The sequence below is a fragment of the Falco peregrinus genome, chromosome 3 (assembly GCF_023634155.1).
Source record: "Falco peregrinus isolate bFalPer1 chromosome 3, bFalPer1.pri, whole genome shotgun sequence".
In the NCBI taxonomy this organism is placed as follows: domain Eukaryota; kingdom Metazoa; phylum Chordata; class Aves; order Falconiformes; family Falconidae; genus Falco; species Falco peregrinus.
In genome coordinates, this window is record NC_073723.1 from 83,788,052 (window position 1) to 83,932,230 (window position 144,179).

Below are 144,179 nucleotides of genomic sequence, written 5' to 3' on the forward strand. Positions count from 1 at the left end.
CAAAAACTGGACACCATATTCCAGATGCAGTCTCACAAGTGCCACAGAGGGGAAAAGATCACTTCCCTGGAGCTGCTGGCTGTATTTGTGCTACAACCCAGGAAGTGGTTGGCCTTTGATGCTTTAATTAGTTGGCCTTTTTGTTTTAATTAATTCTATTTCAAATCTATAGTCCACTGAAATTTAAAATGAGCCAGTCAAAACTGCAATAATGCTTTGCACAGGGGTTTTCAGTAGTTTAAATACAATCAGCAGGAGTCGGTTCCATTTCTGCCCATACTTAAAACTGGGCTTTTGTTTATAACCAAGAGCTGTGCTGATTTAACTGGGATGGCTTTCCTCCAACATCAGCTTAAAAACATTTCAGCAATTAAACTGAAGACATCTTCATACCACTGTCAGTAAAGTGACTCCTTACTTCTATTAGGGTAAATGAGAGTTAAGTTCTAAGAGCTGTCAAGTAGAAATTAAATTTACAGTAATAAATGCAGTACATACTGGTAGTCATCCCCTACCACCCCAGATTCATACAACAAACCCTGTTGTAAAAGTGCTAAGACTTTTCAAACTGGTAGGGCATTGTCATACAACAACTTAAATAATCATATAATTTTTCACAGGAAAAAGTAAAATATCACAACTTTTTGCATCATTCATTTACTTCTTTGAGTTAGAAGATATGAAGATCTCTCAAAGAACAAGACAAATTTTCTTCTGAAATTACTTTAATAAAAACAAAGGCATTAAAGTTTTACAAAGAACATTCTAAAATGCCAAAGTATTAATTCAGGGTAATAACTCCTATAAGCATTACTGAATTATACATTTTAAATTACAATTTTCAAAAATAGGAGTGGGTATATTACAAAACTGAAAATAAATTTCACAAAACCTATTCTAAGTATTCTATGCAATGATATGTGTGAATTATTTAACATTTTCATTAACATTGTCTGGAAATGTACAATTTTATCTGACTCATGTCTTGAGATTCTTGTAATGTCAGAGAACCTAGTTCTGCAAGTTTTCCTGCATAGGCATGCCACTAAATGCACGCATATGTATTTCTAGAACTCAGAAGATTCAGTACTGAAACTATGAACTAATGCTGAATGTCAGCACCATTTGAGTTGCATTATATGTACAATGCTCCCTTCCGAGCATTATGCATTTATCCTTTTGTATTACATTATAAAAAAATAAAAAACAAAAATAAAACTCAAACCCCACAAACCTCAAACTTTTGTCTAGTTTTCATGCTCTTTAAGAAGCATAAAATTCGGGCTTGCAAAGGGAGACAGAATTCCATCAAATAAAGGCTTTCCTTTAAAAATCCAAGCATCTCTTGTGCCTAGTTGAGCAACAGGAAAGAGTTGCATTCCTTAGTGCAGCACCTGTTTTGAAAGAGGTGTGGCAGACCAAATAATTAAACCTAAAGTATTCAAACACCAATTAACATTTGACTTGAAGTTCAAGTAAACGTTTAAACTAGATATTATGTTATCAGAACCATCCAGACTAACATCCCTAATACATGCAAGTGAGACACAGACAGATCACAACAGTTATTGAAAATTAAAGCTGCTTAATTGTTTGCATTAAGCAGAAGGCAGTCGAGGAACACACTGTTATGGATATTTTATTTCTCCTTTCCACTTCGTTAGCACAGTCCCTTCAGTGCATGAAAAGTCTCACCAAAATCAGTGGGTAACATTTCCACAGGAATTTCCAGCCTAGATATCTGGAGGGGAACTAGATGCCTCAGTGCTCTCCTGGGCACTGAAAATATCTTAGATCCTTTTGTCACCGGTGAGCTCTGCAGACATCTGAACCTCTATGCATATGCCTCTAACAGTTACAATTCAGGTCAGTTAGCAGTCACTAATGAGTGTTGCTGATTATGCTTATGGATCAATTCAGTTCGCTACTCTTTAAAAACCTTATACTGATTGGAGAAAAAAACAGAACCCAGGTTTTCCTGTACCACATGTGTGTAACCATATAACCATAAGCCCAGTGCATCCATTTGTCTTTCCAACATTAAACTTGTCGGTTGGTGCCACGTCTTCTTGTCAGCAACTCCCGAATAAATGCACTGAATTTGGCTTTTCTAATTAACACATGTGAATAAACCCCAAATTCAGGATGCCATTGCACTAGCTTAAGATGTGCATAACAGTTTTTTTCATACTGTTACCAAAAAAATTTCCGACTGCCAAATACCAGCTACAGTGAGGGAGAGAAAAAAGTGTGCACCTTTGCTACGACTTGGCAGACAGAAACAAGTATTTTGTATGGATTTCCTAAAGGATATATCAAGAACTATCTTCAGCATGTTAAAGATTTTAAGTATTTATAAACTTTATAAATGTTATTACTATTATAGGGAAATAAATATTCTATATCCATTTTGCTGAGGCTGTTATTCTGGAAGTTCATGTGGTAAGAGGTATTTCTTGCCCAGAATATAAATTCACTTGCACAGTATGTATTTTGCAAAAAGAGAGAGAACATTGGCTTCCAGCCTTTTTAATGAGGGATAAAAAGAACTGGAGATATTTTTTAAGCTTTGCTTTGGCGCTCATATGTTACAGGTGTCCACAGTTATGTGGAGGCACACAGAATATTAACACTCAGGTATTTAACTTTACGTTATGCCTATCTAGACAGGATGTGAAATGTCTAAATGAGGAATCTTGTACTCACACTATGTCACTACACAAAATCTCACCTGGAATCGTCTTGCCCATAAAGCTGTAGTTATAAAAATGGAGAATATGACTGTTTTCCAAATGAAACTCATAATGTTAATATCAACTATTTTATATCCTTAAGTGATTGCTTATGACATGATTTCATATCTTACAGTAGTCTGGTAAAAGTCACAATCTCAAACCAGAAATGCTAGATTTTACAAGGATAAGGGATACAGATATACATCTGTAGAAAAGTATGTGAAACCACAATATAAAGTAGTGTTTTCCATAGAAAATACATGTGATCCACTAATTTTACAAAGACACCAAAAGACATGAAGCACAAACGGCCTACCAACAAAACCTTCAGAGAGGTTACAATGCATTTGCTTAATAAATTAGTGCAGGCTTATACCACAAAAACCAATTGGTGAGAAGCTCACACTCTCCAAATGAGGTGCACTAACATCCTTGATTAGCATAACAGGGATACAGAAAGTTTCAAGCATGATACTGAAGTTACTTTTTAAATTACTACATCAATAAAATTAGCATATCATGTCTTTCAAGTTTGATTATTACAGTGAAAGTATTCCTTTAATATTTATATAAACAGAAGTTTTAAAAAGTATACCTAAATAAAAAAAATTATGTTACTATCCTCACATAGTAGTCCACACACCGACTCAAAACATATTTTTTTAAGTTCGAATCCTGTCATTCATGTTTTGTACTCAAAAGGCACAACAATATTTTTTCTCAAGTAAAACTAAGTAAAGGTGAAACAATGGCAAGACCTAACCCTATGAGAATTGTTCAACTAGCAGAACAGAATAGCAGCAGGAGTAGTGTTACTACCAGAAGTACAATCAGAGACAGGGCTAAGAAACAGTCAATGTAAGCGCATATGTCTCAGCTATTATTCATTCACATACAATTCCAACAAAACATTGTTTTCTGGCCAAGACATTCTAGAATACGTGCAAAACGAAATTTCTTGCTAATAATGTGAAGCATGGGCAGATTCACAAATCTGTTGTTGTCCACTAACTATGCAAATTTGTCTTTTGTAACACCAGAGAAAGCCAGAAAATGATGGAGAAAGAAAGAAAAATAACTGGTGTCAACCATTCGACATATAGCAGAGCAAATGAAAGAAATTAATTTTGTCTTATTGCAGGATGGCAGTATTGTGACTGACATCATTTAGTGGGTTGCTTAGCATTTGGGTCAGCAGACTGAAATTGCAGTGAGAAGACAAGACCAAGCATTGTACAATATTATCACAGTGTTCCTATTTCTGGTGCATTTCTTCATCAGAGAGAAGATGCAACCTCAGGGTTAGACTTTTTGATAGACAATTTAGTATCAATAAATTTATATATCAGATCCAAATCCCCAAAATCTTCTAACTGCTTCCAGAGTTCTGGAAAAGCCAAACCTGAAATTTTGCAGATTATTCCTTGAAATATGAGGATTGGATTCAAGCCAACCGGTTTGGAGTTTGGTTTTTTTTTTCATTTCCTAATTGTTAACATAAACACAAAGAAAAAAGAGACTAAATGAGTGGCAGACACAACCAAGTTCTGAGTAGAGAATTTATAGGGAGCTAGAATCCAGGTTAATTCCAGACAAGAAAGACCACTTGCCACTGTATCAGCTACAAAGAGTCAGATGTCACAAGAGGCGAAGTTCTTTGCCATAAGAAAAGCTCCAACACACATCCTGAGAAGGGGTTATGTCGGAAAACAAAAGAAAAAACAACAAAAAATTAATATTTGAGCTGAAGGTAGCTCCATCATCTTCCACAGGCACAAAAACCCCATCTCAGAGGTGATGGAAAAGGAAACTGGGTTGAGGCTTAGATGCTTGAGGGTAGATGCTAACCATTTCCAAGACAAAAGCAACCCTTTCCCTACCAAGAACAAGAAAGAGGAAAGAGAAACTATTTTCTTCTCAGTAGGACAAAACGTACAGAAAAACTACATTCTGAACTCCAAGAACAGGAATAGCCATTAGCAAAACTTCCAGTGTCTACAAAGGAGGACAGCATTGTTCTATCTTGGGCTCATCAATAACTCCATCCCAAGCTCAGAGGTAAGACCATAGAAAGAAGACATTAAAAAGACAATATTTTTTGGCACAGTCATACCCCACTAACAGACACAATTCGTTGTGTCATGGTCCCAGGCTGGTGCTGTTTTCACACAGAAGGTTTTTCTGGAAGCTTCTGTTGCTTGTGTTTTGCAGACTTCTCTGAAGTCAGTCTTGGCTAGGAAATATGTCTGAAACACAGTGAAATCACACTTCTTAAAGGACATCAGGTCAGCTGAACAGATGGGCATAAATATAAGAAGTGCCTGCTTCAAGCTTTTTTTTTTTTTAATAGGTTTTCATTCAGACACGCTATAAGTAAAAGTCAGCGGTGTCTATAACAACAGCAAATAGAGGTAGTAGACAAAGCTAAGTGACCCCTTAAGGACTGAGTGTATAAAATGAACTCCATCGCAAAACCAGACTACTGTTTCAAGTTCAGTAAATAGCATTTCCTACAGATCGTCTCTCACGTTACAGTCTCAACAAGATCTAGGTTAACTATACTTACCCTTATCAGTGCTGTCTTAAGGGGATTCTTGACAGCTACCAGTCTATGGTATGTTCAAAATAAGACAAGTCTATATCTTCCAACATTTCCTGAAGCAGGAAATGTTCATATTAAAGACATTGGTTTTATTCAAATCTTCATTTTCTCCCACTATTTCCTGTTTGCTGGGACTTGTTACAGCTCCTGGGAAAACTGACTGGGTAGCAAGGTCCTCTCTGACAGCTTCCCAGACACATTTTCCCACACACTCATAGTTCAAAACACACACTGAAAGTTTCATCCATCTCTGACTCAAGTGGACTCAAAGGTCAACATAAAGATTTAAATCAAAATTAATTCTTATTCCAACTTTAATTTTGTAGTCTGGTCAGCAAGAGGATGACTAAAGTAAGGCTGCAATACAATATGTTTTAACTCTCCCACAAATTATAGCCTCTAGACATTTTTCTAAATGTGTATATGTAGTCATAAAAATTGTAAGACATTTTGATACTGCATGACAATGATTAGGAATAAAAAACATGTCATAGAGCCCTGGAAACCAGAGACCTTTGCAAATTATAGCAAAATAAAACTCGTATTCATTTAACTTTTATAATACAGTTTTCTGAGGTACAAATTATATTATTAACTAACCTTGAAACAACTTCGAAATTTTCAGACTTTCTCTGAAACTTTTTTTAAACTTTCCAGTTGCTACTAGTGGAACTTTGATTTTTGAAATCACACTGCCTCATCAGACCTGGCCCCTTTCTGGGGCGACTGAAGAAATGCAGAGAGCAGCCAAGGCACCCATCCAGGGAGAAAGTACTACAGGGAAACTGCCCATCAGGAGTGGAGACAGAAAGGGGGATAAGTACTTCTCTCACTCTTTTAAAAATACAAAAGACCCCTGTGACTCAAGAAACTATAAGCAGAACTCCATTAGAAAATGCCAGAGGAATATATCTGCCTTCTCCTCACTCCTGCAGTTGTGACTGAATATCACAAAGCACAAAGCACATGCAAAATGTCTCTCCTGAGCAGCATCCAGAAGCTGTAGCCCTAGGAATTTTTGCAACACTCTCTAGGCATACACACATTATGTTGTTCAAATTCCTTGATACTGTCCATATTTGAAAAAATAAGTCATTTACCAGTAACTAGAGTTATTCAAAACATTTACACATACATGTTCTGTTTATGTGCAAACTGCAGTTACTAGGATGTAACTTGCATCTTTCCTCCAGGGACTGCCCACATCTACTTCCACAGAAATGTTACTTCAGAAGAACTCCAGGCTCAGTTATCAGGGTCCCGACATCCTTCATTTAGGCAGTAACTGAAGGATCATCCTACCAAGGCATGGCCACAGTGAATATCTCTGCAGTAATGCAAAACTTCAAAGATGGGGATTCAGCTTCAAAGCTGTACTAAGCAGGTGCTGGAATAGAAAACATTTTTTTAGTGAGGTCCAACACATAGCTTGAGCTCTAATGGACTGTATTTTCAAGGTAGGAAATGGTTTGACTATGTGAAAATGGATTTTCCTTTGGACTTGCAGCAATTAGATCGAATAGATCTTCCAATAGCTGAAAGAGCGAGTGTTGTTAAGCATAGGAGTTCTCTTAAAACCAAAGGTATGAGGTGTGGCTTCAGTCTTACAGGAATTGAATTTAGCCAAGAAAATTGTCTTGAGGTGACACTTGGGAACTACTTAGGCAAGAAATTTGCTGAGGTATATAGGAACGCATTAACTCTGAAATAAGGTTTTTAGGGGTGGCAGAAGTATACAGGTAACATCCTCCCCTTTTGCAAGCCAAAATACCAGCTACCAGAATTTACCCTCTCAGATATGCAATGCAGCCATGAACGAACCATCAAGATTCAAAAATCTGGCCTTCAAAAAAGAAAAAAATAGAGAGTCCTCAATTTCCTTTGAGATCCTTCCAGAATGTAAACATATTACCCGAAGTTCACAGGAGTTCAGGAGTACTTGGTGAGAGAACGCAAAGATTACACACACCCTGGAGGGTGATGGTTTAAAAGGAAAGCCAGAGAAACTCTGGCCAAGCAGAAAGATGACTCCTTCAGTGATAGCAAATATTTTCTCTAGAAGATACTCATTCTTGAATTGAGAAAATAAATTCAGAGGAATATGAGACTTTGTATTTTGCCAGTAAACTCCACTTGCCTAGGAACAGCAGGGGTGTGCTACTGATGAGAGATAGTCAACATTCCTGTCATGAGGTAAAGGTGCTTGCAGAAGGATACTTCACCTGAAGTTGAGTGAATAGATCCAGACTGGGGGGAAGGCTCTAAGGTTACTTCTGGACAGGCAAAGGAGGAGGAAAGAAACAGGCTTGGTGTCAGAAATACGGGTGAGAAGTACTTTTGACACGGTGTGAATTAAGAATTTGAAACCCTAACCTATTTTCTTGGTATTTATCACAGAAGGGTTCCCTGTCCCAGGTAACTAATTTGGGTGAACTTCCTATTTCACCAAAGAGTGTTCTCCTGCACCTGAAGAAGAGCAGAGATCTTGTTCTACTTTCTTAGCACAAAACATAACAGCATTGTCACCATTAAACATGACAACATCAGAAGTAGATCCAAAATGTTCTACAGGCTCTGAAATCGCAAGTTCCTGTGGGGTTTTCATTCTCCTCAGAACAAGTGTCATCCTTCTGGTTGCTGAAACGGTTCACACAAGCAAGAGGTCTGTGGGGGGTCTGTCACATCAAAGCAGGACTGTAGGAGATGCTGGAAAGGTCACCTGCTTACAGAGGCTGGCTTGAACTATCCAAAGAATGCATTATTGTGAGAGCTGTTCTGTTTGATAGAGATGATGCCTGCCTGAAGAATGGATGGTCCTTAGCCACACTCAGCCTGGAATCTGAAGGCATAGTAACCCTGAAACATCTTAAAATTCCACTCTATCTTGAGGCAAAATGGGGATAGAGGAAGGAGCAACTCATAAACCAACTTGTAGTGCTAGTTTAAGGAAACTAGAGTAAGGCAGAAAGGCCTTCTTTGCCACAAAACCCAGTACTATCTCAGGCAAGTGTAAAACATGTTAGATGGCTGTGTCCAAATTTTGAAGCCCCTCCTTTGAAGTGTTGGGTGTCCAAGAACTGAGTGTATTCTGTAGACAATAAAGAACCTATTCTTTGAACAAAAATCTAGGTGCCATAACAGCTAACCTCAGATGAAACAAAGTGCAGCTATGACAGACAGTATGTTGAAAAAACTCAAAATTAAATAGGTCCTGAACATTGAATGGAATGGTCCTGATTCACTGGGGTTCATAACTTCTCCATATGTCACTTTTATCTGGAGACAGAGAAATTATGTTAAGTTCAGCAAGTGTCAGATCAGTCTTGTCTTGAATGGCTGTCAGCAAAAAGCTAGTGACCTTCTTAAATTTACAGATTCCACAGTTCTGTCTCCTTTAGCCAAGGATGGATTACCACCTTTCTTTTCTCTTTAGAGAGAGTGGAGAGCAACACTTCCTACATGAGCTAGTCTGTCATCAAATGAAGAGGAAATTAACAAGTAAACCAGGAGGTGGTGACAGTAGGAGTAAAGGGAGAACTGGGTGACAGCTCTCTGAGAGGCTCTCAGTGATGTTGGCAAGGTAACAAAGGCTCAGGTGGGGATACTGCCAAAAAAGACCTTGAGTGAGGAAATCTCTGACTTCTGCTTTCCTTAACATGGAACCCGAGGGGAGGCTAGCACTGGAAACTAGGGGTTTTGCAAACAGATGAAGCGACAAAAGTGGACAGGTATCTGGAGACAAAGGCATACTACAACATCAGAGTGCCTTTACCATGTAAAAAATAACACCATAAATCCTTACCTTAAACCTGGTGATTCTAAAGAATAAATCTTCCACCTAGGAATGCATATCCCTCATGCAATTAAGCAAATGTAGCTAGGATGTATCATGTTTAGAAGAGGCAACCCAGTGTTGCACTTAACTGTGAAAGCTGATTGGAACTAGGACCGGACTGATATGACATGTTCCTCAGAACGTAGGAGCAGATGCCACCAATGGGTCTTTTATTCACAGTAAGCAGATGGTCCTGGTAGTTACCTGGGCAAACTAAAAGAAAACAAAAGTTTACATTCTTACCCAAAGCCTCCAGACACCTGTAGCCCATAAATTTAGACTCCTTTATTTTCTCTGAGAAGTGGCTGTGATCATGAGGAAAAGTAGCAGCAGTTGAATATATAGAAATATGACCATCCTTCTGTTTCCTTATTAGTCTTTGTGGTCATGGGAAGCAGGACATGGAAACACGTCACTAATGGGCAAGGAGATTCGGGATGATTTTTACCTAATGTCTTATTAGTCTATTAGAAAGTTTAATCTCACTCTCCAAAAGATAAAGTCTCCTACTACACTCAACTGTAGTCACACTTGAAGGTACTTGATTGTAGTTCAAAGTCAAAACTGACTAGTATCCCTCAGAGGCAGAATACTGATTTCTACTATTGAGGTTGTCCATGCTGCATGATTGTAGAGAGATGCTTTCCATGCTACCTTTCCTGCATTCTTCATACAGTAAAAGATGGCCAACAAATAATGCACAGATCAGTACAACAACTGGAAGCCACGTTTCTGGCTTAATTTAACACAGCTCAGAACACTTTGCAATAATACTTTTCATCCATACCTGATCTTTTAAAAGGAAAATACAAAGATAGCCTGTTACAATCCCCAGCATACTTGCTGTATTGTATCAAGGATTAGACCACTCCACAAAAGTTTACTTAGCTAATATATTAAAATCTGTCCATACAAGTTGGACTTCAAAGATTAGTTTCCTGCCACAGGAGAAAACTATTTGCATGAGGTTTACACTTCTTTTTAGTTGTCATGGACATTCTGTGGGAATTATGAAGTACTTGTGCCATCACATGAAGGTATTAAAAAAATTAAATGCTGGGAAATGACCCACAGATTTAGCTCTCATCTGCCTGCAGTGATGATGGTGACAGATTTTTAAAAATATTTTCTCTCAAAACAGTAGTATTGCTGAAAACGAAGTTCACCTAAGTGCATGGGGAAAGGAAGAAAATATTGCTTTAGGTTTTAGGGATGGCAGAACTATAAAATAAGTTATATCTGCATGAGATACAGGATGAAAATAATTCACTAACAATCTCCCTCACAATGATAACCAAGCACCAAAATGTCAAACAAAAGGCTGGAAACCTTTATTGAATCAGATGCTTGTCAGTCTTCTGACAAATGTATCAGCTCTGGGTATTTTAGTCAGCAATTTCAGTAACAACCAAATGGCCTTTTGTACACTGAACATGAAGACAGCCTTCAATTGGCATGGAAAATAACAAATCTCAGGCTTTTGAACCTTTAATTCTCACTCATTTTTGGACGTGTTGGAAGAGATAAATGGGAGCTTTACTGATGTCCTTGTTCACATTGATCCAGAATGTAATTTTATTTAGAAATTTTATAAATTGCATGCCTCGTTTAAAAATCTGGAATTAAATGTTGCCTTCCAATGTAGGTCATCAGCACAATTCTCAGAACAACTTCAAGACAGCAGGCTGTATGCACAGCATAACAATGCTCGTAAATAACTACCCAACTGGCAAAGGAGCGCACGCTGTATTGAAACCCACTTTGAGGGGTAGATTGGAAGTGTTCAGACCCTGAATGCTCTGAAGCTGGGTGCCTCATAAAAGTATTGCTTTTGGCAAGGTATCAGTATCATCTGTATCCCTGTGGGTAAAACCCTGCCAATCACAGTCTGCTTTAAAAAAAACCAAAAGTCACCTTTTCTCTCCAAAGAGCCACAAGGGATGGAGGCAAATAAGGGAAAAATTCAAACCAAATTAATAGTCTGTTTGTCAGCAGTGGCTCTGCCAGTTTAGTGAAATTATGTCAAGTTTACTCCAGATTGGCACCACAGCTCTGATGAAAATCTGGGTGTAAGGAACTCAATTGAGCAAAAGATGCCAAAACAGAATCTTATTTTCCAAAGTAAATGTTTTTACCTTTGATAATCCTGATACCCAACATTCTTATGACCAGAGAACAAAAAAGGTGGAGAAAAATGAACCATTTCAGATATCTACACCAATTATAATTAGCCAGGAGAAGCACCCTCATACTGACAGGTCAATTGGCTGCTATTTTCACTACTCAGCACCTAACCTACAACTTCATATTGCCAATGTTTCAGAGAGAGGGCAAATGAATCTCCAGCGATCTTGGGAGTGCTGGCATAAGGTTGGCAGTTCTTGGCAAGACTCATTCAAAACCAAAAGTTTCAAAAAAAAAAAGAAAAGAGTGATGACAGCCATGGGGTAAGAAGAAAGTTTTGTCTCTGTGCCTGTTTAACAGTTGGCTGGCAACAGTCCTGTGGCAAACCCAGACATCTCAGGGCCCAGGCAATATCTGGGCTCACCAAGGTGACATATTGCTCAGGTTTGTTTCCAGATGGCCCAGAAAGAATCAACCTGCAAGTCTAAAACAGGCTTTGGTTCAGGAAATCCTGCTGTCACTGCTGACAGTCAGTGCCCTTATGATAAACTGTCTGAAGAGTCTGATTGAGACCGTTGTTTCTTACATTGCCTAGAAGAACTCTGTATTACATTATCTTCTCCCGGAGCTCTCAGGAAAGCTGGATATACACTTAAGACAATTAGGTATATCTCTAAGAAAGAGAACTTTGGGGTAATGAAAATTTTTCTAGACATTCTGTCCTTTTAAAAAGTATATATCTGTAAAAACAGAAAAATCAGCAGTTGCTGTGAAAGCTGGCTATTGACTAATTTGAGTCCTGTAACTCAATTTGTTCATGTAACACAGCACACTAGAGTACTAGTATTAAATCAGTAACCTAACTGCACATTCTTCTTTTTTTTTACAGAGTTTTGTGCCTCAGATTGCTTTCTTTCTTTTTTTTTGAAAGTAAGTTCTGAAGTTCTGCCACTTATGTGCTGTAAACTGGTATCTGTTATAAACTGCCAGTAGGGCAGAAACGTACTGATTTGCTTTCAGGACTCTAAAGCTGATACAGGAGTGCGTAGAAGTCTGCTGGAAGTCTTGCCGTCAAAATGACTTCCCCCCCAGAATGTCCACCTATTATATTAAGCATAAATAGCATATAATTAGAATTCAATGCCATTGTGAAAGATTTACAAATAAACTCTGCTTTTCTCTTAAGACAGATGAAACATTTTAAAATGTAAATAGCAAAACCTGAGTATCAGGAAATAAAATGTCTTAAAAAAATCCACAAACTGTCCTAAAAAGCAAAAATCATATTTCCTATTACTCTCATGTCCCTTTTCCCTATATACTTGGCCTTTCTGAAACCACAAATGGAACTTTGAGATCTCAGAAGAAAATTTCAAAGGAGATAATCACACAGTTTATTTGAGATCAGCAGATTTCAAGTACAAGTTTAGAGATTTTTTTTCCTTTACAAACATCAGAACTTCCAGAAACTTATTCACTGACCAAAGCTAAGGCTATTATAAATTTGTAAGTAATAGAAGGCGTCTAAGATTAAGAAGCCTCAATTCCAGCTTAGAATTATCATTCTTTAAATATTATGAAAGAGGTAAGCTAAAAATCAGAATAAGAAAAAAAAAAAGCTGTGAGAGCAGGAGAGAATTTATTCAGGCTGCTCATCAATCTACAAACACTAATTGATGAAAGCAGTTTTCTGATAGTCATTGCTTTTCAGTGCATGCTTCTAAAAGGCCATTTACTCTTATAGTTACTCATGAATTTCATCAGAGCCTGACTTCAAATGTAATGCTAAATGCCGTAATTCAGATGCAAAAAAAAAAAAAAAGAAAGGTAAACAGTGGCACAATAAAGATACTGGTTTATATGAATTCAGCACAGCCGTGATTACTTTCAGCAAATGTACAAATTGAGATGCACCAGCAATAATTAACCTCAGAGGATAACTGAGCTAAAAAACCCATTTAAAAAACATAAACTACCTAAGGACTGGAATTTTTGGCTACCTCTTTTGCAGACACTGTGGCAGCAACCTCAAAAGAAACACTGAGTCAAAATAAGCAAGAAGAGTGGAAAAAGATTCTGAGAACAGAGGCAATATGACCTTTTCTGGCCAAGCAGATATCACGTTGCATTAGTCAACAAAGGAAAAATATGGAAAAGGTGAAAGGAAAAGAATCCATTGCAGGTCTGGAAACACTATTCTAGTCTTGGGAAATGACACCTGGTTTACAGACAGCTTTCACAAATGTAGTCCTTATATAAAGTTGTCTGAACATGTCAGTCTATGAGTCAGTACAAATACGAAATATCTGAGCTGATCTTTTTTCCCTGCACTGCAACCTGTCACATCTGTCACTTGAATGTGAATATAATATACATGGTACATACAATTTTTTCCTTTGAATAGTTTACTGATTGTCATTTTCATTTTGATGGCTATGATACTGAGTCAACATCATACATTACAATTATTCTTTCTCCAAACCTAGCTGTTTGATCACAATTTTTACACTTTGTATTGCACAAGCATGAATGATAGAAACATTTCATGCCTCCATTCTGCAGCAAGATGCAGTGCAGTGTCTCACTATGCTTTGTGCCATAATTTCACAGGTCGGGAGGTTGCTGTTCTGAAATGGTTATCCACATACCCACATCACCTAGAACTGCTATCTGACCTTTTCCTGCCCTTTTCCTTCAAAGCAGTAAGGAAATCCCAGAACATTTCTGACCTGCTGCAAACCTTAACATGCATTCTGTGAATGTAATTCAATACACATGCAAAACATCCTTCTTTTCCCTTCATGCATCTTCAGTTTCTACCATACAATACTTGCAGCTAGATATAAAACACACTCCTCACATTAATGCTTTCAGAAGTAATTGCAAGAGCAAATGCTATTATCAGAGATGTGCAGCGTATCATCTGACATGTTACTGCAGGGCTACCTGCTTTGTGCCAAAGAATTATCTGGTAGCATCCATTCATCTGGAAGTTTTCAGCACAGTTTCTGTTTGTAGTTACTTTTTGACATTGTTTTGATGATTTCTACCTGGGAAAAGACTATTATAGTAGAAGTACCCAAGATTTTCAAGAAATGATAAATAGAAAATTGAACAGAATAAATCACTTTAACACTTTAAAAGCTTCAAGAGGTGATTCAAAATTTTAAGAAAAGGTAATATCAAAACCAAAAAAGACCTGTCATGTCATCCTATACAATCCTACTCTTACAACAAGTACAAAGCACAAAGGTGGTACATGTAATGCAGCTGAAGCAGATGTGCTGAGGAACAGAGCACCTCATTGCTGTGCTGGAGGTTAGCATGAGAAACCAGCAATGATCACACAGATCAGAAATGTAATAATTTTACATTCCAGAGTGCTAATCATAAGCAACCACTGCTGCTGGAATCTGATATTACCATAAATTATTTGATGATTGTTGTTCACCATTAACAATAATTAACAATCACATTACCTCACTCTGACAGACACAATACAAAGGCAACAAAAAGAAATCCTTGCCTCAGATGGTGAAGGGTTTATGATGGGTAACAAACATCAACAAGTCAGGAACCTCAGTGAAATAGGTATGCTTGCAGGTTTGGTGAGCTCTGAAATCAAAAAGCAGCAGCTGCTCCAAAATTTTAGATTTCCATGCCATCAAAACAAGTAAGGATTTTGATGAGGGAGTTAACTACAAATGAAATCTTATGGTTTTGCTAAGGTGTACCTGAGAATATGAAGAGCAACTTGCAGACTATGTCATATATTAGAGTTAAAAGGAAAAACTGATTGTGTCTTGCATATAAACTTGATTCAGGAATATTCTTAGGCAAAACAGTAAGCTTCAGTCAGGGGTTTGACTGAAATTTCATTAGACAGAGATATTCTTTGAAGCAGCTTTACAATACAGTGATACAGATAATCAAATCACATTATGATTACATACTGTTTACTCTGTAGTCTAAATTCAGTACAATTTCTTTAAAGGGGGCAAAATGACAAGCTGTAAAATAAAAAAATTGATTAAACACAACAAGTGTTCAAGAGCAAAAATCAGGGTTCAAAAAGGAATTAAAAGAGAGGAGATGGAGCTACAAAGACCTGTCTTGAGCAAATGCTGTTTGTTTACCGTGCATTTAGATAGGAATATCTTTTGTTTAGGCAGAAAGACTGTATTTTTATATTGGCTGCCAAGAAACTTTCTCCATCTGTCCCTAGTGAAAAGACTATGCTCTTACCCCTACCGTTGCACTCCTCTCATTTTTGACACAACCCCTTCAAACTGAGACTGCCTTTGTTAATCATTCAGCAGGTCAGTGATTTGCTGTCAATATTCTAATAAGGAGTTCGCTTGCACCAGTCATGCACACATATTTATCCTCAGATCGCAACAAGCATTGTTTCCTGATGAGTAGAAGTACACTTAGAGAATGAAGATCTCAGGAATTGCAAAGTCTATTGATTTTTCCCCTACTCTAATTTAAAAGAGGGCATGCAAAAAAACATAGATTTGAGCTTATTTAACTTGCACTTTCAGATATGAAACAAAGAATAGTCATGTGCACATACTTGCAAGGAAAGATTTGCTTTTTTGACAAATATAATAACAGTAATGTCATAGTTATCCATTTCTAAAGGACTTTCTGGAGGGCCTGAGAACATTCACTGCATTTAAATTAAATGGATGGGAATCCTATGTATCCAAACAAGCTTTTCTCCATTAAAATTATAACACATAGAGCAAGTGATAAACAAGTGGCAACAAGACCAAAACAAACAATCTTCTACTATTAAAAACAAACAGAAAACTCCAAAAAGCCTTTCAGACCCTCAAACTAAAAATTCTAATAGAAGGAACTAGGAGGAGAGGATTATCTTTCCTATTTTAAGTTTTAATTAATGTGCTTCTCATAAGACAAAGGAAGAAGCTACATTACTTATCACATTGAAGAATATTCTTCTAAAAATAGCTACATCTTGTTCCCTAAAAACTCACAGCCAAACTAATAGGCAGCACAGAGCTTACTGAGTGGACATATACATAGCTGTGTTTGCATATATATGTACACATAACTTTCATGTTCACCTATTCAGAACAAAGTTAAGGGCATAAAGTTATGACTACTCACTCTTAGTCTTTCCTTTGACAGGTCCTACCATCACAGCTTTCAAGCAGTAGAGGACTAGATACTGATGAAACAGAAGATGAAAAAATATCTGGCAGACACTGTTTCATGCAGAAGTCTGATATTTTATCATAATTTCCACACACACTTTACACTGTAGACACTTTAAGAATATTGCTGTTATTGCTATCCTTTCTTCAGGTGCAGTGTGCATCTGCTAAAAGATCTATGCTTTGCACATAAAATCCAGGTGAATCTGCTTATATTTAGTTTTTTGTCAATTTACAATCTTACACTTCAAGTTGGTTGCACTTACCCTTGTAAACACCTGCATTGTGAGAAAGAGGGTATCTACACTGAGCTTAAGGGTCAGACCCTCTACACTGAGCTAGAGAGCTGCTGGGGCCCAGTGACTGCAGCGACGCAACAGGCACAGGCTGCTAATAAATTTCACAGGGAGAGGAAACGTCCTCATAATGAAGTTCAGAGAAGTGTTAGCACCCTAAAGAGCCTGGGTTAGACACCCAAATCAAGGCTACAAGGAAACGTGCTTTTACTTGGAAGTCACGTCTGAAAATTTGCCCCTGGATGTAGTCTTTAAAAATAGAAGGGGGAAAAAAAAAAAAAGAAAAGAAAACAAAAAAGTCAAAAAAAAAACCCAGATAAGAAATTGCACAGCAAGGATTATTTTTTCCTTAAATCACAGTAAGACAGAGCACCTCCTCTCCTGTGAATTTCACTCCAATATTAGAAACCAGAGTTCAGATTTGCTTGTGCTGAAGGGAAGGGAATATAACTAATCAATATAGTCCAGAAAAAAGACTTGGCTATGAACACAGGGGAAAAGATCACTGTCACTCTTGCCTACTTTGCATACAGAAGTAAATGATTAACTGAGCTGAGAGAGGGGGGAAGAGGTGACCAGCATTCTTTAGCTTTGTGATTAAGCTGCACATTCATGGGTGTGGGAGAGCAGGTTTTTGTTCCCTTTTCAGTGGCTATTTCTATGGGGTTTTTAGTCTAGGTACTGTTAAATGTAAGATGTATTACCCAGTCTAGATACAAGCTGTACCCTGAATATCCTGTGTGAGCACTCTGTGTCTTGGCTAATCTTTAGGCAGGAATACACCACCATCCCTGCCTCTGCCAGCCTTCACCACCACCACCGGAGCTGCACAAAAAAAGTTAATGCATGTGAGGTACATTGGAAATGCATCTAGAGACTGGGACTCATGTGTGACCTTCCTTGACAATGCCAGCAGGTGTCACAAACAGGGCAGATACAGTCCTATCTTTGTTTTCTGGCAATATACTAGCATTTACAAAGCACAAAGCCCTGCTTTCTTGTGAGTACTGCAAGCTAGCTCTGCAGTAACTAGGTCAGGTGCTAAGGGCAAGACAGCTGTGTTAACATGGGGTCTTGGCAGAAGTCTGTCTCATAGGATCCTGAATTTTGTATAGATTTTTTCTATATACTTTATGTAAAAAGGAATATGGTGTTATAGAATAACATTGAAATTTAGAAGGCAAGAAGAAGCCAAAAGGTCAGTCTCCTTTCAGAGGTTGTCTGGAGGATTTTGTAAAATCACAAAAGATGTTACTTAGCATGTGTACATGTGCATGAATTACAGCACCCTTGCAAATACCTAACAAGTCCTTTTCTTACAACATTTAGTCTTCTGAAATTTGGAGCTCCTCTGAGGAACTTGAGGTCTCCTGAAATTTCTGAGAACCACACCAGTGGTAACAGTAATATTAGTGACATTCAGTGAATCCTGAAAAATAATTCAAAGTTACTATTTGCTGATACAGTGCAAAGAGGAACAGGCTGATTTCCAAGGAGCGAGGGACAGACAATGAGCATTTCTAATTTTCAGACACCATCTTTACTTCTTTTCAATGATGACCTGTTAGCGTAGGACTAGTTCTATACTGTCCCAGATCAGCAGGAGACTTCATGGATTTGCATAAGACATGCTTCAGATATCGCCAATAGTCTCAGTTCATGTCTGCAGTGGGGAAGCAGCCACAGTGTGCTTCACTCCACACACCACGGCAGGAGGAACTGCAGCTACAGCAACATTCCACAAGAAACACGATGTTTGGAACTAACAGGGCAAGCAGCAGCCATTTGCTGTATAAAGGCTGAAACGTTCTTTAATCTGAAGAAAAGAAACAAAGCTCATAAAAAGAAGGCTTCCTAAAAAGCTCAAGAGTTGGAGGGAAAAATAGTCTTTTACTAGCTGAAGTTAGAATGCAGGTCGAGTTCTGAGAGGAGGAAAATTTTGTTCTCAGTGAAGCAACCAAGGCAAACTCAGAGAAAATACCTACTCTATCTACTTTGTCCCTTTCAGAGATGATTCATGGATAGCACATGCAAAGAGATGAGCTAGGGATCCCTCCCACAGGTATTCCCAGGGAAAAGTTCTTCAGCAATGCTTGCATATAGATGCATCCCCAGTGTGGGCATATCTATGAGGGAAAAGGACACTTTCCGTTCTCCCCAGAACTGGCAAGGAGAGAGTAGTATGTCTAGCATTGATCACTTTTTTTTTTTTTTTTTTTTTGCAGTAGATAAAGAGACTTCTTGGAGAAAAGCAAGAATGATCAGACAAAAGACCAAATTAAGCGTGTTCATTTATACATATATATATATGCATGTATGTTCACATGTGTACGTGTTCATTTTTCTCTATATGCTAGGAGGGAAAAAAATGCAGGGAAGATAACTTCAGTCTTAATATAACTTAGAATCAACTGTTCTCTATGTCCATGGCAGATGACAAAATAAGTAAACTACAGCAAGGAGGAGTTAAGCAGGGTATCAGAAGAACAGTAAGGATATTCAGGTAATAGAATCTGCTGTAGAAACTACAGTACTGGTGACATCCAAGAACAGATTAGGCCATCATCTGTTAACATAAAACATACAGCTGAAATCTACCTGCAGGGGAATAAAATCTTTTGGGGGCAGATTTGGCCTCCTGAAGTCTGTTCTAGTTCTATCTTTTTTGCTGATGATGGAGGAAACAGCGCTGAAGGAAAGCCTTGCTACAAGAAATCTTAGGAATACTTTGGCTTTGCAACTAATTCCTAGCTCAGGAGACTATGTTTTCTTGCAGTGGTATAATTCAAAAGTGAGGTGCTATGGATGAAAAATGCTGGTTTAGCTCCCCTGAGACCTCTTCTTGAGACAATTTTTCAAACATACACAAAACATGCAGCATGAACTGGAAAAATCTGATTGTGTGATAAGCTAGCTTTAAGCAATCCATATGTCTACAAACAGTGACCAAGGCCACCTATGTCTTCTTGGAATTTTGGAAGAGCAAGAAATATAAGATCCTACTCTCCACAGCTCAAGCAGGTAGAGAAAAATCCCAACTGGGTCTACTGGTTAAGCCACAGAAACCTCCCTAATGCCACAATGCATGCTTTACCAAGTAACTGTCCATTCTTAAGAGCAAAAGCATCTCCATCTTGAAATACACCCCAGGAAAAATCTCCTTGATGATGTCAGTATTGATGAATCTAATTTAATCACGTTCATTATAATCAGTTTTCACCCCCACTATGAGAAATAAATCACCGTCAGGTTTCTGGGTATAAGTGTCTTCAACTAGGCACAAAGGATAAAGTGTTCTAAGATTAATAGATATAATTTAAAAGGAATTTTAATACTATTTACATTGTAGAGCAAAAAAGTGCAATTTGTTTTTGCAGAAATACATCCCTTTCTATTAGTTGGAGATTTGACTGCCTTAAACATACTGCGACCAAACTATTGTCTTTTCTATTGAAGCCTTCCACAGATCAAGAGATACTTAAAGATATTTTCCAACACCTACTCAAATAAAGTTATTTTATACAACAGAACTGCCTTAGCTGGAAGAAGAGACATCCATCCTGGTCTAAAGCAGATCCTGTCATTTTTCTTGGTGCTTCTCTGAGCTCTGAGAAGTTTTGTTGAACTCCAGCCTTAGGGCATCTCTTTCCTCCTGAAGCAAAGCAACACACCTCAGGGGCCATAAAGATTAGTGCAATGTCTAGTCTATCTGTTCTCCCCCCTGCACAGACAAAGGAAAATGATGCTGATTAACATAGACAGACTTAGACCTACATTGTATAGTGAGTTTGATTTGAAAACAATTTAAATTTTTTCCATCAGACAATACAAGACATTCAATTTTAATTGGGGAATTCTTTGAAGAGTGTGTTCTCACACTTCCTGATTTCTCTTCAGTTTTCATATGTCATATCTTGATTATAAAAATCTCTTCTTGGCCCCATTTCACATCTGATTTCAGTGGTTATCCATTTTTCCAAAGCTGGCTTGTTTTGACTACTTAACTGCAAATTCCTTTGTCTTTTGGCTGTTTTTTCTGAGAGCTAGTAAAACATAGTTCTTAAAGGTTATTTAAGCTGACTGCTTTGCTAACTACTCTAGGAAAGTGGGAAATGGATTTCCTCCTGTCTAACATAGCTTGCTTTTTTTTTTTTTTTTTTTTTTTTTTTACGTGGAGAGAAATTTCAAGCTCTTAATCTTTTAGCTGAAGAGCCACAATGCTCTTTTTATTAACTGAAGTATTTAGAAGGAATTTGAGGGAAAGGTATGATTAAACAATGAATCAAAACCATTTTTAAGGTGGCTGCAACAGTTTATCTCCAGTCTTACACACAGAATAAGACAGCTTTAAATTTATTCAACTCCTTGCCTCCAAGTTGTATCTAAGATAAGTATCCATAAGGGTAAGTACTACCACAGTCAGCTCAAGTCCGTTTGATGCCTTTGTCCAGTCACAGCTTGTATGATGAAATGCACTATGACCTCAATGATACTTGTTCAGCTAGCACTCGGAGAAGTGGTGAGCAAGATCAGCTGTGACCCGCTGCAGAGTTAGAGCAAAATCTAATTAATTGCTTATTAAAATTGTCTGTGTTGGTTATGCATAAACAACCAGGATTTACATATACATTAATTCTTCAGGTTTAATTTAGGCATACTGATGACACTCACTGGAGTATACAAAAATATGTAGACTATATAAGGTTAAACAGCTAATGGCATAGTTATGTTACACCTCTTGATTAACTTACTGATAACTAAATGAAAGTAAAAATCTGTCACAGAGTATCTGCAACTTCCTAATTTAGAACCTAGTTTTATGGGCTACAGTTCCAGTGGTAGAAGCCATTCCTAATTAATAGTGCCTAAAACATACCAAGAAAATAAAATTGATTTAATAATGAGAATTTCCCTAACTGGTATATATAATTTTAGCCAACAAGTCCAAAAGAGTGAGACAGAAGAGATCAACATTTCACCTGCAAATGCAGAATAACTAGAAAAATTAGTGAAAAAGCAGATGAAAAGATGAATATAAAAAGAAAAATAATGGAGAAACTCAAACAAGATAAAAAAATAAAAAGCAGGTGATGCATCATTTTTATATAGCTTTGGAGGTTTTTACTTGTTAAAATATTAACAAAGTTCATGTTTTGTCACCAATATAAGATTCAGAGTGGAATAATACAGCTTCCACAGCAATCATCAACCCCTTCTTCATTTAGTAGAAAAGAGAATATAAATAATGCAGGAACAAACCATTGAACTTTTTAGTTCCAAACATTAGTGTATCTTAAAAGCAGTCAAAATGTGAAAGGCAGTTATGTGAACATTTATCATTTATACTGTTTTAGTCATTTTACTTTTTATATTCTGGATCCATATAACTAGGTAGGGAATTGTAAAACATAATCCCATGCCCTGTGGCAGTGTGATTATGATTAAGTACATAAATTAGTTTTGCATGTTTAAAAGTTAATTACTTCCATTTACAAATCAATTAATGCATTTCTATTTTGTTTTTCAAAATAAAGGCCTATTCTAGAAAAGAACTGTGATTTTCTTATTTAATCAATATTCTACAAACTCTTTTTATGCTGATGTATAAAAAATATTTTGTCCATTTTTCTTATTAATATCGTTATATAAAAAGAACCCTAGTACACCTGAAAGTGACGTATTTTACATACAGAAGAGAAAAATGTAACACTACAAGTGAGGCACCATGCCCTACACAGACAGTAGCAGCACTCATTTTCACATAGTGCTTGCTTAGACTATTAATAACATTTTGCATATCACAACTTCTAACAGTTGTCAGCAACTGGCATGCACTGTCAAAAAAAAAATCAATACAAAATAAGACAGCTATCAGAGCAGATGTGCAGCAGTTCAAAATCTCCAATTTCCTCCAGCTATATTTTGGGCGGAGAAGATAGTTAAGAATAAAGCAACATAAGCTTCTAACTTGCTCTGAGCACTAAGCAGGCAATACAATTCCTTTTGAATACTCTGCAGCACAGTACATTCAATATCAGTCAAAGCTGGAGTAGAGCCATCATCTGTGTGTGTACAGATGCTGGTGTCTCCATTTAGGCATGGCAAAGCAGTGACACTTTGAAATTCTCTTGTACTTAAAAGCCACAATCTACACAATTTGTCTCTGTGTGCCTGAAAGTACCATTTTCTGTTAAGTTTGTCCCACAACATGCCTTAATATCAATGAGCAAATAGAAAATTCAGCAATGTGCTAGAAGAATTTGGAGTCTGGTGGAAAAATGAGGTCAAATAACCTATAAGAGCCTTCAAAACCATCACCTTCTATAACAGTTTGTGATTGCCAAGTACTTAAGCCTTTTGCTGTTCTGGATTTTTTCATTTTTCTCACAACAAACATATGATTAAGAATTGCTGTATTGCCTTCTAGGAGTAAAACGAAAACTTTATTGGCTTTCCTATGTGTTAATGTCAAAGCTTGGTACAGCAGAATTTATTGGTGGTGGAGTCGTTCTTGCTCGTGACCCCACTGCCACAGAGCCACGTTACATCCTCAGCATAATTTACAAGCAATTCCCACTCATTTTTCTGTTTTGCCCACTTAAGCTTATGCTACTGTAGGAAACAGCTCAGCAGCATGGCAAGCACCGTAACATTTTCTGATAAGTATAGCTTCCTTAAATTCCTATAAACCCCTGCAACTTAACTGTAAGGGCTGTGAAATTCTTCTACTGATCACATTTATCCTTCTCTATGATATTTTAAGACAGCTTGGAACAGGAGCATCGTCATGAAACACATGCCTTGGATTGATATGGCTGAGATACCAAAAGTTTCAAAACTCATTTACATGTACTAAACTGGTGCATGTCTACAGGCAACGCTTCATTTGACAGGCTCGGCAGAGCTGGTTAAACCTGGCCTCTGCACTGGCTCTTCCCAGTCACTCCCAGTTTCTGTTATCCTCTGAGTGATGCATGCTGTTGTATAAAAGCAAAGGGCTACAAAGATGGCACACAAAATACCTCAAAACATGCGACTTAGTTTTTTTCTAAAGTAGGTTGCACTGTTTCATTGAGAGAGAAAGCCCTCGCAATCCAATCTGTTTCTCTCTGCATGGGATATAGTTGTTATGGTTTTTACCCTACCCATGTAACACAGAAGCTACTGTGCTATTAATAGCACCATTAATTTCTTCCTTAGGTTTCATTAATAAGCCTAAAGATTCAAAGAATTGAAGAATGTGATCTATGCAGATAAAGATCTATTGCCAGTATTTTCTGGTCTGGATTTTTGTTGCAGTGGAGCACATAGCTGCTACATCTTCTCTAAGACCATGATTTGGTTAAACACCGGAGTGTCACTGATGATTCAATCAAATGAAAAGGCTACCCATCGCTTCTTAGGATAAAGCAAAAGGCAGAAGGTCCCCTAGCCCCTCTAGTCACTTGCATATATGTAGAATGGGTACATACCTGATTCCAGCACATTGTTTAATAGCATGTGTCCACAGAGTGAGCAATCAACATATTTCAGTGATAACATCATTTATTCCCTATTGGGGGAAAAAACCCAAACCAAAACAAAAAAATTCCAAGAGAGACCATGTATCGGACGCCAGATAAAAATATCCATCCAAGCCAGGCTGGTGCATGCCAGTGGAAGAGGCTATCACAGTCTGTTTTCAGCTCCTGTATTACACAGGCCATGGGGTCTGGCTGTGCCACTTTATAACTTTTGCAACAGTAAGTCTCAACTGAAAGACTTTCTGTGGTAATAAAAAGCTCTACTCTCAACTGCTAATTGCCCCATCAGCCACATACATAGTTAATTGGTTGTTCCTCTTCTGGATTAAAGAAAGCATCTCCTACAGACCTGCAGTTCCACAGCGTTTGCGCTCCCCATGGATCCCAAGCTCCTCCTACTGAAGTGGCTGCTCATCCTCCTGTAGAGGACCCTGAGCCATCTGCACTGAGCAACATACATTACAAAGGGGACCCTCAGAATCAGCCACCTCAGAGGCTGCCTGAGGACAGATGACCATGCATCACTTTGTCAGAGGGCAGGTGTGGCTTTGTGTGTGGCTGCAGGGAAAACATTGTGTCAAGTGACTGCTGCTTCAGCAGGTGATCCTTTTGCATGCCAGAAAAACAGGACTCTCCACCTCCTCTCATTGTCTGTGGTGCAGGGACAAGATTCACGATTTTATGGTGTATGCCATTACAACAGCACCAGCCTGTAACTGTTGTGCTTCAGGAGCTGAAGGTGCTGTGCGGCAGGGTCTCTGTGTGGAAGGACAGGAGGATGGTACCACCATGGCAGGTATGTGCACCACTTACTTGATCACCAGTGCTCACCTAGGCACTCATACAGGACAGCAGCCAGGAAATTAGTTTCTGACATAGGTATTTTGCTACCAGGGTTCACTTCCTCCAGGGAACTGCCCTTAAAGGGCACAGGATCCCTCCCAGTCAGCCAGGTGATGCATGTTGCTTACCCAGAATGCTCACCCCAATGCACTGCACCTACCAGAAGCATTCTGCATTTCTGTAAGACGTGCAGAAAAAGCAGTAAACTCAACCAAGGTGAAGTCAGGCATGTTGGCACCTAGAGGCCCTTGCTAATGCATATGAGAAAAGTATTCCTGGATGTGTTATCACAAACAGGGGTCTTGTGAAGGATCTCAGGTCGAGAATCCCCAACCAGCTCTTCCAGACTCCCTCATACATCATGGTCTCAGGGTACTGAGATCTAAAGCAGTACCAGGCTTGGTGACGTGACTCTACCCAAAAATCTCTTTAAGCTCTCCGGAACAGAAACTGTGCTGCCTCAAAGTTCATTGGTGTCCTGGGTCTTCCCAGAGTACACCATATTTTTCTGTAGTTTTCTCCAGTGTTGCTCACATCTTTTGCATCTTGCAGTAGCCATAAGATTACTGACTGCCTGATAGAGCCATTGGATCACTCTGCCAAACAAGAAATTTCCAACTCCGATAACACAGATTAGCAAGTAGCAGCACCTCCTCAAGACCCCAAGTGGCACCTCACCAGAACTTGAGTAGGTAGACTTTGCCACAGTAGAAGAGGAGAGGTGGGGAGAAAAAAGAATTTTAAAAGGGTGAAGAAGGATAAAAGGGGTTCAACAAAAGACCGTGGTAACAGAAGGTTAAAATAGCAGAAAAATGATAGAGGGTTACACACCAGGAAAAGTGTAGATGGGTGAGGAAGGAGAAGCAGTCGAAACAAAGCACTGAGAGTTGGCAAAGGATAGATGTGTATGATATTTAGTCCCAGATACAGCATGAGAACCTCTTCAACATGCTGCAGGGGTTCTCAGGGGTTGAAAAACCTCCTGCTGTGTGTTAGGTACTTCATGGTGAGGTGGCAAGTTTGTTGGTTCAGACTCTTATGGCTTTTCCAAAGGGCCTCCAGTATCTGAGGAGTTATTCTGGATTAATTTACTCTGAAAGATACCTAGGTCACATGCACCGCGACCACCCTGAAAAACCGAGCTCACTGTGCTGTAAATGGGCAGTCAGGAGGGTCGCTCAGAAATGCATTACTGCTCGAAAAAAGACTGCTGCTGGACACACAGCCCCAGAGATCAGGATCGATATTCAGCTGTTGTTTACTTAAAATGCTGACACCTAAACACGGAGGGAAAGCAACATAAATGTTCGGAGGGGTAGATGATGATGCACTCCCTATACAATTAACTCAAATTTGATAATTTCATAGCAGTAAGGTCCCTAATTGCAATTAAGGAAGCGCTACAGTCTTCTAATCATGACTGGATACAGGAAGATCTCTCCATTATACATTATTTAAGTGGACTTAATCACAACAATCCTAAATTAGGTAAATACAGATCTCATCTCTGGAAACACTTGGAGTCTATTTGGAAGGTTTAAATTACCTCAGTAGTGAGACTGAATATCAGTGACGTATGCCAAATAAAAAACTCTACACTCACTGAACTGAGATCAGTTAAAGCAGAACTATAAGCACGAGTTACATATTGGCATCAAGTCACTCAAAACTTTAATCTGAAAAATTCTTACATAGAAATAAGAGAAATGCAGGAAACTTCCTTAAGGGGAAGAGTTTAAGTTTGTTTGAAGGAGTGTAGGCACTGATATATTCATTATCTAACAATTTCCAGATCTGGAAGTCTTGTCCTCAAAATATCTTCACATACCTACGTACAAGTCCTGTAACAGCAAAGACCAATTGCAAAACATAAACATGGTCATAACCAAGAGTGAAGTCCCATGCTCCTGACTTATCTGAGAACATTAGCTTGCCAGTCTAATGAGTTTGCCTGGATTCAAAACACCAGTGAAGGGAATTATTTAACATTATACAAATAATTATTACACTTCACTGTTTAGATTGTGATTGCAAGAAAATTATGAAGGTTCATAGTCAAGGTATTTCTGTTTGAGAGCAACAATTCAAGTGAGCTCTCTAGATCACACAGAGCAATAAAGAATGTACCTGAGTGAGGAAATCCTGATGGTACAGTGACACTGTTACAGAGGCTGACTGCCAGAAAAACTGACCTGTCTTTCCTGATGCCCAAAACTGAAGAGAAACTCCAAGATACACCAGGCATGAGTCTCCCACACCCTTGCATAGTCAGAAATGTACAAACCCCCCAAAAATATGGTAGCATTTTTCACAATAGTTAACAGCGGTTATATATCTCTGTTGCATAAAGTGCAAATAGCTGCATGAAATACAATTTCCATTCTGACTCCAGCCAAAAGTTTCACAGCACACACTGTGCATAAACCACACATTCCTACTCCTTTACAGCTGGCAGTGAAATGATTATTTGCAATAGCCACCATGACAGGACTACTCACTCATCAGGCAGAGTTCTTGTCAGACAGTTATGACGAAGCCCTTTCTTAAACAACAGCAACAGGAAACTAAAAGAGAGGAGAGCTGACAACCCACCTGTTTCCATAAGTTATCCATAACCTCCACAGAATCTGGAACCAGCAAGTCCAAAAATAAGCCTCTGAGAAAGCCACCTGAGTGGAGATCCTACAATCTATCTGCTTTCCCAGAGGATCATTCCTGCGTGCAGAATTCCCATGGAGATGTGTGTATCTTGCATTTAAGCCATCACATCAAACTCATGGAGGTGAATCCAGCACAATAAAGGTATAAGGCAAAGAAAAACAATTTAAACTGAAAGGCAAATCTAATATCATGGCAATTAGTAGGAATAAAGACAGCTGAAGAAGCTATATATTAACATATCAAAATTCTCTGTTGAAATAAAATTATACAGTTCAATCCAGGTCAATGGAATAGCATTTCTTCATATCAGGAGAAGCCCCGTGGATTTTTGTTTCCTTTTTTTCAGAAGAATGAGAGAAGAACACTTGTCCTTTTGCAAACATCATTACAGCACGCTAGATGTATAGTAGGTATACAAATAGAAAATTGTGTTTTGTTAAAGACAATGAAGTTACTAAGGCCAAATACTTTTAACTAATTCATTTGCACACACATACAGACAAAACCACAACTACTTTTAGCCTTCCAAGGTGCTTTTCAGTAGAAGGTCAGCAATAACATTCTTTCACAACTAACTGTAAAGTCTGTCCCTTAGTTTCACTGGTTTGGGGTCTGGCAATGTCAAGCCCCTACTCATTCTCATTCTTTGTCTGTTCACATATCCCGGTGGGGTACATAGGAGAGGTGTATTGCTTCTTACAGCTCTGCCAGGTCACTGAAGACTGATATGCCAACTCTGAATTCTGGTGGGTAGGTAGGGGTTACAAAGCAAAAATAAAAGAAAATTTTGGAACTAGGTTACTCTCTCATAGTTTGGAAAATAAGTAAACTTTATGACGGAATAAAAAAAATGCGTCTCAGAAGAGTAAGCAAGCAGGAAAATCAGCCTTTATTATTAGAATTTTCATCAAAATCAACATAATTCTACAAAGCACAAGACTTTCTGACCATCAAAAATCTGTATTTCTACATTAAAAAACTGAAATGCAGTATTCAGCCTGTAGCCACTCTGAAATACCACATAGCTCTTAGGAGCAGTTAGGGTCTATCAAAGGGTAAAAGACATCTGGAAATGTTGGGATAGTCCACAAGACAAGTTTTGAGCCCACCGCCAAACAGGAGAAATATTGACAAACCAGGAGACAAGCACAGGGCACTAAAACAGTCAGGGGGTAGAGCAGATGATGTAAGGCAAAGGGCTGAGGGAGCTGAGTTTATCCAGACTGGAGAAGAGAAGGCTTCAGACTGACCTAGTCAGGGCTGGGCAGGGGAGGTAATAGAGAAGACAGAGCCAAACTCTTTTAAAAAGTACACAGCAGAAGATCAAAATGTTACGGCCACAGGTTGCAGTAAGGGAAATCCTGACTAGATACAAGGAAAAAGAAAACTTACAATGAGAGTGTTTAAGAGCCTGAACAGGTTGCTCAGAGAAGCTGTGAAATTTCCATTACTGGAAGTTTTCAAGACTGCTCTGTATAAAACCCAGATTGATCTAACTATGAAATTACCTGGCTTTGAGCAGGGGGGCGGCTTAGATGACCTCCAGGGTTCCCTTCCAGACCTAAACTGATTCTGCGGTTCTAAGTGATTCAAGAATCGCTGATTCAAGAATCGTGATACCAGTACATGACTGTAAATCAGCATATGGTATAGATGAATGCATTCTGCTCCCTACTTTAAATCTAAACCCATTACCATACATGTTAGATAGAAGTAATTCATCATGATTTCAGTATCGCTTCCTTTAAGGGTAACAGTGTAACCCATGACAAATACATATTGCTGTGTAAAAAGAAACCTGTACCCTGTTATACTCACACAACTTTTCATTAAAAAAATAAAAAGAGTTTAAGTTTCAAGCTTCTGAAACCGCAAGAAAAGAAAAAAGTATTCTGTCTTTGAAAACCTTCTTATCCCTTCAGTGTTTACCTATGAATAGTCCTTCCTGTCTAGCTGAAGTCCAGGCTACAAGCCCTTTGTGTATAAACTGCTCTACTGCAGAGCAACTTTGATGCATCAGTGGACCCCAGAGTAAGGAGCACAGGTGAAAACCTTTGCAAATAGGCCAGAGCATAAATACAAAGAGTCTGCAGAGCACCTGCAAAAGTTCTTGGTCCCCAAAGGGACAACAAAAGGTCCCAAAAGGGCCTGCCACATCCCGTTGCATAGCAAACAAGCAGAACAAAGCCACGTAGGGAATCTGACAAAGAACCATGAGCACTTGCAGCTCAGCACTACAAATGTCATTCAAGGTTGCACAGACCTCAGCAGTGTGTATGGTTTATGCTGTGGCTTCCTGAAGAGTGCCTTACTTACCAACCTCTTGGATATTTTGAGATGGCTGTCCATCAGCTTCTCCTGGCGAAGTGGTTCTGCTTTATGTAAGTATTTATATGGTATCAGAAGGAGACAGTAAATAGGAATGACTTTCTAAAATATTAGCCAAAATACTCCCTTGCAAAAGAGAACTTGGCTTCTAGTTGAATTCCCAGGAAATATTTACACATACTAAACCACTGTTAATAGAAGTTGAAAGCATCTTACAGTCTTGTCTCTCTGGAAATGGTTTAATTTTTTTGATGGAAGGCAAAACATGAGTTTTAAAGCCTCTTCCGATAGAAGACCTGAGTCTGTGTTTTCATATTCTGGATCAATATTTTGAGACTTGCACTCTTGATTAGAAGAATGTTGCTGTTATTGCCTCCCATTCCTAGTAGTACACATCCGTTCCTAAATTTTTTCTTGGAACCACTGCGTAAATCCAGCTATCACATAAGGTTTCATGTACACAACAGGTGCAAATGCACGTTAAAGCTTCTCCTATAAAAACTTATTTTCCTTTCCAGCACAATACTAAAAGCATTGCCTTTTTCTTCAGCTATTAACTGTTTCTTTCACTTTCTTGAACTCTACCACATGTGGAAAGATAAATTATGTATTGATGTTTCCTCTGTTTAATAGCCTCATGAACAAAGAGGCAGTGATGTTGAAGATGGTGCTTCTGGGAGAGAAGGGACATCACCAGTAGAGCATTTTGAATCATGGCTCTCTTCTGGGTGTTTTTCTTGAAGTTAACAGACTTATCACCGCAGAAGCACACTGCCAGAAAGTGCATTCTGCTGATTGCTCCTCAGATTGGAGTAAAGGAGAGCCATATGCATCTATCAGTATAGTTTTCCTGCCAACGGTACAGCACAGCTAATGGTCCTTTTCTGTCTCTGTCCCCCTCCCTTTGCTCCTTCATATATTTTATGAGACCATACCATCCTCAGTGTTGATGCTTTGTAGCTACTCCTGTACCTGGTATCATTAATGTGCCCATAAAAACTATTCCCCCAGTAGAACTGCCCCAAGTAATGCATCACTGGCAATTTCAGCCTTGGGTGAGCAATCGCTTTACCATAATTCACTGTGCTGTGCACAATCATACCTACAATAGGTTACTGCTTTATTGAACACTTCAAATCCCTCAGCTATAAATGGCAGAATTTTCAGCATTCAGCAGTCAAACAATATTCTGTTTCTCTCCTCTTCAAGCATTATGTTGTGAAGGCGAATTAATTTTAGCTAAGTTAACAAATACCATAAGGATAGTTCCCTCAAGGTATTTTGTTATTTCTTATTTGTTTTCTTATTTGAAGTCCTCAGCCAGAACAGAGACCAACTATGCTGGAGGTGGTACAAATAAAGGCAAATTGTTTATTAAGATGTGCTACCGCAAAAGAGAGACCACAGAGTTTTAGGCTTTGCTTCAAAAACATACTAACAATGTCAATCATCATTTGGTCCACAAACTAAATAACACCTATTGCAGTGGGACCACCGCATTTCTTATCAACATTTAAACACTAAAAATGTATTTCATGTTGAAACATATAAAACCCCAAACATTTCACAAGGCACTATTTCAACTATCTGGATTTTTGATCAGAAACTAGCAGCAAGCCAAAGATGATCTTAATAGAAAAAGTAACAAAATTTTGCTAAAACCCATGTAGATACTTGGGTTTTGAGAAAATAGCATAGAACATCAGAATTTTATCTCACTGAAAACATTCTACATATGATGTTTGGACAATTTTTTAGTGAATTGTATGCCTATATATAAAAAAAAAACCCACCAATATTTTTGTCCAAAATAAAATTCCTCCTATCCAAGAATAACCCCCCAAAAAAACCTTTCTAGAAGCAGAGTTAAAATTAGGTAACCTCAGGGTTTTTTTTCTACCCCTGTTTAGTATTTGGCAGGGGGTGGGGGTAAAAATGTCTGAATTTTTCAAAATATTTCATGTAGGTCACTTCCAAAAATTCACATGAAAAGGCCCACAGAAAGACTCACAGTTCTAGTTGAGGAGGGCAAGCACTCACATTTTGGTCAGGAGCTCCATTTTTAACGTATTCAGCGTGGCTGGGATATATGTCGATTCTTTCCTCTCCTCCCTCTGAAAAGAACCGTGCTTACATGTCTCCTTCCTCCAGAAGAAGACTCAAAGCAATGGGCATAGTCTTTCCCACTCACCATATCTGATGGCTGTTTAAGGGGTCAGTGAAAAAGGGACCTCCAGCAGCACCTGGGGTACTACAATGCAGAGAGCATCACACCCAGAATGTCCTAGCCCAGGAGTTACAGAGCACTCTGGAGATGTGGATACCAATCTAGCTGGGCAGAGGACCAGACTGATACCCAGTGTTTCAGATGAAGGTTAATGCCCTTATCTGCAGGCTACCGGCCTCTCGACCTCCTGTCTCTGGCATGAAGTCTTATATTATCCCTGCTTTTATTACAAGTACACAAAATAGTCTAAGGTTGCAAAATAATCCTTTAATCACTAAAACTTTTTCCTTATTTTTCATTCATATTTTATTTATTTGTTTATTTATTTTTCCATTTTGATTAACCACACGGGGTCCTAACCCCTGCTTTAGGAGCTGACTTGGGCAAAACAAAAGACTGACACACACAATTCTAGCTATAGACAACAAGGGAAGAGATTGCAGTCCATTTCTTACAACCCTGCCCCTCAGCCTCATTCATCTCTTCGTGAAAGCTCAGTCTCTGTCTCACAGAACAGTTTAAGACTCTTCAGCAGTTTACAAACTGGGCAGCCACCATCTATTGAGCCCACCCCAAGCAAGAGCATCTCACAGCAAGGCTTCATAAGTATTAACTGTAACCTCACTCTACTTGCTTGTTCCTCCAAAGAGACTGTTCAAGGATGATTTCCTTATCACTTAAAAAAACTTGTCTATGGTTTGTTGGGTGATTATGCAACGGGCACTGGTGGACTTTGAGCACATGAAATATTGTGCCTGTCCTTAAAAAATATGTAGGTACCTTGTGTCCCGAGATAAAATAGAGCCTCAGCTCTATCCCATACACATAACAGAGTCAGCTACCTTTATGCATAAAGGTATTTTTATGCATAAAGCAACTTCAAAAGCCAGGCCAGATATATTATATTTGTGGAGCAAAGGCTATTGGTGGTAAAGAAATAGTCTAAGTGTAAAGCCAAGACATAATGTAGAAAAAAACGGTTGTGATCAGTGGCGAAACACCATCAGCAGAACAAAAGAGGGGTAACCCAGCTTCCTTCCAGTTCCTGCCTTAAGGCTGGCTTCTGTGTTTTGGTCATTGGCTTTCAATGGAAGGTGAAGTAACTAGGATCTCTCTTCAAACACAAGTGTTAAGGACTTCTAATTTCTATTCATTCATGAGCTGTTCCCTTCTTCCTGCTTCAATTTTGTGCATTTTTTCCAAATCAGATTGTAAGCCAAATGACACATCCTCTTGTCCCTGTAGAGAATAGAGGTTTTAAGGTCACCTATGGCATATTAGGATCCTCTCCCTGTCTGCAAAATAGGAAGAACCTCTCTTGTTACAGAAAGTAAAGATGAACCAGAGTCCCCAAATGCAGATTTTGCTCTAAACTCTGGATCTGGGGTAACATGTGGGAAAGGAAAATTCAAGAGTCCTTATTCTAATTGTTCTTTTCTACCCTACATGTCCACTCTGCGCATATCTAAGAGTCTAAATTGCTGTGACAAGTGGTTTTACATGTAATGCTCAAAGCACAGGTCTGGCTCTCATTTAACCAATATCACATTTATAAAAGTATTGAGGTACTGAACTCTATTTTAACAGTCATCAATGTGACAGCTGATAACTGTGTCATGATGCTTTTTGTCTAACTGTGCAAAAAAAGGGCAAGGCTAAGTGTTATGAGTACCTCAAAAATGTGGAATATATAGGGAAACACATAGACTAACAAATCCCTGAACTATGAGAATTAGCTATCAAAAACATCAGTGAAGTATTTGATTGTATTTTGCTCTTGTACTTGGAGATAAAAGGGAAAATGTTATTTTACCTGTACCAACAAATGTAACACTGTAAAGAACAATGTTCACTGCTCAGTTCAGAGCAATGTTCTGTACTATTTTTCAGGTTGAAAAGTACTTTGCTCCACAAATAGCTCTATTTGAGTGAATGCTAAGGTACTGTATCCAGTGCATAAAAGCAATATAGCTAAGCTTCATGGAATTAACCATTAGGAAAACTATAACACTTAAGAAAGCACCTGCATACATGATTTTTTTTTTCACTGTATATTGAATAATTACTTCCTGTTAACTGTGCAAAGAAAGAAATACAACAGAACAAACATAGAATTGGTTAGGTAAGTGTGATGGTTTAACCAGGACAGTTATACAAGTGTGGACCCTATCAAAATTCATGTGAACTACAGCTAGAAGTCTGAACTCAAATCTATTCACACTTTGTTCCTCTCAATTCCTAGAGATCCCATATCCAGATCAGTAATTCAGGTTAAGTATCAGTGAAAACTGATCAACATTTATTACAATACATTTTAAAATTATGGGATTCCAAGAGATTCATTTCACCCATCGCCATACAAAAAAATAATTTCACAGAGTTTCTTGCTGACCAGTTACTTGTCTTTCATGTGCAACATGATTCCACCTATCAGGGAACACAGAGGGAGAAGTTGTAACACCAACACAAAATGTACAATCCTACAGCATGAATGCCTAGTTTACATTAATCTTCAGTTAAGGCATATAGTTGTGTCGCCTGCTTAGCCGTGTTTCTCTGCTCCCCAGCCCTGCCCTACCTCCTCAGCACTGTTGGGTTTTGTTTGGGGTTTTTTGAAAAGCCAAGAAAATTAAAACAGACTTACTTAATGCAACATTAAGGGCAAACATTTACAACCCACAGAGAAAATAAAAAGCTAAGGTTCCCAGAGCAATATTGATTTTTGCCACACTGAACACACTTTACATACAACTGTATATGCATGTAGTGCTACTAACAATGTTACATAATATAAATCACTCAGCATATCCAAATATTGTTACTATGGGAAATTTTATATCTTAATTTTCCTGACTTTTTGTATCTATATTGTTTAACTGTTGCATTAGGAGGATTTAAATTTTCACATTTCACATTTGCTTTATGTTATAGTTTTACAATGTACTTTATCCTACTTCAATACACTCCACTATTGAGACCGCTGAATATGGAGAACTGGGTATTTTGGGATGTTTTTGCTAGATAAAGTAAACTTTAGGAGATTTCACAAGTTCTCAGTGATAGTTAACTGGAAACTGGGAGTGAATCATCAATAAAAATTTGGGGCATTTCTGTCTAAATTTGTAGACACCATTCAGAAACTCTTCTAAAATATAAAAAAAGTTCAGAATGTGTGTTCTAAATTCTAGCAATAAAAGTATCTCAGAGGTAAAAGTTTGGACATACTAGGAATTCAAATTTCCATTTTCATATAGATTAGTGTAAAAAGAGAATGCAAAATTCTACTAGTTCATGCAAAATAAGCATGCAAAATTCTTTTTAAGGAAGAGCTACTATACAGAATCTGCAGCAAAAATACCCATATTCAACTAGTTACAAAATGCTCTGAAAAACAACAGAAACCTGAAAAATGCCAAACCAAATGCCAGGCCATTCATATATCTAGGAAGCTAAAACCATATCACTGTGGTGTTCCCAATAACAAAGCACAAATTCACAAAAAATGCATTGTCTTAAGAACAGAAAGAAAAAGGAACTATCACCTGTAGAAATCCAATGATTAAGTCCATAACGTTTATGAATACCCCCACAAGTGACTAGGCTATCCTGCTGATAGTTTTTCAAGGCTGTCACTATGAATGGCTTCTGTTTAAGCAGTTAATAAATGTTTTTCTGAGATGCAAAAGCCAAACCTGTAGTGGACTAGGCTCTCATACAATGCAAAATAAGTTAATATCACTTAGATACCTTCACAGCTGATTAAGCTGACCCATTTTACTGCTCATCACAATGCCTGTTCTTTGTCTCAGTTGCTGACACAGGAACTGTGTATCCACAATACAAAGTTTGATGAAATCAAGCACAACAGCATTACAACAGCACTTTCCCTTCCTGACACCACTTGCAGTTTTCTAGAGACATCCAAAAACATGGGCAGGTCTATCTCCCCACACTTCAAAGACACGATCCCAGGAGGGCTCTAGGGTGTCTGTTAGCTGAAGTAATTGCACTGGCAGTGCAAGTGTGGAGGCCAGCAGGTCACCACAGCTGGGCTGCTGAAATGCTACTCACTGCGGCTGTGATGCAAGCCGGCTCACCACCTCTACATTAGTCTTAGTTTTCAGAAGGGAAGCAGAGGTAGTCATACTCCACAACAGAAAAAACACAAACTTTTCTGCAAGTGTATTTTTTTCCCCTCTCTCTTCATAAACATTGTCCTGCTTCCCTTGCCCACTCGTTCCACGTTGATGTTTGGCCAAAGTAAATGGCTTGCTGTAACAACTGTGCTGCTTACTCGCCTACTCACTATTCAACAAGAATAGCAATGTATTATGACCTGCAAATGCAAAATGGAATTGTGATTTTACAAAATATTCCAATGATCAAAAATGCAGCTAAGCCTCAGCCTGTTGGTTCAGTGTCCATAGCAGAGGTCAACACTGTTCCTTCCCTTCAAAGGCCTCCATCTATCTTGCATGCCTCTGTATTTCTCTTTTCCCTGCTCACCAGTAAAAATCCATAATGAATTTAAAGTTTCAGACAATAACAGTCATATAAAGAATGGGGAACGAAACACAGGCCCATCTTATTTTCCTCTCAAGCATGAGAAAAATCCCCTGCCTCACAAAGGTGACAGGCTGAGCAGTCATCTGGCAACTCTTCTGGAGTCCAAAGTAATGACTGTCTTAAGCTCATTTTCTTCCTTACTCCAAAACTTCAGCCAAGGCTGCCAGGTCTTCCCAACACTTGCTAAACTAGCAGTCGCTTTAGAAATAATAGATATTTTCTACAGGATAAAGCTGAAATTATACTGCGTGCCTTTTCATTTTAGCAGTATCCTACATTTCTCTCAGGTCTGAGGTAGATTTTTTTTGTCTCACAATATTGGTGACACTTTGATAAATAGTAAGAAAGATACTCTGTTCTTCATTTTTGATTCTCTGATTTATGAGCCACTCCGTCATCTAGAAAGCTAAACATCTGAAAGCCATCTGCTCACAGAGAGCACTGCTAGGGATTCCCTTAGAGCTAATACTAATCCTGCTTCAGGGGATGGATCTTTCTAATCCCAAACCCTAAAAAAATGACCATGGAAGTATATCGTGTATCCCTAAATTAAGGGAGCATAAAAGGGTCCGACCTATGCATGAAATACATGCAGGACAAATGACACTAAAGTTAATATTTTAATTAAAACTATGGTATTTTACTTTCTCCCAAAACTCAGGTTTTACTCTTTTCCCTGATAAATCCTGTTGGTGTGTCTTCTCTTCAACTATTTTGCCTGATGAGGACCTTTGAATTAAAGGAATACAAAATGAGCATCTTTCCAGCACTAGACCGCGTTACTTTAAGTTTGGCAGTGTGTTCTTTACCAGAACTCCAGCACTGAAAGCTATTTCAGTTTCTGTAAGAACGGAAAACTATAGCTGGCATGACCTGTGACAACTGCAGAGGAAGCTCGATCCACATCTATTTTACACCATGTCTGAACTAGTAAAGTACCATTAGCTTCAGTGGATTTACTCCCAGTGTGTGGCCATATAAGCAAGAGAAACAAGCACACAGTGATAGGGTGCTCTAGTTCAGCAAAAGGAATCCTTGATCAGAGCTAAACACAGCTCAGTCAATGAAAAAGGAAACAATAATATTTACATATGCTTTTTCCCAGTAGTTATGAAACATAAATCCAATAAAAATATCATTTATCAACCATTTACTGCAAAATAAATTACACATGTTATAAAAAATATAGCTGAGTTTTAATTTAAATTATTAATGATTATGGATCAGACCAAGAATATCTTAATTAAATCAGTCTGCACATACTGTTTGACTCAAGAGTTTAATAAAATATACTGGGTCTGGCTGGGATGAAGTTAATTTTCTTCATAGCATCCCATATGGTGGTGTGTTTTGGATTTGTGAATTTGTGTCTGAAAACTAAAACATTAGAGTTCATAACATACCAGTGTTTCGGTTATTGCTGAGCACTGCTTGTACAGCACCAAGGTTTGGGTTTGGGGGAGGGGGGGGAGTGGGGTGTGCGTCCTTCCTTTTTCCCACTCTGACCCTCCCATGCAAGTAGGCTGGGAGTGAAAAAGAAGCTGGGAGGGGGCACAGCCAGAACAGCTGACCGAAACTTACCAGAGGGATGCTCCATACCGTATGACCACATGCTCAGCAATAAAAGCTCAAGGAGAGAAGGCAGAAGGGGAAAAAATTAAGGCTACAGCATTTGCCTTCCCCAGTAACTGTTATGCACAATGGAGCCCTGCTTTCTGGGAATCGGCTAAATATCTGCCTGCTGATGGGAAGTAGCAAGTGAACTCCTTGTTTTGCTTGTGCTTGCAGGTCTGCCTCACCTGTTAAACTGTTTTTATCTTGAGTTATCTCACTTTTGCCTTCTGATTCTCTCTGCCACCCTGCTGGGGTTAGCAAGTGAGTGACTGGGTGGGGGCTTTGCTTCCAGATGGGGTCAACCCATCACATAAGAGAAAATAAATACAATAAATAGACCTCATCTCATATACAGAGTACAGGCAGACATACGTGATTCTAGATCCCAGCTTTTAGACTAGGAAGAGTTGTCTACAGTGATCAAGTTATCTGAGAGTGGAAAATAGCAGAGAACCTGTCCAGCCAAGCAGGAAGTGAAAAACAGACTCTCAGTGTCATTCATCAAATCCATCAAGTCTGATAAAGGCTTAAGGAGACAATATCTACTCCCAGGCAACTTTAACCATTAAGAAAATTAATTAGTGACAGACAGAAAACTAGAACTAAGTGCAGAGAATGGTAGAAACATCCAAAGCAGGGAGACAGTTTTCCCTGAATATTAACATACTGATAAGGAAAAGGAGAAAACTCAGAGGAAATAGTTTAAGAAGAAAATGTAAACAATTCTCAATTAAAGAATTGATGCAAATGCCTTCACTTTTGGACTGGCAGAAACCTTTGTTAAAGAAAAGCTGTGGCCACTGCTGGAGGGCCTTAGGAAGGAGACTTTGTTCCATGAGCACCTAATCGATTAATACAGTAGCCACACAGAGTATTTGTTACTTCTGACAAGTTTTGCTCTCTAGTGCACTTAACACTCTGGGACCAGAATCTTCCAGCAGAAATCAGACTGGCACCTCAGAAACTTCTTACTCTCAGTTTATTTTATTGTTATAAAACAAACAAACAAACAAAAAAACCCAAAACAAAAATCACCAAATGCTGAGTGCACAGCAACTTGCATTTACACATAGGCTGAGGTTCTTACGCATGGCTGATGCACATGTATCATACATTCAAGCACATCTTTATTCAGATGTAAGCTACAAAAAGGATAGCACAGTAAAAGCAGAGAGCCCACTTCACAGTAACAAGTAAACACAGTAAAAAGAAACATTTATAATTATTTCTTCTGCCCCAGTGATAAGGAAGTTATCAGGCTACTGAATTTCATCATTTCAATATCTAAATTGATAAGGGGTGTGAAGGAGCCCAGAAGGCATGTCATGCACAGGGGAAGAGCAAGAACAGTCTTGAAAAATGTTGCATTGTTTGCTTGGAGTGGCACATGATAATGAACAAAAACAGAAAAAGCACTAGAGACAATTTTGCAATCCTCATATTGAAGTCTGGTACTGATCCATTGCACTGCGTACAGTGAAGAAAGATAATACAAATGTGCATAATTGAGTGTCTAGTGAAAAATTAATATTACTACCTAAGAGTTGCCCACTTATCTCCAGTAATGAATTCAGGCTTTTCATCACCTGCATTTGAAAGAGAAAATGAAGGTAAGAGTAGGGTTTGGGGATTTTTTTGCCTATAGCTTATCTTATTATGCATCTGAGTGTGATTGAGCCTGTGAATGTACAGTCATCAAGCAGAACAGAAATGCTGAGCACCCACAAATAGTGCTGAGGACCCACAAATACTGCTGAAATCAATAGGAACTGCAGGGATATTGTGACTTTGAGAAACAGCTCATCTTTCTTACAGAGCTTGCTTACGGGTAGAAAGGCTTGCTCTGAAGCCGTATAAGATTTCAGTACTGGTGGGGCTTGTTCTGTTTTGTTTTATTTCCAGAGGACAAAATCAGGCCAGACAGGCCAAGTCCCGGGGCAGTGTGAGAAGAAAAGAAAATCTCTGTCTCAGGAAGATAAGTAGAGTTCAGATGGATCCTTGAACCCATTTGTGCCCACGGGTAACTGACCCACAACCAGAAGAGTTATTCTATGTGCAATACATTACTGAACACTGCAAATTATCAGGCCCAGCTGAGGTTCCCAATGAGAAAAATCCTTCTGTTGGCTGTTTGCACGTGTCAACCTAGCTAAGATGAATGTAGAGCTTTTGGCATTCAAGGACAATACAATGAAGATATCCTACCCAGAGCATTTTAAAGCTTGTCCTTATTCTATCTCCTGTTAAGCACTGCCATCAGAAGGCATGGGTGGTGCATAGTGGTCATAGCACAAGGGTCACAAGCACTTTCAAAGTCAAAAGGCCAGGACGTGCAGCCTATCTGCCTTCATCATTACTACTAGAGGTTAACACATCTCAGTATTAGCTAGATGAGTGCAAAAAAGAAAACATAACTGGCTTGTTTAAGGAAAGGTCCTTGTTTTAGAGTGCAAGAATTGTAGTTAGCACTGCAAAACATGTGGCATCATCAAAGAAGATGGAGTCAAGAGGGAGGTCAAATATCTGAAGACATTACTTTGACTGTTTTCAGCAAGTTCTGGGTTTGGATTCCATCCCTTTCCTGGCACGGGGCTTAACTGAGAAACAGGAACACAAAATGCAGTAGTTCTAGACAAGACAAACAGCTAGTATGTGCCTCAGGCAGTGGAAAGTGGCTGTCAAAAAAACCCGAAAGGTCACCTTCAGCAGCATCCTCAAGATGCTCTGTTGAGAGAGAGGATGCAAAACCTGGCAATAAACTCAAACTGTTCTGAAGAGAAAGGCAACAATGGGATAGACAATTAAGACCATCACCTGCAAAAAATGTCTAATGAGGAAATTAAGAGTAACTAAAATGTCACAATACTCAATCTGCCTTATGTGTATTGTGTACAATGGAAGATAGAAAATAAACATTCTCCATGTACTGCAAAACTTCCAAGAGTTGTCCAGGAAGCCTACAAGACAACAGATAAGAAGCGCCATTTTAAGGTCAAGAAAAATATCCAGCTCATACAAAAAGTTTCAGATTTTTAATTCTGAAAAGATTTTTTTCCCCACCATTTATTTTAAATCAGTATTTTCTGATGTGGGAAACCATAATCTTACACATTACAATGTATTAGGCAGCGTGCAGAGGACAGTGCATTTCAAATTTTTGCTGCTTTGAATTTTAATTCATTAGAGCTTGAATATTATCAAAAATCTCCTTTTTTGTTTCTTAAGACATCTAGTTTCCCCTCTGCACTTCCCCTATGCATTCCTGCTATTTCTCCAGAACATTTTAGGAAAAAAAATAAAGGTGTCGATATAGAAATGAGCATTGCATCATTTCTTAAATTAAAAATCCAGATAGTTAAACCTAGCGGCTCATTACCACTCTTCTGTCATAGTGTCCTTGTCACACTGGTCCTTTGTCCCTGATTAACTTTAGCAATGTCCCCTATTTTCCTGCATCAGAATTTATAGATATGATTAATATGCAGAACAAATGCATTTAGAAGTGCACACCACCAGAGTATTCTGGAGTAATGTACTAAGATACTATGTGAAACATCTGATCAATTACTGTTTAATACTGAATATTTAAATTTACCCTCATTTCATGAGTGAAGACAGCTTTTTCAGAAAAGCTGGTATTGGTTTCTTTTAGAGGAAAATAAAAGTGGATCCCCAGAAGACCCTACTGAAAAGATGACTTGTATTAGGGAGCAGCAAAATCCAGCGGCTCCTCCTGGGGTGGGGATTCCAGCAAGGCCCATCAGCCAGGGCCCACCCCACCGCCCTGGCCAGGAGGGTACTGGGGGACCCCCAGCCCCAGGCACTGGGCCCTGGGATGGGGACGAGACAAGGACAGGCTGGGATATGAGCTGGGCCCATGGCTGGGCAGGGCAGGGCAGGGACAGTCAAGGCTGGTGCATCTCTAGGGCCTTCACAACTTGTTCAACAGCACCAGCAAGAGCTGTACACAGGAGCACATGGCAGTTTTGGGTTTAAGTCTTCCAAGACAGTCACCTAATAAAATTGTACCTGCTACTTTTAAACCCTGCAACATCTAGCTAAAGTTCTTCGCATTTATTTGTTTTCCAGTATAAGCAGTGCATTGGTTCACAACAGCTTCACTTAAAGGCAATGTCTCATTGGAGAACAGGAGTAGAAAAACAGCTGTAAGGCTCAACAAGGAATATACAGGCTGCTGAATGAGGCAGGTGATTTAGCAACAGCAGACACAAATAAGGCCAAGGTATTCAATCTCATCTTTGTCCCAGTCTTCTCTGAGCTCTGCCATGACTCTGTGATTAGTGAAAGGGGCCATGGAGATCTACCAACACTGCATAATGACTCAATTAGGGGTTACTCGAGATAATTCAACTCACATAGGTCCATGGGATCCAACAGGCTGTATTCAGGAGTGCAGAGAGAGCTGACATCCTTGCAAGGCTGCTCCCTATTACCTTTGAAAGCTCATGGAGATCCGAGTGGTCCCTCGTGACTAGTGACAGGCAAATGTATCCATCTTCAGAAAAAGCCAAAAGGTAAACCGAGGGAACTCCAAGTCTCACTTCAATTGCTCGAAAAAAAATCACAGAGCGTGTCTTTTTCAAGCATGTCTCTGGGCACATGAAGTAGATAAGGTGACTGGGAACAGTCAGCACAGATTTATTAAGCGTAGATTGTCCTCTAGGATAAAGCTACTAGATTTATGGATGAAGGAACAGTGGATGTCATTTACCTTCAAGTTTAGAAACGTGCCTGACTCACAATATTGTTGTATGCAAGTTATGATGATAAGATCTGGATTAGTGGGCAATTAGAAGGGAAAAAACTGCTTGGATGATCAGTGTCAGAAGACAGTAGGATAGCCCATCATACTGTATCTGGAGGCTAATAACAAGTGGAGAACCAACAGAGGTCTATCCTGGGACCTGTCCTTTCTAAAATTTTTACCAATGACTTGTAGGAAAGTAGTTGCATGCACTTCCATCAGGTTTTCAGACGACATCAAATTAGGAGCTTAAAAGCAGGACTTCTGTTAAAAGGGACCTAGACAGACTGGATGAATGGGCCAGCGGGAACTTTATGCATTTCAACAAGGACAAATTCAAAGTCTTGCACCTGAGAAGGAATAAGCCATTGCAACAGTGCAGGCAGGGGAGTGACTGGCTGGGGAACAGCTCTGCTGAAAAGGACCTCAGTTAAACAGCCAGCAGTATGTCCTAGAAGCAAAAAAAAAAGAGTCATGCTATCCCAGGGTGTATTATCAGAAACTATTATCATAGCTAGTAGATGAAAGCACTTGGTAGAGCACATCTCAAACACTGCATCCAGTTTTGGCCCCTCAATACAAGACAGACATTAGTAAACTGGAGCAACTTCAGCAGAGTTCAGAGAATAGCTAACAAGATGGTCAGAGGTCCGGAGCATTTTTCCTATTAGTAGAGGCTGAGCTAATTTAGCTCGTTCAGCCTGGACTCAAGAAGGCTTCAGAGGAACCTAGCTGCAGCCTTTGAATATCTGCATGGAGGTCACAGAGATGATGGAGCCAGATTTTTCATAGTGATGTATGATGGGAAGAAGAGAAACAGCAAGCTTGAGTTGAAATAAGAGATTGAGACTGGGTAAAGGGATTTTTTTTTTTTCACCACGAGGACAGAGAAGTATTGGAATAGGTTACTCAGAAGTGTTGCATCGTCTCTTTCCTTGGAGATTTTAAAGACAGTAGATAAAGCCCCGAGTAACATGGTTTGACCTCATAGTTGACTTTACTTTGAACATGAGGTTGGACTAAAGACCTGCCTAGGTCCCTTCCAGATTGAACTATCCTATGATGCTATGATTATATTGTCTGTCTAGTACAGGTCTTGAAATCTCTCTATGTCAAGGCTTCTTGCAAGTACTGTCATGAGTCCTACAATTCTTTTCCAAAATATGCTACATCATATATCCCCTTGACCAGTCAAAACTGGCAATCACAGCTGAACCACAGAACCACAAAAGTGTTGAGGTTGGAAGTGACCTGTCAGGATGTCTAGTCCAATCCTTCTGCTCAAGCTGGGTCAGCTAGAATTGGTTGCCCACAAAAAGCAACATATGCAGAGAAATTTTTCGCTCACTCTGCTATTAAATAAAAGTTTTCTCCTCTCTGGAAACCCTTGTGTAAAAAGAAAACCCATGGCATCCAGTGACTTCCTCACCTGCAAATACCAATACAGAAACTAATCCATCTTCTCGTAACAAAAATATACTAAGCACTCCTAGCACAAACCTGGTCAAGTCCCAGGACTGTGCAGGTCTGATAGAAGATGAGTAAAGCAAAGACAGATATATCCTACAAAACCAAAATGGACTTGGTCTTTCCAAGTTCTGATTTAAGTGTCCAAGCAAACTTTTGAGGGCTTACTTTTAATCTATTTAAGCCTCTGCAAGGTATGTGGCTGAACCTGAGAACTAAATCCTTCCTAGAGCAACCAGAAATAGTGCTATGGTCTGCTAAGTTGGAATTCTCAAATGCTGTATAGCAGAGTAGATCAGGACTTCACTGAAATTGAGATGTTGCCTAAGACTTGATACTCATTTGTGCAGTTATCTTCATATATTCTGAATGATAGTTTCTGCCCACCTTAATATAGGCATAGAAGAAAGGAAGAAAGCAATTAATTAAACAATATGGAAGCACAGCTAAGGCGTTTCCATGAAGTTATTTGGGAAGGTGAATTTTAAATATTCTGAAGAACAAAATTATAACTTGCTACATATTGAGACAGTATATTTCTCCTTCAAAAGGGTTCATACTTTCTCACATCAAGTGCCCAATGATATCCTTAGGAATGGATTAACTTTTAATTTCATGATCCCTAGTCAATATTTCATCCAAAATAGGCACAGTTATCATTGTTTTTTATTAAAGACCTGGAGATCTACACATTTGCTTCCATAACTCAGGGGCTATAATTATAATTTAGATGTCAGCGAATTCTCCTGGATCTAGCATGTAATATTATGTTTCCTAAGTGAATTACAATTAGCTTTATTATACTTCTAGGACTCTTCGAAGGTAGATAAGTTCCCTAAGGTGTCACTATATTCCTGGAAAAATCTTACCTTAGCCAAACAAAGACTAATCTCTAGCATTTATGGAGTTATCTCTCTTCTTCATTATAATAGAAGTTAACTGTGCCAATAAAGCAGTTTATCTCTGCTCCTCTCCTCTGGGCTGCCAGTAGAACATGGTATTTATATGCCTTTGTCTCAAAGAGGATATATCTGTTCTCCAACAACTCACATTAAGATAAAAGGGAATTGATTTTCAAGAACATGAAGGACAGAAAATTAATCAGAAATAGTCAGCAGGGATTTACCAGGTGCAAGTCATGCTTGACCAGCCTTATTGCCTTCTATGATGAAATGAAGGGACCAGGGAAGAGCAGTGGGTATGATACACTTTGGCTTTTATAAGGCTTTTGGCACAATCTCCCACAATACTGATTTGGAAGCTGAGAAACTATGACCTGACTGGACTTACATATGTTGAAAATTGGCTGGACACTGGGCTCACCATAATCAATGGCTCAAAGTCCAGTTGGCAGTCAGTAACACAAACTGAATCACAGAGTTGTTTCTGTGCCTGACATCATTCCCTATCTTCATCAGCAACCTGGGTCACAAGGAAGAATGCACTTACCAGAAAATGTGAGGACAGTACTAAACAGTGGGGAAATTGATACACTGAGTGCTAGAGTTTTGATTCACAGCACTCTTGAGAAACTTGTGAACCAGGCCAAAAGGGATTTCCTGAAGCTCAATAAGGAGAATTGCAAAGTTCCACCTGGAGAACGATAACCTTATGCACAAGTACAGCTGGAAATTGGCTGCCTGAACCACAGCCCTGATGAAAGGACCAGGGGCCATGATGGATGTCAATGTGACTATGAGCCATGGTGCAGTCCCCCTGTGAAGGTGACAAGACAATACTGGGTTGCACTAAGAAAAGCGTAGCCATACGGTCAGGGGAGTTACTGCATTTAAGAGGCTGTATCCGGAAAGCTGTGTTTGATTTGGGGCTCTGCAGTTCATGAAGGATGCTGAGAAGTTGAGGAATGTCCAGTAGAAGGCTATAAAGAAGGTCAGCACTTGACCCACTAGAAGAAACTGAGAGAACTGGGCTTGTCTAGCCTGGCAAAGAGGGTGATCTAATAACAGTCTACAGCTACATGAAAGGTAGCTACGATGACAGTGGAGACCTCTTATCAGAAATAGCCGATGGCAAAACAAGGGGCAACAGGGAATAGTTGCACTTAGGAAGACTGATGGACATGAGGAAAACTTTCTTCACTAGATAGTTTAGCGCTGGAATATATTATTCACATAGGTGGAACCTCCATCCTTAGAAGTTTTCAAGACTGGCTAGGCAAAACTACAGCTGACTTGATCTGGAGTTGGTAACAGTCCTGTTTCAAGTAGAACAAGGGACTAGATGGCCTCCAGGGGTCACTTTCAAACAAAATTTTAACGATTCTGTGAAAATATGTGAAATAAATCACACTGGTCAGTGTAACTTGCTTTTTATGGTAATGCCTAGAAGGGTTACAAAATATGGCCTTTGTTCATGAAGCACCTTGAAGAAATGTAACCACATTTGAGAAAGGACTAATCCAAAATGGCAGGTTCTCCCTTTACATTACCTACGTGAAGAAACAATGCTAATGGTTTAGGACAACACTTCACCTATTTAGGAACTGCATGCATTCACTGAATTACAAATCAATGCCAAAAGGCAATTTTTCATAGGCAGAATGTGGCCTAGACTTTCCTCAGAAAACAGCACAAAATGTCGTTCCCTTTCTATACGCTTAGATGTATTAAACACTTTTTGTTTTTATAAATGTGGCACCTTCAACACAAGAGTGCCAAAAGTGTCTGTTTATTTGTCTGCAAGTATTTGCTTAGAGAAAATAATCATGAACATTATCCCTCCACTTTTTGGCAGCTCTCCCATACAAGTATTTTTTATTTCTCTTAAATGAGAATAAAAATAGACTACCCCAGAAAAAAAGACTTAAAGAATTAATAAATTACAAATTTTAAAAGTCAATTTAAATCTGTAAGAACATAACAAGATACTGAATTTTGCTCATGTTTTTTCAGTACAAGTAACGGCACAGTGTTGCATTCCCACTGCAATGTAATAAACACGTACCACAAAATTTGGCTTCTCCTTCCTGACTACAAAGGAAACTCCTGGATATGATGCCTGCCTGGACAAGCTGTCTGTTAAAAAGCCTGCTTCCTACCATGCACATTAGTTAATATCTGTATATTCCAGTATTATGCCAAATGCATAAGTGGTTTTGCCCACTACTGGTTAGTGAATTCAAATAACAGAAAAATAGAAATTTATTTGTAAACTGCATTAATTGGTGGGATCCACCTTATCTCTTCAGCAAAACAGTTTTATTTTTTAATCACTGCAGTAAGATTGAACCAACTCATCTTTAACAAAGCCAATGAGCTACTTAGTACTGCTACTGCAGCCGTTTGGTCTTACTGATTTCAGTGGTGTATCTAGCTATATATTGAGAGTATAAAGGGATAAAAAAGCCAATTTGTAGCAGAATTATAAAATATAATATTAGTTTAGGGAAAAATCCTGGGAAGAGAATACTCAGAATTGGTAAAACGATACTGAATTCACTGCATATGTCTATAGTAATAAATCAAAGAAAGGCAGGGCAAGGGCTCAAATACCAGCCTACACTCATCTATAACATTTAACTGCTAACATGTATACTCCGTCAACAGCTGGCAATTAGTACTCTCTCAGACACTGGGAGATTTAAGTACAGTCTGTAGGATAAAACAGGTCAAGGACTGTGTGTTGTGAGTGCATAAATACACTATGGTCCATTTTATTTGCTACCGTGGGCACAACCCACATGTCTACAAGAAAGTTGCTAAGGACAAACAGTAGCACTGCACTCTCCCATGTCCCAAAATAAGAATGAGTACCAAAACCACAGATAGTATCAGGCAGCAACACTGCAACCAGTCTGTCCTTACTCCAGAATTACTTCTCCAGTGCTCTTTACTCTTCAGCATACATTCACTATGACACTTTGTTGCTCCTTCAAGGAGCAATGGGTACATCTTGCATTCACTATTGTAACCACAGCCCATGTAGACGTTCTTGATGAATTCAAAATGCAGAGCTTGGATACTGCTAACAATGCAGCCACAGCAAGAAAGAGCCAACCTCAGGCCAGTGGGTAGAGTTTTTAAACAGTTTCCATTGTGGCTTTTCTGCTGCAGCTCTAATGCTGACAGTACTTGAGCTAAGCAGCTTTTAGCTAGCTCAACTTGTTCACCACAACTGCAGCTGTTGTAACACAGACATACCACAAAGTTCAGCCCTCAGAAGCCCTAGGGATCTTCAGAAAGCTTCTCTTAGCTGCTGACTGACCCTGGAGTCCAGGCTGCTTGGAGCTCACAGGTGGACATGCACAGAGCAGCCCACATCCTGCTCTTGCCCAACAGAAGCCAGGGTGACGTGCAAGCCCCAGCAGGATTGACAGGGACCCCCAGTGGCATCTCCCCAGGCCCAAACTGTACTGAAACACTGAGCACACCCACAAGTCAGCCCCACAAGTGAACAGACAGGGGCAAGATTCCCCTCTCTCCCACACCAGAGGGTTTTTCTCCAGTAATGCTGGGCAGGGGTGAACTGGTTTAGTTTTAAACATGTGTGCATGCAGTCATACAACCTCAGCAGGAAAGGCATGGAGTATCTCCCAAAGCAGAAGATCCAGAACAGGATGGTGTACCTTAAAAAGTCTTACAGTACCCCTCTCTAAATCAAATATGCCTGGGCAGGTCCGATTTACAACAGACTAAAGGCAAAACAAAATTGCCCAGGATATTGATATGAACGCTCCTTACTGATAATATTTCCATAACCATAACAGAAAAATACTTCATGCTGTATAGTCCCACCAAACTAGTGAAATTCAGTAAGTGGTACACTCCTCAATTTAACTGCCTCAAAAACATCTAACCTTGCTAAGCATTTTAACCTCTGGTCCTAAACACTCCAAAGGGCTTTCAGGGTGGTGCTCGCGTCAGTAAGCATTCTCCTGCAGTTCTGATAATAAAGGTTTTACTACTTTCATGTAAGAAGATAACAACCTATTGTGCCTCTAAGTTATGAGAGAACAGCAATAATGCCTGATTTTTTCATTTGCCTTCTAATAAAATAAAAAACTATGAATTCCATGCAAAGTTGGGGAAAAATACCCCACACCTAGGATTACAATTGGCATCACCATACTTGAGTAGCAGAGGCTACTGAAGAGTGTCACCTTACAATATTTAAAAAAAAAAAGAGTAAATAAAAGCTACATTTCACTTAGTGGAGATTGGCACTTGCTTCATTAAAAAAAACCCTCTTATTAAGCTGACATGAAACTGTTTTGTTAAAGCTTAAACAGCTGCCCTAGTAAAACATTAGTTTCTCAATTGGATCAAACTAATTTGACTTACAATAAGTGGGAAGAATGGTTTCATTAACATTATTGAATATACTCTGCACCAGACTGGATTTCTTTCTCAGCATCATGCAGAACTCATTAAAAAAAAAGAACTCAACCTTTTGCTCATAATTACCTTTGGAAGACTAGCACTTGAGACAATTTTCTAATTGCAGAAGAGGAACTGCACAAAGCTACCATTCAAATGTATCTATTAATTTAGCTTTATTTTCTGCTCAGCCTTCCAAAACTAATTATTTAACACTGAGGTTAGGAAATGGGAGAGTAAGCCTCAAGAGGGGCAGGGCAGAAGGTCTCTTAAAAAGGAGCTTTTAAGCCTTGAGGGGGAAGGAAGATTCTAAAAAATAACTAAAAATAACTTCTGTGGAATTGCATAAGGAAAAAAGGCCTCCTATACAAGCCCTGTAAAGGGCATGCATCTCAGCATTGTTTTTGTCTTTACACAGATGTTTTATGACATTGGAGAGCTACATGGCAGGTGAAATTCACTGTTGATAAATGTAAAGTTATGCACACAGAAAAAGAACCGAGATTTGACATAGAGAGTGACAGGGTCTGAGCTGACCATAACTAGCCAGAAAACATAACTCAGATTTGCTCTGTGACAGCCAGTAGCAGCCATGAAAGCAATGACAGAGATCACCTCAGATGAAGAGAAGAACAATGTGCAAGGACAGAAGCATAAAAGCAGTGTTTCCTGCTCTGCATTTATTACCTAGAAGGCATACTCTGACCTCATAGCACGCATACAGCAATGTGCGTACAGGAAAGTATATGGAGCCACCATTTTAAATTAAATCTTAAAATAGGCTTTGTAACTGTAAGGAAACTACTTTCACACACTTAATTCATCATCATCTAAATGGCCAGCACAAGGTTCATACATCAATATTCCCACTGGATACCCTTAATCTGGATAGTATCTAGAGGAAAGAGCACTAGTTACTAGAGTAACAAAGTCAATTAAAAATTTTCCATTGCAGGAAGCACTGCTTACACCAAGTTTAAGACCCACTTTGTCTATGTTTAAAACACAGTCAAAGATTAAACTAAGGAGTCTTAGTAGAACAGAAGGGATCTCAGCAGCAACTCTGAGAGGATCCTCAGCACCTTCCAAGATTCACCTCTAAGTCTGCAGGTTGTGTAGTGAGCGACCTCAGTGTTGTCTTGCATACAAGAATGATTTCCCCTGCTTAAGCTAGCAAATCTCTGCCCTACTGTGTACATCTTCATAAATACCACTCACTGTTGCTACAGCTGCATGATAGATGGGAGGCTGCTATTAAGAAATGTATAAGTGCTCCTAAAAGGCCATTTTCTCTCTTCTAACTTACGTTAATAGCATCTTGATCTATGCATTTATTGACAATCCATTCTTGTTTCACTGCATAACTTCAAGTATTGGTTTCTTGATAATAGAAAGAAACAAGTTAATATGTAACATTGTTCATTACTAGATGCTGCAGAATCCTGCAAATCTTTCAAAGGTTATTGCTTTCTTTAATGAACATATCTAAATTGGGCTTCAGTACTGGCAGCAGTGTTCAATACATTTAATAGCTACAGTAATATTACTGTTTACAGTTACCAAACCTGTTTAATCAACCACTTTCATGTAAGTATCAATAAGGCAGATGGGCAAGGGCATCACAGGAAATGCCTCTCCGATTTAAAGCTTCGAGAAGAGTAACTGTGATGGCCATGAATCCTGCAATAGGGAAAACATTGAGCAGTCATAAGAAGTACAGAGACTGATGAAAGTCAGCACTGTGGCTGGATGATAATGCTTGAGAACTCAGACACAATCTCACCAGAACGCTGCACAGGAATCGTGTCACTCAACAAAGCATTGCCCAAAACCCACACAAATTATACCTTGTATCTTAATGGTCCAAAATCAGCACAAGGCAACAGTAACAACATACTACTTAAATTTTAGCAAAGAATTCTGTCTGCCTTAGGCAATCAAACTGGATTTATATTTTTCATTTCATCTTACTAATTCTAGTTTTTCTTTACCACATCTTTCATACAAACCCCAGGCAATCCATTCATAAAATAAGAATACTTGGACTGTCCCGTGGCGAGAACCTCGGATTTGCCTGGTAAAAATAACAACTAGACAGGAAGCCTATGGCTTGATGATACTTTAATTTAGTTTAACATATCTTTCCTTCAATTTCATGGCTGAATGGGCTCCTCCTTCAGACCAACATAACTGACACCAGAAGCAGACTGTTTCCGCCCAGAAACACACTTGGAATCAGCTAAACCAGGCCTAAGCATTTGATACCTTTCTCAGAGTCTTAAGAATTCACACTACAGAAAAGCACAGGAAGATTATTCTACAATACTGAGGAAAGTAAGATTTGTCCTTAAAATAAATATGGAGAAAATGCCATTTAAGAAAAACCTAACTATAAAAAACCACCAAGGTAATGTCTTATGAAAAAACACAGGAATTATACCTAGAAAACCACACTTTTTATAGCTGCAAGTCAACTAATATGAAGTATCTTAAAGTGAGGCTTGAATATAGATGGAAAGAAACAAGATTAAAATTTAAATCATAAAAAATACTATATTTTATGGTGTTACAGCAGAATTACATCTAACAAAATAGTGAATTAGATAGCTTCACAAGCATAATTCATATGAAGATTTGCTCTATGAATCTAACCACAAAAAACCTTACAGTAGACCCTAAGTAAAAGTTTCTATTTTAAATTAAAGATTATCTGTAGCACCCAAGTGATTAAAAATGAATATGATTCAGACTTATTAAAGGAAGAATTCTATGTAGGATTAATACAAGAAACACATTTCAAAAGTTCAAATCCTTCATCAGTGAGCTGGTGCATAGCTATCCCTCAGAGCAGTATGCACATGAACAATATTCTGTATGAACAGAAATGTTAGTAAATCGATATCATTATTTGGGAGAAAAAATACTGGTTTTTCTGTAAATGTGTCTCCCCTTCCACCCTACAAAAGAGTAAAGACACAAAAAACCCCATGTTTGCAATAAATTAAAGCCCCAGATGGACCAAAAAATAATTACGATATTAATCTTCCCACATGTACAGGACCAAAGGATTTCTTAGCTCTGAGGAAGCTAAGAAAAGTTCTTTCAGTCTATTAACCTCTTGCAGGGTGAAGAACACTAAATGCCTGAGAGGCAATCAAGACAATTTATTTGGGCAGCACTTTCTGACAATCTTAAAGCACATTTCTACTCAAGGCACAGAAGTATCTATTAAGTAATGGAGTTTCCAAATCTTATTCCTCCTTTTTTTTTTTTTTTTTTTTATTATTTTTGCAGGTCTCCTAAGAGCTTTCCCCACACTATCTGATATAGTGGGCATTTGTTCACTTCAGCGGGATGCAGATCAGGCTCTTAATCACATGACCATGTAATGTAAATATTCACCATTAAAATGGTGCAACAATACTAAGCCTGATTCTCCTCTTCCTAATTCCTAATTTTGTCAAGTCCAGCAGAGTGCCAGTAAATATTTATAATTCAGCTCCACAAAAAGCTGACCTTTGTAGGAGTCTGCAGAAGTCACTTGTTGCTCACAAATTCAGGGAAGAGCATGGTGGTCACGCTAGTTGTTTCTGTGGTGTTAGGAGTGCTTTGGAATGCAAGAACTGGACAAAAGTAGGCAGACACTCATGGCGAGTGGATGGTCCTGCTGGTATGAAACAACCCAAACTGTCATCAAATACTAAACACTGTGGAAAATTATTAGGAAGAATGGAGTGCGTAGTGGAGGTGAGGGCAGGTACACCTCTCCTGGAGGTCAGAATGGCTTTCTGGAGGTGGATATGACTGGTTGAGTTTATGAGCCATCCTGATGGAGGGCCAGAAGAAAAAGTCAGTCTGGCGCAAGGCTCAGGAAGAAGTTGCTTTAGCTCCATTTTCATTTGACAAATCCCTTGTTACTGCAGGGGCCTAGCGTACAAGAGGGCAGCATCATTTGTCTCTTCTGCTCCCTCCTTATGGCACGCTGTAGGTATCATCTCTTGTGTTACAGGCATTCAGCTCCCTGGGAGACTGGCAAAGTGTATAGGTGTGAAGTGGAAGAGTCCTGGGGCAGATGCTTTGTGGGCACTAGTAGAGGAAAAGCTTTGCTGTAAGCTTCCTGCAGTTCTAGGGACAGCGGTGTTGCTGGGTCCCAGGTCCTCTTCTCATCTTCTGTGTGCCAATATAGTTCAGAACAGAGAACTAGTTTGTTTTACCTAAACCTCTGAATGCTACTTTTTCTTAGCCTCACAAAGAAATACAAACTGTCATCTTGGATGCTGGAACACCTCTCTGATGTAAAAGTATTAGGGCAGATCCAATGAAACCCAAAAGAAATAAATCTGCAAGTCCCATTGCCAGGCTCTTCAAGCCATTCAGTCTGTAGCAGTAATATGTTATATGTCACCCAGGACATCCAGGTAAAGTGGATGGTGAAAACCACGCTGAGACCACACTGAAAGGAATCCTTTTCTTTTGAGTATTTTTGCCTTCACTTATCCCTAAGAAAAATCCTTTTGAATGCTGAGCTGGGACCAGAGAATGATGTTGAAGAGTAAGGTCAGTAAATCCAAACTTCTTAAAGGAGAAAGAGAAAACAGAGGTAGCATCAAATTACTCTTGGATAACAACATACTTGACATCTATGGAAGTTTCCATGTACTTGGAAAGCAGGGAACACAAGCAGAATTTGTAAAACACCGAGGCATCTTGCTGTTGCTACCTGGCCCATGGCAATGGTAGCTGTAAAGAAAAGCAATCCCAAGGCTGAGACACAGTCAGAAGACTCAATAGGGAGGTACTGTAGAGGTCAAGCAGACAGAACAGTGTCTACTTGTCGCCATTTCTGTACTGGTAATAACATCAAAATACTACAGGCTCCCTGCTAACCCCTTTATTTTACCACGCAACCTCCAAATCAGGCCTTTTTTCCATATGCAAGTAATATAAATGCTTTCTGATAGAACCATGCCATAAGTCCTTTCTATACTCCAATTTGCACACCTACCTGGCACCTACCCCAAACTTCTCAGGAGTTTTTGACCCCAGGCTTCAAGCCGTTAGTTCTGACTGAACCTCAGCCTCAAATTTTCTCCAAGTGCTCTTCACTCTGCTCTCACAGGTCATGACGGGCCTTAACAGAACCCCCAATTCCCTGCCTACGTTGTGTGAAAAAGAAGAAGAGAGCAGGGAAATTGCAGTTGCTCCTTGCCAGCTACATGGACTCTCCAGATTGCTCAGTTCTTTCTGTTCTTCTCTTTTGTGCCCAGATGAGAGCACAGCATGGGGGAGGGAGGCAGAACGAGTTCAGCATATTGCTCTGGCAGACTTAATTGGATGCTTCTGCCGCTGAAAGTGAGCAAGTAAGGTAGCAGAAGGCACTTAAAAAAGGAAAAGAAATTGAACTACACAGGCTCAAAAAAATTGAGAGACAACCTGAAAGTCCCAGTCCCAATCAACATCCCAAACACTTAGAAAAACTCAAAACACTGACAAGCTACCCACCTTAACCAGATATCCAGGAAGCAAGGGTGAAACTTAGGTCTTCTCAGGAGCAGCAGTCAGGCTCCTGGCAGGACACAAGAACATAGCCAGAGGCAATAAATACTTCATGAAGGGCTTTCCACAGAGATCTGCTTTCGTCAGTGCACAGAAAGCAGTGCTATTCAGTGGCCGCAGTGCCTCTGGCAGAAAAGGATGAGAAAAGAAATGCCACCGACATTCAAGAAGACAGAAAAAATCCCACCAATTAACAGTGCAGAACTAAGATAACTGGAGAGGAATGCTGTAGAAGCAGTGTCCTGAAAGCTGATTAAGACACCTTCTTCCACTGTGTGCTGAAAAGCAGTTATCTGGCATCTTCAACAACATGCATACAATGGTTGCTGCAGATAGGACTTTCCAATAGTAAGGCACTGCTGGTCAGATGTGGCATTTAAAAAAAAAAAAAGAGAGAGAAGGGGGGAGGAGCGTGAAGTTCCATCATATCAAATATTTCTGCCTCATTGAGTCTGTGAAGATGACGTGTACATTAAATTTCAATATGGCATCTAAAATCTGTGGGGAAGGAATGATTAAGAAAAGAAGGATCTAAAAAGCACAAAGAAGAAAAAGGTTAAATTTTTGTACAAAAACTGAGCTTGCTAATCCCTGTGCAGAACATAGAGTCTTCGGTAATGACAGCAACAATGAAGTCCAATAAATCAATGCATGAGACAACTGGTGCAGAGTTTACAAAATTTAGACTAAAAACCAAAACACACAGAAATTACTAAACTTCCCCTGCAAAATGTTCACCATTTAATACCTACAAAATATGCTACTGAAATTTTTCTAAGCCATATTTAATCCAATATCTATGTTGTGTAGCATTGAATCTTTAAGAACTTCATTTTGCAATTTCTACAATACTAGTTTCTACTGTTTTAATTAAACATCAGCCTTGTAACAGAACTAATCTCACTTTTCTAAAACAGTGCACATCAATATGCTGTATACATCACTCATTTCAGTCAGTCAGAAAGTTGGGCAGCTGAAATGTGAAGTAAACATTCATTTGAGATAAAACTGGAATTGGTAGATTTACATTTTAGTCACAATGCTGCTCTTCTGTGATCTTCTGCTAAAAAATACTAGTACTCTGCCCATTTTCAAAAGTATATGCTTCATTTGACTTTTAAATTTACCGGTGTTTACTCATGTAATTCAGAAATAAAGAACACTGAATTACACAGGAACACTCAGAATAAATTCAAAATAATTTCTTGGTAGAAACTTGTAGAGGAATACAATTCTAAGAATGGTAAGTGCCTCAATATTTGTGGTGGGTTGACCCTGGCTGGATGCTGGGTGCCCACCAAAGCTGTTCTGTCACTCCCCTCCTCAGCTGGGCAGGGGAGAGTAAAACAAAACACTTGTGGATCAAGATAAGGGCAGACAGAGATCACTCACCAACTACCGTCTTGGGCAAAACAGACTCAGCTTGGGTAAACTGCTGTAATTTATTACCAATCAAATCACAGTAAGTAATGAGAAATAAAACCTGAATCTTAAATCCTGTTAACCCCACCCCTCCCTTCTTCCCAGGCTCAACTTCACCCCCAGCTTCTCCACCTCCTCCCAAGCAGCGCAGGGGGACGGGTAATGGGGGTGGTGGTCAGTTCATCACACGTTGTCTCTGACGCTCCTTCCTCCTCACACTCTTCCCCTGCTCCAGTGTGGGGTCCCTCCCGTGGGAGACAGTCCTCCATGAACTTCTCCAACATGAGACCTTCCCACAGGCTGCAGTTCTTCACAAGCTGCTCCAGCGTGGGTCCCCCGCAGGGGGTTCAGTCCTTTAGGAACAGCCAGCTCAAGCGGGGGTCTCCCATGGGGTCACAAGCCCGGCCAGCAAACTGCTTCAGTGTGGGCTCCTTTCTCTCTCCATAGGTCCTGCCAGGAGCCTGCTCCAGCGCGGGCTTCCCAGTGGGTCACAGCCTCCTTCAGGCACATCCATCTGCTCTGGCGTGGGGCCCCTCATGGGCTGCAGGTGGATATCTGCTCCACCATGGACCTCCATGGGCTGCAGGGGCACAACCTACCTCACCGTGGGCTTCACCACAGGCTGCAGGGGGATCTCAGCTCCGGTGCCTGGAGCCCCTCCTGCCCTCCTTCTGCTCTGACCTGGGTGTCTGCAGGAGTGAGTACTCTCACTCCTCCCTCTTGCTGCAATTGCTGTTGCACAGATATTTTTTTTTTTTCCTCTTCTTAAATACATTATCCCAGAGGCTCTACCACCATCACTGATGGACTCGGCCTTGGCCAGCGGCGGGTCAGTCTTGGAGCTGGCTGGCATTGGCTCTATTGGACATCGGGGAAGCTTCCAGCAGCTTCTCATGGAAGTCACCCCTGCAGCCCCTCACTACCAAAACCTTGCCACACAAACCAAATACAATATTTTAAGTCTAACATGGGCAGCAGCATATTAAGGATCTGAAATTTGAGTTATGACTGCAGGGTGTTAATCTAGGATGAAATTATTAATCACCTGTTGTAAAAATTAGTTCTCAACACCATTCTGAATAAAGTATGACATATTTTTTTCCCCCTATAATACAACTGCTACTGAAGCTCAAGTCATTATGGTGCTCAATATAGTCTGCCATTGCTCTCTTAAAGTCTTAATCACTGTGTACACATACACAAATTGTTCTGAGACTAAAACCCTGGAGCTAAGTGCTGTACCATTCCAATACTCCTTAATAAATAAAATACAGACAACCTACAACAGAAATCTAACTTTTGGGTTGCCAGTAAAATTCATTCCTTTGCTGAAACCACAGTCAGAAAGATCACATTTTCTAACTGAATGGCCCTTTTGTCATTATACGAGTAGTATAAGTACTTCTGGAAAATTAAGTTTGTTCAGGAAGAAACAAAACCACAATATATTAATGACAAGAATGAAAACAGCAAAAGTATTTCACATTATGCTATGAACATTTCAATTTATTAATCTGTCCTGCTAATAGACAAGTGTGCAAATAGTGGCAAAGCGATGAGTGTTTAGGTTTGATTAAAAAACCATTCTGAGTAAACTGAACTTTAAGAATATCTGGGAAACAGCATGAATATTAAAAACACATATATAACTATTTTAGTCACAAAATTCAATTTATCTTTCTACCCGAAAGACCAACAATGTAGCATCTGTTGTAGACAAATTCTTTTTAAAAGCTGTAAATTAGAGTGGTAAGAATTAATCTCTGCCCCAAATACAGAAGACTTGTACAGAGTTATTTCAAGTAGGACAGAAAAGAACTATGTTTGGTTAACAAGAAAGACATCTCGTATGACAGCTAATGAAAATGAAAGCAGAAATGTAACCATGGATGTTTGTATTTATATTGAAATATTCAAACTGGATTAATAACTATGCCATTTAGCTTTTGAAACTGCAATTTAACTACAGCTGTGATCTCTTTCCAAATCCTAAGTGGAATGCAAAACTTAAAAGTGCTCTTCTGATTGAGTTAGATTTCAATTACACATGCATGATAGTTCTATGATGCAAGTTAGACCCATGCATAGGTGACATAGAGGAATGGAACAAGCTCTGCTTAAATTACAAATTGCAGGCAATTGTTTCTGCATGTTATAGATTCTCCTTTAAAAACAGCCCTTCCTGCTATTAAAAAGTGAAGAGAGGAGCAAGTATCCAGCTAAACAAAAAGATACAAGAAACCAGGGAAGAAGAGAAAAGGCGGGGGGGGGGGGGGCGCGGAGGGGCAGGAAAAAAAGCAGAAAGAACCACTCTATTAGACTGTTACACTAAACGACTATGCAAGTAGTGTCCCTGTTGAGAAGACAAGAGATCCAGGCTAGAACACCTGGGGCCGAGTTAAAAGTATCCATGTCCTGCCATGGGATAAATCTCCTAGTAGCTTTGCAAACTTAGCAGCAATGTTAAGGGCTGCAGAACAGTGAGAAGATAAGAATTCCACTCTCCCACATCCCCAGAAACAAAACCAAAAGCCCTTGCTAATGAAAGTGCTAGTGATAAGATAATTGTAAAGAATGTTAGATCCTTCCACTTCCAGTAACACTTTTCTGCTGAAATAAGGTCATGCCATGCATTTGAGTCCACACAGGAATGAAGGCATTTTCACTGTGACACCAAAACTAGGTCTTGTGTTTCCACCCAGCAAACTCAAGAAATTTATAGCGTTGAGTTTCTGCATACTAGGAAGACCGAGACCAAAGAGAAAATCGACACCAGTAGTTCTGTTGCTTCGAATTATTTATCAAGGAACAGTAAAAAACAGTGAAACATTTTTAACTACCCATTTTATTGGTGTAAACACTTGCTTACATATAGCCTGAGAATCTCTTAGTATGAAAAAAAATCATCCAGGCTGTGCTAGTTTAAGGGATGAAATACCAAGCCTTTCCACACCTCACGAGGGAGCAGCTGCAACAGGAGTGGGCCAGGTGGCAGCTCAGCAGAAGCTGCTCCAGGAAGGGTAGAGATGCCAGGCTGCCGTCCAGCAGCGCACATATCGGAGCAAACCTGCAGCAGCCTTCCCCGCAGCCCCAGGCTGCCAGGCTCTGCTCCTCCCAGACTTCCAGAGCAGAAACCTGGTCCCATTAGCCTCTTCTCTGGAACAGATCCGGACTGAAGACTCCAACAAGCACTGCTAATGTGAAACATTTGAGGCTGTTCTCTGAGAATAAAGTCTAGGAGGAAGGCTCCTGGCAACAGCAGGGCACATCAGACACTGCAGCCCCTTGGTCCCAACCTGATGCCCGGCAGTAGGAAAATTCTTGGTTGCATCAGTATTGACAGCAATTAAATGCAACAGTTCTGGTGTAAAGGATGTAAAACAACCTACTGCAAGCAGCCACACTCTTTTCATTTTTCCTCATAGGATAGCCGGGAATCTCAGTCGGCTGAAACTGCCCACAGAGCCTGCCAGATGAGCCAGTTTCAGGGGATGGGCTGTGCTTGTTGCTGTTACTTCATCTGGATAAACCAGCAGCCAGGGAGGTCAAGGTTCTGCTCTCAATGACTTTGTAAAGGAGAGTTCAGGCATTATTTTAAGGTCTGTTTATATAGGCTCTACGTGTGGAATTAAGTACGGTGAAAATGCAAAACAAAGCAGGACTTTTTCCAGGCAGATACTTTGCAAACTCAAAGCATACCATGACACTCAGGTAGAGCTGGCTGATGGGATTTTTTTTTTTCCTAACGTGTGCTTGAATAAATTCATGTACACATTAGAACAGACTGAAGATGTTTTCTTTAGAGGAATACTTTACTAAACTGCACTTTAACAGAAACACAATCCACCAATTACTGTGGAAATTCTTGCCAAAATGTTTCAGCATTAATTTTAAAAGGCCTGGCAATAAGAAGAAACAATGAAGTCATACCAATTTATAATGTTTGAATTACACTGCAGAATTCCTTGGCTACCAGAGCATTGCTGTACGACTGCATAAATTTAGGCACCACAAAGACAGCAACTACAATGCACTATTCTCTTCACATCCCTTCATTTATTGCATTTCAGTGTTGAAAGTCAAATAAATGAGAGCACTGATCAGGCAAGTGACAACGCTAATCTATGTCTTCATCTGAGTTTTGAACAGAATATGCCTCCTTAATGATTTCAGGCTCTCAACTTGATTGTTACCCAAAAAGCATGTGTGACTATATTAATTGTGATTTGGAACTGTCTATGTGCACCACATAAGTGTCTGTTTTATAATTTGCTCTTAATTAGCTGAGAGAAAGCAGAGTATATTATGCAGCAAAACCTATTTTTTAAAAAAGTTTACAGTCATTTACTAGCATTATATCGAATCGATAATTAAGCCTGGAATAACAGCACAGCATTCCTGGGCTGCAGCAAGGCTATTTACAACTTAGCTTCACCAGAGAGTTTAGAAACCAGCCCAAACACTGTTTAGTAGACAGGTAACTGATCTGCTGTATGTGGTTCCCAACTGTGATCCATCGGACACAGCTCTGTACTAAAACTCAGAACACCTGCGCTCACCTCATGTTTATGTAGAACAAAATCAAAAACGCTTGGCTTCTTCTGAGAGTGAAGATTAGAAGAAGACAGGATAAACAGCAAGAAGGCTGCTACACTTTGCTAGCTTAAACACCCCTTTTCACTTCAATATAAAATATTGCCAAACTCCAAACAGTCTATTTCCACACTGCATCTCTGCTTCAACCTCTTGCAGCATCCACTCTCCCCAGCCTGGCATGCAACTCTAATGTGGTATCACTCAGGTTTTCTGCACCTCCCCCTCATTCAGGATGAAGCCTGACTTCTTCCACACACAAGATGGAAAGATTCCTCTCCTGGGAGCCACCTACTGAAGTAGTCTTCTGTCTGTGGGACGCCTGCACCCTTGGTTACAGGTCTTGGAGAGGTTTGTACGAAATGAGTCCCAGGAGCACAGGAGACAGAAGGATGGTCATATCAATAAGGCAGCTCAAGGTCTTCTGGAAGACCTGACTGATTTAATCTTTACCTCCTCAGTCCTGGAGCTCTCAGTCTGAAGCAAACTGAACCTCTCACAGCTGATCACCGAATACTCTGTGTATCCATCTGCTGAGATCCAGACATACAGAAATGCTGATGATGCAAAAAGGTACATATGAAGAAACTGGAAAGTCTATTTTCATAACCAAACAAAACATTAATCATTCCAAGTACTCTGGGAATTTAAAAGAGCATACTAAATTATAGACCATGTGACAATTTTAGTTTTAAATTTCTCTGTACCTCATTTTCTTCTCTTTAAAATGAAAACAAGTTATTTCCTCTCAGCATATTCTTTTCAAAGCATCTCTGTGATACTTGTGGAAGTCCATACTACAGTAGGAAACTTAGTTTTAGAAATTGTCTTTCAAGGAGAAAATTTAAATAATTCATTAAATGAGGCATCAGGTGAGGTATTGAGAGATTGTTAAGACTTTTTTGTTTTAATTCTGGCCATTCAAATGTAACTGTCCAGCAGAACCTGCACTCCTGTTTGCTGAACACTGAGGTTTGTACTTCAACACTACCCTAAAGCTGAACTAATAGTCATTTCTATATATCCTAGTTTCTAAGTACTTACACTGCCTCTCTGCTGTCCCAAAGCTCAGCAAGCTTTATATCACAGGAAAAAAAAATATATAAAAGGCCATGGAAATGAGAAATATTTTTGGAACATTAAAAACTACTGAGTTCGGTTTCAAATTCAGATTGAACTTTCACAGTAACTCACAATTTATGTGCTTCCGCTCATCCCTTCGCAATTAAAACTTGCACATTTGCCAGTAAAGATTGAGATCAGGAGTTCATTTATCACGTTTGCTTGAGTTACTCATTTCTAAATCATATATCCATTCCAGCTACCTACTGCACAGCAGCGTTGGAAGGATTGATCAAAAACCATGGTTTCTGTTGCTAGTGACAACTATGATGAAAGCTTAAAAGGAGGAAGGAGTGGATTCAGTGCCATGGAAATAACGTGCTGAAATATAGCAAAGTTTTTAAATCTTAAGATGAAAGTACTTTCCAACAAGACAGATGCACTTGCTCTGACAAAACTGAACCTATGGCCTGGCCTGCTAAACACAAATCCTGGGAGTTTAGAAAAGATGAATGGCAAAGTACCGGTTTAAACTGAAACCTGTTAAATATTCCAGTAGCTGAGAGCCAGAAAGTATGTTTAGTTTGTTTACGGTTTTCTAAAGAAATATGTTCTCCATGTTTAGATTAAGCATGAAAACTCACAGAAAGACATGGCAGGGAGCAAGGAGTTAACAGGTAAAGGGAAACAGCAGTGCTGCAGAGGTAGGCATTCCTGCGATCATACTAATAAAATAGTCTGAACCTGCTTGCTTGCTACAGAGAATTCAGTGCTCAGCTGCTAACAACTCTTCCCTCCTATCTGCAAGACTAAAAGACCTGAAATCTAGCTCTTACTCCACTGTAGGTTTTTCTTTTTCCTTTTTTTTTTAACTTTTTTTTTTTAAGTCACTCATACTTTAAGCCACTGCACAGCACATCTTAAAGAATATAAACCTTTCATCCACTTTGGCAAAAACTCAAACTACAATGACTGGAACACTTAAGCAAAAAGGAGAAATCAAAGAATTACATCTGACTGTCCAAGACAGTCTCCAGGATAAAATGAGGCCCTAGAAGATTAGAAGCATTCATGCAACCCATTTAGGGAAACCTCTCAAGATATTTGTAAATGAATGTCCTGAATGAACAATGGTTTATTTTGTTCTTTTCTTTTTTTTTTTTCTCCCCTGTAGAGGTGCCATGAGAGAATAAAATACACTCACCCAAGGAAGTACACATATGAAGCATGTTTTATTTTATTATATAAATAGACATTTTCTGACCTACACCCTCGGTTTCCTATACTTAGCAAAGCTGCTCATGACTTCACTGAAGTTTCTGCCTGCATAAGTAAGCATGTGGGAATAGCACTTGGAGAGTTACATGGCAGTAATAGCTATGGAAGACGGATGAAAGCCATCCAATTAAAAATTCCTGATGTTTAAGTGAGGCTCATGACATTTTGGTAACCAGCTCACAATCATAGACTGTTTAAAGGAGGCAATACTGAAACTATAATAAGAAAGGTATGTATACATGGAAGCTTTTCTCTGTTTGGCTGTTTGGGTTTTTTTCCTCCAAAAGCTATTTTAGATCCTGCAGCTGGTTAGGAAAATGCATCATTTGATAGTTGTTCTTTGTTACCACTTTCTATTACTCTACGGACACTACTGCATGGCCCTGGCTCAGGAACAATCTGAAAAACCCAAATGCTTATTTATCATGGTTTTTAGGAATTTCCGGTGAAAGGGGGTTTTGTTTGTTTGTTAGATAACATATGACATTGTTAGATTATTTAGTTATTGGCTCAATTATACTTTTCCAGTCTTGCACTTTTTTCATCTACTCATAAAGCATTAGTTACCCACCTTCACGCTGAGGACTTAAAACTATGTTTACTATACTGGTGAAAGTTTTGGCATAACATCAGGGTGAGAATACTCAAATATTTATAAGCCAGTAAAAGTCCTGGGGGGAAATACTGGCTGCAACTGTACTGTGGATGCAATCACCAGGTCCTTCATGTCAGGCTGAGGCCTGAGTACAATTATCTGGCCCTTTCTTCCTCTCCTCTCCAAGTTGTCAGTGGAGGAAACCAAGCAGCTCAGTCCCAAAGAAGCTGGAAAAGAAGAGGAGCACCCCAAAGTCCCCCTGCTTTGCAGTCCAGACAGCCACTTTTCAATGCTGTGTTTAGACAAGTAACTTAGTTATTTGAGCAATGCGGAAAAAGTATCTTTTGGCAAGAGTGAACTGCATCTACAGCCAGTAGACTTTGCTGGTAAAGCCAGTACAGATTAGACCTAAATATCTCTTTTTATACCAGTCCTCTCTTATCTTTATCCTGCAGTCCCCAGAGGATTCTTATGCTTTATTCAGTTGCCCAACCACCACTTAAAATTTGGACTAAGCAGCCTGATAGAAAAGATGTAGGCTTGTCTTGGATCTCCTTTTTGCAAAGGAAGTCTCTGGGAATTCCTGTAGTCTTAGAGGAGTTTAGTCAGCTTTTAAACACTTCACACAAAACCAGAAGGGAGGAAGGAGGGGAGAAAATTCTTTTCCCATGTAGTTTGATTAATACATCTCAAACCAAACTTCCACCTTAGCAACAATTCACAAATTAACCAAACCATAACAGTTTTTAGCAATGGAGAAATAGGCATTCATCATAGGGAAAGAAAAACTGCAGTTAGAAATTGTAGCTGCAATTCAGACCCCAAGGTGGAACTGAGATGTCCAAGGAAAATTCCTGCAGAGTAAATTGTTCTTTCTCTAAATATTTGATTCAGTAAGCAAATAAAAATTAAATACAACACTCTAAATCCTTTCCCCGTTAGAAGTTTCAAGATTTTGATGTTGGCTTTGAAGAAAAAGGTTCCTCCTAACTTGTTTTTCTTCTTGAAACTGTGTATTTCTGTGTTTCCCAGTCAACAAAAAGTTCTTTCTGGCAGCATGAAAACCACTGGTAGCATGCAACAAGCAAATGAATCACATTCATGTTGGTGTGCTTTGATTAAGGTTTTTGAACTCAGAAAATAATGAGACCTTAATCCTAGAATAACAAAAACCCAACGTTTTTCCTGCTTGAGGAGTGGAGGTTTCAGCCACGGATCAACAAATCCATGCCATTTCCAAATTCCCTATGGAAAAATGAATCATCAGTCCTTTGAATCAGTCAAGCCTTTTAAAGACCATATGGACTGTTTTCTCTCCTGGAATAGCACAAAACACCCTCTTGTTATTTCTACAAGTTCTTCAACTACAGAGAGATGAGCAAACCCCTTCTAACTTAATCGCTGCCACAGTATCTCTGGATATTCAAAAAAATGTCCTTGCAGGTAAATATAAACATGCAAGAAGTCAGTATATGTAAATAATCCTCTTTAAATTATTATGTCCTACATATTCTGAAGAAATTGGTTTCATCAAAGTAAATCTGATGCTTTCTCCTAGATAACTAATATTCCAGGAAAGGCCAAAATGCACTACACCAGCTTGTAATAAATATAAATACTTTTTCCCAGTCCTTTAAGGGAAAAAGTTTACATGTCGTAGAAGTATGCTTATTGTTCTGTTTAAAAAAGATTAAAAAAAATAATGCCAAATTCCTTAGACATGTTATCCAAATAAAAATGACTTTTCCAAATATGAAAAAAAATATTCCCAGAATGAGTGATTAACATCTCAGAATAGCTTTCCTCATTATTACCATTTGCATTTTAGCATTTTTCAAACATCTCTTCTTATATCTCTGTTTTTACAGACAAACCCAGATAAAGGAAAGGCACTGTTAATGGCAAAATCAACAAGAGGAACATCAGTAGGAGAAGTCAGATGTTCAATCAGACTTGGATCTCAGTGCCTTAGATGTCTGGCTCCCACGGAAATCAAATGTCAGGCAATGAAATTTGTTTAAGAACATGTGATAGGGCTCTTATACAGACCTAGAGTGATATAAGCCTTATACTATACCATAGCATTTTAAAATATTTGATTAAATGAACATTCTTTGCCAGCTTTAGCACAGAAAGAATTAATCTTTATCTTATATCCAATTAACTACACAGTTAAAAAAAAAACACCCTTTGATCTAGAACTGTTGCCATCTGCGTATATGAATGGAGAACAGGAAATTTCAAACAAAAAAAGGAATGAAGGAAATTTCTGGTGCATTTCCCACTATACAAAAAAACAATGATCAAACACAAATAAACTGCTTGACTGCAAAATGTATGTTTACGTCCAGCCCTACCTTTACAGTGAATTGGAGAACTGGGTCAGTCATTCCTATTTCCCGCCCACGAAGCATGAATCCTTCGCTTTCTCAGATACACGCCGATTTGTTTTCCAGTGTACAGGCTCAGGAAAACTGGTCATATCTGCCTTAATGCATAGGTTATTATTCCACCCTCACCACAGAGTTTTACTTATCTCCCCGTAGCTGGAAGGTAAGGCTAATGCTGCAATAAAAGATGTCCAGATACAAGCTGGGCTTTTTGGGGTTTTATCTCAAGTGGGGAAAAAAAAATAAAAAATTGAAGCAGCTCATAAAGTAAAGATCACGGAGTTTTATATAGACCTTGAGCTTCCCTTTCTATCACATTCTCCACCTTTCACACTAGCACATTAATAAATGCCCTGGGTTGCTCATCAGTGTAACAGTCTCTTTGGATACCTCAAAAGTCTCTTGAGATAACTCAAAGGCAAAGGAATGTTTTACTGATTAAACTAACAATATCCAGGATCTCTACTTTACAGGTATCATTATGCCATGTTATGATTCACATCTGATCAGGTTTTCTGTTCCCTTACTCCATAAAGTAGGATTTCTTTCTAATATTTGTACTCAAGACAATAGGGTGGAATACTTTTTAAGCTGTGAGAATATTTGTGTATCAGTGTCATGGTTTAACCCCAGCCGGCAACCAAGCTCGCTCGCTCCCCCTCACCCAGAGGGATGGGGAGAAGAATGGGAAAGGGATGTAAAACCCAAGGGTTGAGATAAGAACAATTTAATAATTGAAATGAAATAAAAATGAAAGAACAATAATTACAATGATGACAATAACAGTTATAATGGGGGTGGGGACAATAAAATCTAGAGGGAAAGGAAGAAAGGAACACATGGTGCACAATGCAACTGTTCAGCACCTGCCGACCGATGCCCTGAGCAATGATCTGCCCGTCCTGGCCAACCTCCCCAGCCTATGTACTCAGCAAGATGTCATATGACATGGAATATCCCTTTGGCCAGTTGGGGTCACCTGTCCTGGCTGTGTCCCCTCCCAGTTTCCCGTGCCCCTCCAGCCCTCTGCTGGCAGGGCCTGTGGAACTGAAAAGTCCTTGACTTGGTATAAACATCACCCAGCAACTACTAAAACCATCAGTATGCAATCAACATTGTTCTCACATCAGAGCCAAACCACAGCCCTGCACCAGCTACTAAAGATAATTAACTCCATTCCAGCTGAAACTGGGGCAATCAGGTTTGTTTAAAATTCAACACAATTGAGTAATGATCAACAATAACAAGATATTGGCCTATATAAGGTAATGCGACAGCTTTCTGAAAGTAAATCATCAGACATGAAGAATCACCATAAATGCCAACTAGCAGTAGTCCAGTCATATGTCTGTTCCATCATAAGTGGCAGTCTATAAGGGGTGCTCAGCTAAAGGTTTCAGCTTAATGATTGTGCACATCACCTTGCAAACGTAGCACACAACATAGAACAAAACAGTAACTTCCTCAGCCTGCAAATACATCAGGAAGCGAGGGCAGTGCAATATTAGAATAGCCGTGATCTGCTTCAGCACAGAGCTTAATATTAACTGTGTACTCCACTGCTAATTTTACAGCACCAACAGTGCTATTCAGTGCTATTAAATTTATGGCTCATAATTCAGCACTAAGAGCTAATACACCCATTTGTTATGTTAGCCAACAGCAGAACAGGCAAGTGGGTGCACTTAAAACTTTATAGAATAGAAAACTGAGTTCAGAGTCACCTGATGTCACAAAACACCTCTAATGTTCCTTCCCAAGGGAAAAGGAAAAGGGCGTTATACACTCCAAAAGCCCTAAGTGACCTTTAGAATGCAGGATTCCAAACTGGTCCCGGTGATCACACCTACCGTTCCCTATACACAGAAGCCTACAGCTTGTCCCCACACTCACTCCTACAATGTAGTTATGGGCTGTAAATACAAATATCCACGACAAGTTGAAACCCGAACTTTTTAGACAAATAAGCATAAACCTCATAATATCAAGCTATATAACTACCTCTAATACTGGTACTAATCCTATTAGTTATGTGTAATACTTAAAGGTTTGAATCATAATTTAGTTTTAATTGACACAAGCCCTAAGTTGGAAAAATGTTACTGAAATTAAGAAAAAGCTTTGATTATTTCACTGTATTTATTACAGAAAGCACATTTACCATCTCAGGGCTGTTGGTGGAATTCAATGGCTGAGGCAACAGAGGTTTCTAAAGGAAATCTAAGGTGAAATAGCACAGGTTATAATCACATTCATCACATTCTCCCCACAGGGACAGTATCAAAAGTTCAATATCTGCCCATGGGGCTTAACTGTGATTTGGAAAGTGCTTGTGGGATTTTTTTAGAAATTACAATTTCTTCAGCCTTCAGAACTTTCAGACAGTTTGATACAGGAACTTTCTTTTTATGAAGTTAACTACTGTTGTGAACTACAAGCCAATCAAATCTCCTACTACAAGCTAAAATAACCAGCAGATGCCAGAAAGCACACTCATCACAGCTGCTGGTTTGTATTCTGATACCTGCATGATGGTTTGATGTTTATTCTTCTGATCCATCAGCTGGCACAACATGTCGCACTATACAAAGGGTATGTTCCACATCAAGACTGTCGTGGCAAACATAACTAATAGTATCCCTTCCACAAACTTATTTGGCTTGACACACTACGCATTAAGTTCAATCCAATATAGAGACATACAACAGAAAGACAGCTCAGAGAAGCACCACATTCAAGTAGGCAGAGCAATTATTCAGTATACCATCAGCTTGATATATTTATATGACCTAGTTCAGAGCTGTCTCTTCAGAAATGGAAGACTTATGGGAGATCTGGAAGGCAGTGCAATGTTCAAATAATTTGTTTTTTAAAAAAATAATACAAAAATACAATACCACAAGTCTCCTATGTGTTAATCTAATTGGAAGGCTATGTATGTTGCCTTTGTATTATGCCACCAATTTATTATTGCATAAGAGCTATTAGCGTTACTGAAAGACATTGTTTTTACAGTATACAACATGGTGATACAATGATCCAATCTTTCTCTGCTTCAGTCATAAAATTTAATCTTTTCAAACAAATCTGTTTTTCCGTTACCTGAGCATAAAAACTTCAGGCACGTCTTGTCTTACTCTTCCCATACATCCACATTCAGGCAACTACTTAGAGAAGAGATGAACACACTTTTGTGAAACTTTAAAAGAAACGTTGGCAGCAGTCTGAAACCCCATATGATGAAACTCAGAGCACACATAAGCTTTTGTGAAATGTAGAAACTTTCAAGTTATAAAAGCACATTCTCTTCACCTAACATAGTTTATATCGGCAGTGCCAACACGTTATGCTTATCAGAATGTAGTTTGTGGTGTCAGAGGCAATGGCAGCTCCTGATTTGGCTTGCAGGAGTGGGTGTCACAGACATGATTTTGAAATACACAGGAACTCAGAAGCTGAATTCCTACTGGTTTCATAATCTCCCTTGAAGCAAACAAAGATGACCAAGAAATACGAGTTCTACAAATACCTGAGGGAACCATTTAATGGTCTCCACAGACACGTAGTATGTGTAAGAGAAAGAAGACTGGAAAACATTTCAGAGAGATTTTAAAATATAGGTGTTTGGAGAAACCAAGGCATTTTGTAAGACCAAGATTTAGAATCTAAGCAAAGAACACAGAAATAGGTAGGAACAGGAATCACAAGGACACAGAAACATACTGCAAAGAACCAGCAGGATTAAAAAGGGTTCTAGGAAAGGCAGAGCATGAAGAAAGGGACCAGCCCTTTTACTCTCAATCTGAATGCTGGACGCAAGAAAAATGAGGATATTGGAAGGAAGCTAAATCAGGCAAACTAGTTTCCTCCCCAAGTAAAAATTTACTTCTCTCCAGCTGAGGAATATTGAGGTTTCTGCAATCAATTTCCTGTGCCACAAACTCATAGCGATTAAAAAAAGTCCAGCAAGAAAGCTGTGGGCTGGGCTGCAGCTGCTGTCAACACTATCAAAATTATCTGGAATTTAATAAAACATCAGTGAAATGGTGGTTAGAAAATCCATCTTAAAAAAAACAACAAAGGAATTAAAAATGGTAAATGCATGAACTATTTAAAGACTGCTATCATCAAAGTTTTCTAGTAACAAATCAAAGTTTATCTTCTGTACATTTCATGGACTAATCTTAAATCAAAGCAAGAGGTTTTGCTTTCACAAATGAATTTTTTTCAGATACCAATGTTTTTATCGAGCTTGAAAGTTTGTCTGGTAAGTTCTTCCCCCTTGACTACTCAAATTAACTTTGAACCTAGTTCCAATGAGAATTTAAAATTTGTAAAATAAGTCAGATTTAAGCCCGAGCTTTGGTTTTTCACAGTTTCAGTTGGTATCAGCGGAAGCTGGGACATTCCCATCCCCTCAAACCTGGTCAAATGCAGCTCTCAGTACAAGGTGAGGGGCACTTACATATTTTCCAAGTCCTTGACAAAGCATATAGTCCAAGGTGGTATGTGATATTAAACAAAGTACAACGCTTAACATATACCAAAATGAACATGGGAAGATGTTTAAGCATAAACAGGCCATTTGATGTTACACTTAAGCCCAGGGTCCCAAAGTGCTCCTCTTTTCAAGCCTGTGTGCAACAGGTTGCGTGTTCCTTTGGCAACACGAAGGTGTTACAGCGTGCAGCAGAAACTTTTGAGCAGATGTAAAAATGACCAAAGAGGTTTCCACAGAGGAGACTGACAGGACTCTCGCCACAAACACATTACAAACCAACTGTTGCCAAAATCAACACCTGCTAATAAAGCTAATTCATGTTGGATATGCTATCCAGGTTTTCTACGGTAGTCAGAAGGACCCGTGAAGGATTCACAGCTACTGTAAAAAATCTCCTTCGATGCTTACGACTACTGAAGAGGACACTTGACCTTTCGTAACCCTTTGTGTTCTCCGGTTCTGTGCAAGTACTTCTAGAGTTCACAACATCCGAAGAACTACCAACTGTGCTGACAGAGGTCCAAATAAAAAAAATGTGAATGCATAAGAAATACCTGGGATTTTTATAGAACTATTTCTAAGAGAAATTTTTTAAAAAATAAAAATAATAAATTATGCAAGTCGTTATTTGCCCTTCCCATAGATGAAATTTCAGCCTATATAAAAAAATAATCTACGTAAGAACTTCAGTATACTTTTATCCATACTTACATATTTAAATTCAAGATACACAAATAGTAATTGTATTTTTTTAATATTAATAACTTATTACCCTGCTCCCAGACTACAAATGGCCAGACATAGCACTATCTCAGTAATCATCTGAATACTTTTAATGTCTTCTTTGAAGTGCATTCACCTGCCTGAAGTAATCTTTTATCTTCAACTTCTAAAATAAATCGAACACAAATTCAACATTCATACATATTATTGGAAGATTACTAAGTTCAGATAATGACTTCTATTCACTTTTCCAATAACCTCAGTTACCTCTATTTACCAATATTAAACAAAATTAAAATTGTTATTTACCGAGATTAAACGTGCTTTGAGTTTTCTGATGATTGCATGGAAATATAGAACATTAATGCAGATACAACTGTCTTCTGACATCCAGTTTTCTGAAAACAGATGACATCTCTCACTGGCTAAGCTCATGTCTCCAAAAGAGTACTAAAAAATTTGATTTATAGTTATATAAAAGTTTATCCTCAATTTTATTAGGGGGGAAAAAAAAGCTTCTGTATAATTTGCATTATTTAGAAGATATAGTGATAAGCTTCCATCATACCAGGGAAAAAAAACTTAAAGCTCTTATTTTTCGACTCACAATAATATCATCCATATTTTGTACAATTACTGTCCATTCATTTTTTGAGGACTGAGCATACTTTTTCAAAAACTACAAAGTGTAACTCGACAAACATTCAAAGAAATCTAATGTGGAAGTTGATATTTAAACTTCATTGCTTTTTAAGATGCATCCATCGATTTTTCTGCAGTAAGGAGATCAACAGCTCTCTCCAATTGTGCTTACATGACAACGTAACTCCAGCCAGCAAAATCACCTTGCTGAAATTGCTTTTCAGTAATAGAAATCCTTTGTTTCCCTGTACCAACATCATAACAGAGACTTTTTGTTATGCAACAGATTTGAACACAATTAGTAAATTATTATTTTGTTCAGTGTCAACATAATTTCACTCTTTCATGGGAAATCAACTACGAAAAACGTAGTTAAGCAGGCAAGTAGTTAGGGAATGCTTAAAATCGACTTTTTGCAAGTATATGCGTGCATGACCTCAAATCACTGTTGTTACGGCAAAGGTTTCCTAAACAGTTCATTTTTCAAAAAGGCTGTTTACCATAAAACTAAAGCATGAAGTGATATACTGCATGAAAACTTCTGATTTTAGTAACACCTTCACACTTACGGATTTCCCATTTAAAGAAAAACAATCCAAGAACAGTAACTTCTTGAAAATGTTCCAACTACAGACTTTTATCAACAATTACTGGAAAATTATGACTCTGTAAACAAACCATAATTTCTTTCTCTTTTCATGATGTGCAAACACTTCAATGAGAAAGTCTTTTTCAGGATGAGCAAATGACACAAGAATAGATATGCTACAAATGGATTTCTGTAGAAACCCTTTGTAACAAAAAGCAAGCACTACAGCACACAGGAATTGAGCTGCAAGATTTACTTTCAAATTATAACATTCTTGGTATTATTCCACTCTTGTTTTCTTATCCTTTAGCTTGATGTGACTAGCAAATTTACTGCACTCAAATTCTGTCTGCTTTACAATGTCACTTCATTGCTACAAAAACTGTAATATGAAATCTTAAAATACGTTCCATGGCCGCTTTTCTTTCAATTTTTACCTCAAATTCTTTCTTCTTTTTAGCATCTGGGTTTATTAATTTCCAAACACCATCCACCTTCACCGAGTTACATCAGTTTTCAGTGTCATTCAATCACAGAATTTGAATTCCCTTTATGAAAAGGAATCGATGACTGACTTGAAATTTTTCAAGTAAATTACATTAAATATGAAATACCTTAGTCATTGTCTTGTTGTGAATGTAAGATGCAGACTTGTGTAAATAACAAAACAGGCACCCTAGTTCCATCTACTGACAAAGTATTCTCACATAAAATATATCACTCTTTGGTATTAAGAAAGGCTGGTTGGAAATTTGGTAAGATTTCAAATTATTTTGAAGACAAATAAACAAAAGCTTTTCCACTAATTACCACAAATCATTATGTTCTCATTTGCAACACTGTAGCAGTTAAAGCCTTGTCAAGTTTTCAGTTTCTGTCATCCCAAGGCACATTAAAAAAATAAAGTATTTCAAAAAGGAAAGAAAAAAAGCCACATTATTAAAATATAGTGGACTACAATAACTATATTAACATGGTACCGGTACATGTTTTCACTGTGCTACAACAGAATGCTTTACTGAATAATGCATTGGAAGAGACTATAGAACACATCATAGAAAACTGCATATTAAAAAGCTGTTAATTATAGCCCATATTTCAGTTTCTATATCAATTAGTTTACACATGACATAGTACCAGGAAATCAAGACAGCCTTTCCAGTTTACACACGCCACAAAATTGGTAGTCAGAGCTAAGGATTTAGGGCATGATCCAAAGTGCCACTTTACTAGATAGCAACTATCTGTCTCTTATTTAGCTCCAAAAAAATAATAATATTTATGACTACAGAAAAGGAAGCCTTGGTGTTGCCCAAAGCATATACAGACAGAAAATGGACAGGTTTGTCCTCATCGCCAATGGCATCACCAAAACTGGGGGGCTGAGCAGAGCAACAAGAACCGTGCCCAATGCTGGCAGCCACCTTTTCCTGCACCCTTCACTCTTAGTTTGGGTGAAGGAGGAGACAGCAAAGTAGACAGTGGTTCCGCAGTGGGGGAACACTGGGGCAAAATTTCCCTAGGACAGAGAGGCTTGCATGTCACTTCCACACCACAATAATGCATGCACAAAGAGCTGAAAATTTGGAGAACACAGGTGACATGAGAGGTAAGAGATGCTTAAAGGAGTTGCTGCTTGGTCTTTTACTCTGGTGGTAGAGAAATTGCTTTGTCGTTGGTCAGGATCTTAATGCCAAGGCTGTCCTTCAGTACTAGTTACTGAGATGCGGGACTCCCAACTTCCAGCCCCTGCAGCAGGGGTTGCTTAATTATTCATACAGCATAGCACTAGGGGGCACAGACTTCTGATTCCCTCAGGCAGGGAAAGGATTACAATCTAAGCAACTGGAATATTTTCCACTGAAAACCAGAACACTTTATATTTACAAAATATCTCAACTCAGTTAAATCCAATACAAATCCAAATCCTGTTTAGGCCAAAAGTTTGGAAGATTATGTAATATAATAAAAAAGGACTGACACTTACATAAATTAGACCTGATTACTCCCCTTATATTAAAAAGTACTGTCCCAAATATATTACCTGGACAAAAATAGCAATATAATACATGAGTTCTCCTTCTCAGCTTTTGTAAAACTAGCAGTGTCATCCACATATTTTAGAAACTAAAAGAACACAGCCAGAGCAGAATTATCTATATACAGCATTGTATGGGATGTTGCATAGAGACTTGTGCAATATTTATCAAAGCTCATTTACTTACAGAAAACACAGTTCCAGGGTCAAAGCTATTTGTGAATTAGGTTACAATTCAGTGAATAGCTTTGTTTTGCTGATTGACTGGATACCAAGCAAAAATGAATTCCAAATCAAACACAAAATAAATGCAGTTTATTGTATTACAATACAATAAAGGAAAATACCATGCAATATGATAAAAGGAAACAGTACTAGTTATTATGCACATTACAATAAAAGAGCAATAGGAGTGAAGCATTGGATCATTACTACAAAGCATTACAGAGACTAAAAAAAGGATTCATCAGCAATTACCACATTAACACCATCCAAGCCCACACTTCAGCTGGGAAGGCCCATTGCAGCCAACGTCAGGAGTCTCTCGGCAACTGGGAAAAATCCTGCGCCGTGCATCCACCCATAGGTGAGACTTCTGGCCCAGTTCCAGAGCTTGCCCGCCTTTATACTCAGTAAAAAAAAAAACCAGTTTAAACACTGAGTGTATGCAATCTTTTAAGATTAGGGTAAGTGCAGGTGTGCACTGTCTCATGACTTATAAGGTTCACACACACCAGGGACATTGGCCAGACACCCAAGCATGGTGGAGTTACCCTCATGACAAAGCTGCACACAACATCAATTGTCTGGGTGGTCCTGCTCATATTTGCTTGTTCAGGGGGCTCAGGACAGACCCCGCCTGCTCATGAAAGTTTTCCTTGAGCTTCCTGAGCTCACTGTCCAAGTTAAATGATTCCTAACTAAAGGCAAAGACTTTTTCATAAGCCGTAATCAATTTACTAAAATTTTCACCATAAGCTTTAACCAAGAAAACAAAATAATAGAGAAGTCAGAATGTTTTCCTTCAATAGTTGCCTTCCAAAAGTTAAAATACAAGAACATTTTGCTTGCAGGCAAGCGAAGTATTCTGCGCTATTCTCAGAATATCCACACTTTGTTCATTTTACTATATAAAACCATTTTTGGCCTGCCATTTTTGTGGCCTTTATAATACTTACTGATCAAACATTTAGATCTCATTACATCAATTTAATTTCTCCCTATTGCATACCTTTAGCAAAGGGCACCATAAATACCTGAGCCATAAACTCACCTGTTAAAAACATCCTTCACAAATAAAGAGTAATTTCGGACACATATTTTCTTAATGACGATAAACGCCATTAAGGACATTGGCAGGAAGCAAAACACTTTCTATCATTTTTTTCTGCATCAGGTCTTAACACATCAGTGTTAGCCTCCATGCAGTGACTATGAACAAAACAAGAATATACACAAAGAGGCAAAAGTTAAACACTTAACATATATAATGAACAATTCTGCCTTTCACAGACTTGCTACTGTTCTCATTATTAAAGTAACAAATTAATTATGAAAAATAATCAAGAAAAAAATAGTTGAAATCCATGTAAGACAAGCATCAGCTCAAATGCCAGATTTACCAGGAACTGGTAGAAGGAGCAAATGCTGCAGAACCAAAGACTGTGAAGTTGCCATGATTTCAGTCACTGTTTGTGTGGAGGAGCAGCATTACAGTAAGCATTCCTGTCTCCATTGCTTAATCTTCATTAAGATGATAAAACCAGCATGAACCCTCTCACGTTACTGCCCAGCAAGTTCTGAGTATATGAAGCAATGGCAAAAAACACCAAGCCTATGTACTGAATAGAAAAAAAAAAGAAAAAAAAAAAAGAGCAAACTGTTTATTGCAAAAGCAGAAAAAACACAGCATCTCATCTAAAATATGAAATAAATAATAGTACAATGGGGTTTTTTGTGATAATTGCATTTGGAATAATGTGAATAATGTCTCCAGATTCAAGTTCATTTCAAATACATTAACAGACAACTTTTATATTGCAACATTAAACAGTCAAATTGCAGTCAGGGTTTCAAGCACAAAAGCCTCAGCCTACTCGTTTATCATGACAAAAACAGCAGGAAATGTACCCAAAAGTCTGAAAACATGGACAAACACATAAACAGCACAGACTTTCAGAATTCAAACCTTTTGCAGAACATTGTTTAGATTAAAACAAAACAAAGACTTACATCCCTCACCCTCTCCAAGAGAACAGTAACACACTAAATGGCTCGCATGGCTCAAGCTAATGAAAAGCTTACAATCTCTCTCCAAGCAAACGCAGGGCTGTGCCTTATTGTTAGCTTTTGTTACACTTGAGAAACTGACGGCTTGTAAAATCAACACTGAAACACCAAATCTCAATGAACAGAACAAACTTCCGAGTCCTCATTAACCAAGCAGTCCTGACAGCGCTCACAGGATGGATGGAAGCCCGGGGCCAGGAGGGAAGCAAACAAGGCTGATGCAGGCTGGTAACAAACGCGCATCAGGACTGAGAACCAGAACCTACATTAGGCAACACCAGGAGCCAGGTCACGAGAGGCAGACAGCCATAACACGTGAGAGCCCCTGCGGAGCCTGCCCACAGTCCAGCGCAGTGAGCATCAAGGAAAAGAAAGCTCTTACCTACCGAATGGATAAAATAGAAGTACCTGTCCGGCCCACAGCCCCGTTTCCAGCCAGTGACGTTTGGGTCTTGAGATGCAGGTCAGCGTGGGAAACAGTTGATACTGCTGTGACTGCTGAGTCCTTGTCCCTGACAGCACTAGCTGGTTACTAAGAACTCTGAAGTTTCCATCAACCATTTGGCGCTATGATTAGAAGCCTATTACATTACAAAAGATTATACATATTCTGCCTGCCCAGGGAAATTCACTGACCAAACCATGACTTTTCACTGAAAATAGCAGAGGCGGACCCTGAGGGCCTCTGTACTTCCTACAGCTGGCAATCAGATGCACTCAACTTAATTACACCAACAAAGTCTCTTCAGGTAAGGCTGTAGATAAAGACTAGGGAGTAGAACATGCTTCAGTCACAGTTCAGTCTTCCAATTGTTACTGAAATACAATTTACAGTGGATGAAATACTTTAAATATGGGCATTTATCTAGAGAATTCTGTGACAGAAGTGTTACATCTGTCTTGTATTCAATTACTTTCAGTATCTTGGAGTCCCCTATTTAAAGAGACAGAATTGCATACCACAAGAAAATTATTATTTGGCTACCTTATCATTAACAATTTGCTTAGCTAAAGAGATTCAACTGCATTTAGAAAGGCTCAGTAGCAACAAACTGAACATGCTTCATAAGGATTTTAATGTAAAACGTATGTTGCATTACAAATATTGTGACATGCAATACCACCATTAAAAGGCTAAGGACTGCTTTGCTGCTGATTAACTGAATGTCAATAAAAAGAATACAAGCTTTACTATCTATTTAGAAGTCTGCATCTCAGTTATCAGTTCAATTTTCTTTCTTTCAAATGTTACTAAGTGACCACCACCAAGGTTCACATACAAAATGAGGGCTGCAACTATATAAGAGGTTATTTATTTCCTGTATTTTTATATTATCCATAGTGAACACTAATAAAGGCAAATGTGTAAAAGTTATGTCAGAATAACCAAAATGAGGCTTCTAAATGATCTAAATGCATGTAAAAAGTAGACATTGAATAGTGACCTAGAGCAAAACTAATTCAGGTTTTGTTCCTGTTACAGTTTCATTAAACCCTGTCGGAGTAATTTGAGGAATTCAGAGTAACTTAGTAGGATTCAGTATAAGTGCATATGACCATATAACTCCCCACCTGCAGAAGTTGCCTGCAACCTCGGTGTTAAGAGCAGCTTCATTTTCCACAGGCCAAAGGACAAGGAACTGTTCAATCAGCTAAAGCCAGCAAATATAGAAGTGTAGCAGGTCCAGACCAATTACACTTCAGAGGGATTTACCACTAGGAAAGGCTAATTAATATCTTCACTCCCTCCACCTAGATTTATTTTAGGAGATGGAAAGTTAATTCTACTTTGTAAGTCACATGTACACTACCAACTATTAGTATCTTCACAAAAGCTCTGAGCTTCTCACTACAACGTGACGTTGCTAGCCACCTCTGCAGTACACACTTCAGAGAAGGCTGCACCTTTCCTTCATGTCTATTAGTATGTCACTCCTTTGTAACTAGGCCTCATATTTGGATTTGGCCTGCTGGCATGCACTTACCCATTTCGTTTCAGAAAATACCAGGAGACAGCAAAATAACCTGTTCCTTCCAGAAAAGACAGAAGCCCATGTGAAAACTCCCATGTGTGAGCATCCAGGTTCTCCTCACTTGCTGGATGCGCACTGAACTGGGGCCTTCCGCTACCTCTGGCTGTGGCTCTGCCAACATGTAAGTACAACTCGGACCTCTGGCAAAGGGACAAACACCACCTCATCATCAGTCTGGGTTGCAGACGGTCTCTGATCCTCATATTTAGTAGAGCAAGAACATTTAAGAAACAGCAGTGTTAACATGAAGACCATTCACTGAAGTTTATGTATTCAACATTTTTTTCTTCTCTGCATATTTTTGACAGACATCTGGTCTGACAATATTCAGGACAGTCATCACCTGATTTTAAGTCTCTGCTTTTTGCCCTCCACCCACCTTCTTTGAGGCAACTGGCAACTGCGGCCTGCAGTGTATTTTAAAGATTCATTTTGGTCAAGCATTAAAAAAAGTTCTTTATAAACTTTTTTCTCTAGAAAATACCATCTACTTTACTGCTTTTTCAGTCTGGCAGCTTGAAAAAGATTTGCCGCAAGGGGCTTTTATACCCAGGAATAAGGCTGCTTTAAAATACACTTTAACCTATTTGGTGAAGGCACTGACTTAAGTCGTCCTATTCCTATCTTCTGAACTAAGAAATTGTATCTAATGTAGAAAGAAAAACTATGAATTGAGCTAAAACTCCATAAATGTAGCACCTAGGAAGGAAAATAAAAAAAAAAGGGGGGGTGGGGGCTGGGCAGGGGCAGGCAAGGTGCTGCTGGTACACACATAAAAGTCTGACCTGTGTCTGGAGAACAACTAACAGAATTTGACCCAGAAATTCGAAGGCAAGTGAAAGCAACAATAACAATATGAAAGAAGCAAATATGAAAAAATCAGAACAAGGATTAGAGTCTTTGCACATCCTACAACTTACAGCTCCCCTATAATTATAACGTATTAGTCAATCTTAAGTAGATCATTCACATAACATGCCAAGAGTTTGAAACATTTTATTTTAAAATGAGATAGTATCAAATTATTCTTAAAGAACAGATGCAGTAATGCCATAGTTTCTGAAATCTTTATTGCCTTCAGTGTTATAAAATAGAAAAGCTGAAATCTGTTTCTGAAGATCTGCCTATTGGTACCACAACACAGATGAAAACACACTTTTTATTGAGACTGACTAGCATATGGTATAAATGCAGAGTGCTCTGTGTGGTAAACAAATTTTAAAGGTGAGGATTGTAATCTATTCCAGCAGATTATCCATCTAAACATGTTGAAAATTGGTATTTGCAGTACAGATATTTGATCCTTGAAAATCAAAGTTCTATTGTACAATTGCTCAAGGAAAAAAAATCAGCTTGCTTCATGGCAACACTACACTACAGATAGGCAGAGTTTGTACCAATTTCCTACATTCTTTTCACCCTTAATGAACAGTTCTCATTTTTCTTTTTAATACAAACTACAGGGCAAATGTTTTTTTCAAATAGTAATGGATTATGCTGATAAAAACTCAGTCTACTGAACAGATACTCCCAAATCCACATGGATATAATCAATGGTGTAACAACTCCAGAATAAGAAAAATAATTTAAATCAAGAGATACACATTTCCTGTCTATCACTTTTTAGTAAACATTCTGAAAGCAGGTAGCATATAGGCTTCTTGCTCCCCAGAAGCAGATTTCAGTTCAGTTGGCCTTTTTGCATTGTTTATTCCCTTCTCGGACCTAGTTGGAAAAACATATTGATTTTTACCTGATTTTACGGCTCTTCCTGCACTATCAATGTGGCGTAACAGAAGTAGTGCAGGCCAAACATCCAAACGCTACTATGGCTGGATAACACTACCACATTGGTAGCAATTACTCTTCCCCTTAGCACCTTTTCCCACTTTATGTCATTCTAATGATGTGAATTACATATATCAACATATTGAAGCAAAGTAGTATTCTGCATAAGGTGGTGCAGATGAAAGTCTTAAGTCTCAAGGCTGGAGAAGGACTGTCACTAATATTTCATCTGGCAGGGGGGGACACAGGGGGACGGGAGGGGACCCAACAACAAGCAAATAAACAATTCACTTTGCTGTGTAGAAAACCATCTCAAGCAGCCTTTTCTGTATACCCATTCTGAATTGCATTTTTATATGGCAAGACTGGCCAGGCTTTGCAATCACATTTCATGATTCAGTGATAAGTGTCAGAAACCAGAAATGCTGTTTACTGCATTGTTCCTGGACTAACGAACTTTGACAATATTTACTTAACTGGTAGATAAGCAATTTGATTGCCATGGTGGAGGTAGCATGTTTGTTCATACGTTGCTCAATTTTCCTGCATATGGTAGAAAAAGTATTTTGTCTTGAGTTTGTTCATATTTGGAGATGATAAGTTGTTGCCTCTCATTTTAGAAAAATTATTCAAAGCAACTAACCTAGTAAGATTCCCATGTGATTTCAGCAGCCTGTTTTCCAAGCAGATGAATATAACATGCATCAGTGCAGTTTTTGAGCTGGTTAAGGTGACCACTATCCAACAGCTTCTGAACCAGGAGATCAAGACAGGAATTGTATTTAGAACTGATGGCTATGTCAGGGTAACATGAGTTTGGGCTTGTCAGGACAGAACGTTGCAATAGCAAGAGCTGTTGATGAGTCATAACTACAGAAAACTTTTTCATGCAATTTTACATTCCATTTTGATGAAGGATAAAGTTATTAAGTCCTAAGTAAAATAGTTCTTCTCTCAGTTCATCTAATTTGTACCAATGAACAAATACAGAAATAAAAGTGAGAAATGAGAACATGTAGGCTTACTAACATAGGCCATGACAGATAAATCTGATGACTTCATAAAATAAAATTTCATTTATGTTTACTGCAGTGTCCTCAGGGAATTATGGCACAGACCATGAACAAAGGTTAGAAAAATTATAAGGCAAGTAAACCAGCAAGATACAAAAGTCCCAATATCTATGCCAGATTGCAGCCAATTTATATTGTATACTCCCAGTAACAACAGGTTTAAGTTGTCCAAAGAGCTGAACTCTTCTGTCACAAAAAATGGAAATCGTCAAAACAGAGAAGAACAAGACTCTCACATAAAACCAGGCCAAGATGCAGTACACAATGCAAAGTCACACACTTTTAAATAGAAATAGTAAGCTTTACTCTGAAGTAGCACATATAAAGTGACAGAAGGATCCAAATGCAGTTAAAAGCAATAACCATGAGACACCAAATGTAGTTAACAGCTAATAAAAAGGTAAGACTGAAGAAAACAAAACCATGATCATGAGCCTGACAGACCCATCCACTGTAGGTGCTAAGTCTTACAGTCACAAGCAGTAAGAAGGAATTAAATGACTCGTGCAAGCATCTGACTTTTATATCTCTGGCTCCATCAGCTGTGAAAGTGCACAGGTACTGCCACCCTCAGGAGTAGCCATTTAAAAAATACATTCTTCCAGCTGTAAACACAGACATGCAGTTGCAGACAATCATTTTAATCACAGCATTGCCACTGATTACTTTTATGGTCTCAAACAAATTAGCTCTTTGCTACAGTTTTTTCAGTTGTAAAGGGTGAAGATAATATCAGCCAATCCTACAAAACCGTTGCCAGATTTATTATTCAGTAGCAGTTTGAAAATGAATACTGCTGTATAAACATTGCATTTTACTGCAGGGCTGAATGCAAACTAATAACTAGGGTTCCAACTGCCATCATCTTCATCTACCTTTGTGGTTTTTTTTTTTAATGCATGCAAACAAATTCCCTCAAAGTTAATAGGAACAACACATGTTTACTGAAGAGGGAACAGACCTGTGTCTCCTTCTGCAACCTATAAATCTCCATTCAGCAGCATTCAGCTTAGTCTGTCCCCAGAGTATTAGGATCAGAAGGTTATTCTTATATTTATATCAATATATTGTGATATTTTTACTGACATATAAAAAATTATGCTACTGTAAGGAGCAAAATTTGATTTTTTACATTCCCCAAAAAGGCAAACAGACCAAGAGAGTCCTGCTACTTCAAGCCTCTGTACCAGATGCAGTATCAATCCCCTTGAACTAACCTTAAGCCAGAGGTAATTATACCAAGTCTTGGTGGAAACCCAAGATGTTCCCAGTAGTGGTCCTAACAAACAGCATCTGTATCAGCAACAGGAATTTGAGAGAAAGCCTTTCCATCTCTATTGGTACAGGGTCTTGGTGCTGCTGAAAAGACTTTCCAGAGGGGAAAGTCCTCAGTTAAAGAGCTTTGCTCTTAAGTTTGTGCTGAAGAGGAAAGACTCTGGTATTAGGTCTTTGCCTCCAGTGAAGGAAAGTTTATGATTAGGTTGTACCAGAAACACAGTGTAAAACAAAAGAGCAATGTTCTATTACTATTAGGCAGAAGGAAAATTGGGAGTAAATTTATCCTCTGCTTTGCAGAATCACTAAATAGGGGGAGGGATCAAATTCAGCAGCGCTAAAACAGTCTTTATAAAAGCCTACCAAAAACACTGATGCTGTGTCCCGTTACACTGAGAGCAAGCTTTGGGAAGTCTTCAGCACCCAGAGCCCGCTTGTTTCAGTGCCTTCAGAGACTACGAGGATTTTGAGTGAATGACCTGTATATCCAACACCAGGAGAGAACACTGTCTCACCAATGTACTAAAGGCACTCAATGCCAATAAAATATCGACTGTGTATTTTGCACAGTAATAGAAACAGACTTGTATTGCCAACATAGATTCTTCAGGCATACAACAGAATAGAAAGATAAATGAATCAGAAGCAACATTTAGTTTTACACCTGTAGAAATAAAATATTTACCAGACTCAGATTAAAACAATACCAGAGAAAGGTTCACTTTTGGTTAGTTATCCTGACAGGGATTAAATGTATGCTTCAAGCTCTAATTTGTCCTTCATCCTTATACACCTAAGTATCACCCAAGCAGGCAAAAGTCCTCATTTCAATCATCTGATGTTCATAATCACCCAAAGTAACAGACAAACATGAAAAAACCAGCTATATACAAAGCCTCATGAAAGATCCAGCTTCCAGGTTTCCTGTTTCCTGGAAAGTGCTTAGACTACCTAACTTTCCTGCAGCAGGCAAATAATCCTGAGACGAGCACTGTTTGATCAGCACTTTTCTTAGAATAGGCAAACAACCTAATTCAGAGTGCATGCCCAGGAGGCTCACGAGACACGCCAACTTCTTCTAAGAAACTTAAACTGTTCTTTAAGTCAGTCTGGATCTGACCTATATTATACTTAATGCGCTCTGGTAAATAAGACCCCATTGCTGAAGCCAGCAACTTTTTTTATATTAGAAGCCGTTTTCTAATCTTTAATTTCTGAGGGTGATAAGTGTAGTTTCCATTTTAAATCTGTAATATTGTCACTCTAAAGTTATTGGGGAGTGGGGGTGTTTTAAATAAAATTATCTGAAAGTCCTACAGAATACACACTTCAAGACGTTTACTAATTGTATTAGCTCAGCCAATTGTTCTCCCACCAACATACTCTTTATCAGAACAATAACAGCACTTAACAGTTAGATGAAACCATCTGATGATAGTATTTGAAAATACATTTCTTTTAAATACCACACAACAGCGCTGCTTTGCTACTGATCTTTCATTCCCTGGCTTTGCTTGACACATCAGACTGACAACTGAAATTAGAAGTCTCAACGCAGGAGACCCTACCATCTCTGCCACCAAGTAACATTAATATTTTCACATCATGAACATCATTTGTCCCATTCCTGCTCAAAATCTTTTTAATTGCTTCAGTGTGAGATCTGCGTTTGCAAATAAACTTAATTGGTATCGATCACACCCACAAAACTTACTTCTGCATTGATCGTAAAGGTAGTCAGAGTACAAATTTGGTTTGTATGTGCACTAAAAAAAAAAGCAGCAGCAAAAAAATATACATCATAGATGATGAGGATCCCTGTAAAGAACTTAAGAGAACATCTGGACACATAATCTTTTGATTTGTGTGTATGGAAATGCTTGAAAAAACAATGGGAAAGACAGAAAAAGAAGTATACTTTCAAGAAGTGCTACATAACTGTGGGGTGGGGAAGACAGCATCAAACCTTAGGGGCTAGAGAGACAGTGACAGGGAAGACCCCTTAGGTTTTGGCTATGCCCCACACCACTCAACATTTTTTTCTCCCAGAACTTACAGTGATCACATTTTTAATTATTCATTTTGTGTCTTCTCCTCACACTTTCATTTTCTATCAAGAAACAACGAATCAAGAGATTGCTTATGCAAGAGCTACGCATGCGTCTGCCTACCTGAACCAGAGCTCTGGCACGGACAGCTGCAGACATTACAGCATTCACTCGTTTCACAGGGACTGTTGGCTTTTTAGACAGGCTTCAGTGGCAGCTGATCAGGTGCTTTGATAATGTAGATTTAAGAAGTTTCTTGAAGAAAAAGCAATTAGACCCTTAAATGAGATCTATCATCGATCAACTAAAAAAACAGAATTACAGAACACAATAGGAATGTGCAAAACCACATGGCTGCTCTCACATAGCAAAATGTGAAGTTACATGCTTACCAGAAGAGAGACAGAGGCTCACACATTTGTATACTGCAGAGTTCAAGGCTCAACAGTCCATGCAAGCAACAACAGAAGAAGAAAAAACTCACATTGATTAGCTAAATGGAAATAAGTTTGTGTCTTACGTAAACCCATATTTTTAGTTCAGGAATTCTCAAACGATTTTCAGACACATTAAAATTTTCCAATGGATGGAGATAACCACAGGTAGCAAATATAAACATACTGATAAGTAGATCTGCTTTTTAAATTACTTTTTGTGGATTCCTCAGAAGGTACCCACAAACTTGAGGCTGAAAGCCATTAATTTACTGCTTCTGACCTTGCAAAGACCTCTGTTCACCTCAAAATTGTATGCCACAAGCTCTATATGGGTCTTCAAAAGCCTACTTTATTTTTAAAAATAACCACAATGTATACAGTAAGCTAAAAAATATCCCTGCACATTTACTGGTAAGCAGGTTTTACTTATTTTTTACTAATGCTACTTCATTGAATTCTATTACAGTGATTCTTCAAGGACTACATAGTAATTCACAGGAAAAACATCAGTCTGACATTTAAACCAAAGCCTCCAACAGAAACCCCAACATTATACTAAGAAAAAGAAAACAGCAAAAGTCCCACCTGAACAAATAACCCAAACCCAAAGATCTACTGAACGGATAAAAGGCCTGCATTTATTTGCCAAGTGATGAAATATAATAAAAATGTGAAATTAAGTACTTAAAACTACTAAATAGTCAGAATTGTAGTGTAGACCAAAGGTATTTTTCAGTTTAAATACTATATGGGTGGATGTGTTTTTCTTTCATTTACTGGAAACAAAAGTCATGCTATTTCAGCATACAGACTGCTAAATAAATCAAGGAGGTTAGTTAAATACACGTTAAAATGTTAGAGGGGGGGAAAAAAAAAAAAAGGACATTCCTTCCTGCAAAGTTCCTGGAAAAAAAGCAACTAGTTTACAGAAAAAAAAATAAAAAAAAATAAAAGGAAATGAGAAGATCTGATGAGTTTATGAAGTTAAACAATCAACTTATAAAGACAACATGAAAAATAAAAGCAAATGCTGAAATAAGAGCAAGAATTCAGAAAAATAATGACAAAAAAAATTGTAACTACCCATGCAGAGGTCTCCCTCAGCGAAGCATGCAAGGATGGGTAGAAAGATTGTCATACAAAGAAAAATACTGAAAATATTAATTCTGCACTGATTTCACTCAAGGACAGGATGATGTTTAAGTTAAACAGATGCTACACTTTCTTATCAAGAACTCCAGAAGTCTTCTAGAAGAAACATATTTTACTTCTGAAAAACAAGCTGGGGTTACGTTTTGAAACCAGAGAACTGCAAACTTGGCAAGTGTAAAACTAAAAAAACTCATTCAAAGCAGAATATACTGGCATTAAATCTGATCTTAGGCTGCACTCTTCACCCATGAATTTGAAGGACTCACATCCTTTCATGAATAAATGCTTCAGTATTTGTAAACCATCATGAAAAGTGAAACTACAGAATTCTGAGGTCATTATCGATAATTAGTGTCCATTCAAGTGTAATGGTAGCCGCTATCACCCCATTTCCAAACGAATGCTCATCACAGCCGACTATGGATGCTCCTATCTAATGAGAAATAGCCCAGCTCAATGTGTAAGTCTATCAAACTGCTTTTGAAGTAGTTCAGACTGCCATACTTGTGCCACAAGATTTCCCTCCTCCTTCCCTCCCATAGCTTAAACCATGAAAGATAAGCAGAGGGAGCATTTTGCTTACTTCCCCTGTGGATCTTAGAATGGTACTACAGTGGTAAAAATTTGCAAAGAACACACACATGAGAAAAGCAAAGCTCAAGTCATTCTTGAAAAAATTATGCAGAACTCAGGAGATCTCTGTCACCTCCTGAGCTGTGTACTTTATTAAAGGCGAAAGACTTTGCCAAAACCTGGGCTTTGGAACTTTTTCCCCCACAGACCATACCCATTCAACTGGCTTGTGAAATGTGGTACTTCGTTCTAAACGTGAATCTGTACCTTCTTACCTGACTACAACTCATAAGTCAGAAATAAACAGCAGCTCAGAGACAGAGGATTAACTTCCTTGCAGCAATATTAGATTAAGTGGCAGCATATCATCAGACCAGAGGATAAGTCAGGAATTTCAATACACCCAGTAATACAGAAACGCCTAAAGCTCACAAAATATGTGCACATTTCACAAACAAATCTGGACAAGCTTGGTCGACATTGCTGTGTAGCTGTAGTGACTGTGCAGTGTACTGAACAACATGCCAATCAGATGGCTCTCTTGTAGCCATACCCATCTCCCCCTCCCTAGAAAGCCAATTTATGGAAAATGAAAAACTACAAAATTAGAACTGTAGCACTCAGACGCTACATTGCTACAACTGATCTTGCATCACAAAGCCTGTGGAGACAATGTGTCTCAATGTCAAAAAAAATTAATATTTTAAAGTCTGACTCCTGGAGAACTCTGACCTGTATTATTTTCAAACAGATCATATTCTACAATATTTCAGGAAAGCACCACTCATTCAGCAATATAGCAACTTTTTTACTAAGATCTGACAGGTCAAGAAAGGAATAAAACAAGTAACTCCCAATGGGCAAGTGATTCTACTAGAAGATGTAAACAAAGATAAACTATAGGGTTTTCCGTGTACCTGAATTACTTTGCTATTGAACAGCATGTGTAGCTTGAAGGTTTCCTTCTTTTGGCTTCAGACCTACACTATAATTTGATTAAGCCAGTTCTCTAAGGCTTTCCCAGTTTTCAGAAGAAACAAATTTTTACTGTGAAGTAGCATATCCATGAAATCATATTACCCTAGCAATTGGAAGTGTATCAACATAATCCATACAGTGATAACTGAAGTCAGAGTTAAGTATATAATCTTGTAAACTATCAAACGAACATAGCAAGTGACAGAAAATTTTAGGACATGACGAGAAAAATGCTTTCCCAGTCCCCCTGTGTAAATTAAAACAATTTGCTTTGTATTTCACACTTTGGCCATGGAAACACAAAATACAGCGCATTTCCTTATGAAATAAGGAATTCCAAACCTTCAGACCATTGTCTATCTCAGTGTAGGCCCCCAAAAGTAAATGGTCAGCGCAAGAAACAGCCCTCTGCTTTACTTTAAAAGCATTCATAAATCTCTCCTTGACTTGAGGACAGCACTTAGTGCTCCTAAAGCTCAGACCATCACATCATTAATTCCATCTCACCCTCCTCAACAAATATTTCTGGAGCGATAGGTGATAGCTCCTAGTACATGCCCCAAAGCCTTACTGCAGGCAGAAATGAGAAATTCAGTTTTACCTTTCAACAGGTAAATGATAATGCAATCGACAAACAGCAGAAAAAGTAAATACCCACTTCATTCCCTGCAAACTAACTTTAGTGAAAGTAGGCAGTAGAAAGAAACTTGGGTCAGAGCACTGTGCTGCAGATGAGTTACTATTCACGTGATCAAAACCTTTTGCCTCCTCTTCTCCTTTATAATCATTTAGGCAAGGACTCAGCTTAATTAGCCAATTTTCCCTTTGTATGGTCTTTTTCCAATGGAAATATTTTCAGATTTCCTTTGTCTGAGGTTTCAGTTTTATGGCCTTGGGATATTAAATTCAGTCATTTTAGATAAGCCACCGTAGCCCCGTCACTGTGTAATAATCATAGCACTTAAATCATTGTAGAAATATTTAGTGTAGTTTTACAAGATGCATTATGTTACACTGCAGCGAAAGGCTGTAAAAGACTGCTTACAAGAAATCAGCGTTCTTCAACACATACAGTCTCCACATTTACAGCTGCACCTTGCCATGCAAGGCTGAAATGATCTCTCCTTTGCAGACTCCAGAACAGATTCATTTGCCTTTTTCTCCTCCTTTGTACACATTATCAGGACAAAACCATTCCAGCGCTCCATTTCAAATCTGCACTGTAGATGTGTATCTTAAATTCTCCTTCCTCCTCCTCCTCTCGCACCAAAAATAAAAAGCCTGGGTACAGGTGTAACTGTAGAGTACACACCCCAAATAATATTGAACTTCTCTTCAAGTCAGATACTAGATATACTCCAGCATACGGGCTTTCCCAGTGTCCGATAAGATGTCAGGGTCTCTGTATTTACCTGAAGTTGTAGTGTCTAAGCACTTCTCTGAGCTAATTTTAGTTGTGGTAGAGTGCCTAGAAGCCACATGACAATTCCCTAGCCTGTTGTAGCTTCATTCTGTGGGTATCATGTATGCAAAGGTCTGACAAACTTATGTATTCACTGCTTAACAAACAGTCTATATGTTAACTGGGGCCAGGGGAGGCTAACTATAAAATTTGACTAATTGTTAATGGGTGAAAACAGGATATCTTTACCCAAGAACCAGAAGAAAGACCAAGTAAGCAAACTGTTACAAAATGGAAAAGTGCTGTAACCATGTTAGAAAAGGAAAACCTCATGGCAGTGACAGTACCCCACTACAAACCAGTATCAGCAAAAATCCAGAACTTGCTTCACTTGCAAGGAAAAGCCATGCAGCAACACCATGAGTTTCTGAGGTCTCATCAAATGGCATAGAAAAGTAGATGGGAAAAAGATGCCCGATCGAAAACCTCCCTTCCCATCACACTATAAATTAAATGAGGTCTAATCAGATTTAACCAAGCTAGCCAGACCAACTAGCTCTGGAGTCAGAGAGTCTTGTGACACATTGAAGTAAGCAACTCTCACCCATACCTTATCCAAGGTTTGAGTACACAGAAGTGGTGACACTTCACTGCCAAGTAAGTGACTTTTGAAACCCTTTCTAAATCAGAAAGGTTAGGAAAAATATTTTTAATTTGTAAAGGCTTGTACCAATAATTGTTCAGTAAGAGCACATTTCTGCAGCTTTGTTAAATAAGCACTTAAGTTAAATAAAAATACATTAATATACTCAAGGGCTGCACTTGTGTTAATGAATAAGCAACTTGCTATATTTGTTTGTTGTGTCATATTCAACTTTTAAAAGTACACATTCAAGGCCGAGTTATAAAACTTCAGGTTCATCACGATACTCACTGTGCATCAGTATGCCTACTTGGCATACATAATGAAGACATTTGGGAACTATGGCTCATTTGAGAAGCCGCTTGCACACCACTTCCAACACCAGTAACAAACGCTATGTAGGCTCAGAAATAAAGCACATATTAAGTCTGCTAATTTGAGCATTTTAACTTATACATATATTCCCCTTAAGAGTAGTGAACCGCATTTTATCCCATTTTCCATATTAAAGTTTTCCACTTCTATAAAACTTTCTTATAATTCTTACTAACCACATTAAGCCATTTAACTACACCTTTCACTGCTTTTGTGTGCTTTCAAATAACCAATGTACTTCAGCTACTTTAGTAAATATTTATGTCCAGATCCTGGGTGTCCTGGTTTCAGCTGGGATGGAGTTAATTTATTCATAGTAGTTAGTACAGTGCTGTGTTTTGGCTCTGATGTGAGAACAATGATAGGACACTGATGCTTTCAGTTGTTGCTGGGTGATGTTTATACTAAATCAAGGACTTGTCAGTTCCTCGGGCCCTGCCAGCGAGAGGGCTGGAGGGGCACGGGAAATGGGGAGGGGACACAGCCGGGACAGGTGACCCCAACTAGCCAAAGAGGCATTCCATACCACATGACATCATGCTGAGTATATAAACTGGGGGAAGAAGGAAGGTGGGGACATTTGGCATTATGGCGTTTGTCTTCCCAAGTAACCGTTACTCATGATGGAGCCCTGCTGTCCTTCGATGGCTGAACACCTGCCTGCCCATGGGAAGTGGGGAATGAATTCCTTGCTTTGCTTGCGTGTGCGGCTTTTGCTTTACCTATTAAACTGTTCTTTAAACTCTAGAGTTTTACGTTCCCTTTCCGACACCCCTCCCCATCCCTCTGGGTGAGGGGGAGCGAGCAAGTGGCAGCGTGGTACTTGATTGCCGGCTGGGGTTAAACCACGACATGGGGCTCTATTCACATTAACCTTATCTTTAAGCAGGTAAACTCAAAGCCAAAAATTTCAGTACAAAAAAAAATTAGGATTCTGTCTCTGGTGTAGTTTCCAAGCTTTTTGTTTCACATCCTCTAGAATGTTTCAAATCATAGGCCCACACAGTGTCTATTCCCTCTCCAGTAGTATGATCTGGGATCCAGCAAGGGAAAGGAAAACGACAGGCAATGATTCTGGCACTACATTGAAGTTCTTCTTCCAGCTTCTTCTCCAGCTGTGGCATCTGTTGAGCAACAATAAAAAGCTTTCAGAAGTGGTAAAAGACAGAAGCATTCTCTTCAGAATGTAGTTCAAGTGTTCAAAGAAGTCCATGGCTTGAGGAATTGTTGGGAAAAAAATTAGGGAAGTATTTATGATACACATTTTGGCTTTGATGCACTGCCAAGGAACATCTAAAACTAGAAAATGGTTATTGTGACCTGTTTGGTGAGATCAAGAAAATCTTAACTCTAAATTCTAAAATCTCAATCAAAAACTGTAGATAATCCCTTAGACTAATAACTCCACAAATTAAGAAAAGACTCTGCATGTTCCAATTAATTATTTTTTTAAGTGGGATTCTTCTCTGTAGAGAATAAAAATTCAGCCCCCTGAATTTATTCTATTTATGATACCCCAAGTTGCATGAACTTTTATGTGATACTCAAAGACCAGCACCTCTCAGTTTCTAGACTAACTTCAAGACAGAGCCTGGAACAACCAAAACATCATACAGCCAACAACCCAAAGCCAACATTCTGCTCTCTGTCACTCTATAACAAAGTACTGGCATGTTAAACACGATTGAAATTGAGCTTTCTTAGCTCCAGCTTTCTGGGCAATGAGTGCACATTGCTGGCTCATGTGCAGCTTTTTACCCACCAGTACCTCCAAGTCCTTCTCTGCAGGGCTGCTCTCAATCTCTTCAGCCTGCAGCCTGTATTGATACCAGGGGTTGCCCTGACCCATGTGCAGGACCCTGAACTTGTCATTGTTGAACCTCATAAGGTTCACATGAGCCTACTTCTCGAGCTTGTCCCGCTCCCTTCAAATGGCATCCCTTCACTCCAGTGTATCACCCACACACTCAGCTTGGTGTCACCTGCAAACTTGCCGAAGGTACACTTCATCCCACTCTCTGTGTCATTGATGAAGATATTAAACAGTACTGGTCCTAATACAAACTCCTGAGGGACACCACTCGTGACTCGTCTCGATCTGGATATTGAGCCATTGACCACTACTCTCTGGATGCGACCGTCCAGCTAATTCCTTATCCATCAAACAGTCCAACCATCACATCCATCTCTCTACAGTTTAGAGAGAAGGATGTTGTGGCAGACCACGTCAAATACCACTATGCACAACCACCTTGGTTGAAGACCTACAGTCTGGCTTTCCTCCATTCACAAAAACTGAGCAGATATGAAAGTCAAGGGAAATATCACTACTCTTCCACAACAGAGCAACACCCTGCCTAGTCAGATACTTTGCAAATTCTGCTATGAATTAAGTGAAAGATGAATTAATACATCTAGACATCAAAGAAAATTTTCCCATCCCAGACAGTGATTATGTTAAAAAAAAAAAAAGAAACTTGATAGATTTAGCCAAGTTTGTCATTTGGAAAATTTGATGTCATCTGCTTAAGCAGATTAGTGTGCATCCATTTGGAATTCCTTTTATTCTTACATACTGTATCTATCTCGGGGAGTAATTATAACAGCAAGTTCTATAGGTTACTTCTATTACATGTAAAAAACTGTTACTATGATATCATGGCATAATGTTTAGATATTAAAAGGTTAAAAGGACAGTAATTATTTACAAATACAGCTCAATTTAAGTCATGGACACAAATACATATAAAATTCACACAAAAAAAAAGAAGACAAAAATCACAACAGAACATTATTAGAAAACAAGACTGAAGAAAATCTGTTTCCAAAGGCTGCAGATAACTTCCACTATCACATACATGCAGGGTGTGCCTCTGATGTATCATCATATAATAGATACTTTTAGGCTTATAATGGAGTATTTTAGGAAAATTATAGTCATAGATCTAATATGTCAAAGAGTTACCTCTGCATATTTTTAGGTATTCTATGCTTTGTTTTCATCCATACAGAAATGCTTTTAAACATTTTTGCTACCACACCTTAAATAAACTAGAAAAATAAGCCTACTTGGATAACTCAAACTGAGCTGAGACACCACAAAAGGAAGGACTAAGTTGTTACAGAAATTCCAAACATAGACATGCCTAATTTTTAAGTAATAATTATGAAAGTTACATTTCCTGTCTGTATTAGCTCCAATTAGAAAATGTCATTAATGGTTCAGCCAAAAAGAATTATGTTCTTAAACTAAACAGTCAAACTAGTTCTTCAGGCAAATCTCAGTAACATTAGGTGTTATAATCATCCTGTATTTTATATCAAGCCAGAGTTGTGGGGGTTTTATATCTACATCAATATACAATTTAGTAAACCTTTTGTACAGTACATAATTAGTTAAAATACACAGAAGCTGTGAACACAAACACCTGGTAAGAATTCTGTCATCCCACCCTGAACAAGTAAAAGTCTCTCTACAATGACTCATAGATAAACAACCTTCCCCCAGATGCCTGCAAGAACAGAGAGGTCTTAGTCTTCCCTGAAGATCAATAAATCCATGTTCTGTAAGCTAATCTTGGATATGAAATAGAAGAACTGTGTGACAGCATCAAATCAGACTAGTATTATTAAAAAAGCTAAAGAGATCTATTGCCCTCAGTTAAGAAAAAAAAAAAAGAGAGAGAAAATGCACTACAGTTTCTAGAAAATCAATTTAGTAATTCAGGATGATAAGCATTCACAGATCCGAAGGGGATCATGAGCAAACAAATGCTCAGGAAACACAGTAGTTCATATGTTTGGATTTGTTACATTTATGACAGAATTTTTATTAGAAGAATTTAGCATGGTGTTTACTGAATTTACTGCAGGTATTCTGAACCCTATAGCTACTCTTTCTAAAATAACTGTTACTAATTTATCCCACTTTATACCATTACATTTAAAGTTAAGCCATATTTCTGCTAGGTTTACTCACATTCTCCCAGGGCATTTTTTATTTCTAGTTCACCGAGATATCTTTCTCCACCTGCACTTTTCCCCTCAGTGCAATTGCAGAATTTCTGACTGCAATTCAAGTATTTATACTGCCCCCTCCCGGAACTGAAGGCAGAGAGCACATATCATCCAAAACTGGCAACATCTGTAGCACAAGTAACATCATGGTTCACACTAATATGCCAACCACCAAAGTAGGGGACAAAAAAAATGCATTTTCGCTACAGATTGCAACATAAATTACAATTTGAATCTGAATTAGTTACTTAATTCCAATGCTGTTACATAGAAAAAACAGTGAACAGGGAAGCTTTATCAGGCTTCTTGTTGCATCTTCCTGTTACTACTACAGAAATAGTTATCAGTGTATGTACTATGGTATAGCATCACAAAGCTCTTCACTCATTTCATCCTGTATCTTCCTTAGCAGAGAAAGAAGCAACAGAATAGAATTTATAGGATCTTTCTGTTTCACTCCTCCATATGCATTCAAACTATATATATATAAAGATTCTAATAATTAATCAAAATACCAAAATTATTTAAATATTTAAGATTTTTTTCTCTTGTCTATTAAAAGAGAAAAGGAAAACTAGATCAAGCCGAAAGCCAAAGTGAATGTAAAGTCTGACTACATTTATCAAATATATCACTAAAGCAATCACAATGTAACTCAATTTTTACACCAGTTTGAAGAAAACATTTTCCCCAGGGTCATGATGAAGATGGGCTACAAAGCCTTCCTAGAAGGCAAAGAATTTGTGGACTTGTACACTAGTGGTTATACTTGAAGCATTTGTCTCCCTTCCTAAACCCTCACTAACACAGGCAAAAGATTATTTCCATATACCAGCTACTGGCCTACTTGAAGCGATCCGGTTTTTGGAGAAGAACATAAGAAAAGTTCAATACCCTCCTCTAACAAGGTTCCCTGAAATCAGCTGTAGCCAATTTCCTACTCCATCCTCTCCCTGCATACCCTCCTCTAACAAGGTTCCCTGAAATCAGCTGTAGCCAATTTCCTACTCCATCCTCTCCCTGCAAACTTCCTGGTTTCTCACTGGGAAAAACTGACATTCTCAAGAACCAATCTATCACCCTCCCGCCAAGCAACTCAAGCCCAGCAGTTTTCATTTTGATTCTGAACTAATGGACAGAAAATACTTCTCAAAAAAACCGTATATTTTCAGAGCTACACTCCACCTATTGTTACAACTTTCACCAGGTTTTATCATGGACATTAATAAGCAACAATGAAATATCAAAACTACCTTTGACATTCTGCGCATTGGTTCACTTTGCAGATGAACATACAAACACTGAATGCCTTGGTATTAAAATACTGAAACAACGCAAAAATAGTAAACTTACCATATCAGGTACCCCAAAAACAACAACATTCGTATAACCGGAAAACGAAACCTAAAACAAAATTTGAGAACAGGTCTTAATGAAAGTGGCATTTATATTTGGAGAAGTTCTCACCACCCTTTTCCCCTAATCCCTCTAGCTGCACTCCTTTCAACAGGGATTTAGATCAAAAATAAGAAAGAAGATCCCATATCAACTTTTCATCATACAAATTTCCACATAAAGACAACTTTATATTGCTGAACAGCAAAAAAAACTTCTACTGACCGGCCAAGAATATGGCACCAATTCTAGTAGGACAAAAAGCATTAATTTAGAAAATACATAGTTTCACTCATGGCTAATTTTTTCTACAACTCCTGTATATGTTAAAATTACTTCAGTTTTAAGTTTGCTTCCATTTGTGTTAAATGTTAGCTAGCTATGGAAACCTGCATTCCAATGCCTGGGTTCTTCCAGTCAGTACTATGAAGTTTTCCTATGTTAATGTCTCAATAAAGTACATTCACACTTTTCCCCCAAAACTCCCGGTCTCCACTTTACCCACTACAAAATGCCGTTCTTAAAAAAAAAATAACAACCAACCAAGAAAAAAAAAACACAATCAAAACCAAAACCACAACCCATCATCAACAAAAAAAAAAAAAAAAAAAAGCCCCCCCAACTTTGACAGGAATAGCCAGGGAGAGGCCCACATAAATATGACCCAAAAAAGCATGCCTCATTTAAGAAGCAACTGTGACTCAAATGTTTGAAAATTGTGAAAAAATTGTCAGTCACATAAGTTTTCTTAAAGCAACACTCAAAAGTAGGTAACACATTGCACAGTGGGTAAAGAACAGATGTCTACTGAAATGTCAGATTAGATTGTGATCTTGCATGTTAGGTGAATAAGTCTCTTGTTACTGACTCCACAGAATTGGGTCCCAGTGAAGCCTGACATTACAGCATCCCACATCCCCACATCATTCATCAGGCACAGGCATGACGTAGTACACTTAAGCATGCTGTACTGAAAAAGGACAGCACCACACCGAAGCACAAAAACAGCAGAGCAGTGTATTGTGTTGTGAGTTTAGTTTCCATGGGCTTGAGTACTTTTCTCAAAGCCCAATACAGCACCTTGCAGCCAGTCAGCATTCTGGTTCTTTCAAGAAAGTATTTTCCAATTATGGAAATATCTCAAACATCCCAGATTCATTCTTACACACTTCACCACCTACCTTCCATAAATCTGAAATATAAAATCTGGTGTTCTGATGTACTCCATCTCTCCAGGCACGGTATCTGGAGTACCAGACTAGCCAGGGATTTAGTTCATAACCAACAGCTTTGAATCCCCTTTTTGCAGCTGCTATCACCTACAAGGAAGAAAATAAATCTTCACATAGAAACAGAGAAAGTGTATTCATCTAAACAGGAGCACATAGTTTTATTTAAAATATAAATCAAAGGAATGCGCTTTGGTAAATCACTCTGGTTTTAGCCCCCAACAGATTAGTAGCATAGTGAACAAAAACTCAAACTACATTTTACTATTACGACTAGTCCCATTGAAATTAATAGATATATTCAGACAAACAAAATGAACTACTTAAAATATTTATAGGGCAAAGCTGCAAGCTTTCAGTAAGCCTATGATTTACATAAAAGTTTAATTTAGTACATTCATGACAATACCTTGGAATTAAAGGGTACCAAAATTGACCATGAAGAGAACAGTGAAATGCGCAGGCAGAAGTGTTCGAAATTAGACCACTTAACTTATTTGAAAAATCAGCGATGGGTAGGCACTTGTGAGACCCCTGAATGATAGCCAAAATGCCCTACCAATAGAAAGTGTATGAAAATACTCTGTTGATTTACATTTTAAAAAAACACGTAGGTAAAATATTTAAATGTATGTTAGAAAAAGATGGAAAAAACCCACCCACATACAAATCTTACAGTATAGCTTTCATCCAATGCTAAGTTTCATGTGTTATTTTAAGAGGCAAAAGTTAGTTCACATAACAAATAGATTTTCAAAGACATTTCTCCAAATTAGACCCTAAGATTTAGAATTATTAACCTGTATTGCAAGTATCTTCAAACAAGATCAAAACCTACTGATATTTTAGAAAATGAATTAAAAAAAAAATAAGGAAAATAGAAGGCACCAGTTTCTACAATTAAGGTTTAAGACATAATTTAAAAGGTTACTGCCAAGTTTAACCAGGAAATGCCTGATGAAGTATGAATTAGAGAACAGGCAAGGTGAAATCAGGAAGTAGTACACATTTCTTAACAGAACTTCTCAAACAGCATTGCCTGGACAGTGTATTTCACACTACTAAAATAACACATCTTCCATCATGCACACAGCATTTGCAGATATACTAAAAGAATCTGACATTTTTACCATGTTTGGAAATAAAAATATGGTCATATTTATCCATCAATTACACCTGAGTAAGTGCTAAATATTTAAAAGCATCTGAATAGAAGTCCAACTTTTTTCAGGGCAAATACATTAAAGCAACACCAAGCAGTAAATTCTAGACACCGGTCTCTCCAAGTAGTCTTCAGTCTCCATTTAGACACATATATATACACATTTATAAAATTAGAAGTAAATATGCAGTAACTGATCAAATTAGATGTCTCCGATGAGGGTCAACAGCCAGAAGACTGAGCAGAGAGGACACCAGAAACTGCAGCTGTCTTGAATCTACATGCTTTTTTGTCTCCTACTTGGCCACAATTCCTTCCAAGCCACCCTCACAGATCTGGATTTCCAAATAATTTTTTTTTTAGTGTAGACAAATTGTTGACTCATTCACATGAAATATGGACACAAGTAGCATTCAAGAACTTACTTGTTTCTGCCAAAAATCTACTTAGTGTTCCATCCTGCTGCTAAAACTGACCTGAAGCAGATGGTTATGAAATAGTACACAAAACATCACAACTACAAAAAACCCACACCATTCTCCCCTAATCCCTTACCACATTTCACAAACTGGGGTTCAGACAACGTCCTGGAAGCACAATACTGTTTTGACTTCAGCGATTCTCACCATTTCTCTTGGTAATTATTCTAGTTTCATCACATTGATTTTGAAGTGGGGCAGCCAGCACCACATAAAGGTGTGAATTACAGTTCTAACAATACCAGGATTTTTATTTCTATAATCCATCACTCATACTCTTTTGTTCTTCTGTCACCTTTATGCAATAAGCATAGAGCTGCAGCTCCAAAAGCACGGTGCTCTTTAATCTCACAGCCTCATGTGCTGCAGCCATAAAACTATGTGGAATCACATCTCTTTGGCAATCACAATAGCAATATTTCGGCTGCATCTTTACATGTGAATGTGGTGCAATTCCCTCCAGCCAAGAGAATGAGGTTATCATTTTGTACACCTTGTCAAGCTGCAGGTAAGGCTGCAATCGAAACCGATTACTCACCTAAACTGAAAGTAACCCTACCTCAGCTTTGAGCCTTTTCATAAGGCTCAAACAAAAACACTAAATGCCAAAGACAAGATGTCCATAAATATGTGAAAACAAGAGCCACAGCTAGAGCATTTGGCACTTTTTTGAGAAGTGATATGAGAGGAAGGCGATGTCCTTCACTTACAATACGGCCATCCCCGCTACCAATGTCAACTAGGGAGCCACTTCTGTTTTCTAACATTTTCAGCACGTTCTGGATCTGAGTAGAAGTTGCAGGAACGAAGGGCAGGCACACTTTCCTCAGAGCCGGGGTCACAAAGGGTGTAACCGCAGCATAGAGGGCCACCAATGTCCCACCAACACCAGCAGTGACCAACAGCCCCCAGCTCCTTCTCCTGGAGCTGCCCTCACAGTCCTCTCGCCGGCCCGCTGCGTGGCTCTCCTTCTCTAGCACCTCGGGCATCACACCTACAGCAGACATCAAGGAATATTAGTTTTCTAACAGCTTTATTACGTGTGTGTGTGTAAAACAAAGTAGTATATTATATCACAGACGTAGGATATCAGGAAAAAACCCAAACCAAACTTATATTCCTTTAGATGATTCCTACAGCCTAGGGAGACGTTACTGCTTTTGAGAAGCCGAAGCGCTAGCTTCATTTTTCAGGGCGGGAAATCACTTTCCATTAGGCCCGTGGCTCTCCCCGCCGGGCCGGGCCGGGCGGCGGCGCGCCCCACACCGCCCGAGGGCGGTACGGGCAGAGCCCTCCCCACCACGGGCCGGCCGCGCCCGGGGACGCCGCCCCGAGCACTTACGGCTCTTCCCTGCAGGGAGAACTTCTTTTCGCCACAGCACTGCGCCCCCGCCTGCAACGCCGCCTGTCAGCCAGCCGGCCCACAGCCACCACCCGCCGCTGGGTCCCTCAGAACCAACTAAGTGGTGCCTTCGGTATTTATAGGAGTGGGCAATACCACTCCGCTGTGGGGCGGGGGGGAGCGAAACCTTCCTAAAGGTACTTCGTGGAGGAGCAGCGCGCACCCTCCCGCCCGTGTCTGTCCCTACTCCTTCGCGTTCAGGTTACCTGGCGCAGCCCGCTGCCGCCGCGCTTAGCGCCTCTACTCTACTCATCTAATACGGTCCCTGTCCCCGCAGCCCGGCGACGGAACCGCGACCGCCGCGCAACTCCTACCGTGCCGGATGCTTCCAGAAAGGTCCTCCGGAGGCGCCATATAAATGCCACCCGTGAAATAAGTCGCGCTGCTGCCGACTGCGCAGGCGCGGGGGGCCGTGCGGGGGAGCGTGTGGCGTCACGGCGCGGCGGCATCCGGCTGGTGCCTGCCCGGTGTGCGGGAGCAGCGGCAGCCATGTCGGCCATGGGGACGCTGGCCTTTGACGAGTATGGACGCCCTTTCCTCATCCTCAAGGACCAGGAGCGCAAGACGCGCCTCATGGGACTTGAGGCGCTCAAGGTGAGCTGACGGCCGCCAGGGCCGCCCATCTACCGGCGGGCCCTTGCTGGGCGGGCCGGGCCGCGCCGCGCCGTGCCGCGCCATGCCGCCGTTAGGGGCAGGGAGCGGGCGGCGCTGGGCCGCGGCGGGAGGATGGAGCCCGCCGGGCTGAGCTGCTTCTGCGCCGGTGTCGTGCCGCGCGTCAGGCGCAGGGCGCCCGCAGCCCGGTGTAGGCCTGCGGGTGTGTGGGGGGGATGGAGGGAGGCAGGGCACGGCCCCCGGCGCTGGGAACGCGCCGCCCGCGGCGGAGGGCCTGCGGGGCTCTGCGGCGGGAGCCCGCTCCTGGTGCCGCGGCTTCGCCGTCGTTGCCCCCGTAGGAGCGGCGCGTCCCTCCCGGTGGCCTTCGGTAGCCTCGGGCAGGGAGGCTCCCTGCAGCCCCCTCCCTTAGGCACCTCCCCTCCCCCGTCGGAAGCTCCGTCGTTGTTCCCAAGAAAGGCCGCGGCTGAGCGAGTAGGCAGCCATTTGTGAATGTATATGTTTGAAGTACCGGTGGAAGAGTGGAGCAAAATTATACGGGCTTCTTTTAGCGTTGCTTGCTTGTGTTGCTTCGCTGCTTTAAACCTCGGGGCTGTCATTTTAGCTGCTCCGCTTTCATGTGCTTTAGCGGCGCAACTGATAGCTGTGCAAGGAAAGGCATGGAAAACGTTTCTGGCATAAAACCAATACACGTATATTGGTATTTTTTTTTTTGTAGCCATAATTGTCTGTTAGTTAAATACCAGTATTTTTGTTAGCGTTTTCTCTTAGCTTGCTATTGTGATTTTGGAATGCATAGTAATGATTTAACTTATTTCTCTTTTGTTTTATAGTCTCACATAATGGCAGCAAAAGCTGTAGCAAGTACTCTGAGAACATCCCTTGGGCCCAATGGTAATAATGAAATAATTTTTATTGTTCTTTATCAGTAATTGGTTTTGGAGATTTTCTGTATTTTCCTTCATGCTTTTAATATGTGTTTTTTTAGGCCTGGATAAAATGATGGTGGACAAAGATGGCGAGGTGACTGTGACAAACGATGGTGCTACTATCCTGAATATGATGGATGTGGATCACCAGATAGCCAAACTTATGGTGGAGCTGTCTAAATCTCAAGATGATGAGATTGGGGATGGAACCACTGGAGTTGTTGGTAAGAAGAGATTTTAAATTTAACTTGGATTTTCCATCTTTCAAATCAAGCTTCTTCAGCTATTATAAGAAACATGTGAAGTAACAGTAGCTTTTTTGTAACACGGTTTTAGAGTATTTACTGCTTCAGTATTCTTGTTGTTGTATTAGAAGTCTTTCAGTCAGAAAGGTGGTTTTGTGTCTTTTCTATGTATGGTTACATTGTAAGTTTATGTTGAGAGGCCTCTTGGTGCTTTGAAAAATTTTCTGGATCATTTTCTTCCATAATATTCTACCTGTCCTGCCTTGGTTGGTGCCCATGCTTCTTTTTGTTCTAACATAATGCGGTTTTCTCTCTAAGCATAGCAAGTAGGGGGCTCTTTAGGGTTATTTTGTCATTTAAGAAACCTTGAACAGTTAAAAGTATTATAGAAGGCAAATATTTTAATCTTTTGATAATGTATTAAAAATGATGCCTCAGCTTATGGAAGAGTAAACATTACCTTAATATTTTGTTTTATAGTTCTGGCTGGAGCGTTACTGGAACAAGCTGAGCAATTACTAGATCGTGGTATTCACCCTATCAGGATAGCAGATGGTTATGAGCAGGCAGCCCGCATTGCTATTGAGCATCTAGACAAAATCAGTGACAGCTTTCCAGTTGATCCACAGAACATTGAACCTCTGATCCAGACAGCAAAGACAACGCTAGGCTCTAAAGTGTAAGTCACAAAAACTTCAGAAAAATATTTATGTTTCCATTAAAAACTTCTAGTTGAAAGGAGAAATCCTGGTGTTTTGATGGATTGTTAAATTTTTTGTGATTTTGGAGTGGCTGCTGAAGGCTCTTCTTTGTTTGATTTTGGCTAACTTCTCAACAGACTCATGTCTCAGGATAAGAAATTGTGAATCCTTTTTCTCTAAAGGGTCAATTCCATGAGGTTAAACAGATGCAATATCAATTTTGTTCTAACCTGTTAATTCCAGATTTCTGCAGCACAGCAAATTCCAAGAGTAATGCAAACCTCTTAAAAATAACTCTGTGTTATATTTCAAAGGTTTGTTTTGTTTGGGGTTTTTTTCCTAAACAAAACTTTGTTCAATAGTTCCATTAAGTGCTTTTTTTTTTTTAATTGGTTGTATGTATAGTATATAAATTCAGATATAATAAGGGTTTCCTTTGCAGCCCTATCTTAACAGTTGTTTCTGTGACTTCAATGTTTCTCCATAGTTAATTCTCCTTACTTGTTTCAAATCTGTATCCTAAGATGACTTAGACAAACCGTATTGCATGTTGTTTTCTGCCATGTTTACCCTCTTTTGTGTCTGAACAAACGAGCAGGACCCCCTTTTTCAATGTAGCATACAGAAATGGTTAGATACAGTATTACTTTTTTCTATTCAAGTTGATAGAATCACTTCTTTTCTTCCACATTTATGGAAATGTAATGCATCATCATTATTGTTTGGTTTTGTTTTTAAACCTAGAGTTAACCGTTGTCACAGACAAATGGCAGAAATTGCTGTAAATGCTGTACTGACAGTAGCAGATATGGAACGTAAAGATGTTGATTTTGAGCTGATCAAAGTACAAGGCAAAGTGGGAGGTAGACTGGAAGATACACAGTTGGTTAAAGGAGTTATTGTGGATAAAGATTTCAGTCATCCACAGATGCCTAAAGTAAGTATGTCCCTGTGTACGTCTCATCTGTAATGGCTTAAATAACATTATCTAACCTACTTCAAATGCTGTCCTAGCATTTCTTGAAGTATTTGAATACTGTTGTTGTTTGGCCTGGTTTTTCACCCATATATCAACAGAGAAAGGGGAGAGGAGCATTAAATTCTTCATGTTGGAAGGGACCAAGTTAGAATTTAAAACAGTCTTGGGGAAATAGAGAAAAAATGATGGGGAGGGGGATTACTGTACAACTAACTGAGGACAGGTGCAGAGTTCTGTGTTGAAGCAGAAATAATCATCCATATTGTGTTACAATGCTTAAGATGCTTAAACCAACTCAGTATCAGGAAACGCTTTGTAAGCTTTATGATTTGTCATCTTGTCCTGATTGGAACACCCCAGAAGCTGCCCCTTTATTATGTTTGGTGTAGATGAGATGTCCAAGTCTTGTGTAGCATATGTCAAGGAAGATGGAGGAAATCTAAATTTTCTACTGTATGAAAATATTTTCCTAGTAGGTGACACTGTTTATCCTATAAAAAGGAACACTGGTGGAAAATACCGGTTGTGTAGTACATAAATTCTGTGAAGATGAGTGTGTAGTAGTCTCAATGGTCATGGTGGATAGGGCAAATAATGGTTTAATTGAAGTTGTTTCTCTGTTTAGTTAAACGTTGAACTATAAAAAGACGTCGCTGGTAGTGATTGTTAAGGGCTTAAACAGTGGCTTGAAGCTGTGGAATTTGTTTTAAGTGGGTTATATAGACTTTTGATGGAATTATTTGGGTAGAGTTAGTTTCACTTAGAATTAAGTCAGATGATCTTCAAGTTTCCTCCTATGCCTGTGTTTTTAGATACATGTCTATGTTTTGCAGATACAAGAATGAGGTGTTACTAAGATTAAAACTGAACTTTGGGGTTTTTTTACTTAATTATGCAGGAGCTTAAAGATGCTAAAATTGCAATCCTTACTTGTCCATTTGAACCACCTAAGCCTAAAACCAAGCATAAGCTTGATGTCACATCTGTGGAAGATTACAAGGCACTGCAGAAATACGAAAAGGAGAAGTTTGAAGAGATGGTGAAACAGGTAATCTTTAAGATTATTTCTATGTCTTTCGTAGCCATTGCACGGAATACTGTAGTGCATTGACTTATTTCTGAAAATGAGCAAATAATCCTCATTGGAGGCAACATACAAGCAATTGTAAGGCTATGAATAAAAGTTAAGTTCATGTAAGAAAGAGATGCCACCCTGGTTTGAAATTTACTTTGATCTCTATGTATGCCAGGTGGTTCTTTTTCAGACTTGTGTTTTGAGAAAATTAGAATTAAAACCATGAAGAGATATTTTTTTTTTATTCCTTTGTTAGTTCTGATCAGAAGATTGATGTTGTGTGTTGCTTTCAGATAAAAGACACTGGTGCAAACCTTGCTATTTGCCAGTGGGGTTTTGATGATGAGGCAAATCACTTGCTGCTCCAGAATGAGCTGCCTGCTGTTCGTTGGGTTGGTGGACCTGAAATAGAAGTAAGTAAAATCTTCTAAAATTGGACTTTGTACCAGTTCTGAAACATTTGTTGAGTAATACACTGTACCATTTAAAAGTTCAGGCTTTCTGCTTAGAGCTGCATAATCATGTATGGGTATATATTGGAGAATAAACAATTTTTTGGGGATCTGTGGGAAGAACCTACAGTGAATGGGATTATGGTGTATAATTGGAGTGTATGCATATTACTTGTTGAAAGTTTTATGTGGCTAGAAATGTTTCTGCTTTAGTCTCCCTGTTAGCAGGAACAAGGCATTGCCTGAAATACTTGAAGTGATGGGAAGACAATCTTTTGGAGTAGGCATTTGACAGATCTTCTGCTAGTTTGACATTATGGAAAACATGTGGGAAAGTCTTCTCAAAATAATTGATGGTTGTTTAACTTCAGTTAATCGCCATTGCAACTGGAGGACGCATCGTTCCTCGCTTCTGTGAACTCACAGCAGAGAAACTGGGTTTTGCGGGTATTGTTCGAGAGATCTCCTTTGGAACAACAAAGGACAGAATGCTTGTCATTGAGCAGTGTCAGAACTCCAGAGCTGTGACCATTTTCATTAGAGGAGGAAATAAAATGGTGAGATACTTAGTTTGTTACAAATATTTGAGACATAAATTGTAGAATATGTGGTTTCTTTTCTTTGTCTTAATTTCTTTTTTGTCTTAATTTTTCCTTGCAGTGTGGAGAAATGGAAGGGGGGAGGGTTGTAGGCATTTGTGACTGTGTGGAAGTCACTTGTTAGATTCACATCCTATGTTTTTGAATGAAAACTCTTGTTTTCTCACTATTGGACCGTGTAGTTCATAAATACAGAAATAATTTACCTGTGGATGCTCTAATCTGTTTTTTCTCATGGGAGGCTCACTTCTATGAGTAAAGACAACATTTTTTGAAACATTTGGTTTTATTCTAGACCTAGGCATGTTACTTCTGATTTAATCCAGTTTAAAAAAAAAATTAAAAAAACCCAAACCACTCCCTTCCCCAGAATGAGACCATTTAAATGCTTTTGTACTTAACCTGGTTCTTGGTTGTACTGTTAGTGTTGAGTTATATTTAGTATAGGTCAAGTCCTGCTTTGATTGAAAAATCTTAGGAAGAAAGAAACATAACCCCTAGTCTGAAGAGTTCTTTAAGAAAAACTACTACTTTAAAGGTTAGCATAACTTGTTAAATCCTCTTGCATCTGTTGAAGTTGGGAGTCATCACAAACTGCAGTCTGAAAATAATGTTGGGTTTAAAATTTAAGTGTTTTGTGTATTGGAAATGCACAAGATGGAAAACCTTCTGTAGGGTTTTGTCATTTCAAATTACAGATTTAAATAAACAGTGTTGAAAAGATGTGGGGGTTTTATTCTTTCTGTGCCACTGGATGTGTAACCGTTTATGTTTTGAAAAGTATAACATAGCAGCAGTAGAGCTGCATTAGAGCCATGAAAAGATCCTATAATTTATTTGCAGTTTCCATTTCTGTATTGGGAAATAACAGCTTGACAGCCTTCAGCTGTGTATATTGTAAAATACATGGTATTTTATACTTCCAGATTATTGAAGAAGCAAAGCGATCTCTTCATGATGCGTTGTGTGTAATCCGGAATCTTGTTCGCGATAATCGTATTGTGTATGGTGGTGGAGCAGCTGAAATTTCTTGTGCCTTGGCAGTGAGTGAAGCAGCAGATAAGGTAAGAAATGTTACAACTTCCCTTAGTTTATGAAGGAAAAATAAGGACTAAGTCTGCCTTGAGGGATTCCAAAAAACCTTCAGAGAGCTTCCAGACAGTGCATATTACGGACCTTCCATAATATTAGAAGTTTTCCTTCCCCTCTCTGTAAAAAATCATTACCAGTACCTTTTTCCTTTTATGTTAAGAGCAGTTTAAAATTGTTTTAATTTGCCAGTAGTTATCCAAGGTACTCATTTCAGTTGTTACATTGCCAAGAAAATTGCATATCATGTGTATATTTTATAGCTAGTGTGAATGTCTGCTTTTAACATTGGAATTAATAGCTGTATGAATTCAAATTTCTTTTCCCTTAGTGCCCGTCTTTGGAACAGTATGCTATGAGGGCTTTTGCAGATGCCTTGGAAGTAATTCCCATGGCACTTTCAGAGAACAGTGGTATGAATCCAATACAGACTATGACGGAAGTGCGGGCTAGGCAAGTGAAAGAAAATAATCCGGCCCTTGGCATTGATTGTTTGCAGAAAGGAACAAACGGTAAGAACTGGAGTGTGGAGGAGGAGTATAACAGGGTGTTCTTTTCAGAATATCAAAACGCTTACTATTTTGCCTCGGGGGAGTGTGGGCCCTCTGGGGTTTTTGTTTTAAACTGTGTATTGATTCAGTTATGAACTCTTGCCCCTTGTCATAAATGGGAATGCAGGTGGAGAGATACATGCATGTCTACAAGGTAGAAAATGTATAATTGCTTGAAAACCTGTATTTGGTGGCAAGATTAGTTGAAAATGTTGGCTGACCTTGTGGTACAGGAATAAAAGCTACTTACTATGAGGCAAACGCAGCCCGTGTTTTAAACACTGCCATTTTAGTGATCCAGTTTACACTTCAGCCCTATAGAACAGTTGTTAATTGAGAAACACTTTGTGAAGAAGTAAATGAAAGGTTGGAAATGTCTTCAGGTAGTATTACTCACACCAGTATGTATGGATATAGACCTGTAACAGGTAATGCGAAGACTAAGAAACCAGTGTACGAAAACTTATTTTCATCTGGACATATGCTTGTCACACTCTGTTGCTTTTTTTCAGAAGAGAAGGTGGTAAATTGTAGAACATGATGTAAGACATTGTGTTTATGTAAATTTATAACACTTCTTGGAACAGGTGTTTCTGCTTTACAGCATTTGAACTTCCACTTCTTTAGTGGTTGCTCAGGCCTTAGGAGGCTTCTAATATTTGTATATGGAAACCGTACTCCATATAATAGGCAGAATAATAATGCGGAAGGCAAAAAGCTACAGTTGGGGAAGGCTTAGTTGGGAAAAGAGTTTGGATCTTAAATGTTCCAAGGTCTTTGGTAGGAACCCAGGCATAAAACTCTAGTTTGTACGAATTGCCAACTATGGTGGTCAAGAGTAACAATTTTTAAATGCTTTTTAAAAAATTACACGGAATTCTTCTGCTTCTTTTTGGCAGATATGAAGCAGCAGCATGTTATAGAAACCTTGATTGGTAAGAAACAGCAGATTTCTCTGGCGACTCAGGTTGTTAGAATGATTCTGAAGATTGATGATATCCGTAGGCCTGGAGAATCTGAAGAGTGAAAGCGGAAAAGCAAGAAACAATAAGGGGGCCACAGCAGTAGCGAAGACGGTAGTATTCCGATGCTTCATCTTCAGCTATTTATTTTGGACACTTTGTTTCAGATACTGTAACGGCTAATTGTTGGAAATAAAAAACAGTTTAGCACTGGTGGTTTCAAGACTTGTTTCAGGAATATCATTGCATCTTTTCTTAGAGAGGTGTCAGTATTCATAGAAAACACTTGAACATACAGGAAAAAAACATTGAAAACACAGTAATAAAATTCCATGGGTCCTTTTCCATTGCTCCTGCAGCTATCTGCAACTAACAGATTCTTATTTTGAGAGGTCTGTCACTCTTCATTGAAGCAAGCAGAAAATTATTGTAGCCTCCAGTAGTTCTCATACGTTAAATATCAAACCTGTATTTCAGGCTTCTGGTTGCTTACGGTTTTTCCGTTGTGGTACCTTTTAAGTGTATTCCTGATCTGTGTGCAAGGATGAGTTTTTTCAGGGGCACACACATTCAGCCAAGTGCGGTTGTTTTGTCTGTACTGCCATAACTGAGTGCACTGACTTGCTAAGTCCCAAGTATGAGCTTAGAATGGTAGAGTAAAATTTCCTAGATGGGTGCCTTGCTTGTGAAACTACTAACAAAGGACAAGTGCTAGACCAGAACTGATGTGTAACTGGCAGATTTCAGAAGAGAGGGAGGTGTTGAAAATACCAATTCCGCATTACTTGCTTTACATTTCATGTGTGTAGTTTTAAAGTTTCAGAGCATAGTAGCACAGAGGAAACTTTATTTACTGACCACTATGAGCTAGCAGGTCTTGTTCTAATCATTATTTGCTGTGATTATACATCACCACACACAGCATGCTCACTCACTCCCTTCCACAGGGGATGGAGGAAGAGAATGAGAAAGGTAAAAGAGAACTCATGAGTTGAGAGAAAGACAGTTCAGCAAGTAAAGCAAAAGCCATGCGTACAAGCCAAGCAAATTAGGGAATTCCTTCACCACCTCCCATGGGCAGGCAGATGTTCAGCCATCCCCAGGACAGCAGGGCTGCATCATGCACAACAGTTACTTGGCAAGACAAAAAATGCCATCGCTGCAACTTTGCCTTCTTTCCCCCAGCCTTTGATTGCTGAGCTTGGTGTTAGATGGTGTGGGCTATCGCTCTGGTTAGTTCGCGTCATCTGCCTGTTTATGCACCCCCACCAGCCTCCTGCACACCCCCAGGCCACTTGAAAGGTGGGTACAGTGAGAAGTAGAGGCAGCCTTGATGCTGTGCAAGCACTGTTCAGCAATAGCTAAACCAGATTTTCAGCATTATTTTAGTCACAAATGTATCGGCTACTATGACGAAAGTTAACTCCATCCCAGCCAGAGCCAGTACACCTGTCTGTGTTGGTGAATCAAAGCTTCACCTATCAACTATTCTTCGGTTACATTTTCTCTTGGCGTGACTTAGAAATTGTGACTGCTTTAAAACGTGAGATGCCGAGAAGAAATGGGCAGTACTGCAGACTGCTGCTACTGCTCTGCCGTTGGGTGTCCTGACCAGGAGGTGCGGAGGAGGCAGAGGAGGGAGGCCTCTGTGCAGGCATCGATGTGATTGCCAGGGGGAAAAGCTAGCACTCGTGCTCTGCAGGCTGTGTATGGGGTTGGTTCACAGAAACCTGGAGCTTACAGCCTGTAACAGATCTTCAGCATGATGTGCTGGTAGTTTCTAAAGATATGTGAGCTGAGACCTGGTCAGAATTAGGTGGTGGAGTGTTGGGTTTGGGGTTTTTTTTTTTTTGCTTCCAAGGGCAGGTTTTGACTGTAAACTGCTGCCTAATTCAGAAACCTCTAGGAACACGGGACAGTTTAATTAAAAAATTGTGAAATCTTGCATTTGCTTATTAACTTATGGAAATAAGGGGTTTGTGCTCTATACAAATATTGTTTAGTGTTTAACCTTATCTTAGCATGGAAAGGCTGAAGCTTGGTGGTGGTTCTTTGATAAAATTGTAAGAAAAGGAAGTCTTTTTACAGGCTTGTACTTCTGCTCTTTGAATATAATAAATATATAGTGTTAGCGTTGTCCATAATTGTTGCATAGAGGCAACTGGAGGGAAGACAACTTTCGTCACAGCATACAGCATGCAACTAAAATTATGAAACCAAATTAATGAAACCAGTGCAGCTTGAACTGGGATACTTTTGCAGCAGGAGCAGCTGAATCTTTGTGTTGACAAAAGGGTGGGAATGCCAGTACTGTGATTTTGTGCTGTGGTCTGCCTGCCCCGGTCAAATAAAACAGCAAGCGTATCTGAATAATGATAAGGTTATGGGAGACAAGCACTGATATCCAAATTAATCGTGGTGTGTTTGTAACCATCAGGGAGTGGAAGCCCTGTCTGGCCGTGTGCTTGGGTCTGAGGCCACAGGCCCCGCGGTCTCCTCACACACGACTCCGTCACGCTGGGGAAGGTGCGAGGTTCACCACTGGAGGGCACCCCAGGCGCATCCCCGCCGCAGCAGACCGCTTCCGGCTTTCCAAAGCGAGCTGGAGCAGCCCGGCAGCTGTTTCCCAGCACCACTGGCACGGCACACCTATGTCACCAGCAAGATTTCACGTTTCCCTCAAGGGCTCAGTTACTTGAGCTAGTTTCATAACTGGCCCCATGTGCCCTTTTAAATCCAAGCTTCCACACTTTCCTAGGACCTGCCCTGCCTCTTTGACCCACTAGTTCTGGTTCCCCTGTTACCAGCCAGCTTTCCCAGTCTCGTTTCTTACTCTCTTCTGCTGTGTTCCCAGGCCTGGGATCCTTTCCTTCTCCAATTTCCCGCATCTCCATGCTGATACACCTGTCTTTGCAGGCACACGAGACAAGGCTTCCAGAAGCACACCACGCACATTCCTCTCCATCCTTCCAGGTCACACACACCCCGCAGGAGCTACAGGATGCTGTGCGCCCAAGGCTGAGCTTCTGACTTTAGGTGCACCACAATGACTCAGAGAATTCAGGTCTGAGTAGATTTTTTTTGGGGAATAGGGTTAAGCATAGCTGTGAAACAGCATTCTTCTTTCTCTGCAAACTGACACTTTTCAGTACAAATGCATTTTTCCTTTGCCTAATAAAACTGCTCTTTGATCATTTCTGACTGTGTTCTGCATGGGGCAAGATGCCTCATAATGTGGGAAGTTCCTGTCCAGTGGTCCAATCTGAGAAGCTTACGCGCAGCCACAGATAGGGTCTTAAGTGGAGCAAGTAGAGCAGTCTGGCTAACATGCGGCTCTGCCAGCTCCCTCTGTAATATCAAGACACCTGGATATGAGGATACCTAGACCCAGACCTGGCTCCAGAACCTGCCCGGGCTGCGTGTCTCTATACTAAGGCTGTACAGAAAAGAGGGAACTGTTCTCCTCTGTGGCAGAATGGCATGTCTGTCCCTTGCACTGTTAAAAATTTCTGTTACATTGGCTGTAAGGCTGGTTATTACACCCCCTGGACTCTTACCATCACCCAGGGAGGGATGCTTCAGTTATGAGGTTTGGGTCTGGGAGAGTAGCCTTGTTTGTCCTCCCTGCAGAGAAGTACCTCTCCATTTCACATCTTGGAGGATTTCCAAGAAACTCTCTGCCAGGGAACATTTCTGGCGTGTTTTAAAGACCCAATTAAGTGGACTGACAGTGTTTGCTTTGTAAACAACTCATCTCTGTGATACAAGACTGTTCGCTAAACTCAAACGACCAGGAGGTAAAGCTTTAGTACATTCTCTGTAAATGTGGACCCTTCAATATCTCCTGGTGTACATGTGTTAGAATCCACGTGCTTGTGAGATTCCTCCCTGAGCTGTTTGGGACCAGTGACTGTTACGGTGAGGCTCCTGCCCTGCAGCGCTGAATGGCAGCAGCACCGGCACTGAGAGAAAGGCCTCTGCCACCTCCCTGGTGTCTGGGCACTCACTGAACGTGTGCTCCCCTTGCTCCCCCAAAAGAGCTTTAGCTACTTGTGCTCCAGTCCAGCTCTGGTATGGCACACCTGTGTCACCTTGAATCAGACTGCTGGGGAAAATGCCAGGGGTAAGAAAGAGCTGGGAGAAGCCCCCCCAGTTTTGCTCCAGCACTGCAGTCAGGATCAGGCCCATGCCCTTGCTCCTGGCCTGAGCTATGTTTCAGCTGTGCCTGTGCCTTGCTGATACTGATGCTCTTTTGACTTCCTGGCTTGTCCTTAGCCTTGCCTTGTCGAGTGAGACTTGATGCAAGATCACTCGACTGGTGATCATGGCTCTTCACTGACCCTGGTCACTGTGGCTGGACCTGCTCTGCTTTTCTTCCTTGGGCACAGTGATGTCAAGGAGCTCTGGAGCAGAACGGTGGACAGAAATTGTCTGGCAGGAGCACCTCAGAAGGCCATTGAAGAAGTTGTTACTCTTCAGGATGGACAGTGGGAAGACAGCTCTTCTGCAGTGTATGAGCAAGAAAGGCTGTACAGGCAAAGGTGGAGCGAGCGAAAGAAAGCTGGGGAATCTCAAGGAAATCAGCATAATCTGATAACTCTGATCACAGTGAATGGTGAGCACTAAGGACTTTAGCCAGGGAAAGAAGAATAAAATATTGGAATCGGGAAAACTGATGTCAGTGCGAGTAATGCTATCGAGGATTGCTGAAGGCATTGGCTCTGTGGAATGGGGTACTACCACAAGCCCTCCCTCCCTCTCAGAAAAGTCGAGCAGCTGAGTAACACAGGATTATAAAAGCTCAGTGTGAATTCTGTTTGCAGTAGGGCCTATAATGGGTTACAGTGTTTTCTGCCAAAAGAAAAAGATCAGAACTAGATGCTAGGTTTGGTTACTCATCTGTACTGCGGTCATGTCTCAGGAATTCCCATTCTGCTTGGCTGGAGCTTCACTTCTTCTCTGCCTCCATCAAAATAAAGGGAGATTTCTGTCTTCCGTCTCCGCACCAACCAGCTGTGCTGCCAAAGACTATATAGTCCTTTCCCTGAACTCCAGCGTTCTCAGATCTGGGGTGGAGGGTGGGGTGGAACTATCAAGGACCACTAAATTTCAAGTTTCCAGCTATGTGCACGCTCAGCTCCTCTTAAGTCAAAAGTTGCTGAAAGCTAGTAAGTGTCTTTGAGGAATTTTCACCATGCACTTGCCCCGTTCTTAGCTTTATTTTTTTAAGAGACAGGGTATTGGATTAAATTAGACTTTTGGCCTGATGTGGTACAGGCATTCTTTACCTAAGTACAACCATGTTGAGGCAAGCTTTTTAAACTTTGTGTTATAGATAAAACTAGCTGATGTATAGAACAAGGAATAATTGGCTAACACTGGTGAAGTGGCAGATTGCTTCTGACTCTCATAAGGGAATTGTCAAAACTATGTAGTTGCCTAAAACTGTTAAAGAGGCCTTTAAATGTACCTCTTTTCCTGGAACATAGTCCAAATTTACAGGAAGAGTACATGCTTTCCATACCCTAATTTATGGCAGAAAACAAATACAACTGTTTTTTAAATTTGGGTTAATATTGTACCGTTTCAATAAGCAAAAAAGCTTTAACTCACTAAAATTTACAGAGATACCACTGAAGCATCATTGCTTTTCCTCTTTAAATCTTTTTATTAGTTGGATATTAAACGAACACTCTTGGAAAGGTTTTCTTGAATTCAAGTTTAATTTGAGGTATTTTTAAAAGAAAAATAAAGATTATGCAAATATTTAAAAGTCTGGTTTGAATTTAAAGATCCTGTGGTTTCTGATACAGTACAGTGCCTTTTTACACTGTGCAAAGAAAACCATCTAAAACCGGTAAGTAACCAAGCTGTTTCCTCAAAAATGTCCTTTATTTTTTCACTCCAGATCAGGAGGGAGTGGTTTTTCCTGCTGGCATAAACAAAACCCACAGACACAGGGGACTATCTAATGTCACTTCAGCTGCTGTGATCTCAGGGCATCAGGGTCTCTGACTGTCTCTGTTTCAAGAAGCGCTTTGATTTATGTGCCTTATGGCACCTAGTTCTCAGAGTATCATAAAAAACCTGTCCAACATTAAAATTGCTGAGTTCCCGCTCTCTATCTAGACTGTCTCATGGTGAACTTCTCTGCCAGCTGCTCATATTCATCACTCACTGACCGTTCCCATCACCCAGTTCGCAAGTGAAAAGCCCTCTGCAATCTCCTGACCTTTCTTCCACGTGTACACCACTGACTCCTCTGCTGCCTGCTGCCAGGTACGTGTCCCCATAACCCACTGGCAGGAGCACTCAGGTCCTCACACTCAGCTGGGTTTTCCAGTGAACATAACGCTTCTCCAAGGACCCTCAAACCATCTCTTCATGGGCTCATCCCAGGTGGTCATCAATTCTCCCTGCTCTCTCCTGCTGTTTGAATTTGAGTCTTGGTCTGAGCTGACATCAGCTGGTTTCCTGTTTTTCACATCCAGCTACTGTGCTGGCTGGCATTTTGCAAGTGCCTTGACTAGACGGTTAGATATGAGGTCTTCTCATTAACACGTCTCTTGTAATTGGAAGAAGGCCAAAGGCTGGGAAAGGCAAGTTTTCAGCACTACCTTTGATTTAAGGGCAGCACTGATACTTCAGGTTAAGTGAGTGTGAGTGCTGATGACTGGAAATGAGCTCAGAGGGACAGAAAGTGATGTGTGGTGAGCACTAGGGAAGCAGGAGTGACTTGAAAAGACTGAAAACCCACTAAGGAAAGATCCTTTGCTGAGTACCTTCGGCACAAGGTGGCAATGACACATTCTCTTAATACTTGTCGCACTGCCTCGCTTTTCAACTATGTTGACTCACTCCCTAAGAAAAGCTGCTGCTACAAAACCTGTGGGAGCTCCATTTCTGACTCCTCAGGATCTAGGTCAGGCTCTCTTTCTTGCTGCTTCATGGTGGGACCATGCGAGCACCCAGGAGATGGACAGATCAGCACAGTCTTGTCTTCCCTTCCTAGGGACAAAGAAAGTTTGCAGCAATTTCTTCTCTTTTGCTAATAGAAAAAGTATGTACCCTCCAGCTCCTGCTTGTTTAGGAACAGCAGAGGACATAAGCAGAAATGTGCCTTTTTCCAAACTGAGCATTATTATTGCTTTTGAGTAGAAGTGCAGAAACTAACAGCACCAACAAAGTTCAGTGGATGTTTAGCAGTGAATTCATTTCTTGGCTGAAACTGAGCATGGGAGAAGATGAAACTCAGTTCAGGAGGGAGTAGTTTAGAGCTGGTGGAAAACAGGTCATGTTACTAAGTCCCCAGCAAATCTGGATTCCTGAGGCAGGAGCTAGTGGGTATGGGTGTTTGAATCCTTGGCACACTCCCAGTACTGGAAGCTTCACCTACTGCAACGGCAGTGCGAGCATCCGAGGGACTGAGATGCCATAATGAGAACCCCTGTAGTGAAACAGTCCCTTTAAGGCATTTCACAAACCAGATCCCACTTTGCTTCAAGAAATTGCTCTGCGGATAAGGCAGAATGGGGACAGGACCTTTGCACACCAGCTGTAGTGCAGTGTGGGAATGTAGTCCTTATCTCCAAGCCTGAGCTGTAGGCTCTGCTCCAGGTCATTAAAGGAAGGCTGGCTAACTTCTATGAGGGTTTAAGTAGCGCCACTGAGCAGAGGTCTTGTCGAGCTCACAGAGAAGGTAATTCAGTGGCTCTGGTGTCCTGATTGTCCAAATCAGAGACCTGGTCCTGTTGGCTTCTGGTCTACGTGCCAGGATTTCTGTGGAAGACAGGACCTGAGTGACCAGTAGCAGTGCATGCCCAGGCTGTGCTCCACCGTGGAGGAGGGATACAGAAAGGGTGGGCAGGCAATCATTTACACATATCCCAGTTTACCTGCTGCTGGAGTTTACTAGCCCCTAATCCAGGCATGTTGAATTTATCTTGTGTACAATTTACGCACCTACAGAAAACGCATACATTTATCCTCTCTGAGTACTAACATAACTGAATCTCATGGCAAAGCTGCAGGCCTGAAAAAGTAGGTTTGAGAAGGCTATAAAGCCTTCAGGAACTATTCATAGCTATTCCCTATTATATATATTAGCCTACCAACAGCACTATAAGGAAAGAAAATGTGGGGATGTGAAGAAAATCCAATTAATTCCTTGGGTCTGAGGCTGTGAAGTCTAAGAAGACATGTATTGACTGATTTTCTGTTCTTAAATGCTTCTTTTCAGCCCCAGGGCACAGGCAAGAAATTATCTTCTTCAGTGACTGCCCAGACATGACTGGTCTGTTAGTGTTTGCTTGACAAGCTATACTGAGGGATGAGGTTTCAGTCTTTTAATCTAAGAAATATGTGTCTACATAAGCTCTTCCCATGTCTGCAGGTTGTCAGGTAGTAGCCCTCGGTTCCTAATTGCAACAAAATGATCTGACAATGAAATGGGGAGCAGATTTGTCACTGAAGCAGATACATGTTTAAATCACAAAGCTGAGACTGATGAAGGAGACTTGCAAAGCAACAGCTTTGTGAATCAGCATGGAAATTTCTGCCAGTATCCCATGAGACCCTGGAATAAACAGAAAAGTCAGAAAATGGAGCTGAACACTATCCATCCTAATGTGAGCCTGCCTTCCAAATGATCTGGTTTTGCTCTTGATAAGGAAAGGTTCCTCACCTTGAACAAAAAGTTTCCCATTTCTCTTTCTTTGCCATCATCTGATTGGGATTATCTTTGGGAAAATAGCACTCAGACCTTAAGAACAAGCTGAAAGTTTAGAAGCAGGGATGTGAAATCCAACCTAATCCAACCTGAGCCTTGATCCTGACCTGCTACTCTCCCCTGCATAATTGTAACACGTGAATGCTACCCAGCCATCCTCCGCTAGCAAGCCAAAAACGGTCCCAAGAGCCACTGAGGAACAACACAATCCATAATCAGGGCTTGGCAAAATGAGTAGCTGTGCCAAAAATAGGGAACACAGGAAGCAGGACCTTGGTCCATACAGGCGTTATTGCCCTTGCTTTCCACAGCATTAGGAATTTAGAACCTATATGGATTGTGGTGAGGTATGTGCTTGACATTGCTGATATAAGATCCAAACTGTGTGGCTATAGACTGGTCTACTTTGAATCAACACATGAGAAATGAGTCGTTAAGTGACCTAGAAAGGAACTACCAGAGCTGCTCAGAGGGAATTGTTTTGACTAAAGAGAGAAGTATTGGTTTTGGTGCCTGGCTTTCATTGGGAATGTAACTCCTGCAACAGAAATGCCACAAGTGTTTTGTTTCTGTGGAAATACTGTGCGGAGTTGTGCAGATCGATATCTTTGTTAGACTTCATGAATTATCAGCCAGCCATCCCAGCAAAAATGTTTGCAACTACAGCAAATAGCTAATATGTCCCATCTGAGACTGCTGCAGTGGGCAGCTAGCCACCTTCACAAGTAAGTGTTTGACTGCAGCAGTCTTAGATGGTAATTTTGGACATAGTAGTGAGAGCAAAACAAGAAATATTGGTTCTGACCTCTGAAGGCAGTGGCTTGTTGGCACACACAATGGGAAAGCAATGGCGACAGCAATGCAGGCAGAGCAAGGAGTCCAGTGAATTGTAAATTCAGGTGGAAGGGAGTCAAGTCTCCTGTTTCAAATAATACAGTCCTGAGCTAAAGTCCAAGGGGCAGGAGCTAGTGGTAAGAAGGGAAGGGGTGGAAAAGACAAGAGAATTTGGGGTCAGGACTTCCAAGTCTTTGCCTAACTCTGGGGAAACAGGTATGTCTATTGGTTAAGGAGACCTGAAGTCAGGATTACTTAATACTGTTCCCAGCCCCAGCCTGCTGGGTGACCTGAGCTCAGGACTTGGCTCTGTGTCCCAATTTCTCATCAGTCAGGTTTCCACCCATTGAACCAAACTGATCCTTGATGGTGGGTGGCCGGTTACCTTCCCCTCTTGAGGTCCCATCATTCCTTTGGCCAGTGCCACCTGGCAGCTCCCACATACCACGTGCTATAAACTCATCTCTGTCCCACAGTGACAGAAGGAAAGGAAAGGACAGAGGCATCCTATTACAGCCAGGTCTCTGCCAGCCCTATCTAGTTCCTGACATGCCCTTGTGCAGCCAGGAACCAGTGAGAGGGTGGCAGGCTAAGGGGCAGGGCAGAATCACTGCCTATCATAGCTCCCACTTAATCCCCACATTTCCATTATGGAGCAGGACAGAAGAGACCAACTAGTTCAGCAGTTCCCAGGGTAGCCCAGCAACAGTAAACTCAAACAGAGATTGGCAATGGCTACCTGCAAAGACATGCAGAGAGTCACCAGGAGGCTCTAACCTCCTCTGCCCTAACCTCCTCCAGCACTGGGAATAGAAGCCGCACAACCTGCCTGCTGAAGTCCACTCCTACCCCGCTACCAGCAGTACCCAAACAGCAGCTGCTCTTTGTGCAAGTGCTTTCTTATGTTTCTAGCTGAGTGATAAACAGTCCTGGTGGGATAAAGGTGCTGCAGTCTTCTCTGAAGCACTATGAGCAGAATGGGTATGAGGGAGGGGAACCTGAGGACAGAAGAGCATGCCTCTTCCTGCTACAGCTCCCCAGATTAGTGGTGCAAGGAAATGAACTGATTTATATGAGTCATAAGTGAAAGAGAGTAGCTCCTCTCCCAACCGGGTGAAAAGAGCCATTGAGTTGTACAGTGAGCACCTGTATTGCTTCTTCAGAGCATAGTCTAAGGCGTTTCCCTCTGGTTCATGCACCTCCACTCGGGGATGCAGGACAGAGGAAAAAAAAGTTAATGGCTGAAACTCCATGAGCCATTGCGTGTTTCCTGGTCAGAGACCATGTCTTCTAATCGAGCCACTTTCAATCCTGCAGCTCTTTGTCCTTTGGCATGACAATGAGGCTATGTGGCTTCTTAAGGCTACGGGCAGCTCTAGAAGACATCAGCTGGGTTGCAGTTGTTGCCAGCATGCCCCTACATGAGCAAAAAAAGGAAGGTAACAAGTTCCCACCATCTCTATCTGCTAGTTTTTGTCTGTTTCCATCCCTCTGCTCAGAAGGACAGTTGTTTGGAACAGGGTTATATTATGTGCTTTTTGTCAAAGCTCTGGTCTACTTTGTCTTTGAAGTGAAAGTCAAAACTCAAGAACAAGCAGTGTGGGAGGAGGCAGGATCAGGCACTATGCAGTCTTGCACCTGCCCTATCATATTCCCTGGCCTGAGATGCTTTTCCCCACTCATTTTTGGAATCTGATGCTCAGCCCCTCTGCTGTCTTAAGACCTGACATCTGTGTACAGAGTAGGAAGGGCTGCACAGAGCCTTCACACAGTGTTGTTCAGGAGACAAGGCTACAAGGGAACTCTAGGAAACATGGAGAATTACTCCTTCGCTACCCTTCCTAAAAAACTTCAGTCACAGTCCTAGTGATGATACTTAACAGAGTTGAAGTGGGAAGGGATGGAAGTAACACAGTGTCAGAGTTGGTAAGATGGAAGGAAGATCATACGTTGCAAGCTTCTAGAAATGACACCAGAAGCCTAACTGAGGGGAGGTCTTGACAGCTGGACTTCTGTCCTGCCTTTAGACACTGGGTCAGCCAGTCCAACACACTGACTTCTATTAAACTTCCTGTAGGAGGAGATGACATTGACCCCATTATCCAACCTGGTCCTACCCTCCCTTTTATATCCCGAGTCTAGCCAGCATCGCAATACGGTCTATATGTTGGGCATATTGCTGACCTGTGGTTAACCCAGCTAATTTGCCTAAGTGCGCTCTTCAACACTCAACATTTTAATTCTGAGATGACTGGTCTGTGGCACTGTTTGACCATCAGCACGACCTGGGGCAATCACTTTCATATCTGCCTGCATTTTCACATCTCTGTCTAGCAAACCGCTTCCACTTCCACTTCTTCACACCAAGACTTCCTAACTGGAAGGAGTGTTACAACCAAAGGATCTGTCCAGTTAATGGATCCAGGCTCAACACACCACCCTGCCCCTGCAATACCAAAGTGCTGGCCCATGCCTTACCTACACCCTGCAGGCTGCATTCCGCATCGCATCGCAGTCCTCAGGCTGCTGCAGAGCATGACTATTCAGGAGCCATGTGGAGTGTATGGTGCAGAAGAGGAAGAGAATCCATAGCAAAGTGCACAAGGGGACCCAGAAACATAGACCATGCATCCTACCAAAAGCCATGTGATCTATGCTCCCAGCCTGCACGTGCAGTATGCTGCAGGCACCGGGGCACTAGGGCCTGTGTTCACACTTTGTGGACTGCAATCACTGCAACCAGAACTCACATAGTACAGCGAGCTCTATAATTACCCAATTTATCCCTTCATTCCACCCTGAACAGGAGTGAAGTACCATGTCTTTCCCTCCCCTTTGGAGCCACCTGATGCCTCTTTGGGGATGACACCAGATCCACCCCATACCTTGTGCCTACATTAGCTGAGATGTTGCCCTTTACAGTGCTGGGCATCTGGCCAGCTCTCCTGCAGCCAGCGGCTGTGCCTGCAAAGGGCCAGCATGTTTGCACGCAGCTCCGTTCCATTCAGCTTCTCCCAGCAGCTGCTGCGGGGGTGATGGGGACAAGCAGATCTTTTTTCAGACACCACCCCCCCGGGGATAGGCTTCAGCATGGTTTTTTATTCATTGATATAAGAAATCCAGCTGGAATTATACAATTATGATTAAGCCATTGAGAAAAGGAGCCCATGCTGGGGAGTTGGCTCAAGGCAGGGCTTTTGCTACTTTGCTTACTGCTGTGCTTGTTTGATTGTAACCCTGTCCACATCACATTATGCACATGATGCAGTCACAGTGCTGATTTCATCACGTAGCTACATATCACACAAAGTTCTGGCAGCAGAAACCCCTTCTGCCAAAGTCTCAAGGGTCTGTGATATAGATGACAAAAGAAACAATCCTGGTCATCACCACTGTTCCCTGCCAATAGCCTCTGTCACATCATCTTTGTTATGCAACATCAAATCCCTGATCCTCATCAGCACCTTCAAAAAGCAGCGTTGGTCCTGATGGAATTGGGCAGTTTCATCTGTTTCCCCAAAGATGTCAGTGTTACACCAGTTCAAGTTTTCTTTAATTTGGAATAAACCCTTAAATCTTGCTAATCCTTTCTTGTTGAACCAGTTTTGCATCTTGTGCCCAGCTCTGCTGAGACCACCGCATGCAACACTGAGCAGTTCCAAAGCAGAGATGCTGGGGGCCCCACACATCTCCAGCTGCAACACATGCTGTTCTCAAAATGAAAAATGTTGCAGCATGGTTGGTGCTGGACAGGACCTCTGGAGATCGCCTAGCCCAGCCTCCTGCTCAAAACACAGAGCAGGTTGACCAGGGCCCTGTTCAATCAGCTTTTGAATATCTCCAAACACAGAGAAACCACAACTAATGTTCCAGTGTTTGGCCACCATCACTGTAAAGCCATTTTTCTTATGTTTAAATGGAATCTTCTGCATTTAGATTTGTGTACATTGCCTCTTGTCCTATCACCCAGTACTGCTGTGAAGACTCTGGCTACATCTATTTTGTACCCTTCCATTGGTTATTTATACACATTTATAAGAATAGAATGGAATAGAATAGACTATTTCAGTTGGAAGGGACTTACAGCTATCATCATAACCAAAGAGCGTTCCCAACTGACAAGTATTTCTTCTGTCCATCAGAAGTTCTTAATTCACTTAATGTATGCTTTATTGACTTTGCATAGTACTCCATCTTCTTAATCAATACAGCATAATGTAATTTTCTTTCTATCAATAGGCCATGCCTTACAAAAGTTGTGTAACACTATGAATTTACTTTATTAAACACAACTTTATTATCAAATAAAATGTTGAGTGTTGCATTCCAAAAAGCCATGTTCCTGTTCTATAATTCTCTATTAGTAAGCATCTGTATCAGATTTTCCATTATTTTCACTGAATAATTGTCAGCTACCTGGCCTGTAAATCCATTGGTGTTATGGCTTCTCCCCTTTTTGTTGGTACCTTAACACTCCTGTGCTGTTCCAATAGTAATCAAAGAGTAATTAAGGCCAAATCTCAGCCGGCCACAGCTGAACAACATTTACTATGGTTTTGGGTAATGAAAGAGTCTAAGAAATGGAAGCAGCCAGAAGAAAACTGTGTCTTGAGTAGGGTAAGCAAATGCTGGTTGATAAGATAGATTGGGGAGTTGGAAGGAAGACACAAGGGTTAAGTGATGTAGGGAGCAGGAAAAGTACAAAAGAATAGTATGGAGGTGATGTTGCTGAGAAAGGAATGAGTGAAAGTTGCTTACCAGGAAATGGATAGTAGAAAGGGGATGTTAGTGAGGAAGGCAAGCAGTGGTAAAATGCCAGTGGGTGAAAAGAACTTGGAAAAAGAGAGCTGGAGTCTGGGGAGCTACAAAAGAGTATGTGCAGGAAAGGATCTGAGATGAAAGAAAATCTGGGATGCTAGAAAGTGTGGTGCTTGAACATTGCATTTTTAGAAGTTACAAAGCCACTGAGAATGGATACTGAGCTGGAGATGTTTCCAGGAATAAGATCAGGCTAAGAGCTGGAGGGGATTACCAACAGCGTAATCCTGGGGACTGGAAAGAGGAGCAAAGACGAGTTTCTAACACCTAATTCCCTCCTTACTACCTCTTTCCAGGATTAAAATGTGCACCTAGAAGGACATTGCGGGATTAGGAAGGGTGTGTTGCTGGGGAAGGGTTAAAGCAGTGAAAGGAAATGGGAGAAGAAAAGTCTTGCAGAGGGGTAACCAGGCATCTACAAGAGCATGAAGAAAATTCTCTTAGAACCTGAAGGCAGTATAAGGGAGGAGATGTGCTTGGGCTGGCATTGGATAGTCTTGGAAATGGTTTCTTGGGACTGGAGGATTCAGGAGAATAGGAGCAAGGAAGAAGTGGTAGTGGAGGCTTGTACAGAGGGGCTGGCTCTACGAGGAGAGAGCAGTCAGTCTGGAGGAGGATGAGGAGTGAGAGCAAGGCAATGGTGTAGGACTGCTAGGAGGTATCACTAAGGCAATTTTGATGGGGTTATTCATACAGATAAATTTATGTAACCTGTGGTTACAGCTCCTCTGTTAGCCTTTCCCGGTGATGCCCAGCCAACCACCCTCACAGTGCTACTGTCTTCTTAGCTCAATCATACATGTGGATGTTCATGAGAGTGAGCTCACTTTTCCACTTGCACCTAAGCCACTCAGGGAGGCAGAGGGGTGAACTGTGCTTTACCAGGGCTCTCAGTGTTTGCAGAAGGCCATTCTCCTAAGTGGCAGGAATTAGAGGGGAATTTTTGTGCAAACTAACACTAAGACTCCTGCTGCTAACAACCTCTGTGCACAAGAGCCTGTCTGTTAGCTGGTTCTGAACACAAGGAAATGGGAAGAAACCTACGGCAGTGGGTAGGTTACAATGTGTGATTCCCAGCGGCTTTCTCCAGCACTCCACCTCCATGGCTCCCACCACCTTCTCAACACCATCATCAGTCCCCAGCTACCATCTGCAGTCATATGCTGGGGGGTCCCCAGCACTTCTAACCCACCATCCTGAAGCCACCCTTCAAGGATCCTGATGGAGGCCCAGGCAGCATCCAGGGGTGGCCCCTGCCTTGCGCAGGTTCTGTCGTGCCCCTGCTCCCCCACAGCAAGTGGGGCCCCACAGGCCTTTTGTTATGAGGGAAAAAGAGCCACATACAGAAACACAATAGTACATATTTTGCTCTATTTTGAGACAAGGCAGGTGCTGCAGCCCCTAGAAAATGCCCTGGAGTCCCTGTTGTCAGGAAGCGAGAGGTGCCTCACATGCAGATAGATATTTCCAAGAGGAAGGAGATGTTTTCGAGCCCCAAGGAAACACGAGGAAGTTGCACTGGGCAGCCATGGGGTTAGGACCATCAGGGGGGGAAGGAGCCTGGCTCCATGACAGCAGGGAGAGTACTGCAGAAAAGTTGCTCTCTGGGTCATCATGGCCTCTCACGCCCGGGCCATTGTAATGCCCCAGACCCCACAGCCCCTTGCCAGGTGAGGCATGCCTTCCCTCCTCCCATGGGGAGCAGGCTCTAGGGCTTCACCACAGCCTCCTCGCTGTGCCCATCCTCCAGCCTCCAAGGGCAATCCACATAGCGCAGCGCCCCACTGACAGGGCCACGCTTGGTGGGATCTAGGGCCAGCAGGCTCCGCAGCATCAGGGCAGCCTCAGCCGTCAGGCGTTTCCAGTGGCGGGGCAGGTCCTCCTCCAGGCCTGTCTCCTGCCACAGCATGAAGTCCTCAAAGAAGGGGTCATCTGGCAGGCTCTGCTCCCAGGGGAAGTAGCCTGTCAGCAGGCAGAAAAGCAGCACGCCGAAGGCCCAGGCATCCAAGCTGGTGTCAATGGGCACCCCCTGGGCATCAGTGGTGTTGCTCAGCTCGGGGGCGGTGTAGGGGATTACCCCTGCCACCAGCTTAAGCTTGGTACCCTTAGGCCGTGTAAGCCCGAAGTCAGTCAGCTTGATGCGCCGGCACTCGGGATCAAAAAGCAGCACGTTCTCAGGCTTGACATCACGATACACGAGCCCTCGGCTGTGGATGAACTCCAGCGCGCTCACAAGCTGCTTGGCACACTGCTTCGCGGCTGGCTCGGGGATACCGTCCTGCACAGGGAGAGAGGCAGGCGGTATGGCACACGTGGGGCACCTTGGCAGCCCTGCCAGCTGCGCTGTCACCTGCGTGCTCTACACTGGGGGACACTTTTGCATTTCTGGTCTTGCAAGCCTGAAGCTGCTTCAACACTATAGACCCCAGAGAGACCCACAGCCCACTGCCTTTATCACCCTCCCTCCGACCCAGGCAGACTACACAGGGACAGGCAGACAGGAGGACAGTCCCAGTTCCCATGGCCTTGTAGCAGCGCTCACTTACCCGGGGTTTGATGATAGAAATGAGGTCTTTGTGCAGTGCTGGTTCATAGAGGAAGCCATAGTATTGGCTGGACTCAATGGCAATTCCAAACATGCCGATGATGGCAGGGTGAGTGGCAAGGGAAAGCGCCACGCAATACTCGTACAGGAAGGTGTGCAGCTTGGTACTGGCTTTGGGTAGCAGCTTGAGAGCCATAGGAGTCCCTGGGGATGGGGAGAGTGGGTTAGACATCCCTGAAAGTCACTTACCCCAAGGCCGGACAGAGAAGGCACTGAGTAGCCATGGGTCTCAACACTCACAGCCACAGGGAAGTCTCTGGGATGAAGCTTTCTGTGGTTATATCCTGTGGACACCAGATCTGGGAGCAGGCATTGCCAGTGTGAGTTTTGAGCCAGTCAGGGCATGCACAGGAGCACCGGGCAGAGCAAGGGAACTTCAGGCTACATGGGCCATCAGTCTGGGATGAGGAAGAGTAGTGTCAGGGCCTCTGGGCACTCACAGGCCTTAACAGCCTGGCAAACCCCACCTAGGACCCCCACTCACACATTCTCTCCATGGGCCTTAGGGCACCATTGAAGTTCAGGCTTGGGGCTTCACACTCTGCCTGAGCTGTGTGGTGGGACTGCTGGTTTCCAGCTGTATCACACCCACAGTGGTGCCTAGCCATGAACCCTATTGATCCTGACTTGTGGATTGACATCCCAGCTTGACCTTGGACCTGCTGCTTCACTGTAACCTTGCCTGATGTTCTGGGCTGCCCCCTGGCATCACCTTCTCCTTGGCCGGGTGCAATGGGATGATCCCTGGCTGGGGAGGTCTCTACCCCACCGGTCTCCCTGGGGACCCCCCATTGTACCTGGTGCCTGGCCCCAAGGAGCCACCAGCCCACCCAGCGCCCTGGTCAGCAGAGAGGAGGCAAGGCACAGTAGCTCATCGGGCGCAGTCGGTTCCTTACCTCTCTGCCTGTGGGTCACTAGCATCACGTGGCCATACTTGCCCCTGCCCAGCTCCTTGATAACCTCATAGTGTTCGGCCACCTCGGTGCGCACCAGGCTCTGAGCTGTGATCTCCAGAAGCTCATCTAGCACTGTTGGTGCTGCTGTCCCTGCCGCTGCCACAGCTGAGCTCTCGGCCATTGATGAGCGCTGCAGAAACACCACAGCCCAAGTCAGGAACATCACAACATGCACAGAAAAAAAACAGACTGGACACGCCATGTAAATCCTGCCATGGCAGGGGATATTTCTGCCAGTTGGAGACTGAGCACTCTTGTAGCTGTGCTAGAGTTGAGCTTGTGCTTTTATACAGTACACCTCTGGGCAAAGCCCCTCATCATATAAAAGGTCCCTTTATTGAAGAAGACCTCCTTCAGTCCTCTAATCCTTCCTGGCCTCCAGGCAGGTGCTTTACTCTTGTAATTGAAATCCCTGGAGCCTCTAATTTCAAAGACCTGGATCACCTTTCTGTGCCAGCTATACTAAAGCTTGGCCTTCCAGGCCTCCTCTTACTCTAGTCTTCAAAGTGTTAGGCAACAAGCAAAACATTAGCAGGGTCCCAGATTATCAAGCATGACCCAGTCCTCTTGCTCTCCTTAGCCTATTGCAGCAAGACCGTGTCTCTCTACTCAGAAACCCACCCCTACTGCTCATTGAAGAAAGTCCTTGAGGCAGTTGCCCCTCAGGCAGAGGCACAGCTAGCCCATTATAGAAAAGGGACTGCTAGTCAGAGCCAGTGTGCTCTGAGCAAGTCGAAGGTTGCTCAGTACCTCTGACTGATGACACATCTGCTGACATTTCTGACCCAAAGTCACTTATCTGTGCAGCCAAGGAACTTAGGCAGGAAGGAAGCTTGGACTTCAATGGCATTTTGAGCTACAGCCAGCTGCTTCTGACCCATTTCAGAGAAATGCTTTTTCAGTCCCCTCAGCCAGCTACAAGGCAGCATTTTAAGGCACCTGTGGCAGCACTCTCCCCATGACTATTTCCCTATGCTCTGAACACAGGCACTCCAGGCCTGGGAACCCATCCTGGCTTTGGAGCAAGGTCACAGAACCAGAGTCACAGGATGGTCAAGGTCAGAAGATACCTCTGGAGATCACCTAGTGCAACCTCCTGCTCAGAGGAAGGTTAACTAAAGCAGGTTGCTCATGACTGTGTCCAGACTGGTTTTGAATATCTCCTGGAATGGAAACTCCACAACTGCTCTGGGTAACTTCTTCATGTCTGGTCACCATTATGGAAAAAAACCTTTTTCTTACGCTTAAATAGAAATTCTGTGTTTCAGGCCCACTGCCTCTTGTCCTGTCATTCTGTATCACTAAGAAAACTCTGTCTGTGTCTTTTTTACAGGTATTTACACACATCAATAATATGATTCCCTTGAGCCTTCTCCTCTTGAGGCTAAACAAGTCCTAACTCTCTTAGCCTCTCCTCGTATGAGAGATGATCCAATATCTTAATCATCTTCACAGACTGGATGTGTTCCAGTATGTCCATATCATTCTGCTGAGGAGGCCAGAATTGGACCTGCTACTCCAGATGTAGCCTCACTAACACTGAATAGAGGAAGGATCACCTCCCGCGACCCGCTGGTAGCACTTTGCCTAAGGCACCCCAGCATGCAGCCCAAGAGCCTGAGTGCTGCAGCATTTTCAGATGAGTCTTACACACTGTGCAGTGAGCCAGAGCTCTGATGTAAACCCAGTGGCTCATATCTGCACCTACAAACTCAGGATCTCTTCCCATCAAATATTCCATGATAAAGGCATATCACATGATGCCTTTCTGGGGAGGAAACAGGACCTCACATTGCTCAAAAGGAATATGGCATCCTGGGAATATGAGTGGGAACAGAAAGAATTAAGTCTTTTCCCTTAGTTTTTACATTACTCTATCTGTGACAGAGCTTATTACAGTTCCTTCAGGTCCCAGCCCCCACTGCTGCTAGCAACCTACAAAAAGGCTGGAATTGTATAGGAGACAGGGACTATTTGTGGGACAGTTCCCCTTCTTTTCCCTTCCCTTCTTGCCTAGACAGCACTGCTAAATCTTACCCAATTCAGAAGCACAAAGTAATTGGCTCCATTTTTCTGCAAAGGCTTTGCCTTGATGTGAGAGCCAACAGCAGCCACAGTTAGTACAGTCCACAGGGAGTTCAACAATGAACAAATGCATGCATGGGAGGGTATGAATGGAAGGCTGGGGAGAAATTTGCAGGGGAAGACAGTCTGAAAAGTATTTTAGAGAATTTGCTTTGATGTCCTCCTGTTTGCTGCCCAGCCAGCACAGCTTGTGAAATTCCACACAGCAAGGGCATCGCAGAACCCACAAATGGACCCACACGGCCACTAACATTTCCAAGATGGTGTTGCCACATTGAAATGTTAAAACAAACAGTTGAAAAAGCTTTTTAAAGAGTCCTAGCTAGGAACATAGTGAAAAAACTTAAAATGTAATAGAACTTTGAAAGGCATAGACCTCTCTTTGATATTAGATAGGGTAAAGCCGCACTAAATGGGGAGTGGAACAACAGGGGAGATGTCTGCTTGTCTTGTGCAGAACACATTAGATTTATATTTGTGAAAAAAATATCAGAAGATCTTTTCTGTAAGACAGTGTTCCTCCTATATCAAATTCATGGTCATATACAAGTTCTTGTCAGCAAATAGTTCATGATCTTCTCACATAACTTAATTTCTCAAACTTCAGTTAGATAAAATTTCTTCCCTTGTAGCCTAGCCAACTATCAGTGCTATCTAACCCAAAGTTAGAATCTTTTCACTGCATCCACTTAGTGTATTATTCAATAATTATATAATTTTCAATATCTATTCATTAATCTGGTTTTTATTTGTATTGAATTATTTATTATATGATTCATCTACTCTGTTTTTTATATGATTAATTCATTCTTTCCTATTTACTGTGTGAAAACTTGCTTTTGTGAATGGGACAATGTGCTTCTCTGTGTATTCTTGGTTTTCACTCCAGCTTTGGGAGTCAATACACTTCAGTCCATAAGGTTTTGCAGTAAAAAACATTCCAAAAAGCTCTTGTGTCTTTCCACTCCATATTTCAAGTGAGCTGCAATACAGGTTGCAAGGATCCTTAATTCCATACATGGCCCCATTGGCATGGGAGGGCAGATTGTCTGGGTACAGAGTAGAACATCAAAGTGATATAGCCTGGAAAAACAGAGCAACCGGAGGATATGAGTAGAGCATCTTGAGGAACAGTGACAATCCTGTGGGTCTGATCAGGGCTTCATATGAATGAAGCCCCAGCTGTGGTCACTCCAGAACAGTTTGCAGGCTTTGGCTCTTGCTGCCCTTGAGTAAATTGATTACAGGATGCAGTCCATACCTCAAGGAATAGCCAAAGGTGTCAGGTCTTTCCCTGAGATACCACTGCCATTAGCTAGGAAGCTCAGTGAGAGCCAGATTTAGGTCACTACTGAGTAGAGTGTGCCTGCGTGCTCTGCACCTGTCTCTGTTACCTTCTAGAGTGCCATTTGCCCTTTGCAGAATGACAAGCACTGGGGAGGAGGCCACCAGGCCTGGCCAGGATGCACTCACCATTTGGCTGTGCTGTACTGAAGATAGAAAGGAGGGTCCTTTTCAAAACTGTTCTTTCCTCCACTGTCCTTACTGTCTTCATCCCTGCTAGGGGTCCTGTTTCCAGGCTGTCAATATGTGAAAAACCCTAATTCCACAAAAGAGTCTCTGATTACAGCAGCAAGAAATTCACCCCCCTTCCACTATCTCAGATGCTTCCTAGCTTCCTGAGTTGAGAAGGAGCCAGCCAACAGAGATATAGTATCTTAGTCTAGGAAATGTTATTCCGGAAATGTTATTCTAGGAAATGTTATTCTTCAACCAAAATGATTAATATATTTGGTCCAATAAAGCACTTCATACATGTCAAGAGCCAAAGACAGTATAATCTCTGTATAACAGAGATGGTGCTATGACATCAGGATCACAGAGGGTTTTAGGCTTTAAGGGAGCTCTTGAGATCATCTAATCCAATTCTCCTGCTCAAGCAGCAGCAGCTGTAGCAGGTTATCTAGGAAGGTGTCCAGTCGAGTTTTCAATATCTCCACAGATGGACATTCCATAACCTCTCTGGGCAACCTATCATGCTGTTTGACCACCCCCAAAGCTTTTTGGTTTTTTTTTTTTAAAAAATGTTTTCTTCTGTTTACATGGAATTCCTTCATTTTAAGTTGTGCACATTGCCTCTTGCCCTGTCAATGAGCACTACTGAGAAAATTTTTTCTCCCTTTTCTTCATTCCTTCTCATCAGGTATTTATATACACCAACAAGATTCCCTCTGAGCCTTCTCTTTTCCAAGCTGAAGAGTTTCAGCTGTCTCAGCCTCTCCTCATATCAAAGACACTCCATTAAAAATGGCCTTGAGCATATGGCACGTAGGTCCATTTTCTTGTCTGATCTTCTACAGAGCTTTAACCCTAACTCAATAACCAACATTTAGGGCACCTCTTACAAAAAGTCATGCAGGCTTGATCCAAAGACAAACTTTGGTCAACTATATATAAAAGCCAGTGTTAATATTCTTGCTGTTACATATTTATATGATATCCTAATCTGAATTTACCTAACCTGCTGCTAAAATTTCTCAGCCAGAGAAGAGTTTTTTGGTGCCTGTTATATTTCTCCTGACTCTTGCAGGGTTTATATGCACTGTGGTCAGAGGTATGACCACAGCCTATGAGAACGTATTTTAAACTAGATTGAGTAAAACTAGCAGGGTACAGCCTGAAACTCAGACTATGTATTTAACCGATGCTTTATTTAGGCTTCACAAACCATCTGGCACACTCTACTTCTGGGGTGACCACATCAGTTAGTTAAAAAACAGGTAGGAAGCTTCCAGAAATTGTTGTCACATTTTGAATTTTGAATAAACATCAAAATTTTGAATTTTGAATAAACATCTCCATGCTCTCTGATCAAGACACTTCTCAGTCTTCTTATTGGTTAAATGCCTTCAAGCAACCTTCTGTCCAATTCTTAAATCAAGGCCTATTCTCCAGCTCTCAAATCTATCTTATGGCTCTTTTCTGAAGCCTCACCATTTTTTCACACACACACACGCACACCACACACCCCCCATTAAAACACCAGCTGCTCCTGAGGGAACGCCTCCTGTGACGCATTCAGCTAGAATTACCCTGTGCCTTATGCTGTGGCCCCAAGATGTCTTTTTGCAGGAACATCACACTGAGAAGCTGCACTACCTTATACATCCATTATGACTCCAAAGTTTTTCCAAATTACTGTTGGGGTTTTTTTTCAGGAAAAAGTCCACTTCCTCTTTAAGTCACTTTTTGGGTGCTGCCTGCTTCGTTTCTACCTGAATACTTTTGTACCATGTTTAATAAAGCACATTTTGCTCACACAGACTTGGTGTATCAAGTAATTCACATCACTTGGTGTCTCTGTTGCTATCTAAGTGCCATGTTCATTTCTGTCTAGGGGCTGTGTAAGGACCCTACCTGTGGGGGCTTTCCATTGACCTCTAAGTCATTGGTGGGACTTTGGAGCAGTGCTCAGCCCAGTATTGGTTCATAGAGCACCTGCCAGAAACGTCCCACCCACTCATCATTCCCTGAAAGCTACCTGTACAAATTCATCTTGGCATTGGTCAAAACCAAGAAGCCACACATTTTTACTGGATTTTAAAATAAGCCAAATACAGTGGATATTAATGTATTTTATTGGTGTCCTCACTCTACACAATTCATTTTATTAAATCCTGACTCTGTTATAATTTTTTACCTTTGTCAATGATCTAGAAGATCTAGAGGAAAGCACTGAAATCATCCAGAAAATGTTTGCAAATGACACAAAATGGGTTTGGGTAGATAATGCATTGCTTGATCAAACTAGTACATGCACATACACACATACAAACACCTTTCAAACAACCAAAGAAGTCAAGAGTTTATTCTGGTATTGAGTGACAGAATAAAAATTAACGTGTTATTAATTAGGCAATTCTAAGTTCTGCATGCTGCTTTGCAGATAAAATGGGCACCGTGTGAACTCAAAAATGTAGATCTGGTACAGCCTCATTTCCTTGGCAAGCCTTAGTATGTAGGATGATACAGAATTGCACTAGAAATATCTACAGTGATACAGATACACAACTTAAAGATACAGATACAAGTCTAAGAGAATAACAGTACAAGGGTTACTGGTGTTTCAGATTCCACTTTTGCATTCGTTCTGCAAGAGTATTGAAGAGAATGCCCAAAAAGCGTCAGACACAGGAAACATCAGCAGTGAGTGGCAAAATGGCATTTTCCAGATGCTAAATTAAGAAAATGAGCTTCACTGTAAATGAAAAAATAGATATAGCCATTCAGTTTTACATAGACTAAGATAGATTATAACAAAATAACAGATCTGCTCTGAGGCGATATGCCTCTTACAGTGAACTCTAGTTTCTGCAGAGGTTCCTATACACAGATGCCCTGAGACAGTCTGAAATTTAATCTCTGAAAATCAGCTGAGTTAGGAAAGCTGTATTTTTTAAGAGCTGGCCACCTGCTAACGACTTTTGCGCTAGAACTGAGAGTATCATGCACCAGTGGATTTCATATTTTTATTAGAAGTGCATTCCTTCCATTTGCTCTGCTTTGCATTCTTCTTTATCTACTTTTTAATGATATTTTTGGAATGTTAAAAATATACTTATGTGAAATCTTGGTTTCTCTAGGGTAAATTTCCTGAATTGTTCTGAAGGACAGCTGATGGGTCAACAGAATTAGTTCTTGGATGTTTTCTTTCTTTTTTATGGTATTGATGAGATCACAGTTCAGCAAGCTAGCCCTGGTGTCCAGAGTCTGATGGAAAAAGGACCAGATTAAAACCATGAGCAAGGCAACAGGGCTGACAATTACAGGGGAAACTTCCAGGGGAGCAGTCTTTTTAGCTTATCAAACAGATAGCAAAGAATTGAGACTACCATCTGTATGTACCTTTGTGGGAACTAGAATGTCACTGAAGAGGGCTCTCCCAATTAAGTTAAAGCATTATAATAAAACTAATAGCTGAAGCCGAAATGAGGCAACCTCAGTTGCGGTGCAGATTTTGTGAAGAGGGATATTTTCCCCTAAAAAACCCTCATCAAACAGTATGGAAAAATACCCTTCCATCTCTCGAACTTTTAAATTAAGAGCGGTACTTTTTTCCCCTTAAAATGTCCTCTAGTGCAAACCACATTTAATGCAGAAAAGGGATCAGAACATGTTATCGCAGCGGTTGTTTCTGGCCTTATTGCTGGTACATTTATGAGCTGCTTCTTAAAACTGGTCAGCAGGCTAGTGTTTAATCTCACCGTGGAGAACCGCATGACTGTCCCCTTAGCTGTATTACATATTGCTCTTCTTGGGCAGAAACACCTAGCAGGGTCCCCAGAGAGAGAAAGCCTCTCCCCAGAAAGCAGTACGCCACAATCTCCGCACAGCAGCCTCCGCAGACAGAAATCGGCAGCAATCTCACTGGAACAAGCCACATCACACCCTCCTCCCAACCAACCAGCTGGTACTGTGGCACCATCCCAACGGACACAACCGGACACAAAGCAACCTTTTGGGGCAGAGCCACCTAACGAGCTCACCATCAACCAGATGTGGGAAAGCGGGTGCACTCCACGTTGTGACGGCGTGCTACACCGGAGTCTCCAAAACCTATTTGTGAGGGGTGGGTGCCCTTTTACGTGCCTGTCCAGTCTCATTCATCCTGCCACGGCTGTAACTTCTCTTCCCACTCGCCTTCCCAGTCCGTACCAAGCCTCTCACCTTCTCCAGCAGCGCAGCGCTGACGGCCGGCCGTGGGCTGCCTCGCTTCCCTCGCTGCAGTCTCCGGGCTGGGTTCAGCTTGCGCCGAGCAGCCGGAGGGGCTGCCAGGCATTACGGGGCTAAGCGTGACGCTCCGCCCCTTCCCCATGGCTCTGGCCCTGGGGCACGCTGCCTCCCCGCTGAAGGTGACCTCTGGGAGGGAAGAAAAGAGGGGGAACCAGGGGAGAAAGGGGCTATCCATCTGCCCTGTTTATGGAGGGGGAGGTGTGGCAGGGACTGGGGTGGGGTTGTTTCTGCTCTAGCCATACCATCATAAGCCCCAGGGACCCTTTGGCAGACCCACCCTTTTCAGCCCTTCCCTCCAGCTTGGGCTTCCCTTGCAGCTGAGGGAGCAAAGCAGCTCCCCAGGCTGCTGCATGGTCCTTGCTCTGGGGCTGTCCCAAGTGAGAGTACGTGTCTGATGGCAGGGCTTAGAACAGCCGTGGGCTGCCAGAGCTTGCTCTTGGCTACCAAAGGGGCCGAAGACACGTCAGTCACAATTGCCTGTGTCAGTAAGCATTGGAGACGAGGCACAAACCATCGCTGGTTCAAGGTCCCTTCGTGGGTCCTGGTGGGTCAGGCTCACACACACCAGTACTACAGAGTGTTACACTGAAGATGAAATTATTAATGGTAACTACAATGATTTGCAGGCATTTCACCTGTTCTCAGTACCTCCACCTGGACTACAGTCCTGTGCCAAAATCCTCTTCCTTCCACTTGAGCATGGAGAGGAAATCAGCTCTCGGGAACATGGTCACCATGCAAGCCCTAGATCTTGGCTCTGAAGCACTGGGGGTTTTTGTCAAGGATATGGATCAATCTGTGTATCTGAAGCAGCGATGTGTGCAGCTGTGGCATAGGAGTGTCACAGCACTGGTCTCCCTGTTCCCTGGAGCTGGGGACATGCAGGGAAAGGCTTAAGCTGCCCTGACGAACCTCTGTGCTTCCTCTGGGGGCACAGTATGGTGAGGAACGCTGAGAGAGGACAGAGGTGGAAGACAGTCTAACAGAAGAAAGCAGAGCAGCCCCCACAACCGTAAGTACTCTGGGTCTCCAGCACAGGACTGAACCTTCACAGGCTTCTGACTCAGTGCTCTGCCCCACATAGAGACAATCAGGTGAGTTGCACTGGACTGCCATCACAGACCTGTGCAAACTGCTCTGCTGCCACTAAGAGATGGTGCAAATCGGAAGGCAAGAGGAGCAGCACAGTCAGGCTCCCAGCTGTCCCTGTTTTCTGGGTAAATGGTGGAGAGTGAAGTTGTGGTGCTGATGACCTAAAGGTCTAGTGCCGTTCAAGACTGTCCCTTCACACCCATTCTTGAAGGATGCGGCAGTGACTGGAGCCTTCGACGTGCAAACTCCTTACAGGCAGGAACACTACAGCTAGGGGTGGTGCGAGAGTATAGAAGAAACCTAGCCGATATGCAAGAATTCAGCACTGGGATAAATGGTGGGGGACAGAATGGGTGAGACTGTTGCCTGTGCTGGAGACACAAGTCAGAAGTCGAACTGAGCAGTGTCCCTTGGGACTTGCTTGAAGCCACAGATACAAGGCAACACTGGGAAAGTAACCCAGGTTCCCTGACTCTCGAGTCCCTCTCTCCTCCACTCCAGTCACTAACTCAAACCTGCTTCCAGATCTAGGAACAAAATACTGTAGTCTTCCTATTTTTTTCCATCTTATTTTTTGAGACAGATTCCCTATGTTTTCCCTTTCTACCAAGAGTGGGACCTGCCGAGTGGTTTGGCTCAGAGAAGTTACCTCTTTCACAGCCTTACCTGCAGTGCACCAACAAGCAGCATTTTGGCTGCAGTCTTGGACCTTACCTGCAGTTCATCTAACACTACATCTGCAGGGCTTGCCATGCATTCCCACAACACAGGGAGAATGTCACGTACTGCGTGTGTATCATGTGTGTGTAGGACTCCCTGCTCTCTGCTCCCCGAGGACTGGCCACAGAGCAGCTGTTGGAGGTCCTAGGGCCTGCTGTCCTACTCATGAAGTCAGCATTCATGTATTTCAGGACCTCTGTAATTGAACACCTACACCTATCTCACCCATGCTGCACACATTTTGTCCTGCTGGCAGTCAAGATACTGGTCAAAGTCTGCACTGGCAGAGCTGGAAATATGATGTAATCAAGATCGCCTTTGTCTTTTGGAAAGTCAGTTCCAGGCTTTGGACTTGAGGATACACTATCAGCCATGCAGGAGAATTTGCCTTCAGCACCATAGGTAGACCCACAGAGAATCTTCCAATAAGGTCAGTTGTGGATCTCTACACATCCTTCAGGCAAACTCTGGAGGCAACCGTTGGAAGTGAACAGAAGAGGAAAAGTGGAAAAGGAGAGACATTACAAGTGGGCATTAATGGCACTTCTGTTCAGCTTGCCTAATATTGTCCACTGCAAAGACGCCTTTCAGATGCATGTTTATGTTTTGTGGCACATGCAAGCATTGGGGACGGCGTATGATATCTTAACAATAAATACTTTGTGAAAATGCATCCCTTTTCTCTTCTGAATTATTGTTGGTTTAGCACAATAAATATCCTGTCCCTTGTATGCCTGACTCAGAATAGGCAGCACACAGAAAAACAATGGAATGTGAATGTTCCCAAGAGCCAGATGTGGCAGCCAGTGTCACACAGTCATAGCAGTGACACCTGTATGAGGAACAGCTGGACTAAAGCAGCTGCAGTGAAGGACCTAATCAAGAAGGACTCTCCCACATGTCTTTAGTCCCTCCTTCTCTTCCCTTATCCCTTTTCCTGGGCATACACACAGCAGCCGATATCACTCCCATCTGAACAGCAGCAGTTCTTCAAGTACACACCGTACACAACTCCAAAGGATCAGCTTCGTATTAGCTTGTGCTCAAAAGTCACACAGTACCAGATGTAGGGTTGCAACTGGAACACTGCCCCTTCAAAGAGAAATCCACCAGACTCCAGCAAGTACCCAAAGAGCCACTGAGAGAATTGGCTTAGCTATTCCAATGCACCATTAACAGGACACTCAGTTTCTCAAGTGGTGGCCCTTAGTGTAAACCCTTTTTCACAATATCCGTGGCTAATGACTAGTGAATTCCACAGGAGGTAAGCTGGGTGAGAAGGTCTGTACTCCTGTTTCAGAGCTACCAAACCCCACCTAACTCTAGTTTTCATTCTGTACTATCAGAGGCACCAACAGCATCTAGGAGGATCTGATGCTATTTGAACCCAAAAGAACACTTTTCAGTGGTATGGAGGCTTATCAGCAGGGGTATGTGTGAGAGAAAGATGCTGAAATGCGAGCATCAGGCTCCTTTACTAGGACCTAAAATGGCACTGCTCATTTAATATTGTAGTCTATGGCAACTATCAGTTTGTCTGTGTATATTCAAACTGCCCATAAGCATTTACCCAGAACACCACTGACGGCAGCTTTTTAGAGCACTCAGGATTCTTTCATTTTCAGTACTCATTTCACTCAGCCCTTTTCAGAACCGGCTTTAGGCCTGATGCTGGGGTGGGACTATGTCTTTGACTTTCCCCATTGCCTTCCTACTTCTTATATTAATAATTCTGTGAGTTGCCAGCACTTTCCTCCCCTCCACCCTCAGCGAGCAGGCTAGGAAGCCAATCTGCAGGGTGCTGCAGGGTGCTACAGGGTGTGGGCTGCCTCCTGGACAGAGAGCTGGGGCCCTGACCTCTCTTCAGCACAGGCAGGGTGCTCAGAGGAGTCCACCAGCTGCGCAGACCATTTGTGCTCTGAGGTCATTCAAAGCTACGCCATCGCCGAGGAATCTGCTGGCCGCCTTCCTGATGATGCCGTACAATGTCCCACCTCGCTTGCCAGATAACACAACATGCGCATGCTGGTCCCAGGCCCCACTCCCCAGAGGTACTTCCCAACCATGCTCTCTAGCTTTGTCAAAGCCCCTCACACCTGAAACTTCTGGTCATCCACTGACCATTATATCTGCTTCAAAACACCCTGCCCAGTCCCACTTTCAGTCTGCTCTCTTCATGCTGCTGTTGGGTGTGTTGGGTACAGAGTGGGTTGCAAGAGGCGGTGCTAATCCATGGAGATCCATGAGCACTGATCCCAGTGCCTCAGAGCAAGCTGGTGCGGTGACCTTCCACCCCAGCACAAGGACAGGGACTCACAATAGCTATATTTTTAACCTTTTGCATTGTGATCTCTCTCAGCCTGTCCTGCAGGGCTTAAAACAAGATACAATATCCAGTATCCAGGATGCACATCAGCCTTCTTCCTGAAGCTCAATGGCTTGTCTCCACAGGTAGGGCTAGGGACTGTCCTGTGCGGGTGGCAGCTCAGCTTGCAGCACGCCCAGTGAGACGGTGCCATCGCAGGAGGCTGAGTTGGCAGGGCTCTGGACAGCCTGGAGGCAGATCCTGGGGAGGGGATCCCTGCAGTGGGGCTTTGCAGGAGAAAAGGCTGGACTTGTGGAGTGGGAACTGGTGGGAGAGCATGTTTTGCTGGGAAAGTGTCCTTCTGTCAGGGTAGAGAGAGGGGCCAGCTGCTCCTATGCATCAAGGAGCCAGAGACAAGGGAGATAACAAGGCTGGCAGGACAAGGGCTTTCCAGCCAAGGCTCATCCCAGAGTTTCCCACAAGGTGAGAGCGCATTCCCAGGGATGGACTCAGGTTCAGCTGAGTCCACGTCATAAGGTGAGCTTGTGGTGATGAAGGGGTCCAAGCTCCAACTGAGAAGTTGATTTGCAGGTCAGGGTCAGTTCCAGAGGTGGTATCTGGTGACTGCCGCAGCCCGGTGACTGCCAGGCAGGTCTGAGGTCAAGCCAGGAAGTCAGCCCATGTGCCAGGGTGCAAACAGCATCCATGGCCAGACACAGCTATGAAAGAGGGGTAGACAGACCATGATACAGCTCAGGCAGGTAGTAGAAGTCCAAAGCTGAGCTGAAAATGGGGCTTCCTGTCCTATGGGCAAAAGTTGCATGTGGAGGGCCCAGGTGAGGCTGGTCAGGCCCACCAAGACCTATCAGTGCCCTTGGGGCAAGGCAAAGTGATAGCTCCTGTCAACCTCTCAATTTTTCAGCAATTTCATGTCTGCCTCTAGCAATAGGCTGAAAGGCAAAGGATGGTCCCAGTACCTGAGGAAGGCTGATACCTCCTGTGCTACCTTGCTTCACGTCTACAGCTTCGTCTTCACAGGGCAGTAGGCCAGCACCCTGCAAAGCATCTTCCACCAACCAGCCCCTAGGGATCACTGCTGCTGGGACGTTGTCCCTAGTGTCAGTGTCTCACCTCATGCCAAGGTACTGCATAGGACTCTTCTGGGGCTGTCCACAAAACTGGGAGGGAGGGAGGGAGGGAGGTGTCCCCCATGGGATTTCAGCAGCGAGTGCCTGCTTTCTGACAGGTCTGGGTGGCCAGAGGACTAGGAACACTCGTGGGTGCACATTTGGGGCACACCCAGGTCAGCTGGGCTCTGGCACTGGCCAGGGGCATTGCAGCATCATGGTGCCAGGAGGCCCCCCTTGAGGTCCATTTATGCTTCCCAGCACCTGTCCCAGGGCTGCTTCAGCCACAGTCATTTCTGGGAAAGTGTTTTGTCCAATTTTCTCTGAAAGACATCCAGTGACATGGGCTCCCAGCTGCCTGCAACAGTGCTGCCTTCTCCAAGGAAAAAGTGACAGAGAAGAGAAGCTGTAATAGCTGTAATAAATAGGTATAATGAAACTATAATGGGAATAAGTAAGGTGAAAATAAACTACTGCTCACTGTCTCTTCAAAAGACACAAGGACTAAAGGCAGGTCCAAAACAAACACAAGGCTTCCTCACGCAGCACACCTTCAGCCATGGACACCTTGCCTCAGAAGAGTGTGGGTAGTAAACATTTGTGTGGTTTCATATAACAAGTGGATGGAGATGCTGCAGAGGAAAAGCACGGTTAAATACAAAGATTCAACATCTGTCTCAGACTGCTGGAAGCTAGGATAGTATTTGGTGGATTTATTACATACTTCCTTGCTCTTATATCTTCCACATGGAATTTGCCACTGGATGGTCTCACAGGCAGGATAATAGCACTGAACAGTGTTTTATTCTGATCTGGTTCAGCTGTTGTCATTCATTCCGCTAATGAAATGCTGTGGTGGCACAAGTATGCTGCAGCACCCCTTGGGCAAAGCTAACAAGGCAAAAAGCTCCATGGCCCCGCTTTTCAATGACTTCTCCCAGAGCAGCCCCATACCTGCTGTTTAAATAGCTGGTGAGTCTTGACACCTTTGCAGTCTCTCCCTGCCAGGGTGACAGCTCTCAGGTGGGTCAAGGAGGTAAGATGAGAGGGAGTTTGCCTTGTGGGTGGAACAGAGATGTCACAGGACAGAGGGCTTCCAGAGAAGGAGTTGATGCCAGCCCTTGACAGTGGCATCCTGGATTGTTTGTCATTTCTATTAAAGAACCACCTGTGAAGTCTTCTATCTGTGGGATGGTACCAGAGGAGTGGGCAGCAAGCCAGCCTTTTAGAAAACAATTATTTGGTAGCTGAGGGAAGCTCTCATCTTCACGTTGCAGAATTTAGTGAAAGACAGATCTGCATTCACCTTATCCAACCACCTTCAAGATTTTATAAACCTCACTGATAACTTCTCTGAGCCTTCCTGTCTTCAAACTGCAGAGCTACAGCCTTTTCTGTAGTTCCTCATAAAGCAGCTATTCCATCCTTTTGATTGCCGTAGATGCCCTTCCCTGTGCCTTCTCTAACTCCGCCATGTCTCTCTTGAAATACAGAGACCAGAACCGCCCTCGCTGCTCAAGATCAGGATGCATGGAGGTTTTATATAGTGCTAAAATGGCATCCTCTGTCTAACTCTAAATACTCTTGCCAATGATGCCCAACATCTATTGTGGCTACTGCTGCATGAGCCCATTTATAGGGTAACGACAAGTCCAGGACCTTTTTCCTGTTTTACTTGTTAAACTGTCTTTATCTCAGCCCACAACTTTTCTCACTTTTACTCTTCTGATCCTCTCCCCCATCCCACGGTGAGGCAAGTGAGCAAGTGGCTGCGTGGGGCTTAGTTGGTGGCTGGAGTTAAACCACAACAGTCAGGCAGCTGGACTAGATGATCATTGTAGGTCCCTTCCAACTGAAATAGTGTTGTATTCTAGTCTAGTCTATTCTGTCCTGTCCTGTCCTGTCCTATCCTCACTGCTTATTCATCTTGACCCTGAGAAGTGCCCCGTGCACTCTATTTCCTTCCTGTCCTTTACCCAGCATTCATTCCATAAAAGGACTTTTCCTCCAACCCTGTAGCAACTTAGTTCCTTTAATAACTTCTGGTAAGGAACCTGTCAATGGCTTTTTGGAAGTCTAAATATATTACGTCTCCTGGATCCCCCCCCCTGTGCTTATTGAGACCCTGACAGAACCCAGCATGACAATGATGCAGGCTTTCCCTTTACAGAAGCCACAACGACTCTTTTTCAACAGACTGTTATTCACATACTCATTGTCTTACTCTTTATTATATACACCACTCTCTTACCACAGATGGAAGACTCACCAGTAATTTTTTATAGTGGGGGCTTGCACTGGCAATCCAGTGCTCTGGTACAGAGATATTAATGACAGGTTATACAGCTTGACCAGCAGTTTATAGTTCTACATTTGAATTCCTTCAGGACTTTCAGGCAAATGTCATGCAGTGCTAGTGACTTACTAACATTCAAAGTATCTGTCCGGTCTTACTTCAAATTAAGCTGTCTCCTCTGATCAATCTACTGCAAATATGGCATCGGGACTGGAAATCTCCCCACCAAACAAGGCACTCGCTGCTGGAAGGTGTAAGAAGCAACTGTATCCTAAGTCTTCTCTCCCAGACAGACATAAAAGAAAGGAGCTTTAAAGCTCCCTGAACTACCTGGGAAAAACATTTGAAGTCTGAGGTCTTGGCAAATCCACCTCTCAAGCTGAATTCTCTTTGTCTCTTTCCCAAAAGCATGGCTACCAGTGTGGCTGTTGTTGTACAGCTGCAAGGTGATACTATTGAGGGGCAGAGGCAAATCAGGACTGGTCTGGAAAAATAAAGTACATGGAAACTGAACTCAAGTGATACTAGGGAGTGATATTAAACTAAGGAAAAGTTCATTAATTGCATAGATTCATTTAACTGCTTTGAAATTCAGTTCCATAGAAGTGATCTGTTACATCTAGGACCTTCAAGCCTTCATTTTTCTGAACTGGGGACCTTCCAGAGCCTGAGCTTCAGCTTTCCTTGTCACTGTGGTCCAATGATTCATCTCTGGTATGAGATGACACTAAGTGACTATCTAGATACGTGATTGGCTGAGGACCTGGGACAAAAATTAATAGGGGGCAGATGTGCAAACAGGCAGGCAGAATCAAAAGAGGCAGAAAAATCTCCTTAGCCTGATGAAACGTTTTTGGATGAACAGGCATAGCGAAGGTAGGGATTTTGACTTCAACATCCCTGCTGCCACAGTTCTTCTCCACAGAAAAAGGAGGCAGGACAATTGTGGCTGCCTTGAGGCAGACCCTGATCCCTGCTAGTCTGGGTTTACCTTCATATTATCCTACCCTATGGGAGCTGTAGGACCTGCCTGCTGCTGTAGTCTCTAGAGATGTTTCAGTTAGCGTAGCCCATCCAGGGAACTGCCCTCTGAGAGGTGAAGTGCAGGCATGGCACAAGCTGTGTGCCATGGGTGCCCAGCTGTGCTCCCTTCCTAGGGGAGCTCAGATACAGTTTAAGCCTTCCCAAAAGCAGATTTCATCAGCCTCTGTGACCACACAGAAACAGGCTTCACTCATGGGAGGTTCAGTCCTCTCTCATCAGAAAGTCAGAGAAGGCCGCTGGTGCAGAGACATGAGCAGGGGTGATTCCAGAGATTAAAGGAACAGATCCTCCAGGCTAACCCTGAGCTAGCTCACCTTTATACCTTATAGCTGGTGGCTCCA

General features: G+C 40.9%; 3 protein-coding genes across 7 annotated transcripts; 1 reads left to right on the forward strand and 2 right to left on the reverse strand.

Moving 5' to 3' along the window:
* Nucleotides 1-784: 784 nt before the first annotated feature.
* ATPSCKMT (ATP synthase c subunit lysine N-methyltransferase) lies at nt 785-101,620 on the reverse strand. Of its 5 annotated transcripts, XM_055798736.1 has the most exons (6): nt 101,559-101,620; nt 100,553-100,836; nt 98,154-98,291; nt 96,931-96,981; nt 4,849-4,981; nt 817-1,394 (listed from the first exon to the last, which is right to left on the reverse strand). In XM_055798736.1, the coding sequence occupies exons 1-5, from the start codon at nt 101,596-101,598 to the stop codon at nt 4,853-4,855; spliced, it is 642 nt and encodes a 213-aa protein (XP_055654711.1). In that variant the 5' UTR covers nt 101,599-101,620; the 3' UTR covers nt 817-1,394; nt 4,849-4,852. The 5 variants fall into 5 exon arrangements, with proteins under 5 accessions (XP_055654710.1, XP_055654711.1, XP_005239804.1 ...); XM_055798735.1 differs by having other exon boundaries at nt 785-4,981; XM_005239747.4 differs by lacking the exons at nt 817-1,394; nt 4,849-4,981 and adding an exon at nt 75,788-92,684.
* A 49-nt stretch (nt 101,621-101,669) lies between these two features.
* CCT5 (chaperonin containing TCP1 subunit 5) lies at nt 101,670-109,658 on the forward strand. Its single transcript, XM_055798733.1, has 11 exons — nt 101,670-101,838; nt 102,687-102,747; nt 102,842-103,006; nt 103,508-103,706; nt 104,473-104,665; nt 105,606-105,755; nt 106,076-106,195; nt 106,606-106,791; nt 107,760-107,897; nt 108,254-108,434; nt 109,373-109,658. Exons 1-11 carry the CDS (start codon nt 101,734-101,736, stop codon nt 109,498-109,500), a joined length of 1,626 nt encoding a protein of 541 aa, XP_055654708.1. The 5' UTR covers nt 101,670-101,733; the 3' UTR covers nt 109,501-109,658.
* Nucleotides 109,659-125,215: 15,557 nt separating this feature from the next.
* On the reverse strand, nt 125,216-135,278 carry LOC101913559 (serine/threonine-protein kinase SBK2-like). The gene is made up of 4 exons (XM_027789954.2): nt 135,189-135,278; nt 127,317-127,506; nt 126,362-126,564; nt 125,216-126,093 (listed from the first exon to the last, which is right to left on the reverse strand). The coding sequence occupies exons 2-4, from the start codon at nt 127,495-127,497 to the stop codon at nt 125,524-125,526; spliced, it is 954 nt and encodes a 317-aa protein (XP_027645755.2). The 5' UTR covers nt 127,498-127,506; nt 135,189-135,278; the 3' UTR covers nt 125,216-125,523.
* Between the last annotated feature and the right edge of the window lie 8,901 nt (nt 135,279-144,179).

Bases quoted from the DNA above. Each gene is read 5' to 3' on its own strand.
- ATPSCKMT (XM_005239747.4), bottom strand. From the start codon at position 101,598: ATGGCGCCTCCGGAGGACCTTTCTGGAAGCATCCGGCACG. The intron at 100,837-101,558 runs GTAGGAGTTGCG...TGTCTGCTGTAG, and splicing joins TTCTGGAAGCATCCGGCACG to GTGTGATGCCCGAGGTGCTA. The intron at 92,685-96,930 runs GTAAGTTTACTA...GTTGCTCAACAG, and splicing joins TTTTTGGGGTACCTGATATG to ATGCCACAGCTGGAGAAGAA.
- CCT5 (XM_055798733.1), top strand. From the start codon at position 101,734: ATGTCGGCCATGGGGACGCTGGCCTTTGACGAGTATGGACGCCCTTTC. The intron at 104,666-105,605 runs GTAAGTATGTCC...TTAATTATGCAG, and splicing joins GTCATCCACAGATGCCTAAA to GAGCTTAAAGATGCTAAAAT. The intron at 106,792-107,759 runs GTGAGATACTTA...TTATACTTCCAG, and splicing joins TTAGAGGAGGAAATAAAATG to ATTATTGAAGAAGCAAAGCG.
- LOC101913559 (XM_027789954.2), bottom strand. From the start codon at position 127,497: ATGGCCGAGAGCTCAGCTGTGGCAGCGGCAGGGACAGCAGCACCAACA. The intron at 126,565-127,316 runs GTAAGGAACCGA...CCCCATCCCCAG, and splicing joins AGTGACCCACAGGCAGAGAG to GGACTCCTATGGCTCTCAAG. The intron at 126,094-126,361 runs GTAAGTGAGCGC...CTCCCTGTGCAG, and splicing joins TTTCTATCATCAAACCCCGG to GACGGTATCCCCGAGCCAGC.